Genomic DNA, 144179 nt, shown 5'->3' with positions numbered 1-144179 from the left:
AGTGCGCCTGATTCTGTTCCTTCTGCACTGATGGCAGAATTCCCATGGAGTAAACCCTAGGTGACTTAATTAGCACCTGATGAAATTTATTATCTTCTCTACCCTGATTTGCATAACTTCTAAGTCTAGCTAAGGAATAGTAAGATAATTACTGAATGCAAATGAGCTAATAAGGATGCAGCTTGGGAGCAGATGTCAATGAAGATGAATTCCAAAAATCTCTGCAGATCTGTTTCCAATAATATGGAATCCAATAATGATGTGATATTTATTCCTGGTTTTGGTTTGTTGTGATAGAATCCCTGGGCTTTTCAGTATTTTGATTTCTTACCTTTACCTCAGATGTATTAGCAGAAATATGCCTTTGGCATATTGAATACCAGTTTTGCCCTATTACATGTATCATGCTTTGGTAGACGTTAGCTGCAGGGCCTTCATACTGTATAATACTTCAGAGACTAAGACAATCTTATTTCTGAATTGTCTGCTCTAATCAGTGACACTGGATGATAGGATGGTGTATAGGTTTCCTCTTCCCTCCCCTGTGATGTGGCGGTTGACAGCTGCAGGTGCTGACACTTGGGTGCGTGCCTTAGTTGCTAATGTGCAAGGATACTCTATTCACAAAGGTCCCTCAGCTGGTGGCTGTTGAAGCTGCTCCTGGGACCCCATCACTGCTCACATGTGTTAGCTGAGAATCTGACTTACTTTTTTTTTCCACCTCCTTTTTCTATGTTCATGAATAGCCTGTTCATAGTATCAGAGTGTGGCAACATCTTGATCTTTTTCTTATCTTTCCATCTACCTCATGGAAACTGATGTAACGTAATTGCCTCCAAGTAACACAGTGAATGAGAGAATGTCTAATATGACCATCATTAAAAGGAACATGCTCTTTGTTATTCCAAGAGGGAAACACAGGGCTATCTGTTAGCCCTGGAGAATTTAAGCCACTTAAATTAAGGGTCAATTTGGTGGCTAAGGAAACTGTAATTATTCTACTCTCAAATAAAAGGGATATACCAGGCTGTCAAGTTGGCTGGATGACTGCATGCTAAGACTTACCATAATTCATTAATGAAAGCAGAACAGAAATGTAAGCCGTATGTAGGTGGATGTACTTTGGAAGAGTATCTTCAAAGGACAGGTTTTCTAAGAAGACAAAAACAGTAATACTTTTGCTGCTATTTAATAGTACTGTTCATATGATGATCAGAACATGAATTCAGGAATGAGTACTCTTGTTTAAGTGATAAAGAAACATGAGCATCTCGTGTCCATGAGCTATCTGGATGTGTGGCACAGAAAGGGCTCTCATTAATATAGCAGAATATTGGATGTCCTTCATAAAAAGCTTTGCTTTCATGTGAGCATGGAAATATGGGGTGACATATTTATGCCGTATATTAAATCAAAATCAATTATGATCATCTTCTTTCCCAGGTTGAAATAGAAACTATGAATGTTAATTGCTTTTAATACTAGGGAAAGATTTTACATTTTTATGTAAAACTATAGAAGCTTCCTAAAACATTTAAAGCACATAATAGTTCTGTTCCAGTAGTATCATTTTAATTTTCAAAACATAAAAATAACTTGTGAAGAGTTGGAAGTGCAAAAATGGGCTTGGCTACTTAATGCTAGTGCTCCCATAGACAAGAAAACATGGTCTACAACAAGCAAAACACAGCCATAAGACATTAACATAGAGACTGCAAAGGTAAGAGAGCTCTTTCCGGTCTGTGGAAATTCCTTGTCTCACATTTTGGTATTAAGTTATACAGGGAGGTAGGTAGAACCCAAAGCCTCTCTCACCTCTAAGTTTTGATGCATGTGCAGCCTCACTTTAGGTATCTATGGGGTCAATCCACAATTAAATACGTAAACAATGGTCTTAACTTTCTGAGGCATGGGTCATCCATAGCTGCCTTTTAATGCCAGTGGAAGATGCTCGTCTCTCCTAGATATGAGTCCAAATGTGTGGGAAGTTCAGCAGCCCAGTGGTACCCAGGATAGATAGACATGATCCAGAGTGCTGGATGGCCTCTGCTCCACTCCTTTAGCAGCCTGTTTAGACAGACTTCTTCATTTTGGAAAAGTCCAGATATGAACAGCATTGAAATGATGCTTCATTTGCTGAAAAGATACTTCAGGTGGGCCTGTTTCAAATCACCATTTTGATGTATGTAGGAAAATAATTTTGTTATTCCACTGCCCTATCTCTATCAGGAAAAAAGAGGCCAGTGGGTGGCAGAGCAGCACAGTGCAGGGCAGGAATGAAGCAGCACGGATGAAGAACGGGAGAGCTCGGGCTGAGGCAGAAAGTCCCCTGTGAAACATGATTCTTAAATGCATCTGTATGATCGGGATTCAGAGAAAATGGTACTTTGCACTGATTATCTAGTTTGTTTCATCAGTATTCTGAACTGGCAGCTTTATTTTTAAGTAAATTAAAAATTCTTAAACATAGCTCATGGTTTTAAAATAATTTTGTCCTTCCGTGTCCTAGTTACTTCGTGAGGAAAAAAAAAATAATAGTAGTTTTCCTGAGAATTCAAGACAGAAAAATACTGTGAGATATTGTTTAGGCTATATCTTCTGAGGAGTTGTTATATACAGACAAAAACAGACAAAAATTCCACAGTATGGCATGAAGCCCTCTCACTGGGAGACTGTGTAGCCAGTCTTGGTTTTGTGTGCTGAGCAGAACAGGTTGAAGGTTTTCACAGACATTTTCTGTCATTAGAGTATTAGATATTAAATTATGCACTGATTTCCCTGAAATAAATTCAATTTGCTAAACACTGAAAATACTAGTTTTTAGATACTCTTATGTATATATCTACAGGAGGAATATCTTTAGTGGAAATCCACATTTTTTTATTGGTAAAAAAACAACAAACCACAACAAACCTGCTCTAGCTTCAAAGCTTAAAATATAAGAGGTTCTTTTACATCCTAATCACAGGTAGCTGCGTCTCTGCAGCTCCCGATTTCTGTGGAAAATATTAGCTTGAGTCATAATCTCTGTCTTTTTCTTTCCTTCTCTTGCTTAAAGGCTTTTTAGTTGTTCTTCCTACTCTTCTTTATCCTGAAATATGTGGTACCTGGCAGGGTACTTTAGTAGCAGAGAGGAAGAAGTTCAGTAGAAAGAATGAATTGGATGCATGTAGCAGCCTACAATGCTTTTTAACAGAATGAGAAAAAGCACCTTGTATTTCCACAAATCAAAAAAGATCATTTAACTGAGAAGTCTGTTCTGTTTTGAAGGGAAATCAGTATTTAAGGAAGGAACAGAACTACGTTTCTGAGGGGTAGAGCTCTGACATTGTCCTGTACTCTTCAAAAATGCCTTCACAAGCTGTTTCTGTGCAAAAATGCCCACAAAAACAGTATCTTTACCTTACGCTAGCCTTGTAGACAATTGCAGTACACAGGCTGCAGCCCTCAAAGCAAGACTGCCCAGGTGCAAGGGGAAAATGCTACAGAAATTCCATTTGTCAACATAAATCATCAGCAAAAACATGTCTTAGTAAAACAATTTCAGTAATGCTAAGTGACTTTTACCCAAGGTTCATTTCTCAAGGTTGTTTCAGAAGGCATTAAACAAAGATACTGGGTTTTTTCCCTTCCAGTACTGGAACTTGTAAATTTCCAGTAATCCATGCATTGAGAAATCCACTTACAGAGATCATTAGGAGCAAAATACACAGGTGTTCTTGGAAAGCAGCTGTGCCATGCAAGTATCTGCACTATATATTTAGGTCAAACTGTAATAGGAATTTCTAATTTCCCTGAAGTTCTTATAAAGAATCATCATAAAATTTGGAAATAGATTTTCCTCATTTGATATAAACAAAAATTATGTATCAGAAAGGGACCAGAAAAATAATAAGAAAGAAGATTATAAATACCCTAGAGATAATAAGAAAAAATGTGTATATATCACATCACATACGCTATCACATTATATTAATTATCTGAAAGCGGACTCTGGACCATATGACCTTGCCAGCTGCCTACAGTTAGAGATGCAATGACTTGACTCAGTGATAGCTCTGAGGGCAGAATCGCTATGGGAGATCCTGTACAGAGTAATACATATTAATGACCAAAAAAGGGGACAGTTTAGAAAACACACTTTGATGTTCTTGCCTGGGCAGAAGTCTCATTGTCACTCTGACTAACAAATCAAATGCACTAAGGCATGTCTGACTCACTTCCAGGGGAAGGATGGATGCAGTCTTAGAGATATGCAGCGAAGTTTGTATTCTGAAACCAAGAATTCCCAAGCTTGTGTACCTACACATAAAGTAGCTAACTAGTACAGTAATCTGGACCTTACTTGCCAGAATTGCCATGCTTTTCACTTTAAAGAAGTTGCAGTTAATGAAGCAAGACTTTGACTTTTGATGTTCCTCTTACATTAAAGATTCCTCCAAGTCCTATGAGGAACGAGGCACAATTTATTGATTAAAAACATACACGGTCTGATTTTCAGTTCAGCTAAAGAATTTTACGCCACCCACTTTCACAGTGTAACAGCACAATTAGCATACCTTACAATGAAGCACATAAAGAAAGACTATAACGTCTAGCCAGAGAAAACAACAATGCTATCTAAAATATGCATTTACTGAGGAGTGCAGGTCCCTTGAAAAGACTGACATAACAGAAACGTGCCTCTCCAGTAATCTCGTGGCTTAAAAATTATTTGCATATCATCAGCCACCATTGCCAATGGCAAAGATATGTTGCCATGGCATTTCAGTTGTCCTTTTCTATTCTCTTACTGCCTTTTGGCCATTTAAGGAGCCTTCACTATAAAATTAAATAAAGACAAGCTTTGGCCCATATCATAGCACACTACACTTTCTAAATGTTGCATAAATAAGTATTCTTCGATTAACCCACACAGGAGGCTCCAGAGGCCAGTAATTACTTGTATCATTTGCTATTTGAGAATGTGTAGAATCTGAGCAGGACATTTTCATTCCTAGCTGAGGACTTTGGTATTCAGTTTGCAGAATTGGAGTTGTATATCCAATTTATCAAGGCTAGAGATGCTCATACAAGAGTTCTACACATTAAATATCAGAAAATTAAGAAATTTTGCATGTAAAGTACCAAATGAGTGTGCAAGGCTTGCTTTTAGTCTAGATAATGAAAGCCAAGATACAAACCCCAGCATTCCTGTAGCATTCTTGTGTGTATTTCGTTATGTTTTGAACTGACAAGCATTTTAACCTGTATTTTGAAAACTGAAAAAAGAGCTCTGTCTCTCCAATAAATGGCAATTATTAGCAGTGTTTCTAAAAGGGGAAAAATATCAGCTATAAATACGCTCTTCACCTTGAATTGTAACCCTTAACATCAGCACATACAGCTCTTCTTTTAACCTTCCCTGTGCTCTGTCATGTGAAGTGAATAGGATAAACAAAAGTGCCTTTATATTATGTTTCAGGAAATTTGCAGTAAGGTTCCCCAAGGCTGTTGGCTATCCAGTCTGCATTAAAAACAAGCCACCGTGCAACACATAGAACTGATTCAATAGTTTTTGTCAGCTGTGGAACAGGTTGTGACTAAAGTCTGCTGCAGAGATCCTGTTGAAAGACTAGCAGAAAGTTTTTTCCTTGGAGCTGAGCAGCAGGATGAAAAGAAGGACAACTCTGGGAGAGCAGTTTACCATTTTAGGAGATGGGTTTTACGTTGTCAAACCAAGACTTTTTTACATCTATGATACAACATAAAATTGGCCAGGGACCATTATCTGGCATGGCTTGGCTTAAAGCCTTACAGCTAAGCCCTCTTATCCTCCAGCGTAGTGTATCTTCATCTGTACAGTCTCTTGAGAACAGTTAACATCCTATGGTTATGCTAAAGCATGCCAAGATACTGCTTTGGAGAGGGCTAGCTGGTAGCAGCCAGAACCGTGCTCTGGATCTCATGCCAATGTCCAGACACACAGCCTTGTTCTGTGTACTAACTTTGGGGTAACCTTTCTGAGCCAGATCCCACTGTATAAGTGAATACAGTATATAGACTGGATGCAGTATATATAGTGAACTAGTAAATAGTTCTCTTTTTTTTATCCTTATGGTTTTTTGAAACTTTTTAAAGTGTAAGCTAAAAAGCTAAGCCAAGAAGGAGCAACACCTACTAATCTTTCCATTTGTAACCTTTATAGTCAGACTGAATGTCCTGAAACTGGCAACAAGAGCTTTTCAAAATATTTCCCCAGGGTAGGAGCTATTTGGCTTTAAAGAGTAAAAGTGGATAATTTTCCCTGTTAAAAAACCTCAATCTTGCCCCAATTTGATGTATTAAACTAGAATCTTGTGGACTTATACAAGCTTTCAGATGGGGATATGGGTTCCCACATAATGAATTCCAGCCCTCTGACAATGGACGTTTCCCTCACGTTTTACAGATCCTTAGAAATAGTTTCTAGATCTTCAAGGTTAAAATAGTCTTATACATAGAATAGAATAGAATAGAATAGAATAGAATAGAATAGAATAGAATAGAATAGAATAATAGTTCAGTTGGAAGGGACCTACAACAATCATCTAATCTAACTGCCTGACTACTTCAGGGCTGACCAAAAGTTAAAGCATGTTATTAAGGGCATTGCACAAATGCCTCTTAAACACTGGCAGGCTTGGGGAATCAGCCACCTCTCTAAGGAGCCTGTTTCAGTGTTTGACCACCCTATGGTAAAGAAATGCTTCCTCATGTCCAGTCTAAACCTCCCATAACGCAGCTTTGAACCATTCCTATGCATCCTATCACTGGATCCCAGGGAGAAGAGCTCAGCACCTCCCTCTCCACTTCCCCTCCTCAGGAAGCCATAGGCAGCAATGAGGTCCCCCCTCAGCCTCCTTTTCTCCAGACTAGACAAACCCAGAGTCCTCAGCTGCTCTTCATAAAACATTCCTTCCAGCCCTTTCACCAGATTTGTTGCCCTCCTCTGGATGCACTCAAGTACCTTCACAAGTACCTTCACATCTTTCCTAAACTGTGGGGCCCAGAACTGCACACAGCGCTCAAGGTGAGGCTGCGCCAAGGCTAAATACTGGGATAATCACCTCTTTGGACTGGCTGGTTGTGCTGTGTTTGAAACACCCCAGGATGTGGTTTGCCCTCTTGGCTGCTAGGGCACACTGCTGACCCGTATTGAGACTGCTGTCAACCAGCACCCCCAGATCCCTTTCTGCAGGGCTGTTCTCCAGCCACTCAGACCCACTATCAGTGAAGGAAGAGCTGGTATGTGAGCTAACACCAGAGCTTGACCCCTACAACTGTATAGGCCCTGACGCTATCCACCCAAGGGTGTTATAAGAGCTGGCTGATGTCGTTGTGAGGCTGCTCTCTGTAATCTTTGAGAAGTCATGGAGATTGGGGGATATCCTATTAAACTGGAGGTAGTTTAATGTCACTCCCATTTACAAGAAGGGCTTAAAGCCAGCACAGATTCACCAGGGGCCAATCATGCTTGAGAAACCTGGTCACCTTCTACAACAAAATTACCTGCTTGGTTATGTGGGGTGAGCAGTGGACATTGTCTGCCTGGATTTCTCCAAGGCTTTCAACATGGTTCCCCACAGCCTCCTCCTAGTGATGGTGATGGGCCATGCTTTTCCAAGAAAGGTTTGACCAGATGATCCTTGAGGTCCCTTCCAACCTGGTATTCTGTGATTCTGTGATTCTGTGATTCAATTTGTACTTGTGTCTGGCGTTACTGTACTGATGCTCTTTGGTCTAGACAAGTGGTCTGTGTGGTCAGTGGGGAACTGGCTGCCAGGCTGCACCCAGAGGGTGGTGGTAAGTAGCTCCTTTTCAAACTGAATCGATATTGGGCCCAATGCTGTTTAATATCTTCATAAGTGGTCTGGATCATGGGATCAAGGGTACCCTGATGAAGTTTGCTGATGATGTCAAACTGAGTGGGGAAGTGGACACTTTGGAAGAGAGAGCCACCCTACAGGAATGCTGGAGTAGGCTGGAAGAGTGGGCTAACAAGAACCTTATGAAGTTCAACAAGGACAAGTGTAAGGTTTTGCACCTGGGAAAACATAATCCAGGACTGCAGTACAGGCTGGGATCCACCCAGCTGGGGAGCAGCTTTGTGGAAAGGTACATGGGGGTCCTGGTGATCCGGCTAAATATGAGTGAACAGTGTGCTGCTGCTGTGGCAAAGAAAGCCAACAGGATGCTGGTTTGTATCAACAAGGTCATCACCAGCAGAGATAAAGAAGTCATTATCCCACTCTACTCAGTGCTTGTCAGGCCACACCTGGAATAATGTGTCCAGTTTTGGTCCCCGCTATACAAAACAGATGTGGACAAGTTGGAGAGGGTCAGGAGAAGGGACACAACGATAATCAAAGTACTGGGAAGCCTTCCACATGAGGAAAGGCTGGGAGAAATGGGTTTGTTCAGCCTTGATAAAAGAAGGCTTAGGGGAGACCTTATCACGATGTTCCAGTATTTAAAGCGTGGCTACAAAGAAGATAGAGACTCCCTTTTTACAAGAAGTCACATGCAAAAGACAAAGGGTAACGGATACAAGTTACTCCTGGGAAGATTCCAATTGGATGCAAGAGGAAAATTTTTCACAATGAGAACAATCAGCCACTGGAAGAATCTCCCCAGGGAAGTGGTGGATTCCCTGTCTCTGGACACTTTGAAGATTCATCTGGACAGGGTGATGGGCCATGCTTTTCCAAGAAAGGTTTGACCAGATGATCCTTGAGGTCCCTTCCAACCTGGTATTCTGTGATTCTGTGATTCTGTGATTCAATTTGTACTTGTGTCTGGCGTTACTCCATACCAAGTGCAGAATCCAGCATTTGGATTTGTTACATTTCATCCCCATTAATCATTGCCCAATATTCCAATCTATCTAGATCCCTCTGCAAAGTTTCTTTTCCCTCAAGAAAGTCAGCAGCACCTCCCAGTTTGTTATCATCAGCAAACCTGCTAACCGTGCATTCAAGTCCTGCATCCAGGTCATTGATAAACAAGTTGAACGGAACTGGCCCTAGAATTGAACCCTGAGGAACACCACTGGTGACCAGTTGCCAGCCAGGTGTAGCCCCATTCACTACAACTCTTTGAGCTCTGCCCTTCAGCCAGTTCTTCATCCAGCGCACCATGAACTCGATTATCCCACAGATGGACTACTTGTCCAGAAGGTGGGGGACAGTATCAAAAGCTTTACTAAAATCTAGAAAAACTACATCCATCAATTATAATCAAACACTTATAATCAAACCATCTAGAGGGTTAGGAATGTGTGACTACACTGGACTGACTTTTCAAACACATTTTTCTGAATTAGAAAAACAAAGAAACCCTCATGAATTCATCACCAATCATGTTGTGTGAGGTTTTTTTCTGGCATTGTGCTGTGAAGAGAGTCTGGCAACATTTTTCCTAAGGTGCTTAGCTTTGATTTGTTTTTTTATCAAGGAGCTATTTAATATCTGACTGTCCTTTCTTGTTTTTTATCTGTATTACTGGCCAAACAGATGCTCTCAGCCAATCTAAACACTGACAGAAAGATTTTTTGTTGGTGTTGACATTGATATAGCTGTATGATTCAAGAACAGACAGGAATTTATTTGATCTCAGGCATTCACTAAGACACTGTGAGAACTGCTGAAACACAGGAGTCCAGAACGCATCTTTATAGGAAATAAAAAAGCCTTTACCCATGATGTAAAAGAAATGGATTTTCAGAATCAGAAATGGACTTCCTTCATCAGCGCTGTTCTCCACTCTTCTCTTGCATTTCTGATCAAGCTGTCAGAAACCAGCAGGTTTCTTTCATATTTTCCCTTCAGAATAAGATTCCTGTTCTCCTACGTACTCCTCATCTGCAAAACAAATTCAGTGATTGAAGGTAGGAGATGATTAAGCTGATGATGAAAGAAGGGCTTAAAAACATAAATAGCAGCCTTTGTTATGTCACTCTGACCAACATACTGGAAGCTTCTGGCAATATAAATTTTAATAGCATACCATAGCACCTGGTATATTCCATTATATTTAAAAGAGCCATCATTCTCCATGATGAAATAAGCAGATGAAAATTTGTTTCAGAAAAGCAGTTTGAGGCACTTTTTTCAATGCCTTTGGGGTCTGCTTCCAAGTCCCTTTGCAAAGATTATAGGCCCAGTAAAACCCTAAGAAAGAGAACCCAAAATCAAGCTCAGTGTTGATACAGAAGATAATGGCAACCCTGTATCAGTGATCCAAGAAACTATGCATGCAGTTAAAAGAAGGCATTCCCTAATTTTGGTCTGTTGCTGATCTGTTTTCCCTCTTTGCTACGACTGGTCTAACACAAGCTCATGAATATTTGAAGTATTGCTCATTTACTAGTTTCTCCCCAGTTTTCTCTTTTTCAACCTAAGTTCTTCTGATATTTGGGTCCTCTGTCATGAGATATGCCTTGTGCTTGGAGAGGAAGAGTGACACAGCAGCCCTGGCCCAGAACTTTCTAGTGGGACCCATATGAGCATAGCTCCTGGTAGGCTTTGCATGGCTGTAAGGCAGAGTGTGTGCAGTCCTCTCTTGCCTTGGGTAGCTAGGCTGCCCTATTGATGGTCTATTGCATTTGGCACCATCCACAGAACAGGAAAGAGGATGGGACCCTGCAAGTACCAGAATTACCCTGTCCAAGGCAGCAAATATTTGTCTATCTGAAGCTTTCAAGAAATAGGCTGGTATTTGTGAGGGGTACAGGAAACCTTGTAAATCAACAAAGGCAATGTTCTGGAAATGAGGACAGTATGTATGATGGGTCCACCTTCAGAGTAGAGAATATGGAATGGGAAATACAGGAAATGGAGAAAGAGTAAAATGGTATTTGAGTCACCTTGAGAGCAAGGCAGGGGAATTGGGTAAGGGTATGGGGTCTGAGACCGAGACCAAACCGTTAGTTTGGGTAGATGCAGCGTATGTAGCTAGGGATGATCAAAAGTGTTTGCTTTTTTTTTTTTTGCTTTTTTTTTTCCCCCCACAAGTATCTGTGCAAGCTACATGGCTTAGCAACAACTCTTGCTTGTCAACAGGGAAGTAGCCCTTGAAAGGATTTTGCTCCCATGAGGCTTTCTTTAACCTTTCTCCCATTCTTGTGGCCAGTGACCCAAATCAGGAGGAGAGATGATGAACACTGCAGCATGAAGCCCTGTAAAATCACAGCTACTTTATGAAAAAGTAGTCTAGGAAATGCAAAAATAGAACATTGACATTACAAGCAGAAAGTAAAGCTGTGTCCTTTAATCTGCCTGGATATGACTTCATACTCAAGCTACATGTTCAGCAGAAAAAGCAATTTGTACCACGTAAAGCAGAAGCACTTCTGATGAAAGCAAATTATTTGTATGGCTTTCATCTCTCTGCAACATCAGACATTTCTTGCACTTATATCACCTTTCTCTTCTGAATTACTTTCTGTCCAGCAGGGTTTTTCCAGAGCAGATCTCCCATGATAACATTTTTGTATTCACGTGTACAAAGAATTTAGGTTTTGTGATAATATCTCTTGAAGGCAAAGCACGCACAATGCTGGGTGTTTCCATTTGCCTGCATTTTTTAGCAATGAATAAATGCTGGGGGAAGTATGAGACTGGTAGGTCTTTAAGGGAGAAATCCATAACCCACTGAACACTTTAGTCCTTGCATCTATCTAGTAAACAATGAATTACAACATGAGTGGTAGCTTGAGGTTGCAATTATGTGAGAAGAAAACCTCTTGTAGAATATTGCACAGAAACATCCAGGTAAAATACAAGAGCCTGTAACTCCATAAATAATTTTTTCAAGCAATCAGGCCAAAATACTTAGCCAAGAGACAGGCAAACGTGTGCCTGAGCCAAGTGGTCACTCTAAAAGTGGAAAAGTTAAAACTGGGCCAGAATGCAAAGTTAAATGGTGATAAGGCACAGCCATAGTTACTGTTGCCATGGTTTCTTCTCAACTCTCATGGCAAGCGCTCTCAAGGCTTTCACACCTCCAGGCATGCTGTGTCAGGATGGTCAGGGAACTGCTACAACTCTTGGGATGCTGCCAGCCGGAAGCCTCTGCCACCTTGATTTCTGTTCTGTGTCTCCCATCTTGTGAAATGACACATTTCCATAAGGCCTACTGCTGGTGTTGATATCATTAGGGCAGAAGAACCATCATCCTCAGAAGTGTCACGTGATGGTTGACAATGTGGTTCGCCTTCTGTCAGTGTTTTGTGTGCATCTTCTGTGCTTTACCAAGTAGAGCTAAATGGTTTCTACAGCAGTTTGCAGTAACCCACACCAGCGTACAACCGCCTCTAAAGGAAAGGCAGGATTAAAAAACACAAGCAGACCTCAGCTAGTCTTTCAGGACAAAAAGACACAGACCAGGGTTTAATTAGCAATGTAAAATTTAACCCCTGCTTTATGAGCTGGGTGAGTGGGGACAGAGCCCAGTGAGGGTTCCCTGTGCTACCAGAGACCCACGCAGGGACATCCATCCAGCTGAGTACTTTTAACAAGCTTGAGAAGCGCGTTGCAAAAGCTGACTTGAGTGCCAGTGTCTCCAGCATGGCACATGGGAAGCCAGGCGTTCAGCCTGGTTTGTAGGCAGCCCACTCAGACGTCTCTGCACTGCCCTTCCTGTGGCTCAGGGAGATGGGAGCAGGTTGCAGCTCCCCTCTGGTGTTCCCCCTCCCCCTGATAAATGCACAGACCAACTTTTTTGCTGGGCTGAGTTCTAGGTTTGTCTGTTTGTAATTTTGGCTCTCTGGCCTTCCAGAGAAAAGGCTGGAATGTCTGAGGTGTTGCAAAGTTATTCAGTCCATTTGAGTTTTTAGGAGAAGACTGTTCTTACCTGTTTGTTTGTGCTTTCTTTTCTGGAGTCAGCAGTCTCTGGCAATATTAATAAAGTGAATACACTTCTCTTCCCACATCTTACCAAGGTCTGACTTCAAAATAAGACCTTGCTACAGGCAGATGCCTTCCAGAATGTAAGCTGCTAGCAAACATAAGTTACAGCAATGGGAATCAGACCAGTTTTTAAAGCCAGGGTTCCCAAACTTCAATTCATGTGGAACTGCTTCCTGGATACTATGTAGAGCAAGCACCACATAACAGAATAAATTTGTAGCACAGCACCTTTTTTTTAATGGTATACTTCAATGAAAATGTTCATTAGGAAGCCATATGTAAATGCTTCTTTGGATGCAAATGAAAGGCTGAGAAGTTTATGAGAAAAATTCGGGTGGGTAGGCAGATGGAGTTTACCCAGACAGACCCCTAATGCTGTTGCATCTCTGGAAATAGATGGGGAGGAACTACAGGCTTTCACGCTATTTCTAAAGAATGGCAAGAAACAGGGGATCCTCTTCTTTTATAGTATTAGCATGTAAGGTTGAGTAAGTTCATTGCAAGGCAACTTTTTCATTTTCTTTTTTTAGATCACAACAGGCTCACTTACAATTTTCCAGTCTTTCTTTGCTCGGTATAAGCAAACAGCATCCTAGAGGCAAAGTAAATTCCCCCAGTGTCTTGGGTGACAAAACAGATACTCCATTATAAATTGAGATTCAGAAAGCATTTGTCTACATTTTTATTGCCACAAATACTGTTCCCAATATGGTGATTACCACCGTCACCATCTCCTCTCTTAACAAAAAGGAAAATGGGTAAAAGAATACATTACTCAGTATCCTCTGATAATTCTGCAGGCTGCAGGACAATGGCTGAGGAAGCAGGACATGGAACAGTGACAAATCCAGCAAGAATTCTCAGAAGAGATGGATGGCAATGGCAGGAGCGCTAGTTCTGTCCTATGCAATAACACACTACTTTTGCCAGCATGCATTGCTGGACCAGTGATGTCTGCACAGCTGCTCACACACTTCTCCAGCTTGCACAGAGAGCAAACTTGGCTCTTGGACTTCTGTGAAAGGAAGAAAAATATCTGTCTGCATTAACTGTGTATCTTAAAATAAGCTGATCCATTTGATTATGGTACAGGATATTTCTTTCAGAAGAAAATAAAATGTCTTACCTATTTTAAAACTGAAGATGTGCAATAATAAGGAAATACAAACAGCTCTAAGTGAGTCCTAATACACTATTACATTTTTTTAAAAAAAAAGCTATGTAGGAAATTCACCATCGTTTTAATTGAGGGAGAGTATTTTTCCTGAGAGCAGCTGCACTATATCTACTTACAGATCAAAAAATACCCATGTTTTAGTGTTAAAAGATTCTACCAGCTTCACTTTTCAAGCAAAGTTGTCTTTTCTCAACAGATTAAAAAATGTTTTCTCTCAAATATTTCACTTTTTGATACCGAACTGTGCTGAAGAATCTCAGTGGACAATATTTGAACCTATGTAAAATGCCCCTACTAACAATTTTTTTAAAAACTGTAACTTGTGCTTCCCTGTAGAGTTTTGCAGGCCACTAATATTCTCAAAAAATAGAAATAAATAAGTCAGTCTAAATACTAGGTCAGATACAGTACGATTCTGTTTCTAGTGTGACAATTAGAACGTCAGAATTAAAACATTTCCTTAATTTGATAGGAGAGTTCACTATCAATGTAGGGTGCACTACATAGGAAGCAGAAGCAGGATTTGGCTGTGGAACTCATTCTTACTCAAATATCCTTCCAAAAAAAGGATTAATCAATAACTCAGAAGAGAATATCAATTGTTTAAATGTAAATTAACTGAGCCTCAGTCTCTTTTAGTTTTAGAAGAAAGTTTGACACAATTAATTAAATATTTACGCTCCAAAACAAGGACTTGTGAAGAGAGTTGAAGGAATGCATGTCAATGAACACTAATGTAATTCAAAGCATTTTCTCCGATAGAAACTGATAGTCCTACAATCTGTAATGGCAGGGTTCTATACAGAGATAGAATTGCACAGCTGGTACCATATAGTAACAGCCAAACTGAATGGCAGGGGCTCAGATAACCTCCATCTGCACGAGAGGGGCCCGAAAGTAAAGAAAAGTAAAAAGCTACCTGGTGTCTTTGTAGTAACCATGCTTTCAAAGAGAAGCCTTAAGGCTGGTGGTTGCACAGACTCTTTGGACCTCAAAAGAGAATGTGCAGAGGGTTGATGCTCCACATTATTGTCTTCCCTCTAACAAACAGACAGTATTCACAAGTCAGGGGGGGACCAAAGGACCAAAGTGCTCAGTCTCTCCGTTCATCATACTGGAAGGAGGTGGCAAGAGCAGCTTATTTGAAGCAGGCAGAGTGAGTGAAAAATACAGTAGGTCTAGAAACAGCTCTTCCTTGGTCGAAGGAGTACTTTAAAGCATGGGATGGGGAGTATTGCAGAACCTGAGTCTTGTGTATCCTTCTCACTTTTTAATGCATGGAGGTCTGAGCACTGTTTTTATAAAAGTAAATCCTCCATCTCCAGTGAGCTCTGATTCACGCAAAATCTCAGAATCTTACTACTAAAAGGATTTTCTGAATTCAAACAGTATAAAATAAATCTGTACTTATATAAAAGTTTTCCGGTTTTACATTAGGCTTATTAATGAAATGCTCTATTTATCAAAGGTAGCAATTACAGAGCAATGATCAGCCTCCCGGTGTCCTTACGTTTCCTTATTATTCATTTGTTCTGACTTCCACTCAGCAAAAAGTGTAAAATCTGTCTTATTTGAGGTATTCATTTTATTCAAATTAAGTATTTATGTAATTAAATGCATAGAAATACATCATTTGAAAACTTTGTTACTTGTAAATAACACTTCATATCTTTAGGAAGATCCCAGGTAAGCACATAATAACCTATAATATTATTACATTAATCTACTAAATAGTCATTCTAACCTGACTGTAGGCAGACTATTGTATCCATTTATTTTAAATATGTAAGAGTATGACTGAAATCATACTGAATTGAATCCTGTTTCATTGTAAACTATTTCTGTCATATTCACAAAGCCTTGCTTTAGATTTTGGAAATAAATATTCAGCATGAAGTTACAGCATGAAATAATCACCCAAAAGTTGCCACTTCATAATAGTTCAACTACTGTTTTCATCAACAATACTGTAGGAAATGTTTTGGACTTACATTTATTTTTGGTATATTTCTTGAGAACAGATGAACACCATTAACATGTACCCTTTCATAATCCTGCACAGCAAGCTGGAGAAGAAAATAACAGCTCTGAATCTACAACAAATCCTCACTCAAGCACATCTGGGCCTTGTCCTGGACAGTTTGTCCATGTACTTTACTATCCAGGTATCCTCTTTCTGCCAGATAAGTCTGCAGTGGGGTCCATAGTTCCGTTGCGCTCCAGAGATCATTTGCTAAGGCAGCTAACACTTTCTGAGACCTGCTCAGCCTTAAACCAACTGTCAGATTTGGTCTCATGAAAAAAAATTTTCTCTCTTGCCATTGGCAGGACCTTTGAAGAAGGGGAGCGTTAGATAAACTGCTGTGCTTTGCTTCTTGGGCGCTTTTGGGGTAACAAATGCCTCCTAACTCCAAACTGACTGGACATGCAGGGCAGCAGGCTTGCTCCATTCCCTTCCCTGCCCTTCCCTGCCCTTCCCCCAGGAAGGCTCCGGAGTGCCTGTTTGCAAGCATCAAGGAAATGCATGGGCCAAACTTTTCACAGGAGGCCTCACTGACCTAGCAGTGCAGCTCTGCTGGCCAAGGTTAGCCCTAGATGATCAAATATATGATAATTTGCAAAGACCAAGTCTTGTTTCACCTTCATTTGTGCCTTGAGCTACCAAACAAGAACTCATGCAGAGTTCTTTTAGAAACAGGGAACGGTTTTTCATAAAAGGTGTGTCTCAATATATCAGACGATCTTAGAAAACAGTAAGTGAGCAGTTTATTTCTGCCTGCCTGCATAAAAGACCTGCACTCGGTGCTATGCTTTACATTCTTTCAGACCCGTACAAGCACAGTAGGGCTTTTTTCTTATCAAAGGAAGCACAAATTCAACACCAGGTTTTAAGCTGTAGGCTTTAGGCCATTACAATTTTTGAAACGTACTGTGAATTGTAACAAAGAAAAAGATGATGCCTTTCCTCCTGCAAACCTGAGTTCAAATCTTTCCCTAGGCTACAAGCAAACATGAACCTGGGGCTCTGATCCTATTTTTCCTTCTTTGCATACATCGCAGAGCTGTTGCAAACCAGCATGACTTGCAACTTCTATTAAAGGGACCAAATGCCAGAAAAGAAGGGCAGTTTGTAAAGGGCAGGATGCAGCTGTAATGAAATGCCCTGGGGAAGGGAAAGTAAGGAGGGTGGAAGTACAGTGGGAGGGATGTAGAAAGTAATTGCTTGTTCTGTGCCTTCCATCGTAAATGTTTAGTCCTTTTCACCAGTGAATAACCAATTTCACATAGGTTGTATTTTTTAATTCTTCAGTCAACATCTGAACCTGAACAATATGTGCTAGCAGCAAATACTGCAAATTGTTCTGGATTATAGAAATTATAGATAATTTCCCTTCAAATTCTGACTGGTAGCATCTAACTACTGCAAACATGAAGACGTGACCTTTCTGCATGTAGATACTAAACCAAACTTGTTATCAATTTGCCTGAGAGCATCAGTGTTTTGTCTTGATACTTTAGGTCCTGACCAAACCATAGGATTAGGACTCATGTCTGGCCATCCAGAAGTTACGTATGCATCAAACGAGGTATGCACTGCTTCACTAGTGACTGTAGCATTTTAAAAAGGTAAGGGGAAAAAGCTGCTAGATTCTGCATTCTACAATTTATTTGACTCTCGGTTTCACGTTCTGGAAATATCTAAACTTGAGAATATGCCTGTAACTATTAGGCCCAATACTCAAACCTTTTCAGGTTCCCCTCTCCCAGCTGATTTCATGCAGCAGGAGAGGGAATGCGCCTGAAATACATTGGAACGGGAATCTGGAACCCACAAGAGCAGAACAGTTTTAATGAGGAGTAAATGGTATTTGGTAAGGAGCAAATGGTATTTTATGGGAAGTTTATCTCTTTACCCACCAAGGCGGATTAGTCTGCTAGAAATACGTTTCACTCTTTTGTAACATTATGTTTCCTTGTAAGTAACCACTGGTGTTGCCACAGGGATGGTATACAATGGTGAATGAGAGTAAAAGAGATCCTTAGGTTCAGAAAGTAAAATCCCCTAGTAACATAGCATGAACAAGTTTGAAAACCATGTTGTGCCTTTCCCCATAGCTACCACTTGTCTCTCTTTTCTATAAAAATGCAAAGCAACTGCAGGATTGCATGTTGTAGCAGTAGCTAATGGTGAAGATAGAATAGGCTAAATATTTTCTTTAAAAGGATGTTATCCTGAACAAAGCAAACGAATCAGATGGTGTAACACTAGGATTTACTCAGAAGCAACAGATGGGAGCAGGATGACCCAGTTTCTGGAGAAACAACCACCCTCTTCGTATTGCACAATCCCATCAAGACACATCTGGGGTACAGTTTCTTGGAAGTCAAACTCTCTCCTTCCCCTCTATTAGGTCTTCAGATTGTTTTGCTGCTTTGCTGCATTTTACCTGGAAAAATATATAAATAAATGACACATAGAAAAAAGTAGCATCTAGCAATACTCAGACATAGGCAGGAGTTGGAATAAACCTCTAAATGAAGCTAATTGATCCCACTGTCACTACAGCCTGGACAGCCAATTGTGTCCTGGTTCCCTGTCTTATTTTCTGTTGTACACATTTAAATAGGTCTTACACTTCCCTGTAGCAGAGATGTAGGCACTCCTCGGTCACTGATAATTTCCCCAGCAGGAAGCAAAAACTCTGTGGTGCAGAGTTATCTGTCTTTACACAGTCACACAACTTAATTATTGACCACAACAGCATTTCTTTCAAGTGATTACCTTTCTTACATGGATTCCCCTTCTCCAGCAGGATGATGTTATGCTGTGTATTAAGAGGTCTTCTGCCAACCTTGGACAATGGACTTCTTAAGCTTGGATAGCAAGAGGCTAGCGATGGCCCACAGTTTCTTAGAGCTTCAGCTTCCTTTCCACCTTCTCAGAAGAAAATTCAGATGTTTCAAAGCATCTCCATGGAAGACTGTTCCATCGCCCTTTCCCACTTCTCTGCTTCTTGTATCACGTATTTTTCTTCTCAAGCTCTTTTCAGCACAGAAGGGCACAGTGCTGTCCCCTGTGATTCCGTGAAGTTCAGATCCATCACAAGACAACAGAGCGTGGGAAGTTCACTGTAAATAGAAAGGCACTGAGTTCACTGCTACTGAATAACTCTGCAGTTGTAAAGTATTTGTCCCAAAACAACAACTAAGATTAGCTTTCACAGGAGGAGAGAACAGGGTGACTCATGGTTGAAAGGCAAAGGTAGTAATCAAAGGCAACTTTAGCAGCCCTGAAATGCAACTTCCTCAGTGAGCAATGTTCTCTCCTGCTGGGAGAGAAGTGTAGAGCCTAACATAATCTACCTCATATAGAAAGGAACTGCATCTCCCAGTCTGAACTGTACAGAAAGTATAAGAAAATACAATGTAAAAAGTGTAGTCTAGCTGGAGGGAGAAGGAGGCGGGAGCTGTGTGTTGGACTAAAGGATCTGAGCTGTATAACTGAGCTACGTGTGGTGGTGGTTCCCCCTGACTTCTAAGTATCCTGGATCAAATGATGAAAGAATTTACTTATCAAGCCTAACTACAAGGACAACTGCTCTATTCCAACAGTCCTGTGAACCGGCAACAGCAAACCTTCTTCTACATGCTAAAAGGCTCCATGGACTTCCAGGTCTGGAAACAGGCAACAACCATAGTCGTATCCTGGGAATGAAAGACCTTTCCAGCTCCATCCTTTCTGCTCCCTCATCCTACCTAATGAATGAAAGCAGATACTTGTTTTGGTGAAGCAAGGCTTGTCAGCTCTTTTCATTAGTATTGAAAAAGATTAATTATTTCTGTTACTGCAGCCACTAGCTATGCTCTCCACTAGCAACCACTCACAACAATCAAGAAGGTCAAATGTCTGAATTAGAAAGAACTGGAGATGGACATTACTGTGCTCTTTTCCTTACAGAAGGTCCACTGGGGCCTTTTAAGTCCTATGTAGGAGGCTCTGCTGAGAAACATGATGTCTAAAGGAGCCCAGAGTTGAACCCTGGCAACAGAGTCTATCCGGAATTTATATGGGAAGGCACTCCCTCTTTTATGGTCTGCAAACTGGGACCATGTTGTGGAAACACCAGAAGTAATTTCTTATGTCAAGAACATTATGTTAGCTGTTGATCTTTTCTCTTTGTATGTTGGAGGTACCAACTTCATTCTTACATGAATGGTCACATGAAAACATATGGCTCCATGTTCTGATTAATCTGTGAATGTGGAACTGAGGTTCCTCTTTGTGTCCTTTACAACTACATCTGAGGCATCCCCAAAAGCTCTTTTGCTGTGAAAACATATATAACCACTATGGAAATCTGCCTCATTTCATGGATTTGATTTTTTTTATCAGCTTCCTGGATACAATCTACTTTGCTTATGCAACCTTTTTTCCCATGGTCCCAGCTTGTTGAACATCACCATTATAAGCACGTGTTTGTCTGATTTACATTTATCTGTCAGTGGCATTGCTCCTGTGTTTCTCTTTAGATTCATAAAGGGCCAGCTGCTGCAGTGTACCCTCAATTTGTGGTCAAGGACACCAGCTTCGTATGAGGCAAAGAGGTTTTCAAGAGCTGTAAACAGATTATACCTCCAGAGTGATTGTTAAATGTCAGGGGAAAAAAAGGTCAGGTATCTGGTACTGCCAAGCACTGCAAGGTTGCTGTAATGAGCGCTGTTAACAGAGGAAACCAGAGATCAGAAATTCATCATTGTCTTCTGGAAATAATGACTGGAACAGCAGAATTAAAATAGGAAGAGGACAACACGCTTTGTGTTAGGATTTTCACAGAAAATCCAGACAGACGCCCTCAGTGTTCTTTCCAATTTCTAGGATCACTGAAAAGTGGAAGAGGATCGCAGGCCAAGGCTCCGAGTTCCTTTATCCCATACCTGGTAGACCAAGGGCAGTTCATAACTGCTGGTCTCAGACCGGAGGAAGGAAGAAGGGGACTGTACTGGGCTGGTCTGTAGGACCAGGCAGCTCACTGAGCCTCAGCTGCTGGGACAGAGCCCAGGTGCCGGCAAGTGGCCAAGGCAGCAAGAGCCTCAAGCAACCAAAAATGGGAGGGTATGGGAAACAGGGCAAGATTAAGAGACATGAGGGGAATCAGGCAAAGGGGGTGAAAGGGAGATAAGGACAAATATAGTATAAAAATAAAAGAACAAAGTTTAAAATGAAGGGGAGTTACACAGCATTAGGCTTCTCTAGAGAGTGCACCTGAATTTCAGAGTGAAGAAATCCCAGTAGGGTCAGGAAAGGCACACATTGCGCCCTGGAAGACTTCTGCCACCTCTACCAGTTCCTCAGGATGCCCCTGCCTTGTTGAGAAACAAGAAAGGTAGTTCAGACTGTAAGGAACTGCAGCCTACCTGCCACAGCTATCTACAGTATTTAATAAATATAACTGATTCAGCAGATATAACAGGAACCCCCATTTAGATAGAACTGCATGAGCAAAATGCTTCTTTTACCAGTTTCACATTAGGGTGAGCAAGTGTGTAAAAAAAAAAAAAAAAAAAAAACAGAGCTGAAAAAACAGGTCTGTGACCACACCAGAGACCAGAGTGCTCAGCAGTGAAGTATGTTAGTATTTCCCTGGAAGCAAAACACTTGGTTCAGGCACAATCACCACATTAATCACATCTTTGGCCTCTCTGTTAACACCATAAATGAAAGTGTGAAGTGTGGAGGTGGCTTGCACGCTGTATAATGCCAGGACTAATGTTTAACTTCCCATAGGCCAACTGGCCTGAAATCCTGGAACTGAGGTTAATACACGCATACATGGAGCCACAAGAATGCATAGGGGAATCTTTCTTGTAGCGCTGACAGGAACATTTACATTTCTTTTTGGGGTTCTGTATTTGTGATATGAAGTGTTTTTTTTCACCTAAAATTATATTTTATGTCTGATGTTCATTTTTACAGTTCATTTCTGAACTCCTGTGATTCAGCGGTACTGACTGCAGTATCAAATTTAGGTTATTGCCAAAAGGCTGCATTCTGAATCAAGATTGCAAATGTTCAAGTTCCCAGCAACCGCAAAATACTCTTCCTCTGGAGGAGGATGTACAAGTACCTCTGAGGCTTTTTAATATCTACAGCACTTTTTGCCTGGTAAGGTTATGAGCTTTTAAGTAGCAGTAGCTTTGTCTTTGCAGTAGTACCTATGTTGCCATCTATCAGCATCGGTAACTTAAGTTTAAAAAGGCTCTACTGGCTTATGAAATTTTATAAGAAATTTAATGTAATACTCAAGATAGTCATTCAACTCCTCTGCTTTATTTTATAAAAGTCAGTATGTTTTTATTACCCTATACAGAACTTCAAGGGTTTAATGGATGTTCTTCCTTTTCAGGCCAATACTATCTAACTGCAGTAGCTTTAAGAACTTTTTTTCCCCCACTTCGAACAAATGCATAAACAAATACCAATGACAGGAGAGGAAATGAAATTAGTAGAAATTTATAGCTAGCCAGTCTTGTTCTGCTTGGTCATAGTGATGATTCACTCTTTCTCTCCTTGTTCTCCTCTCCATGCAATACTTGACACTGTGGTAGTTTATGTTTTCATAGGGGAACTGTTAATGAAAGCATTTTCTCTTGCACAGAAGTTTCAGGGCCAGATGGAAACAATAGCTTGACCAAAAGTTATAAGCCCAAGGACTCACACTGCAATTATTCTTCCACATGCCATTGTCTTTCTGTGTTCCTATGTAAGAGCAAATTCCAGCACCACCTTCTTTGTGTTTACCTGACAAAGCAGAGGGTAAAAAAGCCTCACTACATTGATCTCACCCTTTTGCTTTCTTGGTGGGCCTGGTTTGGAGCCAAGTCTTTGTTCCCCAATCATACTGCAAATAGGAGGGATGGAGGGAGGGAGGAAGTGGAACCTGGTGGGAAGTGTGTAGACCTGAGGTTCACTTCTCCAACCTGAGAAGACAGCAGTGAGCATGCGCAAAGCAAATCACTTACTGTCAGGCACTGAAGGAGTTTACTTTCTCCTGAGCTACCTCCTTCTCAGCGGTGCGTGCAGTGTGACCTGGTGAGCACAAAGAGGAAGGCCAGCCACACAGTATTACTCTGCATGAGCACATTAACTCCTTAAATTCTTCCTTTTTCTTAGAAAAGCACATTTGGAAAGGATTGTTTTAAGTGATATATCCTTATAATTTCTTCTATTGCAAAACTAAGCCTTTTCATTATTAAAATCGCATAATTGTCAGAAAACTCAGTGGGTGCTAATTGCCTGTACAGGCACCTAGAACACAGCAGTTCCCACCGCAGAGAACTCGGTACAAAAGGAGATGATCCTTCCCCGTGACTCACGCTGGAGCTTATGGTACCGCTTCTGCAGTCCTTCACTGTGGTGAAGAGTGGAAGGGCAGGCCCCACACTAGCAGTGTTTTTTATATAAACAAGTCACAAAGAAACAAAGATCATGATTCATGGAGGTTGCTATGATACCTGAATCGCGTAGACTCGGTGTCATTCATGGGAGTGCAGTCCCCGAATGTACAGTAGGATTTTCTTCTGCAGCCTGCAGGCAGACACAATTCCAGCACTTACAACACAGGATGTATTAAACCCACCAATCTAATAATACGTTCGTTTGCTGACTCCTGAACAGTACCTAAGGCTTCAGTAGTGCAACTACACCTTATAATGTGGCATGAGGATCCCATTTCTTTCTCCTTTCTATCAGGGTAAAGCTGCAATGAACCCCTCCTCATTACAGAGGCATTGCTGGGTAAGTGCACCACCATAATGGAATTCAGGTTTCAGATTGCCTTGTGGTACCAGAGGAATGACAGCTATGTAAGGCAGACTAAATGACAACTTTTAGTAGTCCAAGAAATGGATGGCACTTCCTTGTAGGAATGTGTCTGAGAGAAAATGGTCATGTGAGCCAGCCTCCCTACTATGAGAGATTAGATTAAGAGCAAAACAGGTGGTAGAAGATGGAATTAGTACATGGGAAAAATGGGAACTGAGAAGGTAGAAAACATGTTGTGCTAATGACTAAGTAATTTACTATGTGAATTCTTGTAACCAACCTGATCTGTGAATGAACTGCATGGACAGCGCGTGAACAGAGACTGTAAGCCAGTCATATAGCTGCCGCTAGCGCGTGCTCTTATTGCCTGACTATATATACTCTGTGAAAACTTGAATAAAGGGAGAACGATCATACTCATATTGAGATTCCATCGTTACTCCAGGTCCGTCTCCCACTCCAACATCTTCCGACACTTCCTAACCCTTAGGATCTAATTCCAGTCCAAATAGCTCAAAAAACAGCATTTATGTGAAATTCCTATAGAGTTTTATAGGGAATGACAAGCTTTCATCTAGTGCTTAGAACAACCCAGGGAGCACTGCAACAGGGATGTAATTCTCCATTTAAACCTATTAGCTGCTAAATTTCTGTGGAATCTTAGTGATTTCTTCCCTGTTCAATTCAATAATGCTTTTCCGTAGAAAAAACCTGCACCTTTACCGCAGCCTACACAGATACATATATTGTTTAACCAGAGGTAAAATTGCTACTTTTCTTTCTGTTATATACATGGTGGGAAGTCTCTCCTGCATACATTCTAAGCATTTGATACGCAACAAAAATCAGTTCATGCTAAACACAGCTCATTTCAAAAAGGTATCATTATAAGTTAGGCTTAACTAACAGCAAACTAAAAGTACTCCACAGTATTCACAGAGGTCTCTCCAATAACTATCAGCCTTAGAAGAACACAGAGAGTAGATTTATGCCTGCCATAAAATCATTGCTTTGAGCAGAGTAAATAGCACAGGTGAATTTAACTTCTGGTGATTAGTATTTAAAACAAAACAAAACAAATACGAAAAAACAACAAGAACAAAAAAACGAACTCTGAAAAAACAGCGTGAAGTTACTGTCCAAACACATAGAAAAGCTGTGTTCATTTTAAGCTCCATTAGCAACACAAAGGCATAGAAGGAGCTGACACCCCGCTGCCACCCACGGCAGTGCCAAGGCTCCAGATCACTTCAGAGGCACCAGGGCTCCTGCCAGAGAGCCTGCCAGCAGGAAAACTGGTAGTGTTGTTGTAAGAACAGGAAGAGCAAATAAATGTTAAGAGCACATGCCAGGCCAAAGAGGGGCATGAGATTGACCCTGTTCATTGTGGACCAAGAGCTCTGAGACCAATTTTCACTTCTTCAGTGTCATGAAAATGTAATTCAGTCACTCCCCATCCAGATTCAAGTGTTGCAGCTTCTGTGAGCCATAATTATGCGGTGGAAGCTTTGTCTGCTGGACAGAGTCCTTTGATCGCAAATTCATAATTTATAGGCAAGACGCTTGAGGAGAGAAGCAGAAATTGGTCTCAGAAAATTTCTCAGCACCACTGCTCCTTACAGATGGTTCTGCCAGCCAAAGACTGCCACATCTCAATGTACCCTACGACGACTTCCCTCTCCCCTATCTTATCATCTCGCAACACCCGACACATTCTAAGGTTTGTTTGCAGCCTTGTTTGACAGCAAAGAGGAGGCAGTGGGTCCTGCAGAGCTGTCTGAGTAAGGTAAATGCCAACCACAGATTCCCACACACAACAGAGGCCCCCACCAGCTTCCCAAAATGGTCCAAAGGTGAGCAATACCTGGCAATCTTATTTCCTATACATGTATGCTAAATACAGTGAAAGTACGGGACATCAGTATTTCAGGCTGGTAGGTGCTTCTAAAACTGACATTTAAACAGAACAGCATCCTTGTCTCATCCTGTCTACATGCTGGAGGGAAAGGCCCAGAGGATCCCATCTCCGTGTTTACCCTTGTCTTCTGTCAAAATGAGTCCCTGGTTCTCTTTTGTTTCTTCTCTGTTTCTTGTTTTAATTTTGAGTTGGGTTGGTTTGTGTTTTGTGCAAACTAATCATACAGAGAGAAATTGCTTTTTTTGATTCAATGCCTCTTGCTGTAGGCATGCTGCCTTTCTTCACTAAATTTGTAATTTGACTGTCGATGTTATTGATGTTCCCAGGGGTTTTCTGCATAGAGTTCAGGGTATCTCACAGCAGCAGAGATATCTTTGGCAAGTTCTATGTCAGCAACAAGGTGTGAAAAATATCATTTTAATATCATATGAAAAGCCAGCAGATATTGCAAAATACATGATCAATATCATGAAAAAATGTAATTATGCCTGCTGTAGAGCTAAAATAATGTAAACATGAGTGTGTAATTGAAATGAACATGATGTCTGAGCAGAGAAACAGCAAATGTGATTAGTAAAATGGGGTGGGATGAAGCCTAAAAATGAAGATGTCTCAAGGGGAAACAGAGGAGCAGATCCTGGGTATGGGCTAATCCTTGGTTCATCTAGCTAGTAACTCATAATTCTAATTTAAACCCTGAAGAGGGAAAGAAACTCAGAACTGGCTGCTATTCCTTTTACCAGCAGCTTGACTCCAGCAGACTCAAACTGGTGATCCCAGGGGTTCGGCAGGCAACGCTGGCACTGAGACACACAGTGTTCATCTGTCTCCTGGATTCCTTTTTTGGCCTTCTGTCAAAAGGCCTTACTTCTTCCTGCAGAGGGGTGATTAGCACTGGTCCTTCCTTTAATGTTACTGCAGAGCCTAAACCTTTCTGGCACAGAAAATGTAGATTGCCTCCCCGAGCACTTATTCACCAGCCCAAGCCACTGCAGTTCCTGAAGTGAAACATTGCCAGCAGAGTGTCTTGTAATGGCCATCGAAACCTACTTCAGTGGCTTTAGGTAAAAGTAATTGTGTTCATGAATTCTTTATCTATGTGGAATAGAAAATGGTTCTGGCTGAATCCTGACCTCAGTTACATCTCATTTAATCTGGAGGAACAGCTTAACAGCTGTAAATGGAATATAAACTCTAAGAAGCCTGTAGACTGAACATCAAGAACACCTCAAGGATTTTTGCTGTGACTTTGCACCAAATTGATAAAGCTAACACAACAATACTTTATTTCATTTAGGAGAAATGTCTGTGGGCCACAAACACTTATTTTTCATGCTTACAAACATTTCAGTAATAATACAAATGAATAAAATGCAAGCAAAGAGAAGAAAAGGTTTGCTAAAAATCTTATTTCTGCTTTTGTGATACTTTTGTATTGAACCCTATTTTTCAAAAAAAAAATCTGTTCTTTGTTGCCATAGCAATAGATTCCCAGGGTGAAATTATATCATACTGCCTTTCTTCTAGGTTTCTGCAATGTGCAATCACCACCCACTCTCCTTCATTACCGTCAATAATCAGCAAACCCTCCCCACCCCCAGTCTTTATGCATCTGCATGTGTTGGGCTGGAGGACATAATAGTTGTTGTTTTGACAGGTGTACAGAAGCCAAGTGAATTCTCAGTGTGCTGAGGAAGCATCAGGTGTGCTGCCTGAAATGTCTCCATCCCGGACCCCTCCAATGACGCCTGTGAGCACCCATCCATCCACAGTCCCGTACCTCTTCTGCACACGTGCCTGCTGCCGGTGTTGGCTCTACCACACAGCGCTGTGATCTGCTGGAAAGGGCGGGAGCAAGCACCCGCACTAGCCTCGCATTGCCAAAGCAGTGTCAAGTTTGCAGTAGAACTCTGGTTTCCTGAGGTAAAACGCTATTGCATTAACTCCGTGAGCCACCTCGCCCTTGCACCACAACTTTGAAATGTATCAGATCAACAGGCCGAGCAGGGCTTGTAGAACACACACCACATTCTGAAGATTCGAATACAATGTAATGTAATTTAACAGGCTTGTACAAGAAAAAAAAAAATAAAAATCCTGGCCTCCATGTAATTATTCTGCAACAATGTACAGTTACCACTCTTTCACTGAGTATCTAGCCCTGCTTTTAGCTGTATGGGTACTTCTCCAACGTTGTATTCACACATGCTTTTTTAACACTAAATCCCCCAAATCAAAGCAACTAGTTAAGTTAAACAGTTAATTCATGTTAAACACTGACCTTGTTTAAGTTATCCTTGTCCCATTGCTTTAGAGGACCAAATTATTATATTCATTTACACTAGCTGAAGAACTAGCCCTGGACAACTTTCTGACATTTAATATTGCTGAACATTTTTTACTGTATTTGCAATAGAAGCTAGTGTTTTCTAGTGTTTCTTCATGTTGTCACTACTCAGAAAAAGCAATGCAACTGCAGATTTCTGAAGAGCATTGAAGGGACATGCGCTTCTTCCTTCCTCCCCCTGCAGTCCCAGTCCTTTCCCATTAGCACTACATTCGCTCCAGGGTCAGAGGTCCCGGTCGTACACGGCTGAGACACCAATCCACCCACCTCCCTCACTCAGGTTCAGGGCTGCCTCTTCCCTTGAGCAACATCTGCCAGGTTTCCCATGGTAATTTCTAGTTTTTAATCTGAATTTCTTCATATATCTTTATTGTTCTTTCACACACCCTGATTAGATTTTTCTCTCATTGGCCAGCTTGAAAAATATTTTTGTTTTCTAAATATTGTTATTCTTTTGCATAATAAAAATTGTTTTTCTAATAAAAAGAAAAGTTTCTACTTGGCTAAATAGAACGTATTGTAAAAAAAAAAAAAAAGTGCTTTGCACAGTATTATGCATTAGGTCTTTGCAACAGCATGATAGCTAAAAGTCAAAAGGAAAAAAGAGCTGCATGACAGAGCTCTTTCTCCTTGCTTGTCAGTTAAATTAGCTGCTAAAGATGGTTTCAGGTACAAGGCACTTCATTGTTAATGCATGCCTTTGTTAATTCAGGAACACAATGTTTACAGTGCTTACTGCCCGTGTAGTAATTCTTTATGGATACAATAGTATCTATTTAAGCAATATGCATGCAAATAATGTGTCATTTTTGTAGTATGATTATGAATGAATCATGATGCTACTTTTATGCTGAGAATACTGAAATAACATTCCGCATTTTAATGGTGGACAAACCCATGCTACTCCCTACGTCTTGAAGTCAGGAGAAGATTCTGGAATTGAAAAGCAGTCCCTGTATTTAAGCACATAAGTAAGAATTTCACTCTTCATTCTGCAGGGTGCTGCATGCTCGGATACTCACCCAGCAGAGTGATTACAAACTCTCCAGACAGTACCTGTGTGAGCAGGTTCAGAGTTCACAGTGCTGTGTCTAACATCTGGACCTCCAGAACTGCTTTGCCAAATCTCAGCTACAGATTCCTGACAGAATTTTCCATCCTCATGGGTGACTGTGACAATCACTAAGAAAAGTTATATTGGTTTTGGCAATGACAGCAGTAACACTGCTTGTCACACCTGTTCTATTTGTGGCTGACAAGCCTCTAGGGTATTTGGAGAAGCAAGGTCCTCGACTGGGGATGTAAAATCCTACTGGGACAGTTGAGTATACAGGTAAACAGCAGCTGCTTTTCCTTTGGAAATTGCACAGAAAGAAAATAATTACCAAAACATAGAACAAATAACCTATCCATCCTAGTAGCTGAACTCATTAAGTAACTTGTTCAGCTTTATCTGTGATACAATAATAAATTAATTAAAGGGATACAATCCTGAGTGAAACAAAGGCACGCTGGGAGGGATTAACTCAGCTGGGGAAAACGGATTCTACCCACTTTTAACACACTCTGCATCATATGTCATGGGAGGCAGTGGCTCATGGCCCTCCACACCACAGCTGCATCCTTGCTGTGGAAATTATTATTTTGGCCCAGAGCCCTTCCTCCACCATGTTGACTCCCAGCTTACTCCCAGCAAAGAAGTGCTATCAGGGAGACTGTCATGACACCCTCATCCTTGGCGGGCTATTGTAGCCATCCATAGCAAGGTGGAACTTACCTAGGATGCATTACCTTGAGATAACAATGCAACTAGGGGAATAAAGGCAATGGGGAGGGCCAGGGAACCAAAATTCAGCAGGCAATGGCTGGGCATCACAACCATTACTCTTTATGCCAGGTGAAGTTAGAGATCAACCTCAGAAACTGGCATTTCATTGGGACAGATTTTTTTTATATACCACAGGGAACTTCAACTGACCGGATTACAGTACGTGAACAAAATACAGTATCTCTTAATCAGACAGCCAAGATTAAGTGTCACAAAACAGAAGCCGCTTGTGCTTTTTTCCATACCGTTTTGCTTGGCGAATCCAGCAGTTTGCAAAAGCTTAATTATGCCCCTACCTAAGTAACTGCACAGCATGCACACAAAAGCACGCTGCAGGATCAGAGTGGGTCATGGACAGTACCTGGGCAAAGGAATCACTTGCAAAGGAAACTAAGCGCAAACTTCAAATTTCGCTCTGCAGAAATTAGAGCACTATTGTTCTACTGCCTGCTGTACCCGTAGGCAAGATGGGGAGACGAAATGCATGGGCATGAAACATGCCAAACATGATTACCCTCTCTCCCAAACACCTAGATGAGAACTCCATGCAGACATGCGTCTTGTAGATTCATGCTTAGGGATGTTTTGCTTTCACAAATGCCCAAATACACTGAGCAAATGCTGCAAAACAGTCAAGCAGACTTTGTTTTTATATGCTAATGATTTCACACATAGGCGTTTCACCAACAGCTGGAGAGCACTACTCTCTTAACGCTGCCCCTGTAGCTAGTCAGGGTGCCAGGCAGCTGGTAAATTCATCCTATCCCATGATTTTCAAACTGCTGCCCTTTGTTTCCCAGTATTTTGAGGAAATGGTATCATGTCCTAATCCAACAAAAGAAATCTCACACACTTTTAAGTATCACCTGCTGTGTCTGTTCTGGTTAACACTAGTCAAGTCTTGCATTATGAGCTATTCTCCTACAAAAACTGTGATAGGCACATGCAAGCGCCAGTGCAAAGACAATGTTTTGGATCAGCACAGTGTACAGATTTTGAGATTCCCTTGGTAAAAGTTATTTCAGAACAGAAGACGCAATAATGCTATACTGCAGTAATGAGGTGTTTAATGTGGACTCCACAGCAGTATATCTGTCATGCCAGATCTACTGAGACAGGAAGAATCTGGGGCAGCAGTTAGAAGCAATTATGACTTTACAACCAGACTTTCACAGTGCATCCTCAAAGGGAATACCATCACGTAGGTGTCTTGGCTCACAGGAGCTAACAGAGGTAGTCTGAGGGACTAATTGGAATAAGGAGTTAAGTGTTAGGTCAGCATCGTTTTTAAGTCATCATTGCTCACTTCAAATGCAATATTGTGCAAGTCTGACTGATCCTACAAACATTCTGCATGTACAACAGTACACGTTTAGCTAAAAAGAAAAAAAAAAAGAAAAGTTACTTCCAGTAATTAAATACCAGTTAAATACATGGTTAAACCCTGTATCCAGCCTGCACTTCCAATGCCTTATCTGTAAAATGATTACATTAAATACTACTCAGCATTTATTTCTAAGGATAAGGCTATGACTACTGTATTACCGTACTATACCAAAGGAATTTGAACCCACGAGTGGCTTTGCCAGGCAGCGAGCCAAGGCCAAGTGTCAGCAAGCACATTTCCCTTCTAACAGCTGACATCAGCAGGAAAGTGGTGTGAGAGGTCTGGCTGACCACAGCACCAAAAGATACCGCCGCAGGCACTGTCCCACCAAGCTGCCCTGTCCCCGCGTGTCTTTCTCTGAAGCTGGTTCTCATCCCTGGCAAGTGCGGTGAGCGCCTGTTACCACCATGCAGCATCTACAAGCATAATTACTTAAGAACCCTCACTGCTACAGAGGTGTAGCACAGGATAATTAAAGAAATCGATGTTTGCAAAGCATTTGGGGAGCATTGAATGAGAGTCGTTATATGAATTTAATTACCCTTGTTAAGTCTTTTTTCCTTTTATATACATACTTTGATTTTTTCGTTGGTCTCATGACTTGGATTATAGAGCCTCCCTTAGAAAAAGAAAAAAAGAGAAATAGACATAAAGACAGGACAGAAAATGTTACCTTGTCCTGCCATCCATTACCTCTGGAAGTTTACTGATTCAAGTAAATATGTTTTCATACTACAATATATAACTGATAGGACTGCTGAACTTTTGAATTTCAAAGCTGAGCGGCAGGAATTCTAGTGCATATTGTGCAAGAAGCCGATGCAAAGCCCATCATTTTATGATAGTAAATGTTATAAATTATTACTATTAAACACGCATATCACAATACTGAGATGTCAGTCAAGTTCAAGGTTTATAGCACAATATACTGTACAAATAAAGCCTTCAGTTTCCCTGTAAAATTCTTGAATTCATTTGAGAATTACCAAGGACTTACAGCAAGTGTTTTCTTGATTTCTTCTTTCAAATGTAGGTTTGGAATATTCTTTGGTCTGACTGTAGAAAATTTACCAAACGTGCTGTTTCGTATTTGATTTGTTTTGTTTTTGTAGGAAATCAAAACTCTTTGAGGTCAGAATTAAAAAGCCAAAAATCCAAAGGACTTTCTCATGCTACTTTAGAATATATATATTGTCTCATGGAGTCTGTAATCCTATATGCAACATAAAGATATATTATACTATTAAAAGTAATATTTTAACTAAATGTAACAAATTACACATTTACCTTACTGAAATTACATGGTAACAAAATCTTTGTCAAAACATTTTGACTTGGAGAAAACCTTCTTTTCAGAAAGAAACAGTTCTGCTAAAAATTTAATGATTTGCAGTTTGTTTTCTATTAAATAAATATACAGTATCACAAAGACCAAACATACATGGGAGAATAGTTATAGGAAAGCTAAGCCAAAGAGATGTAATTGCTACTTTGTTCTGATTGTGGTTAGTCTTTATTCTTAGGTCATTTGTCAGATGCTTTTATAATCTTAATTCAGTTTCAGGGAAAGACCCATCCACTGTAGATGTGAGTCTTCCTTTTTTCATCAACAGCTTGACGTTTCCAGAGGAGAAGAGCTGCCCTGCGAGGGCATCCTCACAGAAGGAATGGCATACAGCTTTGTAACCCGAACTCCAGAAGCTGGTTCAGGGAGATGACGAGACATATGCATTTAAGCCCTCAAGTAGTTCAGATAATCTGCAATTTGCTGGTCCAAGTCAGGCATTCAATTAATAGCCTTGCCAAAGAGAGGCTTCACTGGGGGATGTACATGATATGGGTCCCTGATTAATAAAAACATGAATTAGCAGATCCTAGATTAGCTGTAACTCTTTTGGGAGACAAAACACATTTTTTTTTATGAGGAACTGACATAAATACCTAGAGAATGTAAGAGGCACTAATCCTTCTGTGGTGCTTTCAGAAGAGCGATGCTGATAATTTTCTATGAACTTGACTTCTATGTGGCTTCCAAAACACAGCAATTATAATAAATTTTAGCAATTTTTAACAAAATAGCGTTTTATTTATTGATTGAAATAGTAAGGGATGATTTTTCCAGCCTGCAAAACTTACTCTGCACCACTCAGTTGCATCTAGTTACAGTGCTAAAAGCATTGCCTTGTGAAGCTACAGATCCTGCCTTCTTTGTCAGCAGCTTCAGGCCTCCATGAAAGGAAACAATGGATCCAGTCTACTTTCTGAGCAATCTGGGCCCTAATCACAAAAGTCCTGGCACATCTGGAGCTCCTTTTGTAGGAAAATGTGCTTTGGGTTTACCAAGACTGAGTGTCTCTGGTCACCTTCCTAATGGTCGCCCTCCCATTCTGGTGTCATCCCTGGTGTCTCTGAAGGATACACAAGAGCAACTTTCAGGGGCAGTAACTAGATTCCCTTGTGAGAAATCAAAATAGGTATAAAACCCCTTCAAATCAGCACACAGAACATCACACACAACCCAGGAAATTACTTTTATAGCTATGTCAAAAATAAATGCTGATCTCTTAAAAAGAAAACTATACACAGAAGAAATAATGTCCAGTGTAAGTAATTTATGTTCTTTGCCATCTTACATTATTAGGAGAGACATTTTACCTGGATGACAGAAACAATTCAGTGATCTTGAAAAGATTTATCCTGAAAAAATACACTTAATATGCTCCTTGTCTGTTAATTTTATGTAGAAATGGCTGTGTACAAGCAGTAGCAAAGTGGCTGAAGAGCTGTAAATCACTTGACTTGCAGAAATAATGTAGCTTTCCTTTCACTTAACGCTGCTTAGGAATACAGATGCTTCCTGAAAATCTGAATTCTTTGTAACATTTGTTGAGAAACAGAATGCTTGTTTTTCTACACAGCAAAATATACACAAACCACTTGACGTAGTAAGCTGGCAGGCACAAATCACTCCTTTGAAAACACACTTTTTGTTATTAATCTTGCTCCTGATCCCCTTTCACGCTGAAATAATGTTACTGACATCAGTACCACTCCTGATTTAAACGAGTACAAGTAAGGGGTTAATCTCACTTTATTACTTCTGTTACATTACAATAAACAAAAAATACACATTGGCTTGAAATCATGGAACCATGACATCATGGAGATTTTGCTACTGAGTTTAGTAGGGTTGAATTTCATCCAATGTGCTATTAAACCTGTAAGCGTAAACCTCAATGACAATTGCTGAATTACATTTGACAGAAATCTAAAATTTTTTTTCCCCTTTACTATACGTGCAACCCAGTAACATTATCACGGAAATCAATGAGCATTTTGAAAGCATAGCAACGGGGCTGGGTTTTCACCCAGATCAAGTGTTCCCAGACGGCAAGACAAGTGCCACCAGGAGTAAGCAGGCCCTTTCAAAGTGCACTGCATCAAACACAACTGGTTGGGTATTTCTCTGAAGAAACAGGAAAGGTGCTTCCACTGGCAAACACCTTCTTTTGCCCCTGTGTATGCCACAGCACAGACGTGCCACCGCGGCTTTCTTCACTCGAATGGAGCATGACTCCTCCTCATGCACACGACAGAGTGACGTGTGCTGTCGCTGCTGCCTCAGGAACACTCAAAACACCACTCTCGGGTTCACTGAGGGGCCTGAATAACAAAATTCAGGCATCCCAGACCTAGATGGACAGGTGGCAGGGGCAAGATTTCCCCCTTCAAACGAATGGGAAAAGAGAAACATTTTAAGTAATTAATTTTTCTGTTGATTGTATGCATCTCCGTAATTATCTCAGTGGTGGTGTATTGATTCCAATGTGCGCCTGCTCTTTACTTGAATCAATACTGAAATTTCAATTAGTTCAGTTAAAGCAGGGCTGGTTCATGACGTGTAATACTGAACTGCATGTTTGAGCAGCGCTTGCAACGCAAAATACATACAAGCTGCAACAAAAGTTACTCTTGCATGAGCTCAGGACCATCATAAAAAATCCCAAAACAAAGAAGTGAAAAACATTTGAAGATCAAACAAGGCCAGAGTGCTTCAAATGTCACGGGCTGGCTTCAGTGTTTGGCCTCGTTTCCAGCGAAGGAAGAATCTCTAAAACCAAAATGAACTTTTGAACCTGTATCCAGTGTCTGTTAAAAACCTTGAACTGTGCTGGAAATCCGACAACCTAAAGTGTGCAAGTTATGACTTTGAAAATCTCTTAGAGACAAATAAAAGATGGGCGGAAGACAAGGCACAGCATCATACTCCCGCACGTCTGCCTGTAAACCAGGTAGTGAGGGGTGCCTAGTTCTGAATGTAACTCGGTCTGAGGAGACGCCACCATGCTGCCCTCTTTGAAGATGGCTTTATGTAACTTCACATCCAACCATCTATTCAAATGCCCTCCCTTCATCTTACAGATGACATTAGTGGAAGCAGAAAAATTTTTAACGCTTGCCCAAGGTCACGCCATGACTCACTCAGAAAATTTCAAGGCTTCTGTACTTGCTGCCCTGTACCCGAAGAAGGCCAGGCTCTCTGCAGTGCTAAATCAAGTAAGTGTAAAATCGTATGACTGCACTGAACTTTTTTTCACCTTTGATGAGCAATTCTCTTTCTGAGAGTTCACATGGAAGTTAAAAGCTGTTCAGTTACCCGACATCATGTACTCACTTGAGGCTGAACAACACAGATGGAAGGAAAACAGAGCAAGCAGGGAAAAAAAATCATCTCCAAAACGTAAGCAGCAGCCGAAGTTCCAACTTGGCATAGGACCAACATGGGACCACAGAAAACACCATGGCGGGCGAAGCTGACCCTGAGCAGCAGCACGCGTGGAGACAGGAAACATTAACAAATGCCAAATATAAGGTGCAGCACTCTGCAGAGACGATTTTTTGCATTCTTGCAAAATGCATAAATGCAAAAATGTTTTGCATTTAAGAAATTCTTACTATTGTTGCCTGGTGATAAAAGAACACCTGCAAACGGTACTTCCACGCTCACTTTGCGAAGGGCCCAGGAGCACCGCCGGCGCCAGGACGGTGTGCCCGGGCCGAGGCGGCTGCGGGGCCACGCCGGGCCCCCCGCAACCCCGCCTGCTGACGGGGGGACCCGGCGGAGCTCCGGCCGCGGCAGACGCGTGGCTGCCGGTGCGGGGCGGCGGGCGATGGCGGCGGCACCGCCCCGCTCTGTCCCGCTTCTTTGACAGGTCGGGCTGGGCGGAGGGCGGCGGGAAGGCGCGGCCGGCGTCAGCGCACACAATGGCAGCGCCGGGGCTGCCGGCAGGCCCGCGGCCGGGCGGGGCGGGGCGGGGTTGCGCGGCCGCGGGCTCCCCCCTCCGCCGGGGCGGGGCGCACCTGGCGGCGGCGGAGCGGCAGCGGGCGGGCCGCGGCGGAGGGAGGCGGTGGGCGGCTTCCCATTGGCCGGGCGGCGGGGCCCGGCGCGGTGCCTGCGCGCCGGCCGGGAGCGGCCGCGGCGCTGACGCCGCCTCACAGGTCGCGGAGCGGCCGAGGCGCCGCGGCGGCGGCGGCGGTGGCGGTGGCAGCGGCAGCAGCAGCAGCAGCAGCAGCAGCAGCAGCGGGTGAGGGTGGGCGAGAGGGCGCGGGAGGGGGGACCGGGCCGGCGAGGCCCTGCCCGGAGGAGGGGAGGGGATCCCCCGCCTCGCCCTCCCGCGGGGTCAGGTGCGGGGACGCCCGGGGGCTCTCGCCGCAGGCCCGGCGGCACGTCCCGGTTGACCGGGCAACGGAGCCACGGAGGAATGCGGCGGCTGGGCGGCGGTGCGGCCGCCGGGGAAGGGGCGGGGGACACCGCTTTCTTCTGCCGCCGCCCGGGCGGGGGCAGGGGAGGCGCCCTCCGGCCCGCGGTGCCGCTTCCTCCGCGTGTGTCGGGGGGCAGGAGGTGGGGGAGGGCGGGGGGGGCGGTGCCGGCTGGGGCGGCGAGCGTTCACCTCCGCGCTACTCCGCAGGGCGCGCAGCCGAGTGCGGGGCGGCCCCGGCGGCTCCGGGGCGCTGGTGATGAGGGCGCCGAGCAGGGGCTGAAGCCGGCGGCGGCGGCGAGGCGGCGACCATGACGGTGTTCAGGCAGGAGAACCTGGAGGAGCACTACGAGACGGGCGAGGACCTGGGCAGGTGGGTGCGAGCCGGCGGGGGGAATCCGTTGCCGCGGAGGGGCGAGGACAGGCGGGGCTCCTGCCGCTTGGGACTGGCCTCGCGCCGCCATCCCGCCCCCGGAGTTGGGCTTTGAGCTGCGGCGCGTCTGGGTTTTTGGTCCGGGAGTGGTGGGGTGTGGGGCCGCGCAGCGGTTGTGCGGTGCCTTCCCCGGTCCCTGCGGTGACACTACCGGGCTGGCTGCCGTTCGCCGGGGACTGGGTTTGTAGGGCTGAAGTTTGCATTGTGTCGGTAGCGAGGGACTGCGTACGTAGCGCCTGTCGGTTTGGCTTTAGTAACGCGATTGAAGAAGCGAGGGAAAGTCTGTAATTGCGTTTCACCAGCAGTCCTGCGGTGAAGATCCACTTTCCGGGCATCACTGTGGGAGCTGGGAGTCAGGTCAGGGGATGCGCAGCAGAGCGCTGCCGGTGGAGCGCTGCCTTGCTTGAACCTTGATTCTTGAATGCTGTGCAGTGATCTCTTCCTGCCACACTATTTGCGTAAAGAGCTCAAGCTGTTACTCATGCCTTGTTTTTTTTAGTGCTTTCCGTGTTTTAAAACTGTTAGTTTAACACTGACTTGTGTTAAAGCAAGTCCTTTTTTATCTTCCTTCCCCCTTCTTTGTGGGGGAATCTGGTGGCATTTTAGCACACCAGGATGTCAGAATCCCTTTCTAGCGTTCATCTTAGCAATTTCAAAGCTTACGATCAGCATTTAATTACCATAGACTGCTATATGTGGGGCAGATGATCCCATGTGAAGTGATCAGTAGTAGCAAAGGGTCCAATGAAGGGTCCAGTAGTAGCAAATGTTGCAAACAAGGTACTGGCGTAGGCAGGAACTTAGACATACGACACCATTTCTTAAAAAAAACCCAACCAAACAAAAAGTCCCCACGTTATCAGAAAGTTCATTGGACTGTATTTAAAATAAACTTCACCCCATTTGTGTGCAAGCTTGTTGCTGTGCCTTGTATAGATACATGATAAATGTGTGCTTCTATTTTCACAAAGTGTTCTGGGTTGGTTTTTTCATACACCTAGAATGACAGGTTGCGTCAGACAGCAAAGTCATGTTGACGTATTGGATATCTTGTTAGAAAAACATGTTATCATGCTAAACCTCAAGTTTAGGTTGTGAGGTCTAAATGTTTTGTTTGGACACATAAAATGGTTTGATTTGGTTTCCGTTCTTTTTGTCAAGAACAGATAAAGTGTTCTGAAATTTAGGTTTAGGTTTCTGGGCCCTTAAAAATAAACTATGCTTGTGCTTACAGACACTGATACATGATTTACTTTCTAGAAGAAGATAAAGACACAGATCTAGAAATTACCTATCATGTTTTCTTAAGGTCCTTCAGAGAGAAGATGGTGTCAGTATACTAGTTCAGAAAGTGTTAAGGTTTATGTAACCTCCCTTGTATTTATTTTAAAGAGAAAGTGTCAATGCAATGTTTGGTCCCCAATACATATTTATGAAATAGAACGATTGCCCTTAGGCCAGTTATATAAGAAATGTTTAGATATATGGGGATTTTTCCAAACAAACATGCTTTGGAAGTCACATGTTAGCTCCAGAACACAGCCATGAAGACCAAGTGTTTCGTTTTTAAAGTAGGGGGAAGTGAAAACACTGAATGATGTTATATGGTAAAAAAAAAATAAAAATTTCCAGTTAGCACAATATTAGGTAATAGAGTTCAGTAAAAAACCTGGTATATGAACGTGATCAGTTACAGACGAGGTATTGGAGTACTGAGGTTTGGTTTATTAATCTTAATGCTATATAAGCTTGGCATGCAGTCTAAACCTATAATATTTTAAGAATTTAAAAGCATGTTAAACTCTGCTCTGCTTTTTCCTTGAAAAATCTAAAGAAAATTAAGAACCTCATCAATTTTATCTGCTTTTGTGAGAAAATGCTAGTGGACAGTAAAATATTGTGAAACGTGTGACAGGGCTTTTGCTTTAAAAATGGAATGCAGTTATTTAAAAGGTCCAAAGCTTTCACTTCAGCATCACTTTGAGAAACTGGTATTATTTCCCTATGAAGTGTTGCTATAAAACCATAAGAATAAGCAAATCTCAGGATAGTTGTTGTATTGTTTAGTTCAGTGGTGTTTTTAACTTCTTTTTAAACTTAGATTTCTAGTGTTGCTTGAAATACTCTCTTGTAAACCCCATTGCTTTCCATTCCGCCTTTACCCCTTAGGTAGGTTTCTCACCATTATGTTTGCATGTAAATGTAGTTGCAAATGTCAACCCTGAGGCTCGAAACTCGGAAAACATTAAGAACACCTTTGACTTTAAAATTTCTTGTGTTCATTTGGGAACCCGAATCCTGATTTAATACTTCAGCTAAGCAATGATGAAAGGTTCCATTTTGCAAAATCAACCTATTTTTCCCCTTCTTAGGGAAGAATTCTTTTATCTCCTCTTAGCTGCAGTCATGCGGCAAACAAGGTGAATAAACGAACAGATGAGTTTTTATTGAGAGATGTGTTTGAATGAACGGATCCTGAAGTTCCTAGGCCAACCTGCCTTTTGAGAAAGCTCAGTGAAGATGCAAATACTCAAATTTTAATAATCTTCACTATTTTCCCTTGTAAATTATTTAGCAGTCTCTATTACTTTATAATGTGTCTGACAGTAACTAGAATTAAAAATCATTTGAATAAGAAAGTGATCTAAGAAAGGTGTCTTGAGGAAAGTAAATGGGTTGTGAAATGAAATTTTTGATTGGAACTAATAAAAGAGATTTAAATATTGTTTAACATAAAACCTAGAGATGTTAGAAACAAGGAGAATGGATGTGGGCTTGGGCTAAAAGAAAAATGCACTTTCTAGTTTTCTGGTATTTCACAGCGCCTTTGCGCTGTGAAAAAGTAATCAACAGTCCTTGTCCTTTTAGCAAAATGTTTTGAGTTTTATTCCATTTTTTGGTTTGTTTTAATTTATGCCTGGGGAGAATAAGAAGAAGGGGACTTGGGATTGTGGATACTGACAGGATCACCCTTACCTTGTCCCGCCTGTACATGATTTCTTCTGGCATGTTCATGGCTGTTCAAGTTGGTTTATCTTAAGCTTTTGTGCCAAAACAGTCTTGTGAGACTTGTGGATCAAATGTTGTCTTTAGCACAGAACATAGAAAAAGATTGTGCTCTTGACTGTGGTGTGCATTGCATTACATACACTTTTTTCCGTCTTAAAAATTTGCAGTGATTATGTATGACACATTGTTCAGATGCAGGCTACCTACGGATGCGTTAAGCAGTCATCTAACCATGAAATTTCAAGGGGTGGTAGAGATCATCATGAGAGAGCAACAAATTTACTAAAGCTATTTTGTTCATTTTAATTCTGCATGCAGTTGCAGGCAGTGTGACTGTGCATTTTAAATACCCTGCTGCAGTGCTTTTACTTCAGTCCACCCAGAAGACAGGAATTCAAGTTCATCAGTATTAAAAACCTCACCACGGTGAGCATGCAAGTAAAGACCTTGAAACCAGATCAAACTAATCAAAATATTTTATAACCCTCCTGTGACTGGCCTTACTTGGGAGTTGCTTCAGCACTCTGAAAAAAGCGTTATTGCTTAAATAATTACAGGGAGAGGTACCCAAACAAAGCTGTGGTATAGATACATACTGTGTCTATTTATGTGAATTGAAAGGATTTAGTTCCTGGTCTTACAAGCAGTGCTCTCCTGCTTCACTCCCTGCCCCCCACCCCGTTTGTTTGTTTTTCTTTAAATTTTCATTGCCTCTTAGAAGAGATGCAGATTGTTGAAAAAAAGTTTGGGAATTGAAGAATGATGATTGCATTGCGCTGTGGTTTGCAATTCTTAGATTCTTGTTGACTCAAAAAGTAGGAAGAGGTATCTAACAGTTTTAAGCTTCAGGCTTGTTTGGACCTGTTGGACTCACTAGGGAAACACTCGCAACTTCTTGAATAAAAGCTATGATGAATCTTGGCGGTTTTGGAAACCAGTCTGTTTCTACTTGGTATCTCACTAAGCAGAGATGCTAACAGTAAAAAGAAGTTAGCTAAGCCTGCCATCTAAGGTATCTAATTCCTTTATCAGTTGTGAGAGAAAAATGCATAGGATAACATCCTGAAGATGCCGATAAGAGAGAACAGGGAATTGTGCAAATGTGTATTTATAATCTGAAAAATGTTCTTTTACCTTTGAGTGCTGAGTGAAAAGGTTGGTTTTTTTTTTTTCTGGATGCTAGAAACTGATTTCTGTAGTAAGCAGTGAGAACACGTGGGTAGAACATACACACATATATATATTTACATTTATATATATACACGTATGTATTTTTGGTTATTCATGTACCAGTTTTCAGAAATGCTGTGGTTTAGAACTGTGAAGGCTGTCCATCATCTATCCACACACCATAACTCTAACTAAATTGCACCCCTGTGATGTGAGGAAAGGAAAACACCAAACAAAAATACTTGGATGGCAACTAGAATTTGACCTTCTTGGCACTTTTCAGACTCGACAACCTAAACTAATCTTGCTAACTAGCCAATGTACTAAAATAGTGTGAATACTGTCAATCTCCACTGTGAGATGTATAGGATGTGAAGTTCCTTTGAGGTGATACTTTCTTTCGGAATGGTCACATTTAAAACCCATGCCAACAGTCTTTAGTAAGTTGTATTGTAACGGGTTTTCCTACGAATCATCGCATTAGAAAGTCATATGGGGGGGGAGGAGTAATGTGAAAGATGATCTGGTTAGGCTAAAAGTATTGCATGTGAGGTATAAAACTTTTAACTGCGATACACTGAAATATTCAGTTTTTGTTTTCTTGGATTTTCATGCTGTAACCTCATCTCCATTGCTCCATCAAAAGGCACGTGTTAACCTTCCTTTTCATACAGAGGTAAAATGGTTAAGTACTGAAGATGCAGAAGGTGCAAACCTCTGTGGTACCACTTCCTGTATTATTTGTACAGGCACAACAATGAATAGTGCAAGTGTGGAATTCACTGCTTCTATAACTACATGTATGCAAATTCCAGTAGAACATGATAATTAATTACAGTAAATTGAGTGGACTATATAAGATTTTTAGAGACAATGACCTGGGAAGGAACCTTGAAAACGTTGGCTACAAAGCCACTCTTTGAGCAGGAAACATGCTTGATTGGTGCCTTTGTGTGCTTTTTTTATTTAAGGGTTGAAAATTGTGACATTCAGACTACAGCAAAGAACCCTTTCTGTGCTGTTAGTGAACTGAGTAAATGTTGTATCAGTCACATTAGCTTTCAGAGGAGAGGTTGGTTATTCCATGCTTGTCTGCAAGTTCTGTCCCTGGTGGTTGCGTGGGTACAGAAAAAGAAGGTCTTAACTGGAAAGCATGGTGGGAGGAATTATTCTTCTGTGTCTCAAGTCACTTTACCTCCCAGCCGTGCCTCAAAATGCCTCCTTTTCACAAACGCATAATAACCTGCAAGCTGCTGATTGCACAGACTGCATGAGGCTGTCACCATACAGTGATACTGGTGACGTTTGCTGCATGAAAAGCACAAGAGGTGCAGATGCTTTTTGGGTCTAACTGCTTGGTTCTGTTTAGCTTATTACTTGCTGTGGGGGAGAATAATGCCTGCTTTGTAGGTCTTTTAAAACGAAGTGTAATTAAAACTAGAGCTGGCTGATTATTCTGTGCCTTCAGTTTAAACGTGCAAATCTTTGTAAATCTAAACTTATCAGGAAGCAGATAAAAATGCTCGTCTTTGATTTCTCTTCTAGCCAGGCTCGGTGAGGCACAATCAGTACCAGAGCTGGTATCTTGTGGGTGTGATGAAACTTTCATTCTGCCTTTCCAGGCTTTGCTTTTTTGTCCTTGTGTGTTTGGGGGTGGGGGGTGTTGATGTTTTGTTTTTTTTTTTCTCTCTGTTATCTCCCGTTACAGATGTTTGAGTATGTCACTTCCTCTGCTGGTACTGTGTGTACTGAGCAGAAATTGGCCCCCTTAGCTTAGGAAAAGGGAGGCTGAGGCTGCGTTTTCATGAGAGCTGTGTGCCAAGCTCAGTCCACCCCGTCAGTGGCTGAAAGGAGCAGTATCATTTTCCTTTGCTGTGCGTTTCTGTGTCGGTTGGGGTTTTTTTGAGGCTGCAGCGCTGTCAAAGTGGGAAACAAACCACCTTATATCTAATTTATGGCAGCAGTGCACACTCAGATCAGCTGAAAGCACTGTGAAATCTCAGCCCGCATGGACTTGTGATTGCCTCCATAAATCTACCTCAAGTTAAATATGTAGGAGGGACAGAGATAAAGAGTCACTTTACTACAAAGGCAGAAGAACATAAACCGACAACAAGGAAGTTAAGCTGGAAATTAGGAGAACGATGGCTGGTGCAGACATTCTGGAGTAACCTTGAGAAATGATTCTTGCACTTGGTCAGGTGTCCTGTTTTTAGCTGTCTTCGTTAGCAAACCAGTGCAACTTGGTACTATTTTATATTCCAAAGAAAAGGTGCCACTCAAAGCAGAGGCTCAGTAGTTTCTGTTTCCTGGATAGTAGTGGCTTGCATAGGATCTCTGTCTCAAATAAGACTGCTGTTTCTCAAACTGTATTTTGACCCCATTTCAGGAAGATAGGTGACGTAATGGAGGATTATCCAACAAACCTGAAAAGCATTCATTGGCTTACCCTGCTGTATAGTAGATCCGACTTAACCATCGCTAGTTCATGGCTGAGCTAGGCAGAAGCTGACAGAAGTGTGGACAAAGCCTGAAGATCTTCAAGCCTAAACTATTTAATTGCACGTCTTCGTTATGCAGTGAATTTTGGAGTAAAATAAATGGTATGAAATTTAGTAGAAGAGGATACAAAGGCCTGTGACAAGGAGTCTAATTTAGGTAATTTTGTTAAACTCTGAGATCTCATCACCTAGGTGGTGATACAAAAGGAGTGGAGCCTTCATGTTCTGGTCAGTTCTTGGGTGGCATTCCTGTTGGTTTTGGTGCAGTTATGGAAGAGGCTAATACCAGAGATGAACTGCAGGGGTGTGTATCTTCCAGTATCCTTGTGCAATACCTGGTTACATTCTCCTTTACATGGTACTCACAGCTCTCATCTCTCCATTTCAAAGAGATTGCTGCTGCTCTGTTCTAAAGGGAAAAAGAAACAGTAAGGTGGTGAAGCTGTGGGAAGAAGCTTTTTAAGAGAGGAGACTTAAAACTTTAGTACATTAGCCTTGCGCCACAAAGCTTGGAGTGGTATGATTTTTTTATATACATTGGAAAAATTAAAATGCTTGGGGAAACAAAGAAACTTTAGAAACTAGATTTACGTTTACAGTGTTCACAGGTGAATTGGCAGGCTGCTGATTCACTGATTCACAAGTTGAAAGACTGCTTGTCTCCAGGAGAGTGAACTTTGGGACGTGTCTTTGAAATGAAGCCAATGTGAACAGGGAACCTAAATTGTATCAAGATTGAGTTTCTAAAATTAAAGGAAAGGATTTCATCACACTGTCCTGGGGAAGTACAAAGCTGATAAGGATACAGTCATTGTAGATATCTTAGATCAGTTTTAACACTCTCTTTCAAAGTTTTCAGGCATATTGTAGTCCTTAAGGACGTTGTCCTTTTTTACTAAAGATGTTATTTTTTCAGTGTGTTGGATTTGTGTGTTTTGTTTTTGTTTTTCCGTTGTGGCACACCACACACTGATGTTGGGGAGAACATCTGGTAATAGGTGCCTTTCACCTAAATCCACAAGAGTTCACATGGTTTAGTATTGCTGTAAAACACTACACTGAGTAATGCACGTGATGGTCTGCAACCTTATTCTCTTGGTTTTGACGTTGTGTTTCCTTCCCCTTATTCCCTTCTGATTATGCAAGCAAATATGACAGACAATTTCCGCTTCAAGAGGGAATACTGTTGAGGAGGAAGCATCATTGCATGGCTGCCCAGGCGACACGTGTGCTTTGACCACCAGCAGCAGGGACCTTGCAGTGCAGTTGCTTGACTAGAGCAAGTCTTCCCCAGTGTTGTCTACCTGTAGGAGCAAGTCTGTTTGTTAGGAGGCTTAGATGGTCTTGCCTGTACTTAACCTAAAGAAAAATATCTCTTACTGGGTGCTCACAAACATAAGGGGACATATCCAAAGCTTGGAAGAGTTCACAGTCAATGTAAATTACAACTGCGCATATGGCCTGGTTGAAAGGTATAGTTTAATTGAATTTTCTGCTGAACTATGCAGAGAAGTGAGCCTTTGGAAAGGAAAAAAAAATGGCTTTGGGCAGTAGTGTTCTGTCTGCATGCTTCTTGCTTAAACAGGATGCTAAGTTAGCCAGTAACTGAACTGGTGTACCTGAAATATTTGTTTTCCACTGTATCTTTATTTGTGAGCAATTAATACTGTGTTTCTAAGTCCTCACAAGTTAGTTGAGGATCCCTACTTTCTGTCTGGTATGTAAATGGGCTTCTGAGCTCTTGTCACTTTCCTCATTTTCCTCTCAAATATCAGAAGCAGTCATTGTAAGACTAAGGTACTGGGTGGGTGTGCCTGTAGAAGTGTTCACTTAAGAGTACCCGATCATGTACCATGGGAACTGATAGCGGAGGCACGTTCCCCCAGGTCACATAGTGTGTTGAAGCTGTGGTGTTTTGGCGTTTTTACTCTTACGGGACAGAGAAAGGGCATTCACCTTCTGGAATCTTTGGTCTTGTGATTATAGAGGAGTGGTATGGGGCCTCTCATCTCTTCTTTCTCTGTTTTCTGAAATTTTTAGTCTCGTGCTCTGTTGCAGGGCTGTCTGCTGCTTAAGAGGATTGGACTTCATTGCTGAGGTGGTCCTTCGTAATCGTGTATTTCTAAATGAGACTAAGAAAGCCAATGCTTAAAACTTACAATCATATGTACTTTGTGTGGTGTGTGTTATTTGATATGGTGCTTCCTTTGCTTAGTTATGTGAGTATAACTAGGTGGAGTTAACTTTTGTTAATTGATAATATTGTATTCTGTTCTGGCATGGTTTACAACTAAACTATTCTGCCAAGTTTAACGGAGATTAAGGTGTGGGGTTTTTCCCCTTTATCCACAGAGGTACATAATATTAGTGCGTACTTTTCTTGGGTTTAAGAACTTTGTGGCCAAGAACTCAGCACTTTCAATAGCTCCATCAACAAAACTGGCAGTTTATTATTTCCTAAGGGAAAAAAAATACATGGGAGTCTTGGATGGTAATAAACTACCTTCTTTTGATAGCTTTCTTCTTGCTGACTCCTATTCCTTTACTGGGACACTTGGCTCCTGTTACTTTTAATTAAAGAGGATGCTGATGTAGTCCCAGAGATGGATATTTCACCTTGTCTCCTGCTTTCTTTATCTTGAAGAGTTTGGGGTTTTTTTTTGTGTGCGTGTTTGTGTGTGGGTTTTTTCTGCAATCATAGACTTCAAACATTTTGGTATGGAAGTTGGGACTTTTGGTATATTGTCTCTCTGGCAGTATTATCTCCATGAGCAGGGCCATCTGCGCAGAATTGCTGTTGATTCCCTGGGAAAGGAAAGCACATCAGGGAACGGCTTAGTTCCTTATGTCTCATCTTTTTCTCATTGCTTTTTATTTGAAAGGGCCTTCTGATACTATTTATTTCGCAGTCTTGCTTAAAGGAAGGATCGCTTTTCCTGCTTTTGTTGCCAGTTGTAACATTAACTGGAGAACAAATCATTACAGATTATATCTTATAAAGCTGGTCCACTTCTGCTGCCCCTTTTGTTCCTTCTAAAGAAACCTTTACGTTACTGTCTATGCTAAGGGTGTGTTAGTTCCTGGTCAGTGCTGCCATGCCTGCTTGCCTGCCAGCGTATTTTTAGAGGGTGGCTAAACCAGCCGAATGAGAGGGCTAGTGAATGAGACGATCCTGTTTCTCACTTGCTGAGCTGCATTCTCCTTCTCCCATGCTGGCACTGCCACCATCCTGAGCACAGCCTTGGAAGCAGGAGGGCATTACAGATTGAGCTCCCTGAACTGGGTCAGCGTGGCCACACTGGGGAAGTACCAGTGCCAGCCGTCGGCATGGCGTAGGAATGCACGGACAGAGAGATGGGGAAGCCTCTGGTTGTGATGGATGCTGGCTCAGTCTGTTAACTCCCACCGTAATGCCTGTGCCCTGTGTGCTCCGTGTCCGTGCTGTGCAGGTGTGGCTGGCTAAGACCGCGTGGAAGAGTTGCTCTGAACTGGGAAGCAAAACCTGACTCTCAATTAACCCTGGACAACAAGATCTGTGACTGCACAGTCTGAGTATGTTTTCCTGCGGCAGCAGCCGTAGGGTAGCCAGGCAGGCCATCCTCTGCATGGAGATCAGAGAGGACAACTTGAAATATTTTTTTTTAAATGTTCTAAATTCCTAAGTGCCCAAGTTTGTCTGGGAGAGTGAGTAGCTGTGGAAAAAGGCTGAAGAGCTGGGGAAGTGGGCAATTATTTGTCTGTAAATAGCAGCTCATAAAACCATAATGTATATGGACAGTTACTAAGGCGCTTGGTATGAGAATTGTGTACGTGACACAAACTGTGCTTTGTTTGTAATGCCATATCTTCTTAAAAAGCTGTCTTCAGTCAAGGAAAAGCAGTATTTTCATCACTGCCTTAAATTTTTTGGCTTAAATTAAATTATGTGTTTATAGATTGTATTGCTTGGTGAGTTTCTTATGCATTTAGCTAACATCAAAGTAATAATTGGAGGAGAAAACCCAGAAATTTCCCCCCACAAAAAATGACTCTGCCATCTTCTGTGGAGTATAAGTTTGAGGATGTATGTTTCTGCTTGTGCTCTGGTACTGAAAGGTTAGTAAGATACCTGTGGATTTTACAGTGATTCTTCATACCTGTAGGAAGTAATGAAACGTGGTGAAATCCATTCCACTCCTTTAACTCTGTTATTTCTTGGGAAAGCTGTGTCATAACCTGTTTGGGGCTCTGCAGTCCATCCTCACTTCCACTTTCAGTAATTAGATTTTACCCTTTTTCTAGCAAGTGTTTGGTGAATGATCCATACCCTATCACCATATTAAATGACTTTCAAATATACTGAAAAAGCAACATTTTCTTATATTAGCATCGTGTAATGTATCTAACAGGAGCAGCGGTACTGTGAATGTCATGCATTCATGTATTTTCATTTGTGGACATTCAATGTAGATATCTTCCAGAGTCAAAATCTGCATAGAAATGCTGCTGAGAGGCACATTGTCATTGCTCACTAAGGTCATAGGTCATATGGTATAAAACAGGGAGGTTCTGAAAAGGTGAAATAAAGGGAGACTGCTCATTGTCATGAAAGAGTGGATGGCATAACTGAGATCTGATAAGCATTATCAATAGACTCTTCCTCCCCAAACTGAAGGACAAGCACCCACCCCAGGTATGCTTCAGAAGGTGTTGCTACAGAAGAAAAGCAGGAAACTCAAGACACCTTAATTTTGAAATAGCAACAACAACAGTCTTAAGCATCACTAAAATCAAATATTTGTTCTGCTCATATGCTTTAATATTCAGCCCAGCATCCTGGTTTAAGACTCTCTGAGTAAGTGATGAGCTTTTATGTTCTGAGTCATATGTACTTCACGTACATCTTTTAATATTTAGCAAGACTAACTTATGATTTAATGTTAATTGCTGAGCTGGCTTACAAATTTAATGAAAAGCCCAAATGAAGGGCGAAAATTAAATACTAAAGAACAATAGAAGCATTAAGACTCAAACACTGGGATTAAGTACTGGCATGGTATATTATGTTCTTTATTTATATGGCTATGTACTTAGGTATTGATCCTTTATGTACCTGTATGTGCAAGCTCCTTTTAATACCATAAATGGCAGTAAGAGTAGCACTTTGCTTGAAAATCTCTGCATTTCTCTGCATTACCCCACCTTCTTTCTGGCTTTTTCCTTTCCATTATAGATGTAGTTATTACACGAACTATTTACAAGCGTGAGTACTCTGCTTTTCACATTATAATATGATTTCCGAAAAGGCATTAGCAGATGTACATGTGTTCAGACCAAATGGGTTTGAGCAAGCTCCAGCCTAAGCATCATTAATAGGAAATGGCTGACATCCAGCTGCCTTGGAAGTTTTACAAGCTGTACATATTCCCCCAGTTTGTACATTAAATACCACTACATCTCGGCATGGACTTCACATTGGTATTTTAAACTACTGTGTCTATGAGTAGACTTCTGTCTGAAGCATTTTCTTGAGTACTTGCTTCGGCAAACAAGATAATACCTAGTTCTTTGCATTCCGTAGTTTGACAATCACTTAAGTGTAAGTGTTTGTGTTAAGGGTCTTGAGGCATGGAACCTTCTCACATTGTCACTTTTTTGTTTTGTTTTTACCATCTCCAAGTTTTACAAGAATGATACATGTGTGTTTAGACTGAGTTCACTTTCATACTAGTTGTGTACACCTTGTGCTTGTCATGTGATATAACTGACACCACATTTAGTGAATTTTTTTTTCCACTGCATATTGACAAAGAACCAGCTCCAAAGTCCCCTAGAATAGGTCCGTACTTTTTCCCTTTTGTTACAGTGTTATCAATGCATATGTCAAAGATCAGTGACTTGGAAGTGTTCATTGAGAGAGAACCACAGAATACCCAGATTCAGTCAATCTGTCACTGCACAGTGTTTTGTGAACTGTAGAGTACGTATGAGAGAGACAGTGAGAATGTGAAAGTGTGGTTTAGCACTGCTGTTGTCTGTATACTAGGAAGCTAAGAGCTCTTGAGCTTTGTAGTATAGCTTAGTCTCATATTAAAAATAAAAAAAAAAAGGGATTGAGCATAGCATAGCATGTTTAACTTTAGTTTTCAAATTGTATGTATAATACCTGTGCACTTAGGCCACCTCACATTGAACTTTATTAGATGAAATTTAAAAGTGAAAAGTGATCATAAGGTAAAATGAATTCTCAAAAAGCAACCATGAAAACCCGTTTTTCTCTTGAGCAGTGAGAAGTTTTACAGCTCCTAAAGAGAGCAAGTCACAGCATTTAGATATTATGCTTTTGCTTACAAAAGAACAGCCAACAACCTGAATTTTTATTTATTTTTTTTCCCCTGATAATGTTGTAACTGCTATTCCTGCCTAGGCAATAACTGGATCAGAGAGCAGAAAAAAAATAAATTAGCGTTTGGCCATTGCTCAGCCCAGCCTCTTGTATAAAGTTTCAGTGATGTTGCTAACTTGCATTTCTTGTCTCGTCTACTGGCACAGTGACAAGCATGCATGTCTGGTGTTACCCAGACTGTACAAGTGAATGCTGGGTAGATAATATGAAACCGAGGACAGAGCTGAATTGTTTATATACATACAGGAAGCAGGGAAGGTTTTGTCTGTGCCTGTCTGGTGTTTGCCTCTCACCCACCTATTCTAACCATTCAAAGCACTATAAAGAGCAGGCAAGAGAATTTAGTCCTTGTTTGTCTACTTTCAGACTTAAATAATTCAGTCAACTACTTCTAGCAATCTGTAAAGTTGTTAGTATGTCTTTGTTTTGTATCTGCAGTAATTTATGGGTATCCAGGAGGACAGAATCATCAAGCCTTCAGTAATGTTTCCAGCTTTTTCAGTGTGCCTTGTCTTCTGAACATCTGCTGCCAAGGAAGACCCAGAGTACTTTATTCATTCAAATTTGCATTCCAAAACCCAAATGTGAATAGAAAAAAAATCTGACATCAGAATTCCTGCTCATGCAAGAGAATCTATTTAAAAAAAACAGAATTACAGAACTCTGTCTGTAATAAAAGCATGTAATATCTCTTTGTTCTGGTTAACAGCAACAAAAATCTGCTTATTTACCTGACTATTAAGCCACATCAATCCATTGACAAAAGTGTAATTTAAAATGAACAAGACAGTACTGGTGAGCACACTGATGTAAAGGAGCTCCTTTTTGTTTCTGTGTACAGCTTGTAACTTGGAACTACACTTTTTCTATTTGTACACAGATGCCAGTTTTTTTCAGTGCCAAGAATGTTCCTTTCATACACTATAAAGTTCTAGCAACAGCACAACTCCTCTTTCTGGGAAGGGCTTTGTACGTGTTTGAGAGTTAAAATAAGTCTTTCAACTCCTTTTCTGCCTCATCTCCTCCCGCGCATGCTTTCATTCCTTGACCTTCAGCCGTGCTAAACTAATTTTCAAGAGCACGGTTTGACCTAATTGCTTAGCAGAGTATGATCATGGAGAAATCCCATATATTGTCTGCTAACCCTGTGGTCATAACTTCTTTAAAGTCATGTGCTCCTTTGAAAGAAGATGACCACATTGATGGGCGGGACGGCTGTGCACTGGCGCTGTCTGTGGAGGATTTAGCAGCTGCAAGATCTCTCCTTTCTTTTTTGTTCATTGTCTGAAATACCATTGTCAGTGCCACCTTTTCTTCTTGAAAACCCTTACCCTTCATGCTGCATGGCACTTAAGAAAGAGGCGAACTCTTGAATCTGTGCCTGATTAAATGATGAGTCTGTACTTTCCGCAAATGAAAAATATTTGGATGTGTGTTCCTGCATGTTGTTCCTTAGAAGCCTTACGTGCAGGCATAGTGTAAATTAGAAATGCTCCGATGATGTGGAAACTGGTAAATAATAAAAGACCGGAAGACAAAGTAAAGCAATGATAGGTTATTAGCCTCCTTGTTCTGAAAACCTTCAAAGCACAACAGCAAGCAAACATGGTGGGAAGAGAGGGAGCACGATTGGCTCTTGTCTGTATGCTCACACTTTCGGAGGGTCACCTCTCAAAAGCCTGAACCTGTAGGCTGCCCCAGAGCGAATCCTCCATCTGTTGGAACCTGTGTTTCCTGCTGTCATTCGTTACAGCGATGAATGTGGGGCTACGCTGTGAAACCCTCTTACACTGCTGGTTTAAGCTGTGCATAATGGTAACATTAATGAATCAAGCGAAAAAGTGTTTTCTCGGGCTCCTTTGTGAGGCAGATGGAACTTGTTTCAGAGTTCCTTGTGCATGTCTGTCTGTACTAAAATAAGTCCCAAATTAAGTGGGGGTGCGGGAGTTCTTCTGGCCTACGGAGTAAAATAGTGACAGGAAAAATCCACTTGCTAATAAGACAGACCTTCAGTATCAAGCGTGAAGTTTTTAAGATTATTGAAGTTAATGGTCTGCAAAATATGGTGCAAGGAGAAACATCAGTGTTTCCTAGCTGCTGTTGGATTCATTAGCTAAATAAATTAATTGTAAGCTATTAATTTTTATCTTTTCCTGGAGGAACGATTGTGCCTCTGTAGGAGACTTTATCACTGTGCAACTCCTGATGAATTCAAAGTTCGTCTGTTGTAATGCTGAGTAGTATCCTTCATGCTGTCATCATGCCCTGTTTTTTGAGGGGGAAAAAGAAGGCTGAAGGGGGAGACCTCTTCTGACTGTCACTTTCAGTTGAAAATTAGAATGCAAACTACACTGATTTGTTTGTTTGTGTGTTCCAGTATTAGCGATCCTGTTTTTTCTTTTTTTTGTAACTTCTTTTAAAAAAAAAAAAAGTTAGGAAAAGAAAAAGGTGACTGCCCTTTCAAATGTTGCATGTGTACTGTATGCTATGTGTTGTCAAGGGTGTCTTTTCAAACTAATATTATTCTTTTTATGCAATCCTATTGGTCTGTAATTTATACTGTAAAGTTTTAATGGCCCAAGGTCGTTGACTATACAGCCGTAAGTCCTCTGTAGCAGGTCTTCTGCAGGTAAGGAGAGGTAAAGGCAAATGAGAATATATTTGTGAGGTCGCTTACTTGCTTTTTTTCTTAAAAACAAGGGTGGAGGGGAAGAGGAAAAAGACTTTGTGTGCCTGTTTGTGGGGACATACAGGATGTATGGTATTGGGGTTTCTGTGTTTGTTTTTTCTTCCATTTTTACCCCACAGATAGATTGTATTGTAATTGGCATGTTTTGAGAGCTGTATTTAGTCAGCTGCATAAAATGGCTTAATAATAAAGTTCTGTTCCCTTACCCAATTCTCAGGCTCATTTGAGAGGGTTATGTATTTTTAAAAACTTTTGAGCTGTCACACTTGAACGCAGCTTTCTTATATCTACTAAGTAATGTTATCTTTAATAGTGTTTATGTGCTGGTGGTTTTTTGTATGTTCTAAAGAATGACAAACTCTGCTGATGTCAGAAAAAAGAGGTATCTTGCAGAAACAGTTTCTCAGCTACAGTTAGAGCTGAAACACTCGAAAAAGCAAGATAACGTAATGTGATGCTTCTTGAACTGAGAACTGAACCCATCCTTTAGGGAAAGGGATGAGCTTTACGGATATGGTAAATATCACTCTGGTGGTTATAAAATGTGCATGTGTCTGCTTGAGTGGCAGGTACCCACATGGAGGTTGCAGATAATGCATGCTTATCAGATGCACCATGTAGCCTTATAGTGGAGTGAGAGCAAGTTTACTCTAGTTTTACCGCAGGCGTATGTAATGGTTGTGTCCTTGTGCAGCGTGGAATGGGGCGCTTACTCTAACAGAAGTGTGAAGCAGAGCTACAAGCATCAGGTGCTGCCTGGTGTGCTGTTGCCCATCTTACCTTTTCGGTAGCTTCCCTGTGTTTCAAGGTTGTGCAGAGAGAGGCTGCCTAATCTTTGTGGCTGCTTATTCTTTGTAAAGCTCAGACCAGGTTGTTAAATACACTTGACAGCTTGTTTATATGTGTAGCTTCATTTAGATCAATTGTTTTCCACCCTTCATTTTCCCTTCTCTTTCTTCCTTGTTGTATGAAGGTTCAGTTGTTTCTATATGCCATCGTAAACAATATATCACTGCATTCTGATCTATGCCTTGGATATTATCTTTGTTTACATTTGCTTTTCGTGCTTTGCCAGCTATTCATTCTCAACATGATACTTGCTGCCTGTTTCCTGTTGGGTTTTTTCCTTGCCTTTTATCTCGAGAGTGTCAAAATGCACGATGCTGTCCTTCATCATTTAATAAACACCAAGAAGCTGGGATTTTACAGGATGTTCATAGTCATGAAAAGATGGCAATATCTTCATTTTTAGTCTGAAGGCATCTCCTTCATTTGTGATGTGCTCGTAGCCTGTCTTTGTCCAGCATCCTGATGGCATCAACTGCCTCAGAAAGGTGTGTTGTGCGGTAACAAGCTCACCTTGATACATAGTGAATTCTCATCAGTTGGTTTTTGTGTTTTTGGTTTTTTTGGGTTTTTTTTATGCAGTCATAGCTGTTTTAGCTGAAAGTTACTGGAATACTGTTACTTCATCAGTCATGAAACAAGAGTGAAGCTGGGATCATTAGTATCAGAAGACATCTTACAGTGAATTTTTGCATCCATCTTAATTAACTTTGCTATTTTTTATTTATCCTGCTTATGCATATGTAGCTGTGATGGAAAGTTTCATTTCTCTGTAGCTATTCAGAATTTTTCTGAAAATTGTAAAGTGACTGTATTTTTACATAAGGTAGGAAGATGTTGAGAAAAGAATTAGTGTAAATGCCTTAGCATTTTCCACCTTCAAGTGTCTCTTCCTTGCCATTTGCAGTAGCTGCATTGCTTTTAAGCTCTTTTAGGTGCTGTCTTTTGCATTTTAGGCTAAAGGAGGTTACTCTGAACCTGCATGAAGAACTGTTTCAGAGATGGGGCTGTAATGTGGCCTTTTTATCTGCTCATAATGAAGCAACAGTTGAATTAATGACTTTTTTTTCATTGGAAACACCAGAGTTGGTCTTGCATACGATGTCACTGTCTATACAGACCTTCCTGATGAAACTCCCAAGCATCCAGGCTACACACTGATACTTTTCTGGGATGAGATGACTGCATGGTAAAGGAGTATATTTATTATACTGGAAGAATTTCTACTGGATTTTAGGTTAAAAGGCCAACTGTGGGTTTTGATCATTCTGCTGACTTGAAGTGACCTCCATAACCATTGCAATGTGACCCTTTTGTTTGTTTTCTGTGAAATTTGGATGTAGTTTGCCAGCAGTGAACGCTGCTGAAAATGTTTGGCCTTAACTTTGCACTTTTTAACATAGATGTTTTGGTGCTACTGCTGGAAGTTTAGGGTAACAAAGTGTAATCTTTTAAACTCTATCTGCTCAACTTCATAATTCAGGGAGGAAATAATCTACAGGGAAAATTTTCTGACCTGTTTTGCCTTTTTTGTCTGTATTAATTCAAAACAGTGAGCTTCTGTTTCATTTTAGGTAATCCATCTCTGTAACTGCCCTATATAAAAATCAAATTTGATGTTTCCAGAATAGTATCCCAAATGTAATGAACTATCTATAATTTATTTCAGCTTTGTTTCTTAACCTGAAAGTAATTAAATTTCAGTAGCTGGAAGAAACTGAGCACTGTGGAAAAGTACTGGAGCTTTTGACCGAACCCTAGTGTAAGTCCTAGTAAATCTCTCCTTAGTCACATCATACTGCATCACAAATAACTTCATCTTTGTCTTCGGAGGAGCATCTTAAAGGAATTGAAATTTCAGAAAATGAAGCTAAATAACTACTAGTTGCTGAGAAGCAAAACCAAACTAAACCAAAAGGCTCTCATATGCTACACCCAAAATATTTCCTCTGACTTCTCTGGCTAATGTTAATGACTGGATTGTAGCTGGCCAAACAGAAGACTTATGTGAGAGGTTTTCTATCACAATTGAAAACCAAGGGAGTAGAAAACGAGAACTCCATAAGTATTTACAAACTTTTCTTGTTCATAAAAACGTGGTATAAAAGAAGTTGAAAACAGTCTCTGATACATTCATGTTATAGTCTGCCCACATTTCTGAGGTCTCTCCTGCTGCCTCTCCTAGAGTACTGTCTTTCCAAGTGTAGTTGCAGGATACAAGGCAACATTGGATTGAAGAATGTCAGCTCATTGCCATCTCATCCTAGGACATCTGGTAGCACATTCCTCCATGACTTGCATTAACACTTCTTTTTTTTTTTTTTTTTTTTTTTAAATCGTCTTTTAAACTGGATCATTGAGCATTAATGGTTAGCAGTAGATTTTGATTTGTGAGATCAGTGGAAGAAGAGGTGTGACAGCAAGTAGTTGGGAAAAGGAACAAGTAGTTGGGCGTGCAGGAGGGTAGGCAATGTGTACACAGACGTTTTCTTGAACCAGCTTCGCACTGAGACAGCGGAGGACCATGTTAGGGGCCCTTTCTGCAGTGCCATATGCTGTAGAATTGCTACCTTACTAGCAATCCAGCCCAACAAATATGCATAAAGTATATGAAGTTAATGTGAAAATTAACTAAACTGAATTAGGGAAAAATACTATTTTGGGAAGACTATGAGTGGAGAAAATTACAAATTGATAATAAATTTCATAGACAAGTCTCCTGTTGTTGTTCTTCATAGTACTGCTTTTTAAAGTAATTTTATGCGCTCTCCTGATTTACTTAAGATGCTTGTTTAATAGGCTCTAACTTTGGAGCAGAGCTTTAGAATTCAGAAAAGCTGCTACCTTCCCTGCTTTTATTTTTAGAGTTCAGCGTTGGCCTTTTTTATGCTACCCTGGTTGTGTTGACTGAAGGTTGTTTCTTCTGCTAGTCATGTGGCAGATGGGGAAAAGAGTTTCAGCATTATAGCATGAAAAATCATGTGAGGCCAGAAACGGTGACTGTTTCTTGGTGGCGGTCTGATTTCCACATGGTTGTGGGTTTTCTGTAACCTCTTTGGAAGAGGGCAGTGTGCCTTGTGCTCACTGTAATGCCAGTACCCGCTGTACTTGCGGTCATGAGAAAAAAGATGTGTTTGTGCTTAGGTATGCAAGCGGTAGCATCTACAGCCCGTGCAGCAGAGATCACTTTATCTTTCATGTGGGTGCCGCTTCAAGCGTTCTGTCATCTAGCTTCACGTTATCACCACGTTTCCGTCTTTGACAAACCGTTGTCTTTCAGCAGCATGGTGAAATGGTTCCATGCAGGGTTGTTTACAGCCACACGGTAGCTTTTCTTTTTCCATGTGCAGCCATTACTGTGCCAGGTCTTCCAAAAGGATGTGGGTTTTGGAGGAACCTTGCTTGGGAAGAGTTTGTACTCACTGTGGAGACGGTTTACACCTGCATCTCTGACAAAGGTTGTGTCTGGCTGCTTGCAGCAATGCCTGCGCTTACCCTGTTCACTAGCTAGTGGAAGCCTGAACCCACACACCTATCAGGATTTCAGCTTGTTTACTCAAATGTTCTTTGAGACAAAGCTTGAGATAAACTTTCTCTGATGCCTTAAGAAAGCTTTCAGAAAGAGCGTTAAACATTTTAAGTTGTACCTAGTGAGTGCATTGAGAATGACAGTGAATTTAAGCCTGGGAGGTGTTCTAAAAGAGCTGAGGCTCACTGGTGCGTCCTTTGTTGTTGCCAAGATAATGAAAAGTAATTCAGAAGCTTTTCTGACTCCTTGGGTGTGCTTGCAGAGAGGAAGGTGTTTGGGGTTTCCCTGTTGCATTTGACGGATTTCCATGTCAAGCCTACAAGCTGATTTTTGACTGCCAACCCTGCAGTAGTTACTGTGTGCTATGGCAGATGAGCTCTGCTCTCTTTCTCTGTTGCTACCAACACGCTATCACTTCAGTGGTGCTGCTGCCAGCTAGACAGTCTTATGGTTACACTTGGAGTAACACCTGTGCAAACTCATTAATTGCTAGAGAAATTTCACTGCTGTCACTGTAGGAAATAGGAAGGGAGCTGTCTTTATTTGGTGACCCAGCACTTCTCCATTTCTGGCAGTCCTTTTTGGTTTTTTTTAGTTTTGTTTTTCTTTTCCAAAACTTGTTTTCCTTCCAGCACATTGTTGATCTTCAGACCTAAGGAAGCTGTGAGGCCAAAGCCTCTCTTGCTGTGAATTTGAGAGAAACATCTGACCTGTGAGGGAAGAGGGACTCTGCCACGCAACTGTTGCTCTGCAGATGCAAACTTGGGTGTCACCACGTTTTCTGGGCAGGCTACTAAGACCATGAGTGGCTTTTGTTAAATTTTTTTATAACTGCTGAGGAGTGTGCCACATATTGCTCACGACTGGTCACAGTGGATGTACCCCACAGGTTGCCATAACAAAATAGTCTCTCCTGCAGTGATGGACTGCAGTCTGCCCAGAACACTGTTTGCACACCAGCACACTTGCCTTCCTGTTATGTTGTGAGGCTCTTCCTCCGAGTGCGAGGCAGGCAAGGGCAATGGAAGAAACCAAGATGTTTTGGGGACCCAGGGATGTTCTCTTGGGCGAACGGGGTTTGGTTTTTGGCCCCATACCTTGAACTACATCATGATAGAAATGTTCCCCCTGTTCTGGGAGGTGCATGCTGCCCTGGTGCCAAGGGCCATGGTCTCACTGGGGCAGTAGTACCTGCAGAGGGCTGTGTGCTGGACGCTCGTCCCTCGCTGGCCGAACGCTTGGTTGTGTTCCTCAGTGCATGCTGGGCTGTTTGTGGTTCCTCTGGTGGGAAGAAATGATTCAAAGGTGGTACCGACCCCATCTGCACATCGTCTCCCTGCTGCCGGTGGAGAGCTCTGCCTCAGGACAACACCTTCCACAGGGGGTGATGGTTGCTCCAGCGGCTCCCGATCAGTGCCAAAAGAGGGCAACGTTTTCTGGCACCCAGCATTTCAGTACTTCGTGAAATTGACTGAGCAGCCAAAATAGTTCCAGAAACACTGTGGGGTAGAGAGATAGCAGGACTCTGATTCGAAAGGGAGAGTTTTGCACACAGAGCAATGGAGAAGCAGAAATACAAAATGGCCTTGAGGCAGGTTACTGAGACACCATGAATAGGGAGGGAGCCATCCTACGAAACGCCGGGCTTTCTCCTGGCTTCAGGGAGCTGCATTCGAGTGCTGCCCTTCTAAGGAGCAGCCACTGCTGCCTTCTGTGTCTGGGTGTGAGACCTTTACGGGAGGTGAAACAAGAAAATGCTGCTTGCCAGACTCTGCTTCTGGCAGCACAGGTTTTCTTACTGAGTACAATAAGCCCTTCTTAAAAGAACTCTTTCTCCAGGATGGAAAAGGAAAATTAAAATTTGTTGTTCTTCATCAAACTATTCTGCAATGTCAGTTGTCGCAAATGCACTACCATGCTGATCTCGTGCTTTCTTGTAGTTCCTCATTGATGTTTTTTCCCTGTGCAAAGAGCTGAGAGACACAACCGCCCCCCCCCCCATCAGAGCGATTTTTTCTTTGTCTGACACTTCAACATGAAAAAGAACAAAATGAAGCATGACACTGGGAGAGAGCACGTTGTGTTGGTCTCCCTCAGACAATTTGTACTGAGCTGAAAAGCTGGTGGCCAGCAGTAGGAAGGACAGGCCGCTTACCATTTTGCTGGCACAGGGGGTATGTGCGGAAAGCTGTCAAGAGGCACGTGGTCATCCAACATAATGAGTTTTGGTAGAGATTTGTGCTTCTGTGAAAGAAACAATAGCAGTCCCTGCTGAGAGAAACCTTGCTTCAGGTAGCGTTTCCAGTAGATGCAACTCCTGCAGATGAATGCCAGCAGGACTGGGGCGGTGATCATGCCCCTGTACTCAGCACTGGTGAGGCCCCACCTCGAGTACTGTGTTCAGTTTTGGGCCCCTCACCACAAAAAAGACATTGAAGTGCTGGAGCGTGTCCAGAGAAGGGCAGCGATGCTGGTGAGGGGCCTAGAGCTCAAGTTGTACGAGGAGCGGCTGAGGGAACTGGGGTGGTTTAGCCTGGAGGCTGAGGGGAGACTTCATCACTCTTTCTAACTACCTGAGAAGAGGTTGTAGCGGGGTGGGGGTCGGTCTCATCTGCCAAGGAACAGGCAATAGGACAAGAGGAAACAGCCTCAAGTTGCACCAGGGAAGGTTTAGATTGGATATTAGGAAATGTTTTGCACCAAGAGGGTTATCAAGCATTGGAACAGGCTGCCCAGGGAAGTGGTGGAGTCACCATCCCTGGAGGTATTTAAAAGACAAGTAGACGTGGTGCTTAGGGACATGGTGTAGTGGAGGACTTGGCAGTGCTAGGTTAATGGTCGGGCTCAATGGTCTTAAGGGTCTTTTCCAACCTAAATGATTGGAAGAAAAAGGCAGGAGATACATAAATGGAATTCATGTTCTTGAGGACAAAATAAAATGCCTTTGTGAACTGGATTTGTAACAAAAAATGCAGCAAAAATTAGTTACAGCCTTGCATGCACTACTGGGGCTTGAGTCGTTTCTGTCTGTTTCCTTTGGGTATATACCTTTGTCAAAAAGGCAATAGATACAAGAAAATTTCAGGAATTAGCGCTGTTTAATCTTTGAAGTTTTTAACTTGAAAAGTGTGTATCTAGAAAATCATAGATCAAAGTAGACTCTGGCTTGTGAAGTTAAATACTTCAGGATTGTCTGTCATTTATTTCTGTGTGTAAAAATGCGTAGCTACTAGAACAAATATATCTTCCATAAGGCAGGCTGCCATTTGTAGGCAACTCTTTTAAAATTAGAATACCATGTAATACAGAAACATCTGACCAAAACTTTCCAAAGAGAGCTTTGATGCAGAGTTAAAATTATCTGAAAGCCCATTATACCCTTCCAGCATGTCAAGAGTACTCATCCCTAAGGCTGTGAAATTTATTACATACAGAGTTAACACTTTTAGGAAGTGAATTTCTTACATTATTTTTGAGGAAGTCATGACAGCAAAGGGAGTGCAGGAAAATACCTCTTGAAGGGTGGAGGGGGAAGTGATGTGCAGAGAAAGTTTATTGGAAATACTGAAATGCTGCTGGGCAACTGGTTCTCCATTTGTTTTCTGCTTTTTTGTTTTCCGGGGACCTGCCCATCTTCAGTTGAGATGCAGGGAGGTCCAGACTAGTGGGAAGATGAGGAACTAGGGAGCACACTGCTGGTGGTAGCAATGGGGAAGAAGTAGAGATCTGCTACTTGCTCGTCCGTAACTCTCTGAAGCAGAGCACGGCTGAGGGATGGACTCAGATACTGATCTTTGTAGAAGTTCTACCCTCTAGTTTGCCAGCTCTAACCAGATTACCAGCTTTCTGGAAAAATACTCTTGTTGCAGCTCCATTTACAAAGTCACTTGTGAAGTCAAAATTCATTGCTTTATTTTGAAGCTGTGTTGAGACACGATTCATGTCTTAACCAAGCGTCCCAAAGTTATTCCACTTGTTTTATCTCTGGTGCATATCCATAATTTATAAAGCAAGAGGGTGGAGGGGGGCAAGGCCAAGTTATGTATGACAATTTCCAATTCTCCACTGCCTGCAGTCTGCAGAAGTGCCCCTTGATTAAGAACCATAATTTCTATAATGTTTCCTGTAGTCTGTGTACTCCTTTGCTCTTAGCCCTTGTAACAGGGGAAGAAAGGATTTCAGTAGCAGCTTGCAGTGACTGTTATGCTGATGTCCATGTGACCGCATTTTTATTCTGATGTCTAGCTCTTAATCTGAGTGGAGAGCTGCAGTGCTGAAAGCATGTGAGTCTTTTGTAGACTGGCTGAATTTCTGTAGAAAGTGAAACTTTTCTGATGCAATGTTAGTGATTATAAATACACAACTGTTTTGAATGACAAATCTCCTGGCATCCTGTTAGTTAAAACCAAACTTAAAAAAAGGCTTTCTGTTTTGGCACAGAAGCTGAATTTTAGGAAGCAGCTCTTTTTAGTAATGCTGGTATGGCCTTGTAACTCTTTTTTTTTTTTCCTTTCCTTTTTTTTAATTGTATTTCTTCTCGCTGTTGATATTTGTTGACCACAATGCTTGTATTAATGAAAGTATATACGTTGCTTGCAGGGGTCCCCGACCATTTCTTCAATGTAACGGTTTTCATAGCTTTCGTAAAGGTCACCAAGCACGCATGTGGATTTTGCACTGCTTCAAAATACTGACCAAGTAAGCAATCAAAGTGTTGTCAGGTCAAAGCTTACAGGAGAGTTTCTGTATACAACATCCACTTGCAGAAATGCAGCTGGAGTAGAGGAGGCATTCTGTGCCCACAGATCACCGAGAGACAGCTGCTGCTTCTGGTGGACGGCTGCCTGCGCACGTGCTGCGTTCCAGCGTAGCCCCAGTCCCACTGTGCATAAGCATAAGGTTTCTCTAGCAAGTTTAAGCTTAGGAACTACGAAGTAGATTAATCTTTCATTCTAAGTACAACTTGGAGTGAAAATAAGGCACTGCTTGCCACTCAAGGAACTTAGCCCTTAAGTAGGTTATATTAATGTTGGAAGTATGAAAGTCTGAATCCCAGATCATCAGATTCAGGTAAGTTCTGAATGCTGCAGAGTGCTGCTGTCTCCAGAGATCCTTTTGTTCAAATGACCTTAAATCTGGATCACTGCATCTTCCCTAATCTTTCTTAAGGAACAGTAATTTTTCTACCTAATGTTGAGTAAAATACAGATTTAGAGCATTTGAAAAAAAATATGCATTTTTAACAATAAGCTCGTTTATGTGAAGTATAAAGCTAGAACATGATGACATCTCTAGAAATCACTTAATCCATTTCTCTGCTTCAAAAGAAGATCATCTCAACTGCCTATAATGATAGAAAAAAATGTTTAAGGTATTCTCTGCATAGCAGCACTAATACTGAAAAATGAAACTTTTAATGCTCTTCTCTTAACTAAATGCATACTGCCGGCTTTTTCATGATGGGTCAAAGTAAGTGTTTGTAGGCAGAAAGCGTATTAAAAACTGTGCAAGGAAAATTAGATATTTTCTGAGAGGAAGTCAATACCACTAAGAATCTGGAACACAAATGGATGGAATCTCAAAGGATGGTGGTGGTTGTGTTATTTTATTTCGAACCACTGAAGAGAGCTAATAGATGAATAAAATGATGGTGCATCTATTTATCATATCAATTTGATACGAGCTTTTTAATTTTCAGTGATCTGCTGTTATTTCTCCTTCTAAGTTCTGGAAAAGTTAGGCAATCAGCCCTCCAAAGACTTGACGTTTTCCCCTCTTCTCAAATCCCATCTGGAAGTCTAACTGGAAGCCTCATTCTTGTTCCACAAGGAGCACTTGTGAATAAAATGCACGCTTAACCCGAGCCCATGTAATTATTCAGCGGCCATGCTCCAAATTTGCTGTCTCTAGGGCTGCACAACAGCACTTTCAAATCCTACCAAAGGAAGAAAACACTGTGTTTTTAATGAAAGGAGCAAAGTGGTTGTTTTTGGCACCAGTGGTTTTCATCCATTGCTTTCACAAGTACACTGTGATTGTTGTTGTAGCACAAAGTCCTAAAATAAAATATTTTCCCTGTTAAACAAAACCAATACCAAAGTAACAAAGAGCAGCGATGTTCAGTTCAGCGTGTTTCAACATTTCTATGTTTCAATGTAAAAATGCATAGATTGAGTTGCTAGGTCACAGCCTCTGTTTTCCCTGGAAGGAAGGGGATTGGAGTGTTACATGTTATGTTACAGTTATGTTACAGTTACAGGGGTTCAGGTAAAAAAAGTGTTAAAAAAAAAAAATGCTTGTCACTGTCTCCCCCCTATGCCCCCCCCAGCTATTGAATCTTTCCTGTGCACTCAGATTGGAGAGCATACTGATGCCCCAGCCCTTTCTGTGTTTGGGAATAACTTTTTAGAAAATCATTTAGATGCTGTAAGTTAGAGCTTATATACAGTAAGACAAAGAAAAAATAATTTGCTATGGTTTTGGATAATTGTTCCTTTTAGGTCAGTTATGGTAAGACTGCTGATAACGACAGTTAAAAGAATTGGGAGTGGGAGAGAAAGCAGCTAAAACACCTAAGGCAAACCAGTGGAGATTATGTATACATCTTTGGAAGAATAGTGGATTGGAATTATAAAAGAGATGTGAAACTTCATACATAAGAGAAATCCTGGAAGGGAAACATCTTGGCAAATATAGGAACTTCAGATGGTTTGTACATTAAATGGGGCTGCACTTAAAAATGGACTGGCCTGGGCCCAAAAGCAAACAGATAGAGTAAATGTCCAAGAATTTCCTACTGGAATACCATCGCCTAAGGAAACCGATATATTTTGTGGGGGGGACATGTGGGATGGGGAGGAGGAGAGAATACAGGGGAGTGGGGAAGGAAGGCAAATACTTTCTATATTGATGCTGGTTATGCAGCAGGATTTGTAGATTAATCCTTTTGCCAGTGCTGCAGATTGACGGGTAACCACATGATGTGCCATCTGCCACTTAGCTGTTAAGTTAAATTTAGACTTTGTGCATACATGGTTTTATTTTTTATTTATTCCTTAAAACACTTGTTACAAGTGTTATTCAGCTATCTAGGTAAAAGAAAGGAAATAACTTGGAAAGTAGTAGATTTGTGGTTTTTAAATATGGGGTATGTAGAAGCTTTATATTATTAATTTACAGTTTACTATTTTTTCTTTTATTTAGATACAGTAAAGAATATGTTTAAAACTGTTTTAACTTGAACAGGCTATGAGTCCACCTGTTTCATACATCCATAGTTGAGAACTTGATGGGTTCTGACTAATTGTTTCTCTCTACGTCGTAAATAAGTTCTACTGAGTGTTAAATGTGCAGGAGAAGTATGAATGCCACGTTTGGGGTGCAGCACTTTGTTTAATCCAGAAGGGAAGCATAGTTGTCAGGGTTGGTTGTTTTGGTTGTTTTGGTTTTTTTTTCCCCCCCAAGTCTGTTTATTTCGTGTGCTTTGCCATTTTATTGTGAAGGTAAGCTAGGCAAGTGGGAAGGAAACCAAGTGTTGTGCTTAGGACATAGCATATGCAGCAAGAGGGTGATTTGGAAAAAGGCGTCTCTCCTAGGGGAGACTTTGTGGGGAGTACTAATGCATTTCTTTAATTGTGCCTCAGGAAGAGACCCGAGTACATGGCCATCCCACTGGAGTCAGCTGAATGTGTAAGCACAGCAATAAAGAAGAGAACAGGGTTGGAAGGAGTGAGGAGGAATTTGTAATTTTTCCAAGTTTTGGACACAATGGCTTAAATGCCTAGATCCAGTGAAGTACAGGAGAGGTACAGGATAAACAGCCTATGAAACCCTGCAGCTTATTCAAAAATTGGTGTTTCAAAAAAGGTGAAAGGCAAACAAGCAGTGTTTCATTTGTAATGCAAAACTTTGATCCAGAAAGACTACTAGCTACACAGCAAAATGAGTGGTGCACGTTGCACAGCATCTCATCACGTTGACACAGTGGGCCACCTGGTGACAGAAGGCTCATTTATCAGATGATTTGTAACCGGGAGATAATTCATGATTGGGGTGGAAGAAAGGAAAGGAGGGTGCGTAGTAGGAGGTCAAACTCTCTTAAATCTTGGACTTGCCAGTTTTGTTGCCCCTGCCATTACTTGTAATGAGGAGGAGGAGTAACTTATGCCATGCTTGCAGATGTATGTTAAAGCAATAAAACATTTTATTCAAAGATCTTCACTGGAAAGCAGAGTGTAAATAGCAGTATTACATTTAACAAACGTGAGCTATTTCCCGCAATCTTCAAGTGCTACCCAAAACTATTCCATCGTGTTGATGCTGAGAAGAGAAATACTACCCAGAGAAATAATTTGAAGACTTCTGTGTGAATGCGTATCCGTCAGTAATGTCTTACACATTTACATAACATTTTATAGGAGGTTGTTTTCTATCATGTTTCAATCATAAAGTAATAATTTCACATGTGGGTTTTTTCACTTATTTTGCATCTGAATTGTATAAATCCATCTTCTTTTGGCTAGGAAAGAAAATTCAAAGGATTACTTTTAATGTCATAGGAAATTTGAAGATAATTGTGGAAACTAAAACTTAAAATTCATTTTACAGTCATCTAAATTGAGGGAAATTGAGTCATGGGAGGTGTTTCTTTCCCTTAAAAAAGGTGAAAAATCAATAAAGATGTTAAGCTGAATTTAAGACTAAGAAATGTAGTATATACATTTATATAGTAGTATATATAGAAATGTAGTATATACATATATATAAGAAATACAGGACTTAAGCAGCTTCAGCTTCAAAGGTTGAACTTAAGGACTGTTCAGAGGCTTTAAGATGCATATTTCTTGCAAAGCATTTTCTTTTGAGCAGGCAGCTTTTGAAGGACTTACGGAATCTTTCTTACACTATTGAGTTATCATCTGCCAATTTGAGTTTACGGATGTTAACTCTTACTTAAAGTCCTAGGTAAACTTATTTACTATTTTTAAACAATGATGAAATGCTTTGGTAAGCCTTGACTGTGTCTCACAATGACATGCTTTGTGTGGCAGTTCCATTTAGATAATAAATATTTGCTGAAGTATTATATATACAAAAGACTCATATTTGGTTTGTACAGAGCTTTCATTCTTTGCTGTAAATTCCATATTATTGTTCCTCATTATTTTGAACTAAGACCAATGGTATCTTTAAACAGAGACAAATTTGTGTTCAATGCAGAGTAAGTCTTCAGAGGTATGTTCTTCATGTGATTTGTTTATATTAAATTTGCTATACATGTTTCTTTTCTAGTGCTTAGTTATAATTTAACATCTTTGCCTTTGTGTAATTAAAATGTTCTTGAACACCATTTACTTTTTCCTTCACTCTTATGTGTGATACGTTGTGACTCAAGTTAAACATCCCTTTACAGAGGTGAAGTAAACCACAGTTCAGTCACATCTAGTTAAATGTCAAGGAGGTGGACTACATAGGGAAAATACAAATGGCCTCTGTTTCAAACAGAACCTATAATGCTGTTTTTTCAACCGTTTTCATAACTGTTTTCACATTGAGTCTAACAATAAAGCATCTCTAACTTTGCTTTTTGTAGTTCCTTCCACTCTTCTCCCTACTCTGAAGTTGTATGCTAACGCTCAGGAGTTGCTCAGAGCAGACACATTTACAACTTCATGGGGAGATTGATGTTACCCGGTTGGAACACATTTTGCACGCTGAACTCCTGTTCAGTTTAGAGCTCTGTCTTGAAACAAAGCCATCCTTAAAGTGAAGATATGTGAAGGTGCCTTCCTTGGATAAAAGGTGGGACTGAACTCTCATTTGTTTACATAGCAGCCATACTTGGCAAGGACTATGCATTAACCTTCAGGCAAAGTCGTCAGAAGGATGCAAATGTTGCAGGCTTTTTGGCTCTCTTAATTTCTTTTTCAAGGTGCTATGTTTCTAATTAAAACCCTTTCAAGGACAGTAACTCAGTTACTGCTCACAAAGATAGAATACACCAAATATCTAGTCACTCCACAGTATAGTGTGTATAAAACAAACTATAAACAAAATATCATGCAGTCATATTTTATTTTTGTATCCTGTTTTTACATTGCTCTTGTCATGATGTATAGAGAGATACTGACATATGTACACAGAGAGTGAGTGAAAGCATTTAAATGTATTGCATGTAAACAGGCGGGGAAGAGCTGTTGTGTTTTTTTTAACTCATCCTTTTTTCCACTTCACAAAATTAAGCCTAATCATTGTGAGATCTTCAAGAAACTTCTTGTTTTGAATTGTGAACAATTCTTTAGTCATCTGCAGTTAAGTTTACTGTTAAACTGCTGATATGTGGGATACACTTCCCATCATCTCTGTGTGATGGACTAGTCAGTAAGTGCTTTTCAGCTCAGCAAATGTATGCACAGGTGTGTGCATGCATGCACGCTTCAGCAGTTTAGCTTGTTTCACATTAACTATGTTGGAAAATCTTTGTCATAGTTCTCTGAGTAGAATGAGAAATCGTCAGGTTGCAAGCAGATCAGCCCCTTTCCTTCAGGCACGAGCGTTGGGGAAGGGCCACAGGAAGGTATACTGGTATGCTTGGTATTACTTTCAACCTGTGGGTACAGTACACTAAAAGTATTCCAAATCTAGCTCTCCTCATCCCTGTTGCTCAGAGTCAGCCAAAGCCATCTGATTAATCTGCTCGCATTTAACAGTAATTACTATTCTGGGGAGCTGTGTTCAGTGAGATGTGATCTTCACTGAATCTGTACGTGGCTAACGGTCTGGGCAATGCCAGTCACACCCTTGATTTACTTGCCTTTTTAAATGTTTGGCCCAGAAAGTGACATAATACTATAATAAACTGATATCATGAAGACAGTAGCATAGTCCTGCACTCAGTGCTGGGTACACATACATACATGTAGGCAGATAAAGAAGTAGTCTTCTGTATTTCCATCTCTCTCTTAGTCCGTCATCCCATGTAGTTATTTCTCTAAAATTTTTCATGCATGACTCAGAGTGATATAAATAAGAAATAATAATAAACAATAAACAATGTGGTATCTTTCTTGTGCTCTGCCACAGATAAAGTTCTTTATCATGCCTTAGGACTAGTGGCTCCTCTGGGTTTCTAAGAAAACAATGAAGAAACTGAAAAATCACTTTTCTGTAAGCTTAGTAAACATCTAGAGCAGTCGGTTAGCAGCCTAATGAAATTTCAGAAAGCAACAGAGACCTCCAGTTTCATCAGCGTAATGTGCTGAGGCTGACAGCACAAGAGGATTTCTGCAAGAGACAAATAAGCTGAAATTCATGATGAGTTACTTTTAAAATAACCAAACTACAAAAATAGGAGGCCTGAGCTTATAAAATGCTGGAGAAAAGACCAGATTGGACGAATTCCCTGCTTCTGTGATTCTTCACTTTCTGGTCATTCCTGCAATCTGACTTGAGTTATCTAACAAAGTTACGGTAGGTGGTTTAGCCTATGGGTATGCTTAAAAAGTTAACTTAGCCCCCTTGGCCCTTCCAGTGTTTGAAACCTCGAATTCTGACTGCTTCATCTAGTGATACCATCTGTTACAGATACTATCAGAGTGTTTCTATTGATTTTATTAAGAAGTTTACAGTTATACTGTTCAAACCATATTTGAATAGGCAGAACAGCAGAGGTTTTGGTTAATTATTATACAAGCAAAAATGGTACCCGTTAATGCAGTGGTTTTTCTAACTGGAAGTACTTCATAGAGTAGTAATACAGATTATTTTTAAAGCTGTTGGTTGCTTTTTTTTCTTAAAATATTGCATAAGGGAAGAAGTCCTTTTTGTACATGGGATGTTTTGGTAAAATAACTTCAAATGAAATATTTGACGTATTCTTACTGAAAGATAAACTATTTTATCATCACGTACATTGGGTCACTATATTGGGATTGGGGTACCTCTGAAATTTGGTAACTTGACACCAAAAGATACTCTAAGTCAGGTGTTAGGAAAGAGAGTTTAAGAGACAGTTACGGAGTTCACAAGTGTATCTGTGCATAAGAAGGAATTCAGAAGTTATAAAGTATCAGTTGTCAGTACATTTGTTTGTATTTTCTTTGTAAGTCTGTCTGATTTTCCCCTCTGCTTCCCGTTCCTTGCTGTTCTTGCTCTTTTTGGCTTTGCTGCTGTTCCAAAATATTCCTAAGGAAAGTGTTATCAGCATGCATTTTACTGATGGGTATAAATTACAACTTGATTTAAACTCTGTACGTGTTGGGAATGTACTGCATAATAGTGTTAATGTGTTACTCTTCTGCCTGTGTATTTGCAGCACTCTACGATTTATAGCTTCATGGTCAAGTTTAATTGAGTCCTTTGTATTTGCTTTTCTATATTATTAGTAGTTGGAAAAGATCGGTCCTAACAATGATCTGTGTGGTGCACCTTCAGATTTCAGCTGGTTTACTCTCCTGCTTAGTCACTTATACAGCATTTGAGGAGTGTTTTCCTCTTTAGTTTAAATGGTGTATAAAGTTTAACTCCTCTTTCACAGCTTTTCTTTAGTACTGCTTTTTTCCTGTGTCTCCCAAAAGTTAGTACTTCTATCGTGCTATGGCCAGTGTGCCCTTTCCTATAACAAGAGTTTACGTGCAGCTGGAACATGTTTATGGTGATCTTCAGGTGCTTGCTGCTCTTTCTCCTATTAAGTAATTAGGTGCTGTTCCTTCATAGAATCGTAGAATCATTTAGGTTGGAAAAGACCCTTGGGATCATCACGTCCAACCATCAACTCCACTCTACAAAGTTCTCCCTTACACCGTGTCCTTTAATACAACACCTAAATGAGTGTTAAACACATTCAGAGAGGGTGACTCCACCACCTCCCTGGGCAGCCTTTCCAGTGTCTGACCACTCTTTCATGTTACAGAGCGCTCAACTACTTTGAGGGCTGCCACTTAGACTCACTGGACTGTGAAAATGCGTTTGTCTGCTATGGACACAAAGCAGACAGCTCGACTATCAACTGAAGAGACCTGTGTCTGTGCCAGCACTTAAAGTGCAAGCTTGTTACTTACCTGCAAAACTGTTTGCCAGAGCTGTTTAAAAACCAACTGAACGAACAAACAAAAAAAGAGCCTAATCGTCTCTCCAGGACCCATGTATCTTTCAATTATAGGTGTCCTGCAATGTTCTCACTTTCGTGTTGTTTGCCATTTCTTTTCAAAGCTCTCCAGTATTTGGAAGGCTTACAGCTAAACCATACTTCTGGCATTCTCAGCATCTGTGATGTAGAATTAAACGTTTCAGGGCAAGGGAAGGAGTTTAAAAAAAAAAAACAAACCAGCACTGTTCAAGTATTTCTGACTTTTGGAGCCTAAATAAATATGGTACAAGCTTGTCAGTCAGTCCTGCGTTCATTCCCTATCTGCCTGTACTCATTGGTTGACTGAAAAATTGAAAACATGATGTGGGGAAGGGGCCCTTAATGTGCCCTAGCATGCCCTCTGGGGAGAAAAGATGTGCCTGCACAGTTGGAGAAACTCTACCTGGCAAGTTACCTTGTTTTGGTGTATCTCAGTTTCTTTATCTGTCAAGGTAAATGAAGTCTTTTTTCCTTGCAGGCCTAATGCTGGTTACTAGCACTGAAGCTGTTAGCCCATGAAACAGGTTCTCTTTTGAGCCTGGTACACATAAAACATCACCACTTCCCAGTCACATCTGCTTGGAGTGCTCTATTAACCTATTAACTACGGCTTACTCCACCTTGCTAATGCTGATAATAGCTTATCTTCTCAGTGGGCAAAGTATAACACTTTGTGCTAGTGACTCTCAGCGGTACTGTAAGCATTATACACACAAGAGAGGCTCTTAAGTGCCTCATAAAGTTTACCTGTCTTTTGCAAGATGATAAAGAGGGAGAGAGGAGGGAGGGGGAAGATGTTGCCTCCGATTTGGCATTGCAGCTGGATTGAAAATGTTGTTTTGCTTGATTTAGAAGGTGTAGAGGGACTTAGTGTAGCTATAACCCTTCAGGTTGCCCAAAGAAGCTGTGGATGCCCCATCCCTGGAGGTGTTCAAGGCCAGGCTGGATGGGGCTTTGAGCAGCCTGGTCTAGTGGGAGGTGTCCCTGCCCACGGCAGGGGGGTTGGAAGTAGATGATATTTAAGGTCCCTTCCAACCCAAACCATTGTGTATTTCTGATTCACAGTTTGTGGAGAAGTCTTTCTTTATTTTGAAAAAGACTCAGGTACTGCTGCTTCACTGGGGAGTTTTGTGAGAGTGCACCTGTGGTGGGTTGACCCTGGCTGTACACCAGGTGCCCACTAAGCCACTCTTATCACTCCCCCTCCTCAACTGGTCTGGGGGAGAAAAATACGATGAAAGGCTTGTGGGTCAAGATAAGCGCGGGGAGGGATCACTCACCAGTTACTGTCACAGGCAAAACAGACTCAACTCAGGGAAATTAATTTATTGCCAATCAAATCAGAGTAGGATAATGAGAAATAAAAACTAAATATTTAAAAACATCTTCACCCTACTCCTACCTTCTTCCTGGGCTCAACTTCACTGCTGGTTTCTCTACCTCCTCCCCCCAGGCAGCATAGGAGGACAGGGAATGGGGGTTGTGGTCAGTTCATCATACATTGTCTCTGCTGCTCCTTCCTCCTCACTCTCTTCACCTGCTGCAGCATGGGGTCCCACCCATGGGGTCACAAGTACTGATAGAAAATCTGCCCCAGTGTGGCCTCCTCTTTCGACAGGTCCTGGCAGGAGCCTGCTGCAGTGTGGGCTTCCCACAGGGTCACAGCCTCCTTCAGGCATCCATCTGCTCCAGCATAGGATCCTGCAGAATGTGTATCTCTTCCACCATGGACCTCCGTGGGCTCACCACGGGCTGCAGGTGAATCTCTGCTCCGGCACCTAAAGCACGTCCTCCCTCTCCTTCTTCACTGACCTTGGTGTCTGCAGAGTTGTTTCTCTCATGTATTCTCACTTCTCTTTTCCAGCTGCTCTTGTGCAGCAGAGTTTTTTTCCCCTTCCTAAATACATTATCACATAGGTGCTACCACCATCGCTAATGGGCTTGGCCTTGGCCAGCAGCGGGCCTGTCTTGGAGCCGACTGGCATTGGCTCTGTCAGACATAGGGGAAGCTTCTGGCATCTTTGCACAGAAGCCTACCGAAACCTTGCCACACAAACCCAATATATAACCTTATTAGCAGAAGCAGCTCAGATGCCCTTGATGACAGGCAGCAGCACATGGGTGGTGGTGGTGACTGATGGAGCTGACTGATGCTGAGATGCTGCTGGGGGAGGATATCAACTGCTCAATCGGCCTTCCCTGCTGCAGATCTCTTAAGGAAAGGCAGAGACGTCCACAGTCTGCTAGTGAAAATTTTACTAGGGAAAACAAATGGCTCTATGGTTGAGTTGCAGTTTCTTTCAGGGGCTAATCTAATAGCATTATGCAAGTCTCTTTTTGTTGGATTAGTATCATTTTAAAAAGGAAAGCAGTGAAACAAATAGTAAAAGCAGTTGGATCTTAATATATCACATTTTCAGAGTTGAGTAGTAAATACCAAATTTTTAAAATAGAAAAAAAAAATGCCTAATTGTCAGAAACGTACCAAGACGGCTTACTACTCTGATGTCAATGTAACGCCTTTTCCTTATTCCTGTGCCCTACTCTCATTAAACTTTGTCTTTTGAATGCAGTCCTCAGAAAACAGTGTGCAGAATTCCCCCATGCTTGCCCTATTGTGGCAATAAATACTAGAAAATGGGTCCCTGAGTGTTACTTGAGCATCTCTGTGCCCAACTTGAGGCTCTTTTGGAGGGTTCTTGGGGCAAGAGTTTCGCTCCTCACAGAAGGAGCTGGCTGGGAAGAGCTGTTGCAGAAGGCTGGGAGGGGGGAGGAGTACAAAGCGTCTGACACCCCTAATCACTGTGATCATCCTCCTGGAAAAAATGAAAGGACTTTTTTTGTTTTTTCCCCTTTGATTCTAAAGCGTCTGCCTCTGTAGTTAAAACTGTCCATAATTCATGCTAATGAGTAGTTGTTTTGTGATCCTCCTAAGCCAGGACCAATAAAGGGTGGAGTACAGGGCCCATCACCTCTCTGCATAACTTTTGCATACACACACACATATATATATATATTTTTATATATATATATGTATTGCAAAGGGCAGTGTGTATCATCTTATGATGTAAAAAAGATGGAGAAATGCAATGATTAGGTAATGGGATCAGTACTTGTTCTGAAGGTAGCCTGAAAAATCACTGAAAGTGGAGATAGCATGCCAAGTGTCCTGAAAAGCATGGATTTAGGATAATAATTAACTACTGGTTGAGTAAGAATTACAAGATCACAAACCAAATTACTGTTATTAGCAGAAGTATTTGTTATCATGTCAAGCTGTCATCCTGCTTCGCTGTTTAACCTGATTCTGCCATGTGGAAAAAAATGTCAGATACTTTATAAGTGTGAGTTTGTGATTTACTTCTGTATTTTTTTTCAGTTTAATCACCTCCTAAAATGGCAATCATTTTTTTACCCCAGTCACTTTAAATCAAACCTGCAAAAGCAAGGGAACTTAAAAACTAAAGGGCTTTTCTGGCTTTGACGACGCTGTGTGAATTAATGCTGGATCTGAAACTGTAGGATATGTGGGAGAATATTACTGGATATAAATGTGTTAGCCCATACAGAGATGACTTATAACAGCTTGTCGCTGCAGTTGTAGAGGTTAAAGCCCAGTAAATACCATTTGACTTACACCTCTCCTCTGCTTTTAAAACAGGAGTTTAGAAGGAGTTATAAAATAGCGTGGCTTAGGGAACCCAAGCATGAAATAACCCTTTTGATTGCAGCTTAAGTGTGATCTGCATAGGCAGCATTTAATAACAAACAGCTAATTATGGGGTTACGTGCTGAATACCAAAACAGCAACAATAAGAAGTTTATTTAGTGTATAACTGGCACTTATTCTAGATACCTGTTAGTTGATAATTTCTTGCAGTCTTGAGTAACGTCAAAGATTTCTGGAGCCTGACATCCTAATAAACCATGGATGGGACCAATCTATAAAGTCATGTGGTTTTAAACAATGTATTTGTCTTCTGATAACATTTTTATATGGAATTGTGAAAGCTCAGGATGCCCTTTAAACAGGCGTTTGTAGTTGGAGAAAAAAAGTAAAAGACAGAAAAAATAAAGCTAAAGAGGAGATCTACTTGTCTTACCTGGTCCCCTTTGTTTCAGTAGGCCAGCCTCATGCTGTAATGCCATAGTTGACACATTGCTAAAATAAGATTAAACAGCCTTAGCCTTAAAAGCATTGGAAGCAATGAAATGGCTTTGGGGAATGCTGTAATTGTAATATGAATAATACTGTGGAAAAATCACCTTTCTTTAGCTTACAGGTCCACACCTAGTGCATGTTTTTAAACACTTGCAGAATGTTTTTTATTTAGAAAGAAGCCCAAAATGCATTACTCTCTTTAGTGAAGAAGCATTAAAGGAAAAATTCTGTCATGGGCTAAAGATTGGAAATTCAAATACCAGAATTTTCCAAAAGTCAATGATACATGCTTTGTCAGTGAAACATAGATAACTCTTAATCCCAGTCAGCTTTATGATTTCATCTGGGATATCAAAATGTATTTTATGTCCATATAACTTTAGACTTACTTTTCAGTCCCAGCCTTTCCAAAGCTGATGTTACCAGTGATTCTGTTTTTAAGTCTTTTGTGTTTTGTTGTTAGGTTTGTTTGGTTTACCTTGTGGGGTTTGTCTGCTTTGTTTTGTTTTTTTTTTAAGGAAGCAGTAGCTGTTGTCACCCTTACAAGGTGAGCATCGATAAGAAAGTGGTTAGCCACATAGCATTCAAGCCTGTGGATGAATCATAAGCAGAAATATTTTTCTTCCTCTATTGGGCAACTTAGGCTTCTAGCCTGAAAGCCAGCCAGGTGGCCAAAAAGCAAGCAGTGGGTCTTTACTTCCTTCTGATCCATGAGCTTGAGTAGCAGTTCAGAGTTGTGGTGATGCCTATGTCTGTCTACCGCCCGACTTCGCCATTTCTCTGGAACTGTGAACTTTCTGAAAAGCTGGTTGCTTTTTAAATAAGCTGAATACTTCTGTGCAGATGTGCATGTTGTGGGGGAGAAAGTGAGAGAATCGCTGCTTTTAACCCCCACCCCCAAGGGCTGGAAGACTCTGTTTGCTTTTCTCTGCAGCAGTGCGAATCCCTGAGTGCATGCTTCACTCTGGCTGCCTGTCCCACAGTGCAAAATCGCTCAGACCTCAGAGATCAAACACAAAGTCACAGTTGCAGAAGGAGTCGCTGTGAACTTGAACTGAACCAAGCAGGGAGGGTTGGTGTACTTCAGGATACATTGTCTAGCTAGTCCTCTGCTGCCAAATTAGGATGACACAGATCTTCCAGAGGTCCTGTGCCTTATCTGCCAATCCCATATGAATGCCTTAGGTGTCCAAGAGCATCTCAGAGAGCACGAGCTGACAAGGTTAGGCAAGTGAAGCAGCTCTTCCAGGCTACATGTAATGGGGAACAGGATGCGGTGCAGTCTAAAGTACTGTTCTGTCCGCTGCTGTTTGTAATAATAACACGTTGGGCCCTGTCTGGTGAACCTGGCCATTGATGACTTGTGCAGAACTGTGGGAGATGGGTGCCCAGAATTTAAGGCAAGGACATTTTTTATGCAACATGAAGTCATCTCACAAGTTCATAAACTGATTTAATGAAAAAATGAGTAATAAAGCTTGAATGCTGATCATAACATTGAAATAAAACCAAGCCAACCTATAAAACTTAAGACTGTAGACTACTCTTAGAGCTACCTTCTCTCATTGCTTATGGCTGCATTCAAAGGCTTCCCATCTGGTGGCAGCTGCTCTAGAGTCCCTTTCGAGGAGTTCACAGGAGAGGATTCATCTCTGGCCTGCCTCCTGCAGGTGACAGTCATTTAGCCTTGCCCAACTGCATCTCCCAGTTCAAGACAATGTGTCACTCAGGGTTCTGTATGGGGTCAGCATAGTAATGGTGGCAGTGGTGACCCAGCAGCATAAGAGTATTCTCAGATGATCACCCCTCTGAATTTAAAAATCATGAGTGTGATTTTCTCTTACAGCATTTTATTATCTTCATTTATTGCATAACACTGTTGCTGATCAGTTATCATCTTCTATTTTCTGTCTGTCATGCATTCCTTAGTTGCTTAATTAATTTGTTGGCGTATTTGGCACATGTTCATTCTCCAGTAATAAAGTAGTATTGTGCATTAAGTTCATGCATGAGATGTGTAGCTTTGAGTGATTCCCACTTGGCAGCTCGTCATTATGTGATGCCCTTTTTGCAGGTGATGCATCTTCCTAGAGATCTTTTAGTTGTAGTTACAATTAGTTGTAATTAATTAACCACTAATACAGGTTAGCTCCTCTTCCAGGTACTGGATGAAATTATACATGCCCACATGTAGTTAGTCAAACCTACTAGGCTTAGCTTTGATTTAACCTACATCTACTTCAGGGGACACCACTTCTTCAGTTAAAAGAGTAGGCTAACTTCAGAAAATTTTCTCATTGGTATCACTCTGTAATTCTGTGAATCCTTCATACAGTGAAATAAACCAAGAACAGAATTGCTAGAGAATCCTCGTCAAGAGATTAAGAAAACTTAAAAGGAAAACTCAGCAGTATTAGAAAGCCTGTTCTCGCTTTAACGCAGCATTAGATTCCTGGAGATTTCTGGTCTGAATCGGTGTGTACATCCATCTAGCAGCAACAGGCTTACACATCAATGATAACTGCTGGAGTCAGCAGCTTCCTGGAGCTTTTTAACACAATCACAGGTTTTTGTTCCTCAGTACTTTTCTCACCTTCAAAATCTTCATACTTAACAAGATCATACAATAACTGTAATTCTTGATATTGCTATATTTAGTCAGTGCTTTTAAAACTAAAAACCAAAGCAGTGTCCTGAAACACAGGAATATTTTTAAAGCTTTAAAAAAACCAAACTGGAAGATAGAATTAAGTGAATATTAAGTGATCATACAGATTGGAAGAAACTACAGACTGTCTCTCTTCCAGAACGAGAAAAATTATCCTCAGCATGCATGTGGAAAGAGAAATCCGGAAACCATTACTTTTCCCCAGTAATCCTGTATGCACGTATTTGTCAAAAATCCAAAGGTCTACACAGGTGTTATTTTTTATGTCTAGGTGTGCTGAAGTGTATGTGTATGTATGTACATTTGTGGGATGTAAAAGGGGTATCTTAACTTACCTTTTCTGCCTCCTCTAGGATTTTATTCAGGTATTATTCTAGATTGCATAAAAAGCAGTAATGTACTTCAGTTGTTTTGGCAATGTGGAAGTGCAGCTGTTTCTCCCGCGGGAGTAAATAGAGGTTATTCTTAACTCTAAGCTCTCTTGAACTAAATGCTCATCTTTATTCTTTCCCTCTTTTTTTTTAAAGTGGGCAGTTTGCTGTAGTGAAAAAATGCCGTGAGAAAAGCACCGGTCATCAGTTTGCAGCAAAATTCATCAAGAAACGGAGAACGAAATCCAGCCGGCGCGGAGTGAGCCGGGAAGATATCGAGCGAGAAGTCGGCATACTAAAAGAGATTCGACATCCTAATGTGATCACTCTGCATGATGTTTATGAGAACAAAACAGATGTCATTCTTATTCTGGAACTGTAAGTATCTCTAGAGACCTGGGGAGGAGTAACAGAATATTTATTTGTTTGTTTGTTTTAAAAAATTAGCCACTTTATCTGAGAATTGCACAAATGTAATCAATGTTCCTTATCACCCCAGAAGAAGATAGATAATAGCCTGAGAGTTCTTTATTTTTAAGTCAGAGTTGTAGCCTCTTGATTTCTACACATATCTTTCATTCTAAAGGCACTGCAAAGGTTAAAAAAAAAAAAAACAGCATATTTAGGAATCTTTTCTGCTTGTTACTTTAATCATTGTTGATGTGATGGATCCAAAAGAATAACCTGGAGCTAAATAAACTGATTTGGAGATAAGAGTAGAGGGAAATAGAGATTCTAAGTGGAAGATAGTTTAGCAAATGTTACTGTGTTTTATGTTGGTGTAAAGTAAAGTAGTATCACTGAATGCTTTTTCTCTTTCTAAGCCACATAACAGAGAACAGAATTTTCCCAGTTCTGTCCTGTTGAAATGTAAACTGAACTTTCATATCCTTGTCGTAGTTCCTATTTTTCATCCAAGGTTATTGCTAATGGATTGAGGTAAATACGTCAGCAGAGAATGCTTCTGCATTGTTTCAAGTCTGGCTTCAAGTTCCTCAAAGACTGCAAGTTTAGAAGTTAAGCGTTACTCATCTGTGACAGTTTGGCAGTGTCTGCTGGTGGGATGTGCATATGTTTACATTGTTTGCATGCCTGACGCTGTATTATTGCCATACTTGCACGGTATCAGTTAAATGTGCTTTGAAATAAGTATTTCATGCAAGCAAGTGATTTGGTACCAGAAACTTGGGCAGCACTTGTGTCTTTTCCTTATCTGTTCATGTGATTTTTCTTATATAAGTTATGTCTTCCTGTTGTTTAGCTTTGGTAAATGATATTTCTACTTACCTAGTGTTGCATGCTTTCAGTAACACATGTATAGATTTTAAAAGAAAACTGGGAAGTAGCTTTTGGAGTTTCATCTTTTCTATGGTGTATATACATGCATGATACTGCTTTGTTACGTTAGAACATATTTTTACACTTCTAGTCCAGCATGTGATTGTTTATTGTAATACTTGCTGTAGTCTGGGTTGGTTTTTTAGTTCCGTAAGTATACACTTGCATTAGTTTGTCAACTTTGGATAATTTAAGCAAGTTTTGTTTTGTTTTTTTAAAAAGAGCTGTATTATCATCCTGTGTGAAGTAAAACTTCCTTATATTCCTGTCAGAATATCTACCACTTCTCATTTTTGTTGAGAACTTCTTAAACGCGTTGTGAATACACAGCAAAATTAGTATGATGCTCCTTCCTCTCACGACTTGATATTAGCTCTCGCATTCTTCCCCTCTGTAACCTTACTGTCAGTGTATGGCTGCTTCTGTGGTGCTTTCTTTCTGCTCTGTAATGTGTCCACATGAAATCAGGCCAGTGTCTGGAGTGGAAAGCTCTGAGGAAGACCCAGTAGTCAGGGACAGCTGTAGGAGGAGTGGGGCTGCTCTGACCCAGACCCTCCTTTCTACATGAGATAGCAGCTGTTTTGGCAGCAGGGCTACTGTGTGTCTGTGTGTACCCACTAACGTTTATCAAATGGAAACAGATATTGCTTCTGACAATATGTGTTAATATTTTGTAAGCTCGATAGTGTGAAGCTCACCAAACTGTTTGCATTGCGGTGTACCTAATTGTTTTGCCTAGTTTAAAATCCCCATATAGTTTCAGTTGGAGATTTTTTTTTTTCACTTTTTCAAACTGCTGTGTGAGTCTTTCAAGTTGAAGACATGCTATTTGGCGCATCATATTTATTTAGTTAGAGGGTCAAAGTGGAAAAAATGACACATTAGTGATCCCTTTGCAAACTGAATATACTAATTGCTGTAAAGTTTTGTAATTCTCAAAATCACTATGATATTATGTAAAGCTATTGAAAAGGCAAAAGATTGTTATTTTAATGGCATGCTTAAACACTTAAATATGTAATCCCTTTCTTTTAAGGTTCTAATATGCGTATTTTGCCTAGGGACCTACTCCCCCAACATTCTTTTTTCTTACAGAACATCTTCAAAGAGAACAGAAATAAAGCTGAAAGCTCATTAAATAATTTGTTTTGCTGTCCTCAGAATCCATCCTAAGTGACCATTTTCCCTTTGAATTAGCAAATAGCATTGTTCCTGGGACTTGTGTTCCTTTTTGACTATAAGATGAGACAGTACACCACATACAGACAGAATTCTGTGTAACTTATTTTTTCTAGAATTTAGACAGAAACTAAAAATCAACATTCCAGCTATGTTCAAAACAAAAACCCAGAAGAAACACTGATTTCTTATTAGGAAGCAAGTGTAATAACAAGAGGAGTGATGGGGAAAATTACCGCTGGTTTCTGTTCTTGGTAGAAGCTGCACCTTGGAGACATCTAGCCGCTGCAGCTGCCCTTTTGGTGGCTGCCAGTAGATGTTAACCTGCAGAGTCTCAGGACAACGGCGTTTGTTGCCTGTTCACTATTGGTTTTTATCCCCTGGTTCATCAAGAGGTTTGCAGTATTGCATGCAGCCTCCTAAACGTTTTTCTGCATTACCAGTCATCTGTTTCTCAGAGGTGAGTGTAGAAGTTTTCCCTTCATTCCCTTGTAGCAAATACTACGTCAGCCAGCGAAGTATTCAAGGTGGCAATCTGTATGCAGAAATATGTAGGCAGTTCATTAATTATTGCAATGGCAAGGTCCTCACAAGACTGAATGCAAAACAGAGCCACATATCAAAAACTTTATCCACGTAGGTGCTCAGAGGTTTTTCTCTGAACTACCTTATGTCAAGATACTGACTACAAAAGAAAAAAATTACATTTAATTTCTGACACTTATAAATCAAGTGCTTCCTTAAAAGATTCATCAGTCACACACAAGCATGACATATCCTTGAAGAGCCGTACTTTAGTACAGTCTATTGGTATATTTAGAGAAATTGGGCATTTTTTTTGTATTTCTAGGTGTTACTTAGTGGCAAGTGTGTCCTTGATTTGGAAATAACCTTTGAAATGCCCACTCAGTGGGCTGTTTCATCATCTTGCAAGGAATGCTGTGCATATTACGTATCAACTGGAAGATGCTGTCTTTTCGTCATCTAACTTAAAACTGTAATACTTTTTTCTCCTATCACACAAATAATGGAAATAGTCAGAATTTTGTAGTACTTTTTTCTCTCCAGCTGCAGCAACTAGTCTCTGTTATATCTTAGCAATATTAAGCTATTTCCAGTGGGCTCTGATGAAGCCATCGCTTTATCAGACTTCACGGACTAGAAAACACAGATGCCTCTGTTGCACAGTGATAATTATTTTCTTTCCTCAAGCATGTTTTGCATTTGCTTGGTTCCCCTTTTGCTGGTCTGTTGGTAACCTTAGATGCATAATCCCTTTCTGTTCTATTTTGTGTTTCCTTCTGCTTTATTATATCTTCATTTAGACTGCAGACCTACAAAATATACTCAGTATGTGGTGCTTTGTAGAGCCTTGGCTATGGTTTCTGGGTGCAACTACAAAGAATAAGTACCCTTATCCTGAATTACATTGCAGTTCCTTAGAATCCTCAAAAGTAATGCACATTGTCTCACTTTTTAAAATAGCTTGATAGCAATACCTGACTTTTCACTGGGAAGCTATAGATGGAGTTAGGCATTCATGTTTTTCCCTGCAAAAAAAACACACCTTAATTTCTGAATTAGAAATCTGTATTTAAGACCATTATCTTTTGTAGCATAGTTCTTAATGATGAATATCTCTTTCTAAAGTTCAAAAAAGAAGAAGAGGAAAGCTTTGAAAGTCTTAGCTCAGAAAGAGGGGAATTACATTAACTTGCAAGTGATTGTGCATTAAATACTAGTTTTACTTTCTTTAAAATGTGGTCCTGTGCATGCCAGTGTCTCAGAAAGAGTATCCACCTTATTGGTACCTTCATAATAGTAACCAAAACAGAACAGAGCAAGGAGAGGATGATATATCCATGTATAAAAATTCTGGTGATGTCATGAGTTGCTCATTGAAGAGTAAATAAGCGCAAATAACGATGATCTCTTTAAATTCCTCTTCTGTCTTATTGGGGAGTTAATTTAACTTGTTACATCCATAATAGCTTGGCTTCCAGAGAAGCTTGAAGTCTGCACAGAGTTTCTTTACCTTTTAATTGGCTTTTGATAGAAATAGCTCAGAAGTTTTTGTTAGCTTTACCTCTAAGTCATAAGAAAGTTGTTTTTGAGTGGCCTTGTGCTGAATTTTGAGAGGAGGATTGAATCTTCAGGGCTTAGTGGGATGTAACAGCAGGTAAGCAAGCGCTGCACTGCTAATTTGTAGATGTTGTGACATCTTTTGACTTCAAAATCCTGAATTGTAGACCTGCAGATAGATGCACAAAGGATGTGTAGATAGGTAAGAATGAAGGCTTGACAGGGCTGAAAATAAAGGAAAGTCAGTGTAACTCTGCAATGCACCAAGCCCATCTCAGAGGGAAAGCACATGGCTTCTGGGCTCTGCAGGCCCTGAGCAAAATGCATGGTGCACTTGTATGCTAAACCTGAATGCTCTTCGTACATTAAGTTTGAATGTTTGAGGCAGGATGAAAATACTACGGCACTCCATTGGGCTGAAGTTTCGGTAACTATGTGCGTTATCCAAACTCTGGGCACTTTGGGAAATTCAGTGATGAAAACCTAAATGACGGCCATGTTTGGGTGCAGGAAAGATTCACAGGAGTGTTCAGGTCTCCTTCTTAGTGAGATTTAACTGCTTAAATCTTAGTCCCGGTTTTGGTGCCTGTGTTCTCTTCTGGCTGGCCGTTCTAAGGCCAATGCTTCTTGTTTAGTATAATTGAAGAATTTAGGCACACTAAAGAGAGGATTTCATGACAGTAGCTGTCTCTAATAGAAGCTGGACAAATGAAAATGACAAGGTGTAGTGACACAGTAACATGCCATGATTTTTCTGGTAGCTAGATAAAGAAAAAACTAAGTACAACGTTCTTCAGTGGGTAGGTAACATAACAAGCTATTAGCCCTATTCTGCACTTTCAGAATATTTGGTACACTTTGTACTTCTGAGGAGTGGGTTGGTAATAGCACAGTTCATGAAGGCTGTGAAATGAAGTGGATGTAAAACTGCTTAACCTTAAATAAAACGGAAGTAGCAATATTTCAGTCTAGTCGTGGGCTGATAACTTCTGTTTGGAAATAATGCAAGGGGTCATACAAGAGACATTTGACCACAGACTCCCTAGTGAAAACATTTGTTTTGCAAGTCGACAGAAGAAACTTTTGGATTAGAGAAGAATTCAGATAATTTACCAAATTTAGTCTGCTTTAAAATGGAATAAATTGGTTCTGGAATTCTTCCTCCACTTTACTAGTTGATATAGGTTTGAAATCTAAGCAAAGTTAGACCTTATAAGCTTCAACCTACTAGGTCAAGTTCTTCAAACAAGGAGTTTGAGTTTAGGTTTTGGTGTTTGTTTGTGTTTTTTTAACTTCATCAGAAATACTTAGATAATCATTAATTATCATTTAGGTGCTATTACAATATGAGCAATGTGATCAACATGGCATGTGACTGAGTTGTTACGAGGTAACCACGCTGACTTTGAAGGTTAATTGGTTCTAAGTTCGCTGTGTAGGTTCCCATAATGACTTCCTCTGAGATCAGTTCTGTTTCATAGTTGAGAAAGCCTGGCAACTTGCAAAAGCACTATCCAGAAATCCTTTTTCCACAGGCGTGATGTATTTTCTTTGCCAGAGGGAAATATGTGGGTTGCAAACACATCTGTCAGCCTTCCTTTGGGAAGACTGGGAAATGCTTTTACTACTATTGCATTTTGTAAGAAAGAATGCAGTAGACCTGAAGCTTTATTTTACTTGTATGAGTTCAGGAAGGCTAGCACCTCTATCTAGAAATACCAGGGAAGCAACACATACCAGCTTTGCTCTTAGTGGAAATGTATATACACAATATTTCTAAAAACATGTGTTCTGCTACTTGAAAACAGCATAAAATGTTGTCATGTTATAACAGTGAAAACAGATTTACTCAGCCTTTATGACTTTCTATGTTATAGCATGCTCAATAACGTGCCATTTAGGGTTGAGTTGTGACCTCCATCAATCACAAATTCTTATTTTATTGAGCAAAATATTTTAAGAACCTATTATGACTGCAAAGTAGGACTGTGACTTGGTTTAAAGGTAAACAGAAAGGTTTTATACAGGAACATTAAAAAATTAGTTCTTTAAAGGAAAACAGTATGTGAAGGTGAACATAGAGGTTTTGCAGCTGTAAAGGAATTTAGCTGTGACTGGGCTGTAATCAAGTTCCTCTGTTAATCTGAAGGGGTATAAATTGTTGCCCATCAGTCGCTTGCTAGCACTTTGGAGGTCAGAGTTGGGTTATGGCACAGACGAACTGCTCAGAAAGCTGTCTCATAATTCCTACCAGTCAAGACAGAAATTGAATGGAGAGCTCTGTACTTCCAGAGGATACTAGGTACAGACACACCAAAGTGCTCTACAGGAAGAAACACTTGTGCTCAGTGAACCTCTTGCCTCTGCTCCCTTCAGGAAGCAATCTTTATCCAGCTTGTGGCTGGTGGCAGTCTGTTAGACACTGACTACATGGGCTGCTCTGCGGAGCCCCGAAGGCGGGCTGGGAGTGAGTTTGCATGGCTCTGGAAACCTGCCCAGTGGTCTGGTTTCAACGAGATTTCAACAGGGTGTTTGTCCACCAGCAACCCCAAAGCTCACTTAGAAACAAGGTTGGGGCATTGTAATGGAGGTGGAAATGTGTACTTCTTGGGAGAAGCTCAGTCATAGGGGCTGATGTCTGGAGTTGTCTGCCCCATCTCCTTTAGATTAAGACTGCCTCTGTGCGTGAGATGGGATGTTCACATGTACTTGGTGGAGTGAGGCTTTCTGCTTGGCTCCTCACTCCGCCTGAGAACGTGACCATATGATAGTAAAATGTGCAGTGTCTATTTACTGTGGAACTGTGTTATCTTGGATGGGGCACAGGGCTAGACTTGAAAACACAGCAGCATTTCAGGAGGTCTGCAAAGACTGCAGTAGCTTATGTAGTGTCCTGGTTCCGGTGGGGATAGGGTTAACTTTTCCTGGTATTCCATGCCATGTGAGCCACGCCCACCCTGAGCTGCCGGGGGAGGGGGCAGGAAGTTGCTGCTTAAAAGCTGGCTGGGGCGGCCCGGGTCCGGCCGGCGAGCGGCGAGCGGCGGGGGAGCGGCGGTTCCGTAATCGCGTTTGTATATTCCCCTATCCGTGTTGTTGTTGTTGTTGTTGTTTGCCTGTTCCCTTTGCTGTTCTATTAAACTGCCTTTGTCTCAACCCAAGAGTCTTGCCTTTTCTTACGATTCTTCCTGTGTTTGGAAGGCACGAGCGAGCGACACGTGGTTCTTTGTTGCCGTCTGAGGCTAAACCACGGCAGTCCTTTTTGGCGCCCAACGTGGGGCTCGAAGGGTTGAGATAACGACAGAATCCAACTAGAACGTGGAAAAAACGGTTTTGGTTTTTTTTTTGTATGCATTTATTTTATTAGGTAAGTAGTCACTGGTCATCATGTTGCTTGGTTTGTTCTCATGGCTGTGTTACATAAATTCCTATATGGCTTATGTACTCCCTGCGATGCTGTTTACCATGTCTGGAACAGGGATGAGGATTATCATTCTGCTGTCCTGTGCGATATCTGTTTATGATATGATAACATCACTGTTCAGACGGCTATTTTGGGGTGTTTATGCGGTTTTGCTGTCCTGTCCGTACATTGGACACCGTCTCTCAGAATTTGTTAATAATTTCCCCAGCCCTTTTGCCTCCCTTTTCTCCTTCGGGTCAGGTATGACAGCTTTTGAGAATTTTGAATATCCTTGGGATACTCAAACTAGCGTGTTCGTAGTGCTATGTCTCCTGAATACGTTCCAGGTCTTGTTTTGGGTTAAGCGACTATTTAAGACTACCACCCGGAGATCTGCTCCGAGGCTGGATAGTCAGGGGTGGCATGGCATGTGGGAGAGCATGGGCAGGTACCTAGAGAACTACTCACCTCCAATGGTCTGGGACTTCACCCCTGAACAATTACAGGACCCTGATAAAGTGGTAGAATATTTGAAGGGAAAATGCTGTGGCTATTCTAGAGAGGCACAACTCACCGCGCTGTGCTGGGCCCTGGCCAGTATCTACCAGGCACTGCTCAGAATTATGCAGCACCCTCAAGGGGAAGAGATGGAAACCAGACCTGCGGCGGCCCCTGCTGCAGCCCCTGCGGCGGCCCCTGCGGCGGCCCCTGCGGCTGCTGCAGCCCCTGCGGCGGCCCCTGCGGCTACTGCAATCCTTGCGACAGACACTGCGGCTACTGCAACCCCCGTGGTAGCCACTGCCACTGAACCAGGGAACCAACCCATGCCAGTATCAGTTGCCCCCATACAGAAGAAGAAGTACACAAAGAAATCAGTTCGCTTAGTAAGAGATGATGATGAACCAGGGCCATCACGAGAGCAGGAGGAAGAGGCAGAACCAGAGATAATTACTCGATCCCTATCCTTGAGTGAGCTGCGGGATATGCGAAAAGATTTTAGCCGACTTTCAGGCGAGCACATTGTCACCTGGCTGCTCCGGTGCTGGGATAATGGGGCCAGCAGCCTGGAATTAGAGGGTAGGGAGGCCAGGCAGCTGGGATCCCTGTCTAGGGAAGGCGGCATTGACAAGGCGATCGGGAAAAAGACCCAAGCCCTCAGCCTCTGGAAACGACTCCTGTTAGGCGTAAGGGAGAGGTACCCCTTCAGCGAGGATGTTGTATGTCAGCCAAGCAAGTGGACTACCATGGAAAGAGGTATCCAGTACCTGAGAGAATTAGCCGTGCGGGAGATGATTTATTATGACTTGGACAATGCAGACTTACCCACAGACCCTGATGAGGTGCGATGCACAAGGCCCATGTGGCGGAAGTTTGTACGGAGCGCACCATCGTCATATGCCAACTCCCTGGCAGTAATGGAATGGAAAGGTGAAGAGGGACCAACGGTGGATGAGGTAGCTGGCCGGCTCCGGCGATATGAAGAAAGTCTCTCTTCCCCCCTTGTCTCAGCTGTGGAGAAACTGTCGCGGAAGGTCCAGCAACTTGAAGAGAATATGTCCTACTCCCCACCTGCACGGGCCAGCATCTCAGCTATTAGAAGCAGGCATTTCCCCACTCAAGAGAGAGAGTACAGAGGGTACACACCACGAGGCACCCTGTGGTTCTACCTGCGGGACCACGGAGAGGACATGAGGAAGTGGGACGGACAACCTACTTCGATCCTGCGGACACGGGTACAGGAGTTGCAAGGAAGGACAACCACAAAAGGGGATCCCTCCAGGAAAAGTGCCGCCCCAGTTTCCAGTGGGCCGTTCCCCAGACAAAGCAGAAGGCTTGATCTTGCTTCTGATCCTCTTGAAGGAACTTCCAAGTCATTTATGCAAGAAGTGAGTAATGGATACTATGACCAGTATTAGGGGGGCCCTGCCTCCGGCCAGGTGGAGGAAAGGGATAACCGGGTTTATTGGACGGTGTGGATTCGATGGCCTGGCACATCAGACCCACAGGAGTATAAGGCTCTAGTGGACACGGGTGCGCAGTGTACTTTAATACCATCAAGCTATAGAGGGGCAGAACCCATTTGTATTTCTGGGGTGACAGGGGGATCCCAAGAGTTGACTGTACTGGAGGCAGAAGTGAGCCTAACTGGGAATGAGTGGCAAAAGCATCCCATTGTGACTGGCCCAGAGGCTCCATGCATCCTTGGTATAGATTACCTCAGGAGAGGGTATTTTAAGGACCCAAAAGGGTACCGCTGGGCCTTTGGCATAGCTGCTTTGGAGACAGAGGAAGTTAAACAGTTGTCTGCCTTGCCTGGTCTCTCAGAGGATTCTTCTGTTGTGGGGTTGTTGAGGGTCAAAGAACAACAGGTGCCGATTGCTACCACAACGGTGCATCGGCGGCAGTATCGCACTAACCGAGACTCTCTGATTCCCATCCATGAGCTGATTCGTCAACTAGAGGTTCAAGGAGTGATCAGCAAGACTCGCTCACCCTTTAACAGTCCCATATGGCCGGTGCGAAAATCTAATGGAGAGTGGAGGCTAACTGTAGACTATCGTGGTCTGAATGAAGTCACGCCACCGCTGAGTGCTGCTGTGCGGGACATGCTAGAACTCCAGTACGAACTGGAGTCCAAGGCAGCCAAGTGGTATGCCACGATTGATATAGCGAATGCATTCTTCTCAATCCCTTTGGCAGCAGAGTGCAGGCCACAGTTTGCTTTCACTTGGAGGGGCATCCAATACACCTGGAATCGACTGCCCCAGGGGTGGAAACACAGCCCCACCATTTGCCATGGACTGATCCAGACTGCACTGGAACAGGGTGAAGCTCCAGAACATCTGCAGTACATTGATGACATCATTGTATGGGGAAACACAGCAGAAGAAGTTTTTGAGAAAGGGAGTAAAATAGTCCAAATCCTTCTGAACGCTGGTTTTGCTATAAAGCGAAGTAAGGTCAAGGGACCTGCGCAGGAGATCCAGTTTTTAGGAATAAAATGGCAAGATGGACGCCGTCAGATTCCAATGGATGTGATCAACAAAATAGCAGCTATGTCTCCACCAACTAGTAAAAAGGAAACACAGGCTTTCTTAGGTATTGTGGGTTTTTGGAGAATGCATATCCCAGATTACAGTCAAATTGTAAGCCCTCTGTATCAAGTAACCCGGAAGAAGAATGATTTTAAATGGGGTCCTGAGCAACGACAAGCTTTTGAACAAATCAAACAGGAAATAGTCCATGCAGTGGCCCTGGGGCCAGTCCGGGCAGGACAAGATGTTAAAAATGTGCTCTACACCGCAGCCGGGGAGAACGGCCCTACCTGGAGCCTCTGGCAGAAAGCACCAGGGGAGACTCGAGGTCGACCCCTAGGGTTTTGGAGTCGTGGATACAGAGGATCCGAAGCCCGCTACACTCCAACAGAAAAAGAGATATTGGCAGCATATGAAGGGGTTCGAGCTGCTTCGGAAGTGGTTGGTACAGAAGCACAGCTCCTCTTAGCACCTCGACTGCCGGTGCTGGGTTGGATGTTCAAAGAAAGGGTCCCCACCACACATCATGCAACCGATGCTACATGGAGTAAGTGGATTGCACTGATCACGCAGCGAACTCGAATGGGAAACCCCAGTCGCCCGGGAATTCTGGAAGTGATCATGGACTGGCCAGAAGGCAAGGATTTCGGAATGTCACCAGAGGAGGAGGTGACGCGTGCAGAAGAGGCCCCACCATATAATAAACTGCCAGAAAATGAGAAGAAATATGCCCTGTTCACTGATGGGTCCTGCCGTATTGTGGGAAAGCATCGAAAGTGGAAGGCTGCTGTGTGGAGTCCTACACGACGGGTTGCAGAAGCCAGGGAGGGACAGGGTGAATCGAGCCAGTTTGCAGAGGTGAAGGCTATTCAGCTGGCTTTGGACATTGCTGAGCGAGAAAAATGGCCAGTACTTTATCTCTACACTGACTCATGGATGGTGGCAAATGCTCTGTGGGGGTGGTTACAGCAGTGGAAGCAGGGCAACTGGCAGCGCAGAGGCAAACCCATCTGGGCTGCTGAACTATGGCAAGATATTGCTGCCCGGATAGAGAATCTGGTTGTGAAAGTACGCCATGTAGATGCCCACGTACCAAAGAATCGGGCCACGGAGGAACATCAGAACAACCAGCAGGTGGATCGGGCCGCTAGGATTGAAGTGGCTCAGGTGGATCTGGACTGGCAACATAAGGGTGAACTATTCATAGCTCGGTGGGCCCATGACTCCTCAGGCCATCAAGGGAGAGATGCGACATATAGATGGGCTCGTGACCGAGGGGTGGACTTGACCATGGACACTATTGCACAGGTCATCCATGAATGTGAGACATGCGCTGCGATCAAACAAGCCAAGCGTTTGAAGCCTCTTTGGTATGGAGGGCGATGGCTGAAATACAAATATGGGGAGGCCTGGCAGATTGATTATATCACGCTGCCACAAACCCGTCAAGGCAAGCGCTATGTGCTCACAATGGTGGAAGCAACCACTGGATGGCTGGAAACATACCCTGTGCCCCATGCCACTGCCCGGAACACTATACTGGGCCTTGAAAAGCAAGTCCTGTGGCGACATGGTACCCCAGAGAGAATTGAGTCGGACAATGGGACTCATTTCCGAAACAGCCTCATAGACACCTGGGCCAAAGAGCATGGTATCGAGTGGGTGTATCACATCCCCTATCACGCCCCAGCCTCTGGGAAGATAGAACGATACAATGGACTGTTAAAAACTACACTGAGAGCAATGGGTGGTGGGACTTTCAAACACTGGGATACGCATTTAGCAAAAGCTACCTGGCTAGTTAACACCAGGGGATCTAACAATCGGGCTGGCCCTGCCCAATCAAAACTTCCACGTACTGTAGAAGGGGATAAAGTCCCCGTAGTGCACATGAAGAATATGCTAGGGAAGACAGTCTGGGTTAGTCCTGCCTCAGGCAAAGGCAAACCCATCCGTGGGATTGCTTTTGCCCAAGGACCTGGGTGCACTTGGTGGGTGATGCGGAAGGATGGGGAAGTCCGATGTGTACCTCATGGAGATCTGATTTTGGGCGAGAATAGCCAATGAATCAGATTGTGTGCTGTTAATTGCTAAGTAACACTGTCACTGTATGTCCTCATTGCTATCAGTTGTACTACAAGTAAGGCACAGGGGTGATGGGATAAGAACTGATCTCAGCAGCCGGCGCCCAGCAGTTTCCTCAAGATCTACATCTTCAGCCTACAGACTGCGTGCATGAGCCACACCAGGTGCACCAGTCACAAGCTCCGAAAAATACAGCATGCAACAGACCAGCACCACCCAGCATCTCACCTGCCCTGAGAGACTGTTCTAACAGATGGAGCCCAAAGCCGTGGATTAAAAGAACTCAACGGACACTTTGGAGGGATGACCCATAAACTAAGGGTATTATATGTGTGTATATATATATATATATAACAGGGGAAAGTGGTGGCAATTCATTGGAACCTGCTGGGCATGGCATAGATGGTATGGAATAAGGGGTGGATAATGTCCTGGTTCCGGTGGGGATAGGGTTAACTTTTCCTGGTATTCCATGCCATGTGAGCCACGCCCACCCTGAGCTGCCGGGGGAGGGGGCAGGAAGTTGCTGCTTAAAAGCTGGCTGGGGCGGCCCGGGTCCGGCCGGCGAGCGGCGAGCGGCGGGGGAGCGGCGGTTCCGTAATCGCGTTTGTATATTCCCCTATCCGTGTTGTTGTTGTTGTTGTTGTTTGCCTGTTCCCTTTGCTGTTCTATTAAACTGCCTTTGTCTCAACCCAAGAGTCTTGCCTTTTCTTACGATTCTTCCTGTGTTTGGAAGGCACGAGCGAGCGACACGTGGTTCTTTGTTGCCGTCTGAGGCTAAACCACGGCAGTAGTCAGCGTCTTACTGGCTTGTTCTGGCCCATTTCTTATCTGTGCTATCTGGAAGTCCAGTCAAGATCATCTAGTGATTCTTAGTGTATAATCTGGTTATGAAATCTCTGCTGGTAGACCTGGGGGCGCTGTAATCCGGTGAATTAATTGTGGCAGTGAAACTTTTAAAGTATGTTGAGTGTGGACCTGTATTAATGCTCTACGACTTCCTTGAAGTAATTGCCTTGCAGCAATACCATGGTTTTCTGTATATCTGTGGTGGTACAGCTTAATATCAGACCTGCCAGAGTAAACAGGAAGGTAGGGAATAAGCAGTCTTCCGAGGAGCGTGAAGAGGAAGCTAAGAAATACAACCTGTGTTACTGTGCTCCCGTGGGGTTGTGGGTTGCAGCCCTTCATGTATGGGAAGGGTCCCTGGAGGCTGCCTGAAGCAGAGGGGCCTTTCGGGGAAGCCAGGCATTTCTGAGCTTCCAAGTCGTCTCGTGTGTTCTAGTTTAACACTTTACTTACTCATCATTGCTTTAAATCCCCATTTCTCTCATGCCTTATTTTGCTGCTGGTGAAAGTAAGCAGCAGGAGAAGCTCGCTGGACACTGGGCTTGCCAGCAATGGCAGTGCCCGAAGGGGGAACACAGGGTACTGAGCTCGCCCCCAGAAGCTGGGGAGTTACCAACAGGAGAAATCGCCATGGCCAGCTCTCTGAGGTGAACCCACGTAGGATTTCACCCAAGGCTTTAAGGGTGAAGTGCGTAATGTGGAGAGGCACACAGAAGTCCCATAGACCCGAGGTACAGCTGCTTCTGGAGCAAAGCTTTGAGTGCATTACATGCAGTCCCTCCTCAGTCACCTACTCCTTAAGCAAGGGCTGCCGAGTCACTAAAGAAGCACGTACCACTTTTGCTAATTAACTTCCAATTTTAAGGGAAAAAAAAAAATATTTTTTTAAATATTCTTGAAACCTCAGTTTCAAGATTTGCAAGCACTAGCTATATTACTTGTGAAGTACAGATAACATTTTATTTTGTGCTATTGTAAGGCCTAAGACATAATCATAAAAGAAATGTCACTACAGCTAACCTGTGGCAAAAACAGGAGGATAGTACTCAGCAGTGCTAGAGAAGAGCTATGTGCGATCTCATGCAATTAACTATTCACAAATACAAATGCATCTTTGAAATGCATAAAAATGCACGTACAACAGACTTGTCATTTCATGTAGTCTAAAGTTTCAGGATATGAAATTGCACAAAACAGAATGATTGCGGATAAGAAGAAGCTGAAGATGAAGAGGCTTTTCACATGTTACACAAATACAGTTAGGTTTCTTTCTTAGATATCAAAAATAAAACGACCTTGGGAATTAAATCTTTCTTTTGGATTTAAAAGGAATGTGTGTAATCACTAGTACTAGATGACTAGTAAGTTTCACAGAGACTTCTTTCACAGGGTGTGTCATCCACATGAAAAACAGACCAGTTAACCATGTGTTTGGTGCAGTTTTTCAGCCTCTTCCCCAGCTGAGGGTCTGGCTCTGCTGGCTCACCAAACTGTGTGATGGTTAGCCCAGTGCCAAGCCATGCCGAGTGCGTAAAGGTGCTGGGTTTTGCTGGGACTGCAGCCAGTGCTGGGGAAGTAGCCACAGTGAGTGTGACTGTTCCACGTGGCATGCTCCAGTTAACAGCCTCCCGGCAGCTGCAACAAACATCACTGGGAAAAATGTGGAAAAAAAGTTCCATATGACCCCGACATCCCTTATCGCAGTCATTGGAAACGAAGAGAAGTGCCAGCACTGTATCACCATCCATGTTTCTGTTCATCATGACAAAGTGCTGCAGAGATACAGACCTTAGCCTGAAAACCTTTTGCTATTTTTTCAGTCAGAAGCAAAGAATGAGAGAATATGCATGCGTATCTATTTGTAAGATGTTTCTGACCAGCCTCTGTAAAATAATGGACTGTATTTAATCGTTAAGAATTCCATTTTAATGTCTATACAACAAAAAAAGATTATTAAAATGACCTCTCTTCCTTCCAGTCTATAATTCTTGTATTTAATGGCACTTTGTTTCAATAATTGCTTTCATGCAGAAAATATTACAACACAAATAATACCCAGAACAATACTCTCATTATCGTCTAGGCAGCTCAGTGAAAGCTCCAAGAACTCATTAAAATACACTTTTCATGCAATTTGCATTACAATAATGCAGATTAAGTCTCTTGAAAAGTAGACATGATAAAGAAGTCAAATGTATTTCCAGAAATTTGCTGGGACTGTTTAGCTGTTGTTATATGTTAATCGCATTATTTTTCATAACCAGAACTTTAAATTGTGAACAGATAATTTTTTGCCTGCAGAAAGGCAACATAAATTAGGGTGTACTTTCTAAATTTTTTTTAATATCAATATAGCGCAAAATATAGCAGATAATATGACCATCTTTGCAGTGTCTAAGACATTTCTGTGTCTCTGATTCTGTGATTTCTGTGCAATAATGCTGCTTTTATAAACAGAAAAAAACAGTTTTCCACAGTGGACAGTCATCTCCGTATATATCCTTAAACTGAAAGGACGTTGGTTGTTAATTTTAAGAATAGTTGTAGTTCATGCTTCCTATTTACTTCACTTTGGTGTCTCTTTTTCTGTTGACAATTATTGTCATCACTCCCGCCAGATTGCTGACTGAGCTGCGAAAAGGGTCATCCTCGGTTTATTCCTGTCCCTCAGATACAAAAATCTAGATGTGCTTATGTACTCTCTTCACTTCTTACCCCTCTTCCTTCTGCTTGTGCAGCTAAGACACTTACTGGAAATAGTCTTAAGCGCAGTACTGGCTTTTCCTTGTAGGAAAGGTGTAGTAATGTTCAAGTACCACACACGTGCTGAATGTAATACACTATTTCAATGAATGGAATGCATTTTCAAAGGGTTGAATGCTTTGTGGAGTTCAGAAACTGAATAGTAAGACAGCTACCAGTAACGGTTTCAATGGGAGATTTAAATTTTGTCTTTTTCAATAGAGGGGTGGAAATCTGATATTTTACTGGTAGTACAAGCTAATTCATGTTTTATTTTCTAGATGTTCCATTACATTAGTACGTTTGAGTATACTTACTTCACATTTAATTTTATTCTTTTAAATGTGTGTACAGAGGGTAGGTGGGGTTTACTTCATTTAAATTTAGATACAGCCAACCATGTTTGTTTGGTTTTTTAAACCTTTTTTTGTTCAAAAATAAGACTTCTCTTCTTGTATTCTTTTCAGGGGGGAGGAGGGGCAGTTACTGACTGTTATGGATATTGAATTAAGTAATCTTCATCTTCTATTTTGATATTGACAACATTTAAAGCATCTGGATGCTTTTCAACGCTGTTCTGAGAATAGCTTAAAGGAACCCAGTGGTTAAAATAAGCTCATTAATAACTCTGCTTTTGCTCTCCAAGTGTTGCAGGTGGAGAGCTCTTCGACTTCTTAGCTGAGAAAGAATCTCTCACAGAGGAGGAAGCCACAGAATTTCTCAAACAGATACTTAATGGTGTTCAGTATCTCCACTCTCTGCAAATTGCCCACTTTGATCTCAAGGTGTGTTGAGCAGATAAAAACTTTGACAACTGCAAGCAATATCCATTAAAGTCTTTTGTAACACCAGCCACAAACCTGCCATCATGCAGATCTTGGCCATAGTTCTGTTTTGGTAGCTTATGTAGACAGGGGAAAGCTCAGCCATTGAAAAGAAATTACTGAACTGTAAATAGTTTCCATCTGTTTTTAATGTAAGATTCCTCATGGAAAATGGCAACTTCCGATGAAATTAAACCATTCTGAGGAAGCAATCTTGAAATAAAAATTATGATTATGATTTTATGGAATGCAAATGGGATCTGGATGAAACATTCTGAACAGGATGCACTTTTTCAACTTTTTTTTTTCTGTTGTGCACATTTTGTGTTCACGTGAACATTATTTATAGATACTAAATTGAAACAGTACAGACTTAAAAACAAAGATCCTTGTGGAGCAGACAGAGCACATAATTTCCTCTTTCTTTGCTTTCAGGGCTTTTTTGTTTGTTTTTAGAAAAACGGTTAATTGCATCCTCTTGGTAATGAAAAGAAAGCTTTTGCGTCTAAACTCAGTTACTGCTTTTTTAATGTTTTGATTTCAGAATGTTTTCTTCTGTAAGATATTTTTCAGAGGTAGGCAGCTGAGCATTCCCTGAAGTCTGCTGAAGTCAGCAGCTACATCTATAATAGGAAAAGGAGGCATAATTATTATATTGCAGTGCAGTTCTGAAAGGGGTGCTGTGTTCTGGGGATGAGGTGGGGAAGGGAATGGTTTTCAGGTTAAGCATACCTTTTCCAGTCTCATCCTCATTACCTACGGTAATGGTAATATATTTGGTCTTTGTGTGACAGTCAGCAGAAGACAAGAATTATTATTATAGTAAGAAATACATTTCTTACAATATGAAATGTAAACACATGGTTGTAATAAAACAAGGCTTCCTTACACCGGATATCAAGAATATGTGAATTAAAGTATGCAGAACAATAAAAGTATGCAATAGAAATGTAGGGAGGGAAGGAAGAATATTACATTTGCACATTTCAGCCCCTGTATATTGGGAAGAGAGGTAAAAGAAGGGTGATGATGAAGAGCTGTCCTTAATGACTCCAGAAGTCCTTAACAACGTGAGCAGGATGGATGTAGCTCCAGACGCTCTTCAGAGCACGCCAGCTCTGTAGTTTATGCCAGTTTACAGTAAACGCCAGTTTACTGTAGTTAATTTTTAGCATGGACATGACAGAATGTGGAGACTAAGTAGCTGGTTCTGTATGCTAGTTAAACTGATGGAATGCAGAAGCAGTCTCCATTGATGATAATCCTGACATTTTGTCTTCTAACTTTGTTCTGGTTTTGCAAATCTTTATTGTAAAATAACCTAAAGTCTGTATTTTAAAATATAGCTAGAAAAGACATGAGAACCTGCTCTTAATCCCTTTTTGTACATTGAGCCTTAAAGTCTAGGAGCTGGACCATTCCTAAAGTTTCTCTCGGAGAGCCAAAGGCAACAAGATACACCTCTCTACTTGTGTAGTGTGAAGGAAACCTCTTTCAGGGAGTAATGTTAACCAAACCCAAATGATAATTTATACGACTTTGTTTCTTGCAAGCTCCTAGCACTGCTTGAATGGCTGTAGCACAGGGGCTGTGTTCTTTACTGAAGACAGCATGTTTCACTTAGGATCAGTCCACATAAAAACTGTGTATTGACAGGAGGTAAAATCTTGGCCCTGTGGAAATCATAGCAGTCTGTCATCAACATGAAACCATAGTTTACTGTAGTTAATTTTTAGCATACGTTAGATCATAGTATGAAAAGACAGGATTTTTCTGCTGAAGAGGCTCAAGGCGGTAAAGAGAAGTGTTCAGTGCGGAAGAATGCTGTTACGTGTCATTTTGTACCTATGTATAATCTCTCTTTCTCTCCCCCTTCCTCCTTTTCAAAGCCTGAAAACATAATGTTGTTGGACAGGAATGTACCAAAGCCTCGAATCAAGATTATTGACTTTGGTTTAGCACACAAAATTGACTTTGGAAATGAATTCAAAAATATCTTCGGAACACCAGAGTTTGTTGGTGAGAAAACTGTTGTTTCTTCAAACTATTCATTCTCAGTCTGTGAAACAGTATATGTGGTTTAGCTTGGTTTGGATGAGTTACAGGTTATGTAATTTGTGTGTAATTCATGACATTATGAAATTTAAATAAGCAATCCTTAGCATTCAGTTCCAACTTAGACTTGATTAAGGTGTTTTTATCTATCAGCATCTTAGCTTATTACCTCTGACATATGTAGGCTCAGAGTGACATGGATCTATACTTTGACTAGGTACTGATCTTCCTGCTTTCTCCTTTAGCTCCTGAAATAGTAAACTATGAGCCTCTTGGTCTTGAAGCAGATATGTGGTAAGTTATTGGATCTACTTGAAATAAATCTCTCACGATTATTCTTATGTTCTAACCTTTTTTTTTTCTCTCCTCTCTCTCCCTCCATCTGTTTCTCTCCCTCATCCTTTTTTTTTTTTTCTCTTTTCCCTTCACTCCAGGAGCATTGGTGTGATAACTTATATTCTGTAAGTACCAAAATCTATGGGTGGTTCTTGCAAATGATGGGTTTTTTAATTCTGATTCTATCCTCTGGGTTTTTGGTGGTGTCTGTACAAGTCAAACCATTTTGATTACACATCATGATTCAAGTTGAATGATCATGAAAGCAATAGTATAATTATTGAAAGAATGGCCGTTAATCATCATCGAGATAGAACGGGAAGCTGTCTTCAAGTCTGTAGGTGATTTTCCACAGTGGCTTTATCTTAATATTCAGCAAAAATTTATCTTAAAATAACAACAAAGCTTTTGCCCAGCTAGATCACATCTTCCTCAAAGTACATTTGCGGTCTTAAAGCAGAAAAGAAAAGTGTTCACTTTCTGTGGTTATTTAATCTCAGAGGATTGAAACAGCAATGTTGCAATGTGATGAGAGGAATGTTCTGTCTTGCTTGCAGTCTAAGTGGTGCATCACCATTTCTTGGAGAAACCAAACAGGAAACATTAGCAAATGTGTCTGCTGTGAATTATGAATTTGAAGAAGAGTTCTTCAGTAATACCAGTGCCCTAGCTAAAGATTTTATACAAAGACTTCTAGTCAAGGATCCAAAGTGAGTTGTTTCTCTTGTGTATGCACTGTTGCAGACTATGTCTCTAGTATTTCAAATTACATGATACTTTGAGATGTTAGTTTAATAAATGTATAGCAGTTTGTATTTTTTGCTATCTGAAATAGTTCTGTCTTCTATTCTATTAAAGGAAGAGAATGACTATTCAAGATAGTTTGCTGCATCCTTGGATCAAGGTTAGCATGTAATTAATTCTCTGTTGTCCTGTTTTTAATCATTCTTTATTTCATACTTAGCTTTCACTTTCTAAGTTCATTAACAAGGAAAATTGGCATAATTGTTTAATATAACTTGCTGTTTTGGAAAACTAATACATGCAAAATGTGGACTTCATTAACATATCCTCTATGTAGGTTAGCAATAGGGAAGTAGCCCACTATTGAGATAAAAACCATGCTCAGGCAGAGAAGCTAATTTTCAGGGAACATTGCACTGACAAAGATACATTCTCTGAATCCAGTCCAGTTTCCTTTCCTGTTTGTCATCTTCTAATCTCCTTATTTAGATTGGGCAAAAAAGGGTCATCTCTCTTCTGTCTTTCTTTAGACTGAAGAAAGCAGTTGATGCAGGGTGGTGGTCTGCTTCTTCTTTGTGTTCAACAGCGTTTGGTTTGGATCAAGCTATTGTGGTACTACTAGGTTGAGAAGGAGTAAATGGTACCTATCATTCTTCTTAATGTGTGCCACTTAATTTTTTCAATTCCCTATCGCATTCTAATTGTGAGTAGTAAACCTCTTTGGTGCCACTGATTTCCCAGGTCTTGGGGATGCACAGTAGGTATTTGACCTCATTCCACTTCCCACAGAAACAGTTAGCAGAATATTTATCCGTGCCACAGCTGCTCCATTTCACAGTTCAGCCTCCTACGGCAGACATTTCTACAACAATATGCCAAACTACAGATCTGACTGGGCTTTGCTGACTTTTTGGGTGTGTAATCTCAAACAGTTGAAACACGTTGAGCATGTTGAAATGATCTTTTAAACTGCTGAAGCAAGCATTGTCCAAGTTTGTCTCTGAGGGACCAAGGTCTCCACTCCTCCAACAGGACATGGTTTTTTGTACCCTGTTATGTTCCTTTATATCATAACTTTCCGGGCATTCGCCCCTCATCCCACCGGTCATATCCTCTTTTCCCCCTTCCTGTCACTACCTTTACCTGCATTTCTCTATAAAAATTACTTCAAATATGGGATCTTATAATGCAAATTTGGTATACTGCACTGGTAACTGGTGTATAGTATTAGCCTATGAGAAAGTTCAAAGGGTGCAGCCTTAAAGCTCGCTGCACAAGTCGGTGGGATGTGATTTTTTGGGGTTCCAGCAGCATCCAGCTGATTACACTGACACTGGAACAAAGTTTGACTGCATTTAAAGTCGCAGAAAATCTTCCCAGAGGACAAGATTTATCTAGGAGATGCTATCTGTTATCTGCATCTCAGAAGGAGGTGAAGGATAAAACTGAACGTTCTGTTGGATATTGGCTTTTTTTGTTTAAAAGGAAAAAATACATTTTAGTGTTGCATGAAACATTCTTAGGTCTGGATTTCCTTCATCACATTTTTACAAGAAATTCCATTTGCATGCCCCACTAGGCTGTGGATGTTTATTATTACAGTATGATTACAGTAGTATTATAATGTAAGTGGAAGTCATCACTGAAGGACAGAGTCTTACATAGAGGAAGATGCTTTACAAAAGTTCTGGTTGTAATGGTGGGATATTTTACAACAGCTTTATTTTCCTTTTGTGCATAGCCTAAAGACACCCAGCAAGCACTTAGTAGAAAAGCATCTGCAGTGAATATGGAGAAATTCAAAAAGTTTGCAGCACGACGAAAATGGAAAGTAAGTTGTTCAATAAATCTCAAAAATGTTGGTGACACACAACTGCAGTAGCGTTACCATCTCCAGGGACACATCAATGACTTTAAAAGTGGAGAAGAAGGAAGAAGAAACCCATTCCTCTGTCATTTGGAATAAATTCAGTGCTTGAGTATGGTGGTATGGAAGAAGACTTCTTTGTTACTGATCTGCATATAAATGCTTGTGTGTGGATTGTTTGTTTTGTGGATGTAGCTGTATGCTGTCATCATTTGCCTTGGTAATGTTTTCAGAGAAAAGCCACTTTTAAGTGTAGGTACATGTTTTTGTGACAGTAATCCCAGCAAGTGAAACATCCCTTAAGCAGGTCCCACAGAATTAATTATTCCAGTAGTTATGCCAACACTCAACAAAGTAGAAAGGAAAAACTAGTTTCTTCCGCAAGGGATTTTTGGTCTGAGACTGCCAACCTATTCAGAAGGTTGGCATCACTTAATCTTTCCAGAAATGGGGCGAGGTATTAGCTGAAAGCACTGATCTGTGCAAGGAGCAGTTGGGATAATACAGTTATTCCTCCTCCTTAAGCATCCACCTTGGGGAATTCACACTGATGCTAAGCAAGGGCAGGACTGTTGTATGAAAAATCTGTTTATCATGAGGAGAGATGACACATGAGACAACAGAGGAAGCTATTATTAGAAAAGGAGTTTTAGTCATTGTCACAGAGCCCAAGAAACAGGATGATTTTACTAAGCTATGGACCAAAGGCACAAAATACCCAGCTATGCAGTGCAATTTTTTGCCGTAGGTGCGTTAGGTGAACATCTATGGTATTTATAAAATTTAAGTACTAGTCTGCTGCCCTATAATGAAATGGCAGGTCTAGGAATATCTTAAACCATTTTGTAATACAGCGTTTAAAGGAATGCTGTCAGCTAATTTACACTGTTTATGTTTTCTGTACATACTTTAAAATGTGTACCTGTAAATGTTTTCAATGTGAACAAGAGGATGTAATACAAATCTTTCTTTCTTTTTTGCTTTCTATTTGAACAACTTGGTGAAATATTACCAATCCAAATATGTAGCTTTGCTTAGTGCATATGAATAGCCTGTATGGATTAAAAATGTCAAAAGAAATTAACGGTTGAAACGCAATATAAAAAGGAGATGGAGGGTGTTGAAGTCAAACTTCAGTTTGCTTTGCTAACATGACAGTATTCCTTTAAAATCTCTGCAATAGAATCTTATCTCAAGTATTCTGTTTTGATTTTTTTTTTACATATAGCTTTTTTCTTCTTATTTTTAAAAAGCAATCAGTGCGCTTAATATCCTTGTGCCAAAGATTATCAAGATCTTTCTTGTCCAGAAGTAACATGAGCGTCGCTAGGAGTGATGATACTCTGGTAAGTGTGTACTTACATGCTTAGAATGCTTTACTACATCTGAAAGTTAACATTTTCTGAAATGATTCTAACAGAAATATTGGGCTATTAAAAATGTGCATAATTTTCTCATATCTAGGAAGAAATAGATTTTAAGGCTACAGAGGTCAGTTATCTGTGGTCTGATCTCCCTCATGATGCAAACCTTGAAATTTAATTTATTAATTACCCAGCTGAGGCTGATAGCTAGTGCCAGAAAGTCATCTGTTTTTGGTTTTGAAGTTCTGAATCAGGAGGATTTTTTGTACTGTGGCAATTATAATGTGAGAAAGCTGCATCTGAATTTTTTTATGGCACTGTGTACAGTAAAATAATACTGCTTTTTTTTAACATAATATTCAAAATCATTGAGACCCCCTTAGATCCAATGAATGCTAGGCAGTAGTATCGCAAAAAGCATTTGTTAAGGAGGAAATTTTAAAGTTGGACAGTATTCATTTTGTGGTATTAATATGTCTACTAGATTTAAGTAGTCAAGAGCAATTGCTGTATGCTTTGTAATTGCAAATGCTTGTAAATCCAAAAGCATTCTTATTTAGCTTACTCTCCAGGTTTTAATACACACTCCACAAATTCCCTGTGATCAGCAAAGTATGTATGTTAATATGTTTAGAGCTGGGTAACCTCATCTTTTCTGAACATTTATAGGATCAAACTTGAAAAATTCTACAAAGCTCTTTTTATCCATATTATGTTCCCTGTCTTCCTCCTGTGCAACTCCACACTCTTGTTTCCACTTTTCCTCCTCTCAGCTTTCTGCTTCCATGCTCTTTGTTCTCTCAGTCTTGCCCTCCTTTCCCTGACTCCTCCACCTCAGTTATCAGTATGCCTTTTAACACTGAATCAGTATTTCACACCGGTGTTGGAGGAGGAAGGATTGTAGCCTAATGTTAGTGTCCTAAAAAATCTGAAACCCCAAGAGAGAGGAGGCAAGAGGGATCGAAATATTGGGCTCAGTGAATTTCATTTCTTAGACATTCTAGTGCTTGGGAGAAAAATAAAGTTACACCTGCAGACGTATCTAGGCTCATGACATGTTCTAGATTTTTCAACTGGCCCATTTGAATGGATGAAAGCTTGCTCCAGAGTACCTCTCCTGTGTCACATTCCTGGCTGGCGTGAAACTTGATACTCCAGCTTGTATTTGTGTACCTCTTGGTTTTTTTAATGTTCACATATATGCATGGAATTAGTTTCATTTCATGCAAGCATTTCATCTATTGAAAGTCCTAGGAGGAAAAAGAAAATACGCCTAATAAAAGAATCTCAATGAGTAATGGGTCCATGTACAAAGAAGAGGGAAGCATATTGTACTAGAAAAAGTGTGGGGGTTTTGGTGTGGGTTTTCAAATAACATGTGTACATGTTAGCCATATGCTTTACAATACAACTTGCAGCTAAAGCACTCTTAAAGATTTTAAAAATTTTACTTTTAAAATTTTTTTAGATGTCTTGGCAGCTGTTGAGGTAGGGATTTTTTTCCTTGAAGCTAACAATTTTTCTTCTTTCTCATTTAATTACAAGGATGAGGAAGATTCTTTTGTGATGAAAGCTATTATTCATGCCATCAATGATGACAATGTTCCTGGATTACAGCACCTTCTGGGATCTCTGACAAATTACGATGTCAATCAACCCAACAAGGTAGTGTGGGTCTGTGTTGAGATGTGTGGGGGACTAGCTATCATCCTGTTGAATAGAGAAACGTGGTTGTAAAATAGAAATGTAACACCTGGAATAAAAAGGAAAAGACAAGTGGATTCGAAATAATTCTGCGTTTCTTTAGGAGAAATTCTAAAGTGTTCTGTGTTCAGTCTTCTCAAACTACCTGCAAATGCAGCCTAAAATGTTTTTTTTTTTGCTTAGGCCTTTGAAAAAAGTATTAATCAAATCTGTTGTCAAGAGCTGTGGTGTATCAGATATCAGCCTTTGCTTTTGCTTGCTGTTGTTATTTCTTGTGGAAGATGAAGATGGCAGAATATATAGGAATAACCAGACTGACAAAACAGACTTTGCAAGCACTGTTAGAAGCAAAAGTCCCATACTGCAGAAACTAGTTATGTGAACGTAACGTAATGTTAGTGCTGCTGTACTAACAGGATTATTGGAACTGAGACCAAGAGACCAAATTTCTGTTGCTGGTTCTGCTGTTTAACCTTGGATAAATCATCTCTGCTGTAATTTTCACTTTTTGAATGATTCTACTGACCTTCATTATAAAGTACTTCGAGAAATATTCATGAAGAGCACTACAGAAGTAAAGCTTCTCTTATTTTACTGTGATGGGTTCTTGAACTTTTCAAGAAATCACTGTATTTTTTGTTTTAATGGTGCAGTGCCATTGAACTTTCCTTGTTTCCTTGTTTCCATTGAACTTGTGTCTTTGTGGTGGTGTGGCAAACACCTTAGGTAGTCTGGCTTGAAATGTAGATATAAAGAAGTTGCAAAGAGGAACATCCTTGTCAAATATACCTGATGAGAGCTTAACTTTAATATTCCTAATTTGAAAAGCATGCCTTTAATGTGTGGTGTGTCATGTAGTAAATGTGAATTCATGCCAAAAATCTGGAAGATCGCTGTGCAATACATTTCTTCGAACCAAAGGGACAAACTATTTTCTATACAGTATTCCCTGAAGATTTAATTTGAAACTGGAAATTCAGAGATGCCATTCAATGCCTGCCTTTTATTCCACTCTATTAATCCTCCAAAAGTTAAATATGTCGTTCTTGCTTGTATCTCATTGTTAGCATGGAACACCTCCACTACTGATTGCTGCTGGCTGTGGAAATGTTCAGATGCTTCAGTTGCTTTTAAAGCGTGGATCCCGTATTGATGTTCAAGATAAGGTCAGGGTTCTGCTTTGTCATCATTCTGTATAAGTTTTTAAGTACAGTTAGCAGAGGACAAGCAGTTCAGACCAAGTTGTATTGGAAATGAAAAAATCTGGGCCGTATGCCCTGTTATCTGTCTTCCACAGCAAAAAGATAAAAGCAAATCTTTAATAATGTAACTTGTAACTTGCGTATCCTCTGATGTTGATCGCTTTAGTAGCTGAAGTAATTTGAATGATGTTAATCTTAAAATGTAGTTCATGCTCACTAAATTGCCTCAATTAGTTCAAATTAGTGATTGCCCTAAAACACAGTGGTGAAATTTATTTAATATGGAATGATAAATGCACATTTTAGTGTTGAGGAATATTGCAGTGAAAACTCGTATGTGATGGAGGATATGCTTTGCAACAATTTTTTTTCAAAATGTGTTGTAATGGTCTGGGATTCATTTAAACCAAACTTGAGGCACTGGCTGCTTCTCTATCTAATAGGCAGTAAAGTAAGCACGGAAAGGTTTTTATCTCATGACTGTTCTTTCCAAAAAACTCCCTTACAAGGGGGAAGAGGGTTATCCTTGCAAACATCAGTGATCCTGTTAGTCATCTTATGGGGTTTTTTGTTGTCATTGTTGGTATGTGGGGTTGTTCAACTAATTTGAAGGTTTTTTTTAAAATAGATTCATATACGCTTGAATAGCTGTTCAGTATATCTGTGTACATCTTAAGTGCATGTATGCCTCATTTGAAAATCTAGAATTAGGATTCTAAATGTATCGATAGCATCTGTAATCAAATATTTTTGACAGGCTGGATCTAATGCAATCTATTGGGCTTCTCGACATGGTCATGTAGAAACACTGAAATTTCTCAATGATAATAAATGTCCTTTGGATGTTAAGGATAAGGTAAGAAAAAAATTCTTGTCATTTTTCATGCCGAGGCCCTTTTTTTTGATAACTTTATCTTAGCAAAGAGAGAGGTCTTTCAATTGGAATAATCTTCCGCTGTGCCATAGTTCCAAGAATGTAACTGGGTTTTGTTATTGTGGTTTTATAAGCTGACATATAGGGCTGTGATAACACAGCTTTAAAGTAGCTGGATGTACTGATTATTTTCCTGACAAATGTTAACCAAGCGTGCATATTAAATGTGGTGAGTACATGGTGGGTAGGTGGGGAAGTACAAACCTAAATTAATTTTCGCTTGAAGACTAGATTTCTCGTTGTAACTCAGGGTAAAATCGTGATTCTGTTTTTCATTTCTTTTGATTGAAAATCACTTTTGTCTGACAAGTAAATTTGACTGTTATTAAGTTGAGTATAATGAAGCCTAACAATTTATAGCTGATGAGCACTTACCTTGTCTCCAGCAGTGTTACTTGAGCAACATTTGCCCTAGAAACTAGTTGCTGTTAAAATCTTATACCACAGCGATGGTTTTATACTAGCCAAAGCTCCAGTACAGAGGCGGTTACACTTGTGAAACACAGTTTGCTTTGTTGAGGGAACTAGTGTGAGGCAAGGCACATTAGCAAAATTAGTGTTCAACTCCTGATAGGGCTACTAGGAAAAAGATTATTCTCTTAATAAACTACCATTTCTTTTTCATATAATTTCAACAAAAGGCTGCGAATAATTACACATACTGACCAAAACACACCAGGATATACCAAGGTGTTAGGCCAACTCCTTACATTTCTATATACAGGACAGAGGGGAGGCATATGGAAATAGTATGAATAGAAGTAGGACTTATGTTTCAACACTAATTGCACGCACAGCTACCACCTCATATTGTGCGGAAATCCCATTGTGGCTGTGACCTGGAACAAACTAAGTAGGAAAATAAGTTCTGGAAAAGGAAGGCCTTTGAAGAAATAACCTGTCAGGTGGTGGCATATCTGTCATGTACAACTACAATTTGTAAGGGGGAGATCTCTGCTGGCCGCAGCTGCTGCTGCGCTATGGGGAGTGGGGAGTACCCCATGCAGCATACAGGCATTCAGGCTGTACATGGTGGTGTATATCTAGGGCTGACATACGAAATTACACTGGCATGTTCTTCTGTAATTGCAGTCTGGGGAGACCGCTCTCCACGTCGCAGCTCGGTATGGGCATGTGGATGTGGTTCAGTTTCTCTGTAGCGTTGGATCCAATCCAAACTTTCAAGACAAGGTGAGTCATGGACGCTGTCTATTTTTCTTCAACAAATAAGGTTTTAGTATGAGTTGTCAAAACTTCTAGTCTTGCCTTGCAGCCTCTGGCATGTTTGCATTTGAAAAAAATAACAAAATTATGGAGGTTTCAATACCTCTTAATAGACGAAGATTACTCAAAAAACAGCGTGCATGAACCAACTACTGTTATAAAACAAAGGTTCTCTCAAATATGAAAGCTTAAAGATGGAAAAACTCAACATCGTGAAGGTATGGGTGGTTGTGTGTTCCTTGTGAGTTCAGCTAAAGCTTTTATTAGTTTTTACCTTGACTTCAGCTTATCATGGGACTTTTCTGAGGTCTCAAGCACTCATTTTTTAAAATGAGAGGAGGGCTCAGGAGGGCTTCTTTGGAGCTCTGAACTCTTGAGAGAAAACAGGAAAGAAAAAGCTTAATAGAAAAAAAGTATTGTTTAAGCAGCAACAGGCCAAGGGACCACAGGGCGTGCTGTTCGGCTATTTCTTTTTCTTCAGATTTTTACAGAAATCTTGAATACAGTCAGAGTCCTCTAATAATATCGATTGTCTCCTCATTGATATTTGCCAGGTACAGAAAGGGTGTCCCATTGCTTAGGATTTGATAGAATTACTTTTTTGCTAGGTTTTAATCGTCCGTGCTTTTCCTTGGGCTACTTTCAATAGCTACTTTCAATAGTGTTTTTGTACAACATTTGAGTTTCTTAATGGTGTTCCATGTAATTGTTATGAAGTACAAGAAGACTGAAGGTGAGTATTTTGAAGCTTCCTGGTTTCACACAAAGAGCAAATTAGAACTTTAGTCACAACTGAACTCAAAACGCCTACAGTTTCAAAGGCTTGTTGTGATGTGCGTTTAAAGGACTTGGGTTTCTAAGTACCCAAGTCACTGCCTGCACTCCTAAATCATGAGGATATGCTTTTTGAACGTGGTAAGCGGAGTGGTCCACCTCAAACTGCAAGTCTAGTGGGATTTGCATCTCCTTGGTGAGCGATCTGTTTTAAACCCTGGATTAGTCCCTCAGCGCACAGGATGTAGAAGTTGCTCATGAACAAGGATCAGTTTTCGAGTGAGAGAACCAAGACAGTTAGCTCCAGGAGCATGGAAACATCTATACTAACATTGATGACATGCAAGGTGTTGTCAATAGATAGTTTTATGGTGAGAAATATGGACTCTCAGAATCCAGGTAATGATGAAAATCTAGCGCATTACTGTAATCACTTATATGCCCGCAGGAATTATTCTTACTTTGAGAATGTCAGCATTAAAAATCGCAACATCTTGTATAGGACTTACTTAGTAGATGGTCTTTTCTCTTTCATGTCATCTTCCTGTCTTTCTAAGTTAAGCCGGGGAATTGTTCCTCCTAGCATTTGGTTCATGTGTGCTGGTTTTTTTATTTTTCATGTTGATAGGAAGAAGAAACGCCACTGCATTGTGCAGCTTGGCACGGCTACTACTCTGTTGCCAAAGCCCTCTGTGAAGCAGGTTGTAATGTGAACATTAAAAACAAAGAAGGGGAGACTCCGCTCCTGACAGCATCTGCTAGGGGTTACCATGATATTGTGGAATGCTTGGCAGAACACGGGGCTGACCTTGATGCAGCAGACAAGGTTAGTTTGAGTTGCTTTTGGTCAGGAATTATGGTCAGAGATCACAGGTGTTGCAGAGCCATATCTCTGAACTGCTTATTTGAATGCTGCAAGCCAGTGTTGTTTCCATGATGCGGGTTCTCTGAGCAGTTCACACGGACACTGCTGATGACTGCAGTAGTTTTTAAAATTGCCCACTGATTATTTTCCAGGATTGGGTTTTTACTTATTCATTATCACCTTATCAATTATCACCTTATGAGTAACACTCTATGAAAAATGGCAAGAATACTGGGTTCTGTAATTGGCAACAAACTATTAATTTAAAGGAAAAAGATGGATTTGCTGTTTGCCTTTGATTCCCGTGGGCTCAATAATTCCAATAAGCTAAATTCCAACTATTTAAAAATATAGCTTAGTTTGATTCAGAATCATTTTTTGTCTTCCATGGTGTAGTCACAACAAATACATTTTGCATTTCATTCTTTATACTTTTGGTATGCTTTTAGCTACCTGTATTGCTTATAGTTACTAAAGAGTTACTAAAGCAAGTTCAGAAAAAAGTTTTTTCTTCTAGAATGATAAATTGTTTTTTTCCAGTCACATTGTCTCTGTAAGTTGTTCCACAGAGATAGAAAGCTTTGTCTCTAAAGTTACTGATCACTAAGCAGATTGCATGACTTTTGCATCACTAAACTTCTGTCAGTGAACAGTAGAGTGGTTTACAATATTGAGCTGGTTGTTAACAGTTGGTCACTGTCCCACCTCCTAGGGAAATCATCAGTAGAGAATGTGTATTTGCATTTCATCCGTTCCACTGCAAAGCCCTGTGGCTTAACAGAAATTTGTTTTCATCCCATAGCTGATTTGTTCTGACAGATGCTGTGCATCTCCCTGCCTCCACCCTCAAAATACAAATAAAAAACATTGTGATTCCTGAGGCCAGGAGACGCACCCAGTCACATGAAATGATTGTGGCACTGCAAAATGCTTTGACTTTTAGCACTATCAAATCTCTCTTACAAACTGTCTTGTGATTTCAGGATGGTCATATAGCCCTACACCTTGCTGTGAGAAGATGTCAAATAGAAGTAGTTAAAACTCTCATGAGTCAAGGATGTTTTGTAGATTTCCAAGACAGACATGGCAACACTCCCTTGCATGTGGCCTGCAAAGATGGAAATGTTCCTATTGTGATGGCACTCTGTGAAGCAAGTTGTAATTTGGATATCACTAATAAGGTAAATGGAATATGGGTACTGAACTACTTTGTTTAATAGCTTACCTATTGCATTAGATGACTTTTTTCAGTTCTGTGATATGAAAAATGTTTTTCCTTTTATTTTTTCTCTCTTAAAGTGAACAAATGCAAAGCATTAAATTACTTGCCTTGCAAATTTACCTAAATTTGTTTCAGTTGAATAGGTGATTCAAGATCCATGAAGAAGGAACCCAAGTGAATTATCACAGTGTATTTTGCCACTCACTTTTAATGTTGAAGTATATGACAACCTTCTTCCCTAGCTGTATAGCTTTGCTTTGTGCAGATTAGATTTAGGTGCTGAAGAATAGATGAAATGCATTGCTGCTGGCCTAAGCAGGTGTGATTTAATAACAGTAATTTATATACAGAATTGAAGACTGGTACATTTTTATGAAAAATCTGCTTTGAATTCTTCCAAGTTGCCTGAAAAGATCTGCACTGTCATTTAACAAAGAATTTAAATCAACTGCAGATTCTATTCTCGGTTATAAAAATAAGTGCTGCATTGGTTGGTTTATGTTTTTCTGCATTGAGTTGACTTATTAAAATAACTCCTAATCAAGCACTTAGAATAGAATAGCTTTAATTTATCTATTAAATAAGTAGTCACTGTCAGGGTACAGGAAATCTCAGAATTAAAATGAACTTCAGAATTAAAAAGCACTCCTCCAAAGAGAATGTTTAATTGCTTCTCCTTAAACTTTTACATACTAGTGCCTTGTGCGCTTTGTCTGTTGTGCTAGTGTTGCAGTGCATGGGATAACTGAATGTTGATGCTTTACAGTATTGACATTCTGGCTTTCTTCCTAGAGATATTTAAGAGACAAGTAAGCTTTTTCAGGAAACTTCCCTTTGGTTAGTTTGAATAGCTTAACGTCAGCCATTGGACTCTGCTGACAGGCTGTGGGGCTTAGGGCTTGATATTTAGCTCTGAGTGTCCCTCTTTGCTTTACTTAATTTTTGTATGCTACTAAGTTTCAGAGTTGTTCATAGGAGTATTTATGTCGCTATTTGCAATTTGTTTGATGTGGGAGTTGTAGCTTCTTTGTTTTTCTGTAAAAGTACGTACTCTGACAATAACATTTTGCTAGTTAACACTTCCATTTATTACCAAAGCACTGGCCTTCTCTGTATAAGCCAACTAAAGAAAGTTGTGTTGGCTTGAGAGTTGTCCAGTGCAATCACTTTTGGTTTTAATAATTAAAATCATAGAATCTTCATGGTTGGAAAGGACCTTTAAGATCATCAAGTCCAACCAAAAAAAAAAAAAAAAAAAAAAAAAACCAACCAAACAGACAACCTACAACCTCTGCCACTAGACCATGCCCTGAAGTGCCAAATCTAGACGTTTCTTAAACACCTCTAGGGATGGTGACTCCACCACCTCCCTCCCTGAGCAGGCTGTTCCAGTGCCTGACCACTCTTTCAGTAAAGTAACTCTTCCTAATATCTAACCTAAACCTCCCCTGCCGCAGCTTCAGACCATTTCCTCTGGTCCTGTCATTATTCACCTGGGAGAAGAGGCCAACACCCACCTCTCTCCAACCTCCTTTCAGGTAGTTGTAGAGGGCAATGAGGTCTCCCTTCAGCTTCCTCTTCTCCAAGCTAAACATGCCCAGCTCCCTCAGCCTCTCCTCCCATGACATGGTCTCCAGACCCCTCACCAGCCTGGTAGCTCTCCTCTGGACATGCTCCAGCACTTCAATGTCCCTCTTGTACAGCGGGGCCCAAAACTGAACACAGTACTCGAGGTGAGGCCTCACCAGTGCCCAGTACAGAGGCACGATCACTTCCCTGCTCCTGCTGGCCACGCTATTCCTGATACAAGCCAAAATGCTCTTGGCCTTCTTGGCCACCAGGGCACACTGCTGGCTCATGTTAAGCTGGCCGTCCACCAGCACCCCCAGGCCCTTTTCTGTTGGGCAGCTTTCCAGCCACTCTTCCCCAAGCCTGTAGCGATGCTTGGGGTTGTTGTGACCGAAATGCAGGACCCGGCACTTGGCCTTATTAAACCTCATACAGTTGGCCCTGGCCCATCGATCCAGCCTGTCCAGGTCCCTCTGTAGAGCCTTCCTACCCTCAAGCAGATCAACACTCCCACCTAGCTTGGTGTCATCTGCAAACTTACTGAGGGTGCACTCAATCCCCTCATCCAGATCATTGCTGCCAAGTGAAAAAACTTCCAATAATGAGCTCCCCAGTCCTGCCTCTTAGCTTAAACCTGATTGACTAGGCAATTACATCCAAATCCACAGCTGGGAAGACATTTTGGGGAAGGTGAGTTAATGCAGCACAAGGCTGGGTTAGCACCTGTTTTCATAATGGAGAATGCTGAGCTAGGATCGGTGGCCTGGCCACAAGCATGCTGTGGAATAAATAATATTCAAGTGTTCAGTAGGGGTGGGATCATGGCTACAGAAGCTGCGGTTAACATTTGTGTCCTGTTACTCTTTAGGAGTCATGTATACTAGAGTGATTTTGTTTGAGTCTTAGCAAATAGATACCCTTTATTTCTACTGGTCTCCTTCAGCAGCAAGTCCTGTAATGGGAGTGCATTAACATAATCACCGTGCATCCTTCGTCCTCACATCTGGCATTGTCCTATGTGTACATAACACTGACTGAAGGCACCATTTGTTTCTTCCACAGACTTATGTGCAGTAGAACATCGTATGCATTTATTTGAGTTGTGGTGTAGGGCTTTGAGGAGCCAGGCGTCTTTTCAGTTTCCAGTTGTCAGAAAGTTAGCTTTGCTTTCAAATACTCCTTTGAGAAGTAAGTTTGTGAGTTTGTTTCTGAATGTAGGGTTGGAACGGGGAGAACTATATTGGAAACACAAAAGTGTGTGAAAGTATAGTAAGAGGAGTTACAAGCAGAGAATACACGGTAGTGATCTTTTTAACAGTAGCTCTGAATGTGAAAGACCAGAAGTGGATGTCATGAGAACCTGTTGTCAGTGGAGAGATTCAGGGGTAAAAGCAAAAATTGGGAAAGGAATACTTACAGCTCTTTCTTCTGTCACTGAAACCACAAATTCCTTCAGGCTGACTTCTTGCATTCATCCCTTTTATTCCTTTGGATGGAAGTGGGGAGACTGCAGATAGGTAATCTTCAGTAATACTTGGATTGAAGTAGAATCCAGAGCTTTAAAGGTAAAGGACTTAGTGTTGCTTAACTGCTTCATATTTAATTAAGCAAAATGCAGTCAAATTTACAGGAAATTAGAAAGACATTTTGAAATATAGCCAAAAAACTCTAAAGGATTCCTTCACAGTTGTGGGGGATTTAGCTATAAAATTGTTTCCCATGTTTTAAGTAAGCAGTCTGGCCTTTGTTTTTAATTGAGCTTTAAGCAGTTGTGCATCAGCTTTTTTCTTAAAATTTTTGCTTTGTACTTTTTCTTAGAGGTTTTGCAAGACTTTTGCTGTGTATCAGTGTGTATAATTGTACAGTATGTTCAATTATTAGTTATAAAATTTGGAGTGATGTTCTTGTACTGACATCATGACACCTTTTTTCGCCATGTTAGTATGGAAGAACACCTTTACATCTGGCAGCAAACAATGGCATTCTTGATGTTGTCCGGTTCCTGTGTCTTGCTGGTGCCAACGTAGAAGCTTTAACCTCTGTAAGTATTGATACTCTTAAGCTTATTGCTTCTTTTATGTATCATAGTAGGAAACGAATTCATCTCTTCATGTGTGTGGGGGAAATGGTCTAATATAATAACATTTTGAAAATAAAATAAAAAAAAAGGTTAGGCTCTTGAATGTCCACAGCTTGAAAAGCGTTCTCTGTTGTCAACTTGTTCCCTTCTTACAACTGAATTTGGTACAGTACAACTATAGCTTCATCTACACCTAAGAATTTCTTCACCTAGAATTACTTGTAGCATTGTGGTTTCTGTAAGCACAGTGGGCCGTTGTCATTAAGATGTATGAAATTTCACATCAGGTACTGTTACCATACAAACGTATTGTATTTATCTTAAATAGTTTTCATCTTTTCAGTAGATAAAAAGGTTTTATTTTCATGGTGGGAGATGTGTGGGTGCATGGATGAGTGAACCAGCATGCAAGTATCCTTGTAAAACAAATAATTTATGTCAGGTCAGTCAGCACCACTGGTTCCAATTAGCACCACTGAAGGTATTTTTCATTCTCACTAAAGTGAGAAATGTCCTCCTAGGTGACATATCCACAGCAGGAATGAAGTGTCCTTCATCATGCACACCTCATACGCACGATACATTATAGGCATCATACGCATCATTTACCTGTGTTTTGAACAAACTAACCATGTATTATTTTCATATGCATTGGATCGGTTAACGTTGCTACTCGCCCTAACCAATGCATTGTGCATAGGAATAACTATCGCTCTGTATATTGAAATCATGTCGTGATTAGACTTCAGTTGAGTCCATGTTTTTCAAAATTCTCCTTACAAAGTATCCCTGAGGTGGCTGAAATGGAAGGAAAAAGGAGAAAAGTTCCATTTCATTTGCTTTACCCATTTGGTAGAAAATACTTTTTTTTTTTATTTTATTTTCCTATACATTTAGCACTGTGCTTTTTTCCTCTAAGTGTGTACCTCACGTGGCAGGACAAAGCTTGCAAAAAGCAGTCATTAAAACCAGTGAACTTGGAATTGTGGCTTAAACAAGTTTAGGATCTAAAAATGACTCTTTGATAACTACTAGATTGTAGATTACCACGTCCCTATTAATCACTAATAATGAAATGTGAATGCAGTGGAGATTGTGGAGTGTTTTACAGATTTTCCTTTGTCACCTGTTTTTGTCCCTTTCCTTTTTTTTTCCCTTTCTTTTCCCTTTCTTTTCCCTTTCTTTTCCCTTTCTTTTCCCTTTCTTTTCCCTTTCTTTTCCCTTTCTTTTCCCTTTCTTTTCCCTTTCTTTTCCCTTTCTTTTCCCTTTCTTTTCCCTTTCTTTTCCCTTTTTTTTTGGGGGGTGTGTCCCATTGTGTATCTATATTTTCACTACTACGTAACGTAGCAATAAGATATAACAAAAAGGTGGTGGGGTAATTCTTGAGCTGTATCACTTAATTTATGTCACGACACCTGTGTTGGTATAATTGCCTGTGTGGACCCTGACCTTCTAAGGTAAAAGTACTTTTTATCTCCTTAGTTCAGATCAGTTTTAAGGAGATAAAGTAAATCATGCTGAATACTAAATCTGACAGGGGAAACAGACTGAATATACATATCTATGCATTATTCCAGCAGCGTTGCGGCAGAGAGAAGAGAAAGGGAGGAAGTGCGTCTGGTGATTTTAATAGCATTTCAGTTTTGCATTAGTTTGCTGGGTAAATGTTAAACGGTTCTGAAAAGTCTTATTAACAGCCCTTTCTGGGCCAGTGCAGTAGAATTAATTACCTTTGTCTTTTCTCAGAATGCGATTTCTGAGGAGTTAACTTTTGCAGCACTGTTAATGGGCCTGCAGTATGATTTCCCTGCCTCCTCCCCAGGCTAAAGCCCATTTTAGGACTAGTTTGATTTTGAATTTGGTTGCATGGATGATGTTGTGACCTTAGAAAACATTACGGTCCTGGCGTATACAATCATTTCCAATGTTTGAATTTCCCCCAAAAAATTTTTGTGCTCCCATGCTAGCTGGCACTATGTCCTTGGCTTCTTCTCACAGAAGTTTCTAAAATCTTCCCAAGTTTAAAATTGTCGATTGCTTAAAAACTTTGAAGGGAGTTGTGGATGCCCCATCCCTGGAGGTGTTCAAGGCCTAGTGGGAGGTGTCCCTGCCCATGGCAGCGGGTTGCAACCAGATGATCTTTAAGGCCCTTCCAACTCTAATCATTCTGTGATTCTATGATGGTTGCAAATGGCCACTTAAATTCAGGACCAGCGCTTGCAGGCGTAGCTGTCTGATTTGCAACAAAAGAGCCAGTCAGCAATTGCAATGAAATACAAGTACCAGGTGCAAAATACGCTTTTATGGATCCTGTAGCCAAGCCCTTTTCAGATGCAGACTTTGCTTACGCATTGATGTTCCAGTGTATAGATACCTTCTACTTTTCAAGAAAACTTCAATAGGAAAATAATTTACTGAAATCTGTTCACTATTTTGCTTGTGTGTATATTTTCTAATTCTTGCTGTGCTCTACAGTTCAGCCTGTAGTGGATATCTACAGCCCCATCTTGTTCATAGTTTGGATAAAAATAGGGAACTTCATTCTGTTAATTTCTTTTTCATGGAAGCAAACGCTTTTTTTACCTATTACCTCAATCAATAAATTGAACTTCCAGATCTGAGTCTGAATTTTCAACAGACGTGTGAACTGAACCGCAACCATCTGTCTATAAATATTTCAAAATGCTTTTTGTGGGTAAACTGGAGCTAGAGCTCTCTGCTGTTCTTGGTGCTTGTTGCCAATGTTCTGGGGTATCCTTCACCTACTCCACAGGCCTTTCTGCCTGTCTTGTTTACTGTGTGGTCCGATGACCATGGGCTTCAAAAATTGTGCTTGTCAGGCAATGCCCTTGCTAAGGTGTTGCTCCATAAGGGAAGGTGAGCTAGAAGCCAGGAGTAAACAAAGTGAGGAGGGACAGTATCCAGTCCCACGGTTCCCAAGCAAGGCAAGCAGAGCAGATCCAGTGATGGCAACCAGCTTCAGCCAGGAGTCTGGGTTACCAGACACGTCTGTAACAATGAGGCAGGTCTGAGGTTAAGTCAAAGTCAGAAATTGGGCTTGGTGACCGTGGTCAGCCAAGGGTCTAATGTTCGCCAGGCAAGTTCATACTGAAGAGACAGGTTCAAGGTCAAACCTGGAAGTCAGGGGCTGGGTCAGTGGGATACATGGCCAAGCTGTAGTGTTGCTCAGGTGAGGACCACAGGCAAAAGCCTCAGCCTAAAAGCAACACCTGAGCAAAAGGTAGTGTGAAAGCCCCTGGTGGGGCTTCTTTTCAAGTCTTCCTCCTTCACAGCAGTCTGAAGCAAGATTAGACAGCTGTATCAGGCAGCTGATCTTGAGCTCAGGAACCTGTTAGGAAGTGCGGAGGGAGCTCTGAGTCATGACAGTGCCGTCCCACTGTCACAGGTAGGCTTGCTCTGTGCACACATTTGTTTAGACTTAGCAATTTGAACCACTCCTGTTGTCATTTTTCTAGTTTTGGGAGCGGTTACCTCCATCCCGTTATAACCGTGCTCACTGATCAGACTCTGGCTCAGCCACTGCCATCCACATTCCTTGCCAAATACTTACCAGATGGTTATTTCCTTTGTATTTGTGCCCAAATAGCTGTGACTGAGCTAAACAAACAATGTGTCAGAGTACAGCTGTTTAGCCAAAGTCAAGCTTGAAGCCAGAACAAACCCCCATGGAGCAATGAGACACAGCAAGCAAGGGTGGCAAGTTACCAAAGCCTTGACACAGCAGCTGTGCTGTACCCATCGAGAGATGTGGGACCTGCTCTGATTCAAAGGGACAGTGCCCCTGCAGGGATCTGTCACTCCGTATGTGCTTGGTGATGGAGTTTGCCAGGCCATCTCCAACCTTACGTTGCAACAGGAACACACTGCACTCTGAAAGCGTGCAGGGCCAGGCTGTAGCAGCCCTGCTTTGGACTTAAGCAGAGACCAAAGATTTGGGGATACAGATAAAATTCATGCTTTAGGTTGGTGAAGGCTGCATCCTGTTATCACAGGGATTCTCAGGAAGGGGATTAAGGTTTCCCCTTTATCTGGAGGTTTTGGGTTCCGTTGAATATGACTGGAAACTCGGGAAGCACTGAAGGTATTGAAGCAGTTCTCCTGACGGCAGCTAGCTGCCCAGCCACCAGAACACTCTTCCTGTCATACAGCAGGCAGTCAGGATTAACTGGGATTTGGAGGATAGGGTCAGCACAGACCAAGAGATTCTTCCCCTTTGATACATCTTCTGTAAGGGAAATTAATTTTAAAAAATACATTCAGATGTTTCTTTACTAAAGTTGCAATTACGTGTCAACTACAGAAGGAATTTAAGGGTAAGATGTTGGTTCAAATGAGTCTGTTCACACCATCAACTACAAATTTGGCTGTTCCTTGCTCATGTTCTGTTCCTGTCCTATTTATTTCATATGTAGGAATAATAATTGCAGCAACCTCAGAAGCTACTTAAAACAATGCAGATTTCACATGAAAATCTAGTAAAATCAAAGATAGAAACCCAAGAAAGAGATCTTAGTTTTTCAATACTTCTTCTTAATATTTGAAAGTCCTTACCTGACAGAGTGAAAGCAGCAAAGTGCTCATAAATTAGTTACCTGTTACCAAAATTTAAAGCAACACAATAGCATTAATGTAGTCAGAAGAGTGAAACTTGTGAGCAATTTTTCTTTCAGCCTATTTAATATTAAACTGCTGACCTGTAAAACATGGGTAATTAAATGGCAAGACCAGAATGCTGAAGGCAGCTTTGCTTCTCCTTTTAAATTTGCTGATGCAATTTAAATCACATGCCTTACAATTTTCTTGCTTTCTGGAAACCTCTGGAAACCTGGTGTGCCGATGTCATTCTTTATCCATTAAAATTCATCTGCTTTCATGTGAGTGAATACGCTGTCGTCTTCCTTCTTTGTGAAACGTTTAAACTTTTAGATCTCTTCAGGATGTAATACCTAGAAATCACTATCATTCAGTTGGTGATAACAGAAGAGGAATTCAGATGGGGCAGTATTGGCATTGCCCTCAGGCTCTGAATTCAAAGTATCTTCTTACAGTGGCATCTGGATGCCAATTTGTAAAAGAAATGCCATTGTTTTGCATTGTACTGTATTTTTTCGGACAATTGAAAAAAACAGGGATTTTGGTGGGGGCTGATTGTTACTTGTTGTCAGTTGATTGTGTTGTGGGGTTTTTTTTCTCCCTATTTCGTTTGCATCTGACAGCAATTCTCTTACTGCCTTGAGCAGCTAAACTATGTTGTGTGTGATTTTTTTATTGTGGGCAAAAGGAAGGAACTGCTGCTAATAATTTGTGTTTTAACAGGATGGGAAAACAGCAGAAGATCTCGCCAGAGCAGAGCAGCATGAACATGTAGCCAGTCTGCTTGCAAGACTTAAAAAGGTTAGGAATGCATTAATTTTAACTGAGATTTTCATGTTTTTAAGATACCAAGAAAAGCTTGACTGTGGGAAATCATACAGTAAGATAGTCATCAAAGCCATTCTAAAAAGCTGTTGCAAATATCCTTACTGGGATGTTGTCTTTTTTTTTTTCCTTCATTTTTAATTTGAAATTGTGCCCATAGTTGAAGCTAGTATATACATATTAACAAAAACGGGTAAGCTAGTCTGAACCACTGATCTATTTTATCCTGTCTCTGCCGATGCCCAACAAAGCATTTAAGGTGTTTAAGAAAGTGGAAAATGAACTATTAATAATTAGCACATCCCACAAAAGGACTTCCTTCCCCACCGTCACCATTTTCGTTACATCAGTGTTACGAAGTTTGAAGGGTTTGTGCCCCTTCCAGTAACTCCAATACCGTCTGGAATAGTTGTACAAGTTCTCAATGTCTTTTTTTTAATTTTGCAATTTCAGTCTCTCCAAATCCCCTGACAACTAGAAGGCAAAGCTGATCTGGGTTTGTTGTAAGGCAGTAAGTCTGACACGTCTGATACGCACCAATTATTCCGTATAGGCAGCATCACTCATGCCGTGAAGGTTCAGGGACCACTTGCCTGGAGATTACAGGCAAGAGCCAGACCAGTTAAAACAATGCTGTTTAATAAGCAGATGGGTCTCTGGAAAACTGAAATAAATGACCATTTCAGAGTAACAGTAGAAGATGGTGTGTAGCTGGCATTGCCAAGGTGGAAGTAGAATCATGTCCTTTAGTTCTGGCGGTAAATCTGTACTGGCTAGGATTGTAAAATATATCAGTGAAGATGTCAGAAAGTGCCAAAGTTCAGGTTTTCTTTGCAATGATAGCTTTTGTAACTGTTTGTCATAACAGGATCCATTTTGCATAGTTGTATCACTGCACTAAACCCTTGCCTGTGCCTGCACACAGGTGCATAAGTTTGTGTTTTAGTCATGATATAAATAAGGAACTAATACAAGCTGACTTAGAACAAAAGGGAGACAGATAAATCTCTTCTGAGAGAGATGTTAGTAGATGGTAGCTCTGATCGTGATAGCAGAGTATTCTTAGTTATTGAAGGCCTGCCTACATATATAGGGAAAATGTGTGATAATTATATACTTCATCAGAGTATACTTTGCGACAGAGAATCTGATCAACTGAAATTAATAAACTATACCAAACCACTGAAAATACTCTAGTACTTCTCAAAATAGTCAGTTTCATCTAGTACAGACTGTACCTGACACGTTTTATTGTTAGTGCCTGTGGAGGGTTTTGTCCGTAATAGCACACACATGGAGAACATCCTGTCACAGTGGCTCCTGTAGAGGATTCGGTATTAGCCATCAGGGGTTGCAGGATTTGCATTGTGACTAACTTATTTAATAAATGCCTGTTAGCAAGGAAGGAACTAAATTATATGCGCTACTATTTCTGTCAGATTTCTCAGCTTAATTGCTGCATGCTTATAATTTTGGGGGGCTGTAGGTGCTCATTTAATGAGTCATCCTACCCGTTAAACTCAGTACAAATGCAGAACAACAGACCCTCTCTCTCAGCTCCAGATGGGGGAATAAAGGAAGGGAAGATGAAGCTAGTTCCTCTGCCCTTCCTTGTCTGCTATATCCCTGTTTCCTTAGAACAGGTCTTTCTGTGGTGACAGACACTGGCTAGTTTGCTGTCCTGCGCTATGACCCCTTGCTGAATTGATTTTTCAAGCTTAGCTTGTGTGGGAAATAGAGCTTCCATGTCTGATTGCCTCTTACTAGGCAAAGAGAAAAGACATATTTTGCTTTGTTCATTCCCTGCTACGTCTGTGACAGGGACAGGAGTATACTACAGATACTACAAGACAAGATGCAGAGGGGTAACGGGGGAGCTCAAACTGGAAACTTCTGTAGGAGATGTGATTGGGTTTGAGGAAGGCCTGTGTGGGAGGAGGAGATTGCAGCTGTGGAAGAGGCAATGAACGCATACAGAGGGCAAATTGTGAGAGGAGAGTTAAGTAGAGAGGCAGATCTCTTGAGGCTTTGGAGTAAAGAGGGAAACCAGTCTGGAGGTTGTACGCTTGCAGTAGAGGGGTAGAACAATGGAAGTTGAACGTTATGTGAGAGGTCTTTTAAGGTAAAGAAGAATAAGTGTTTGGGGAAAGGAGAGAGAAGATTGGTCTGGGAAAAGCAATATTTACCTTGCAAAGAACTAAAGTGGAAATAAAGAGAGTACTGAGTGGGAGGAGGAGGGAGAGGAAAGAGCAGAATTCTCCCAAATATGAGAAGTACAGAAAAAGCTGATGTAAAGAAGAGAAATGCACATCAAGTTTTCCCATTGCTCAGGTGGTAGCTGTCACTGCAAAACTCGTATTGTATAAGATTATGGATATTGGTTATGCTACTGAGATTCACAGGTAAGGGGAATGAGTACTGAAAGAGACTAGTTTTTCTCTCTTTTGCCCTCTCCATCAGAGGTCAAAATGATCCAATTTACTGGTGTTGAGCCTGAAGTCATGTGTGATTTTTATGAAGGCTCAAGGTGGCTCTTGAGAGCAAGCACTCAGCCGTGCCTTGTCTACCTGTCCTTCCCCTTCTGCCAGTAACTGATCATTTGCATGATGAAGCAGATGGGGGAACTGATCCAGATGAACACCAACCTGGCAAGAAAGCGTTATCTAAACCCTTTGTTTTGAGTTTGTTGGGAGTCAGAAGTTCCCTGCCACACGTTCTGATTTCTTCTTTATGTTGAATTTTAGGATACGCACCGGGGGCTTTTTATCCAGCAGCTGCGGCATACGCAGAATCCACAGCCCCGGATCAAACTGAAGTTGTTTGGATACTCTGGCGCTGGGAAAACGACCCTCGTGGAGTCTCTCAAGTGTGGTCTGATACGAAGCTTTTTCCGAAGACGTAGGCCTAGGCTCTCCTCCACAAACTCAACGAGATTCCCTCCATCTCCTTTGTCTTCCAAACCTTCAGGTATGACTTCGAAGCTGTAACGTTTGAACGGGAAAACACTTTCCTCTTAGTCTGTGCAGCTCCTACAGAAGAGCTGTTGGCTGTATTGGAAAAGACAGGACAAGCTAAGCATGTAAGAAACCACAGCAGAGAGGGCATTGAGTTCTCTGTGCACAGGCTCATACCCAAAGGAAGAGCAAAGAGCAGCAGGTGTGAAGGATGTAGGAGTAGTTAAGGTTTTGTTTACTCACGTGCTGCATAAGTGAACTTGGAGAGCGGAGGACAGGACTCATGAACACTAGCTTTTATTTTTCACAAAAAGTCCTAGGCTATGAATGCCAGTGTCATGACCAGATTCCACCATCTTGGGTTTGGGCGTTATGTTTTGTCAGCCTTTTGGTTGAGTAGCTTCGTTAAACTCCGTGCAAAATTGAAACAGTTGCTGCATCTTTGTGTGATCTTTAAGTGGTAACAGAGGATTCAGAATTGCCTCTGATGCCTTGGAGTGCTTTTCCGTAAGGCACAAGAGTGGATTAGCCCACTTAGAGGTGTCTAAAATAGTCTCCAAACTAGGTGAAAATGAAAGTTTCCTAAACTGAAGTAAATGGGTGCAAATAATAGGGAAACTTTGACCATGTAGCACCAGTTAGCCTGTGTGAAGTGGGAAGAGCTTTAGGATGTGGAGAAACTAGCTAGGTTTATACTTTGACATGTCCCTGGCTTTGGCAGAACCCACAGTTGTGGCAGGATACCCAAAAGAGTAGTGAACTATTTGTCCAGCTCCCTGTCCTAACACCGAGGGGCTGCGCAATGTATACAAAGGTAAGCAGGCATGTTGAGGTGCTCAAGTTTAAATTGATGTTTAGAAGTAGTGGTCCTATGTACGTTTTAGATGAGGTCAGGATTGTCTTTTTCTTTAAAAACGTTCAGATAATACCTGCAAGTTTAGGTTTCATTCATCATTTTTTAAGTAATGTTAGAACAGTGCTAGTAGTAGATTTCATATCTGTCTGTAGTCACCTGAGGAAGCTCGAAGGTACTCACAGAGTGGCGTAACAAGACAAGATACCTGGCACAGTGATTCTTACTTTATTTGCTATTCACTTAACACAAGGGGCTCACATCTGCGACAACAGAATAAAGAAATTGATTAAATGAATCAGTCAGAAGTTCTTGGTTTGCTTACCGTAGTTTACTGTGTCATACAAGGGGAGATAAGTCACTCAAGGAATATCAGTTCCTGCAGGCAGTGCAGGAAGGTTTTCACTGAAGACAAATTTTTTTATGTTGGTTGGTACCAGAATCAGAGGATAAGTCTTAGGCTCTCACACTATCATAAAATCAGACAAGACTGCCAGTCACATTAGCAACTCTTTATAGAAATAACAGTGAATCCGAAGCATGAAAGTAGCTTACCTAGATATAAAGTCATAAAGTTATGTAGTGCTGTGCACACTTGAAAGTTTTGCAGTTCTGTGCAAAAAAAAAGGTACTATGGTGGTGTTATAATGTTTGGATTTTTGGGTTTTGCTTGTTTCAGTATCTGTTCTTTTGGGATTAAAATCATTATATAACATGTAAATAATGTTATGGGTCGAGTGACCTAATCACATAAACATTTAAACCAGCACAATTTGGTCTATACTTCATCATGTGCTTAGGTTTGTTTAAATTCTGTAAAAATAAGTTTGCAAATTCACCGTGTATTTATTTACAAGAGCCTAAAGATTTAAATATTACACTAGAAGATCAAACATGAAAGTATAGTTTTACAGCTGAGAAGTAGTTTCTTTCTCTATTAAAACTCAAATTTTAAGAATTCAGCATCAAGTGAAGGAAAGAAATCTTTACTTTCTCCACTAGATGGTGCAAGTGAATTAAAAAGCCCTTTCATTTCCCATTTACTCGGGGAATCTGAATTAACCATGAACTAAGCAAATTGCTTATTAGTAAAATAATTTTGGTTAAGGGCCTCCTTTTCTCCTCCACCTCCCCAGAAATAGTTGTTACACGGTGATATTTTTATCCTTATTTACAGGAATCAACTATATGACTACGTAGCATTTCCATGCCAATAAAAATAGCCCAAAGAAGAACTTTAACTACTGAAACCGTTCATTTACAAACCATTCAATTTTTTTTCTATGCTTCCCACCCAGCGGTGTATCTGCTCAAAAGCAGTAAGTGTTCTGTGGGATCATTCTAATATTTTCCTTTCATCATTCAGAATAAGGATGTATTTGTGTATGCTCACAGCTTGGTAGTCCTCTCCTTTCTTTGAAGAGCAGTTTGGTTTTTTTAACTCAGCTTTTATCCTTTGCATACTTATTTTGAAGTGATCTGGTTGTGATTTTCACATGGTTTGTAATCTCATTTTCCTTTCCCTGACCCAGTTTCAGTAAGCATTACAAATCTTTATCCTGGTTGTGAGAATGTCAGCGTGAGAAGCCGTAGTATGATGTTTGAGCCCGGCCTGACCAAAGGAGTATTAGAAGCTTTCGTTTCACCTGCTCGTCACTCTCACTTCTCTGCTGATGACCAGTCCACGAAGGCCATTGACATTCAAAATGCCTGCTTGCATGGTAAGCAGAGCCCTGGGCTGGCATTGCCTAAATGCTGTGGGACAGTTAATGTCATGTTGCTGGTTTTTAAAAATAAAAATGAGAAAAAAAAATCTGACTTGGTATGGTCGTTACTGTGGTTGAGAATCCAACAGTGGTGGAGTTTGGTTCGTTTAAGCAGAAAGTAAATCTACACAAAGTTCTCTACCTATAATATGCACAGTAATCACTTGTGTCAGATTGTTATAGTATGACATAGAAATGTTTTTGAGATGAGTAAGTGGTGCAGCAGGGAGGAGGGATTTGGTGTAATAGGAGTGCATGGCAGACCAGCTACTAGTGTGAAAGCTCCTTCACCTATACTATATGTTGTTTGGAGATTTTACCAGAGGTAATCTGGTCCCATAGACCCAAGCGTCTTCACAACGTAAGCGGTTCCCAGCTGTATGAAAGACCTACCATTCTCGCCCCGTGACAGGGCTGGATCATCTTTGGTGAGTCCTGGAGCTCACCAAACATGGTGAGTGGAGCTTCTGATTTAATTTGTTTTGAAAGGAAGCTAACTGCTCTGCAATTGAAACCAGTTAGCAGTAAGATGGTCAGTCAGAGAAGTTGTCGTAAGTACATACATGGCTTTTGACTATGAAGACCGTACAAATGGTGCATATACACCTCCAGCAATACTAATTGTTATATCTATCTGTGGGGTCTCTTCTTAATAAGGACGATGTTTTGCATGCCTTAGCAGCCACAATTCTGAGGCTGAGTTAGGATTAATCAAGATTTTATTTTGGAGAGAGAAACCTATTTATGAACGCAGTATATGCACACTAACACATGCAGTGACAAAACGTTTGTCCTACATGCTGAAGAGTTTGGCATGTAGCTAAAGCTCCTTATTTGTCCAGGCTAATTTCCTCTTTCAGTGTAATTTGAAACCAAGTCAAATTCTGTAGTGAAATAGAATTGTGCAAAAGACTGACAGAAGGGGTTTCTTTTCTTTCTCTGTGCTGTGTTGATATAGAAGGAAAGCGTGCAGATAGGTGAACTCTGAATAGCTGTACTCATAACAGCATATTTGAGGTTTCTGGGTTATTTTGTTCTAGAAGTTTGAGGTGCATCTTCATCAGCATTTATTTAAATAGACGTAGTACAAGTGCACCAGACTTCACCCTAATCAGATGGTGAGTCTGGGAAGTGCCATACAGTGCAACACACTAATACTTTTCCCACCTGCAGCTAAACGAGATGGCAACAAGAAGCATGGTGCTGTGGGGATCCTTAACATGGTGATTATTCAGTCCTGACTTAAACAATATGATGTGAACGGTACAATTCTGTAAAGCAGAGTGGCTTCTTTGAGAATTTCCTTCAGCTGTTTTTACTACCAGCAGTGGCATGTTAAGAAGAAAAATTAATAAAAATGTTGAGCTTTTGGGGGTGAGCAGGAAAAGAATGGGAGCCTTTTTTCTTGTTTTTCAAGGGAATTACAAAATCTGTTGCTGTTGTGGAAGGCAAAGGCCAATTTAATGTGTAAGGTTTGCATGCATTTAACACACAGGTGCTTCCAGGTGGCATCCAGCTGAATGTCCTAGAGAAGTGAATGTGAGAGAGGAACAGGTTGTGAGGACCCAGCTTCTGAGACCAACTGAAACCCGTTCCGTTTGTTCATGATTGCATTTGCAGTCTTGCTTTCTCGTTTGCATACAGTTTATCTTTGTGAAAGTTTAAATCAGATTAACTCTTTTGTTTGTCTTTCCATGGCTGAAAGATGCTTCATGTTTACTGACAGAGTGTGATCTGACCTCTTCATCTGTTTGCCTGTTTTTCAGGAGTTGGCGACTTCAGCATCTGGGAATTCTCTGGGAATCCTGTGTATTTCTGCTGTTACGATTATTTTGCTGCAAATGATCCCACTGCAATTCACATAGTGCTTTTTAGTCTTGAGGAGCCTTACGAAATCCAGTTAAACCAAGTGACCTTTTGGCTCAGTTTCCTGAAATCATTAGTCCCAGTTGAGGAGCCAATAGGTATGCTCTTCTATCTGTTAATGAAATAGGAGGGGACTATAAGATAAAGCTTCTTGTGTTTCTCTGGAAGTTTGTACATCTTCTGTGTTGAGTGCTGTTATGTGTCTTCATCCGCATGTATTCAAACAAACTTTACACAGGGTTTGTTACAGAAAGGGAATTTTATCTGTGAAACAAGCCTGAAGGGTTGTGCATACCACTTAGTCCAACTAAAAGAGTCATGAGGTACACTGCAGCCTCTTGTGGCACTCTGATTTACATCCGTAAATGGCAGATGAAGTTTTATGTCACATAAGCTGCGTGGAAAAGAGTTTCAGAGGGTTGGAACCAACCAGTTTTAGACGCATTGCTTATATTCTACCTATATCTAAGTCCAGTTAACAGTGTTTCCAGCATAAATTAGTCTTGTCAGTGAGAACAGGAGAGAACGACATTGTGGAGTGGCATTACCTCTCAATACGTGCCACTGTAACATACTTAACTAGAGTTGTATTTGGACTTCAAACACGTTAATTTTTTGGAGCATCAGGGAGTACAGAATTTCTAGTAAATTTCACTTCACACTTTCTCCAACTTTGCACAAGTTTTAAGTGAGTTTACTTGTTTTATATGCAAGCTTTGTAACGAACGAAGGTACTTGGCAGGCAAACAAAAACAACTCTGAGGGCTTTTTTTTCTTAAAGGGTCTGTAGGTCTAGGTATATATACCATATAATTTGTTTGTGTTTGTCTCTGAGCATTGGTCTGCAGACTGTGAGTTTCATGGTCGAGCCAAGCTCTGACACGTGTCTCTATCCATGAACCAAAATGTTATTTCAGCCAGTGGATCTAACTCAGCTCTCATGGACATTTATTAGGCTGCTAGGGACTCACCAGACAAGCAGAACAAATACTTACATAGTGTGAAGAGTATTTCCCCTCTCTTTTTATTTTCTGCTCGATTCTGTATGCACTATCTCAGCCAGATAATAAGGATGAGCCAAGGCAGACCTTCAGTTTTCAGTTCCGGCATTTGCATGCCTTTCATTTTCCATTTTAGGTCTAACCACAAGGTTAACTGTATGAGCATTTAGATCTAACCAACATGAAATTATTTCCGGAAGTAAAAGCTCAGAAATTTGCAGAAAAGTATCAAAGCTGAAAATACAGTTAATTTGCAATTGCTGAAATCTTTTCACGGCTCCTCAATCTAGCAAGGAAACTTAGTTCTTGGTTTGACCAAGTTAAGATCTGACTTAATTGTTTCTTCTTGCTGATCTAATTATCAGCAGTATTTAGATACTTCGCTTAAATCATTGTTTATACTGGTGAGCTCAATTCAGGTATCCATGCCTTCAACTGCCAAAAAAAAAAAAATAATGCAATTTTAAAATACTTACCTTGAAGTGCTATGCAGAGATTTGGGAAAATATGTTTTTTTGTAATTGAATCAAGATTCTGTAGCTTTTAGTTGATGAAAACTGAGAAGTGATATAAGCATATTTCTCCCATGTGAAGTTTTGCCAAACTAAAACAGCAGGATTGGATGTACTGTCTTTTTTAGAAATAATTTAATGATGTGTCCCCTTTTCGGGAAGATCAGTTTGAGAAAAGATTGAAAACTGTGCATTCCATACTGTCACCTCATTCATTCCATTTGTGTCTTTCTTTCTCTCTTATTCTTTTTCATGGTTTCTGCCAAGCTTTCCTACTTAACTCTCACCTAAGTGAGAGGTCATTGTTTGTGTAAGTACTGCAAAATAGCATTCATACCAATGTATGAATGTTGTAGACATTTTGTGTTCTACGTGTAATCCTCTACTCTATACCTGTAGTATTAAGGACCATCCAAAGATTATGAGAAACCCTTTCAAGAAGCTGCTATTTTTAATTATTTTTCCTCACACTATTATAGTTTGTAGTTAATAGATATATCATTAGTGTTATTGCTTTAACAAAAACATTATTCAATAAAGTCATGTAATATCAATGTATCTGACGTTATTCAAAGAGTCTGGCTATTCAAGTTGGACAGTATACAGATAATCCTATAGGCAGATAACAGCCAAAGCACCAGTGGTGTAAGCACAGTATGGCTGTGCTTAGAGTTGGTAAATCCACTGCAAAAGTGATTGGTATGAAGAATGTAAAATGCATTGCTGCTTTCCCAGCAAAGAGCCATCGCCATAGGCATGTCTCATAGTGAAGGGGTGCTCTTGTTTCTCTTCTAGCATTTGGTGGGAAGCTGAAAAGTCCCCTGCGTGTTGTTTTGGTCGCCACACATGCTGACATAGTGAATCTTCCTCGGCCTGTTGGGGGAGAGTTTTGGTATGACAAAGACATGTCATTGTTGAAAGAGATCAGGAACAGGTAAGTGGGGAGTATGTTTATATGTAGTGTTTAAACACGTCAATTGGAAAGAAAAAATGCTAACATGCACAGGAATATGTAAAAGGTTTTTATGTGGCTTACACTTTATGATATTATGATATTTTGAGTATGTTCAGGAAGCTTATATTTTGCAAAAATTACCAGTATTATAGTGAGCAAGCTGCCTTAAGTGAGCTAAAATGAGCCAAGTGGTGCAAAAATGAGTGGAGGCTCAGGAAGTCTCACCCTGTAAACACTGGGATACACCCAAGGGCCCATATCAGCCATCTGTGTAACATCTGGGTGTTCGGGTTTTGCACCAGTCTCAGAAAAATGGGCAGTTCTCAGCTACGACCTCTTGGTGCCTTACAGAAGAGCAACCCTTTGCTCTGAGTTGGTTTAGGACGGGTAGGAAAAAAGGTGAAGGAAGCCTGGAGGTACTCTATACACAGTTTGTGAAGAGTTGGACACAGTGACAGTCACACAGGTGATGAGGTCAGCCAAGAGGTACCTAGAAGTTAAGGAAACTTGTAGCCTTCTTCAGCAAATGTTTGGAGAGCATGGTCATTGTAGATGGAAATAGGGATTTTTTTCACGAACATACTATTGTATAAAGTAACAATAATTTATATTCACAGTGAGCACATAAGTGCTAATTCGTGGTACGAGGAACCATCCATTCCTGTGAACGCAGACACTTAGACACTTGTCTGGACTGTACAAGAAACCATTGTAGGAATTCCAGCAAAACAGTGGCAAGGCAGTATCTTAATCAATTGAAATAAAGCAACACAAAATACCTGTGTGTAATCCTTGGTGTTGGAATCCAAATCAGTCCAGAGCTAAGAAGACAAGTATGTGCAGTTGAAAAGTCAAAAGGAAGCAAGAAACAGAGATAGTTTTGACAACTATGCAATGACAATGACAACTGAACTATTTAAAGTGAGAAGAAAGAAAACAACAAATATGAAGACCTTAAAAAGAATTATTTCCTGGTGTCCCTTCTCTAGTAAAAAGTTTGGTTTTGTAATTACAAGTACTGTGATGCAGTTGTAATTTTCTTATGCATCTTCATCCATGTTCCTTAGGAAAGATGATTTTCTCTCAACATCTCTATTTTCAAGAAAATTTGAGAGCAGCTGTCTGTGCTTATAAACTACCTTAGCGTAATCAGTACTTAAACTTTTTCATCATTCCTTGAAGAAAAATAACTATTGTGTAATTTAAGAGTGTAGTACAACTGGATTAAGAAATAAAACTGGATTTGGGACTAAGCAAATAATTGCTCACCTTTTCTCTTTTAGATTTGGAAATGATCTGCAAATTTCAGACAAGTTATTTGTCTTGGATGCTGGAGCATCTGGGTCTAAAGATATGAAGCTTCTCCGAAATCACTTGCAAGAAATAAGAAGCCAAATAATTTCTGTAAGTAATGTTTAATGGTCTGGGTTGGGCCAGACAAAATGTGAAAATCTTCTGTAATAATTTATTGTAAGTTTAGTACTTACATCATGAAACTTAAAGAAACCAGTGCTGTTTCATGTTTTTGGCAGCAGGCTTGACAGACCTGGTGATAAACAAACTCCTGACATCACAGAGTCGGTCAGCTTTTTCAGAATTGTAGGTGTGTTGTACAGGTCACCAAAATTAATTCTCTTGAAAAGAAACGATTTGAGAATTTCGGTTCCAAGTTATACTTTCGTATTTTGAACTGATGCTGTTTGGATTCCAGTGTTGACCTTCCTTTTTGTTTGTTTTTAATCTTTTTTTTTTTATGAGTGTATTACAGAGAAACAGAATATATTTCAGGCAAGTACATTTTTCATTAAAAAACCCACCAGACTAGAACAGTGTCGTCAACTGTTAGAAAGGTAATTCCCAATATAGATGTGTGAATTGAATATGCATTAACTTTTACTGCACTTTTTTACTGAAAAATATGTGCTTGGAGTTGTGTATATGTATGTGTAGGTATATGTATATGAGACTAAAGGTAGAATAGCCGTGGTTTGATGTCATTACCATGAATCATGAATCACCATGACCAAGTCAAGTTGTTACGTAGCGTGTGACAAATGGATTTAAATTTCTTCATATGAAAGGCCCTCTTACTTGTGTAACATGCCAAGACTTTCTGCAGCTACTTCTGATAGGTATTTTTTTAAAAAATGAATTAAAAGTGAGTGTATTACTGAGTTCATTCTGGAAACATCGAGGAAAATGTTTGGTTTTATGCAAAATTCAGCCTATTTTACATTCCCAATGGTCTCTTGACTTAATAAGCTTTTTTTCTCTGACAAAACTTATCGTAGCCATGGTCACTAGCTTGAAATCTGGAGAGCATTGCTGCATAAGTGTGTGCTGCAGCTTGAGAGTGTAGGATGAAGGCATCAGTGATGTCCAAGACAATCAATAGATAAAAGTACCATCTTCATATCTGGTACTCTCCTGTCTCATCTGCTGAAGTAAATTGATCCTGTACAGATACTGATGAGTACAGATTTTAATTGAAGTTGACAATTTCTGAAATAACGATTAACTTCTAGATGCATGAAGGCAATTGATAGATACATCTTGAAGTCACTGTTTCAGGTGGTCAGCATGTTTGAGAAGGCAGGACTATATAAAACAAACTTTGTTCCTTTGTAATCATGGTGATGTTTGGAAAGTTTGCTTATTTGAGTGAAAAAGTTGTTTCTGGAATTCACTTTATTAAGAAAAGTTAGATCTTACGTCAAGTGAATGCCACGTGGAAGAGTAAGGGTCCATCACAAGGGGAACTCTTTGGACATGAATATGCATCATGAATGTATTGTAACCTCCATTCAAACAAAAAAACCCAACAACAATAGTACTCTTAGCAGAGTAGAATGATAAATGGATGTTTTCTGTGCTTTTCTAAGACTTGCCCACCTATGACTCATCTGTGTGAAAAAATAATCTCCACACTGCCTTCATGGAGAAAAATGAATGGACCCAACCAGCTGATGTCCTTGCAGCAGTTTGTATACGATGTACAGGAACAGCTTAATCCACTAGCAAGTGAAGATGACCTACGGCATATTGCACAGCAGTTGCATAGCATAGGAGAAGTAAGTGTTTTTAACTAAATTGCATATCTCTGCAATGGTAGAATATTGCTCTGGTAGAATATTGCTTAATGGGATTTAAGCAAATGTCTATAGTTATTTTTTTCCTCCTCCCTCTTAAGACATAAGAAGTAGAGACTGGTTAACTTTTTGTTATCATTATTGTCTTGTGGCTCCTGTTTCATTCAACATTGTTTCTTTGAGACAGGGAGAATTAAGTTTATTGATCTAGTTGTAAGGATATTAAATACCCAGAAAGGATAAGTATGCTATAGTCTTAAATGAGATAGTGCCTCATGTGTTCACTGCATATAAGAAATTTGTGTGTCCATTAGAAATTGAATCATAGGATAACGTCTTTGCATAAGTAGCTTGCAAGGCATGGCTAGGCCTTACAGCTGTTGGGCTCTAATGGCTTCATTACTAGTGGCAATCAAGAACAAGAAATGGTCTTTGTTCCAAATAATTGCAAGAAAATAAAATACACTGTTTGTTTTTCTCCTGTCAGCAGTGTTAATTAAATGATTGGGTCAGTAAGTTAGTAAGGAGAGAAGATGGGGTATCATCTTGCACTCCACAAGATGTAAATAGTAACTTTTATATTTATAAACAGATTAACATTATGCAGAGTGAAACTGTCCAAGATGTTGTACTTCTGGATCCTCGCTGGCTCTGTTCAAACGTCCTTGCAAAAATCCTGTCAGTGGAGAACCCAAAAGCCCTCCATCACTATAGAGGTCGGTACACCATAGAGGATATCCAGCGTCTGGTGATGGACAGTGATGTGGAAGAACTGATACAGATTTTGGATGCCATGGATATTTGTGCAAGGGACCTTAGCAGTGGAGCAATGGTGGATATTCCTGCTCTCATAAAGACTGACAATCTCCACAGGTCTTGGACAGATGAGGAGGATGAGGTTCTGATTTATGGTGGTGTTAGAATCGTTCCTGTGGAACATCTTACCCCATTTCCTTGTGGAATTTTTCATAAAGTTCAGGTGAATCTCTGCAGGTGGATTCATCAGCAAAGCTCAGAGGGAGATGCTGATATACGTCTGTGGGTAAATGGATCAAAGATTATGAATCGTGGAGCAGAGCTTTTAGTGCTGCTGGTCAACCATGGTCAGGGTATAGAGGTTCAAGTTAGAGGACTGGAAACAGAGAAGATCAAGTGCTGCTTACTTCTGGATTCTGTGTGCAGCACCATTGATAACTTAATGGCCACAACCTTACCGGGCCTTCTGACCGTGAAATACTACCTTAGTCCTCAGCAGCTGAGGGAGCATCATGAACCAGTAATGGTCTACCAGCCTAGAGACTTTTTCCGTGCACAGAGTCAAAAAGAGACATCACTAACTAACACTATGGGGGGATATAAAGAGAGCTTTAGCAGTATACTGTGTTTTGGGTGTCTTGATGTCTACTCCCAGGGAAGCCTAGGAATGGATATTCATGTTTCCGATCTGAATCTACTTACCAGGAGAAAACTAAGTCGACTTTTGGATCCACCTGATCCTATGGGCAAAGATTGGTGCCTTCTGGCCATGAATCTGGGCCTCCCTGATCTTGTTGCAAAGTACAATACAAATAATGGAACACAAAATGACTTTCTCTCAAGCCCAGTCCATGCCCTTCTGCAGGAGTGGGGTAATGCTCCTGAGAGCACTGTAGGTATCCTAATGTCTAAACTGAGGGAATTAGGTCGCAGAGATGCAGCAGACTTTTTGCTGAAGGCATCTTCTGTATTTAAAATAAACTTAGATGCTAATGGTCAAGAGGCTTATGCTTCCAGTTGCAACAGTGGCACATCTTATAACTCAATTAGCTCCGTAGTGTCACGGTAAGAGCAGTGTTTTGCATGGACGTCCTTTCAAACTGCAGGAAAAAAAAAAAAGATACAGTACAAGAGTTTCTGTGCATTTTCATTTATGAGGTTTTACCTCAAAGGATCTTTATCCTTCTCCAGCACCACCTTTTTGTGCATCAACTTTCTACTTCTTACTGTGAATTGTTGCTTTTTATCTATTAAAAAGGCTGGTGTACTTCTGGTGTTTCAAAATTATTCCTGATACATAATGTGCTGCTTAATACTGCCACTTTAACTGGAAAGTCTTAATTTTTGAATTACGTACTGCAGCTGTTTTATAAAACATTTTGATTCTCCCCATAAAAGGTAGGGGGAAAGGAATAGCACATATTACCTGAAATGTGTGTTTCTTACACCCGTTTTTTTCTCTTCATTGTGTCCTCTGCTTAACATTTTTTATATTTGTAAGGAGAGAAATCCACCATTTGTGGTCAATCTGACTGAATTTAAAACCATGTTGTTTATAGCTGAAAAAGCGAGTGCCTTTTGCAGAAGGGAGGGTGCAGTTGATTTGAATGACCCTGCTGGATTTACAAGAACATGCTACCTCTGTTTCACTTAAATTGTCTGCATGCTTATCATTGCAAGTGGTGCTTGCCTTTTAATTTTTCCTGCACTTCTAAGACATTGGTGATAACTCACGCAGAGCATTCTTGTGCCAGTACTATGGGTATAGACGTGTGATACCTAATCAACTTCAATTACAGTCAAATCATAATGTGAAAATCTCTTAAACTTGCCAATTACCATGCTTCATTATTTCCATGCACCTCAGGTAAAAGTTCGTTATCATTATAGAGTTCAAAAAACACAAGTGTTGGATACTGCAGAATAATATTGTATAGCTGTCATTGTAATTTGTGTATAACAAAGGTTTTCTACTATTAGATCCTGCATTACTTACTTCCTGTACTTGAAAACTTTGATGGGGATAAAAACAAAAAGGAAGCAAGGTTTCTTGCAGTGATAATTTTAAAATTGATATGAGGGAATATAACCCATTCTCTGTTTTAAAAAGCATGTAAGTTTAATGGTGCGATGTGTGTTTGTTTATATATATTGTATGTACATATATTAATACTATTTTTTCCTTAATCTTACAATGTAGTAAAATTTTAAAGGATTTTTCTACAAATAAACTGTTGCTTGTTGCATCCTCGTTGTTCATACTCTGTAGCTGGAAGGCACCAAAATTTCTCTTTTCCTTAGTGTCGCAATCCTGGAGAGGCAATGCCTGGCTTCTGAAGTTGTAGGAACCTCCTGTTCCACTTCAGGGGGATTTCTCAGTGCGCTGGAGGAATATTTATGGATTTGTTTACTGCAGAGGTGGTCCCTCTGCAGCAGAGGGATTTGCATTCATTTTGACAAACGGCAAGCCAAAGCTGTTTGCTGCATAGCTTTCCCTTTGTGTTTTTTTTACAACGAAAACCGGAACAGCAGATGCGAGTCTGTCATCAGGAATCCTCCAGATTATGCTGTGTTGCGAGGGGGGAGAACACTGCGTTAGAGCCTGTGCTGCAGTAATGGTCCTTCACATTACGGATTCCCTCATCACGCGAGGGACTGTGCTGCTGGTGCTTATTTAAACTCTCAGTGTCGCCCGCTGATAGCTGCACAGTCTCTGTACGGCACTCTATGCAGGCAGCTCTGCACAATACCTCCACCCTGCATATACTGCAAAGGAGTTAAAAGGACTCTTCTTAAAATGCTACTCGCCATTTCCCACTGCCTTGCTGTGCGTATTTTACCCTTGCTTTATTAAATCCTTCCCTGGGCATCGGTGGGTCCTGCCTCTGTCAGCTGAGTTCAGCATCTCCCACCACTGCTCAAAGTTGCTGAGTGAAGAGCCCAGCTTCCCACAGCCCCTGTTTGCCTGTGTTGCTTCACGGCCACCACCACGCTTCACCTCCCAGCTGTGGACATGTTCGGCCCTTCTGTCAGATTGCGTTACGTGGGGGGGTCTTTCTCATCTCAAAATACTTTGATTTTCTAGCTGGTTTCTTTAGGCCTATTCTTCAGGCATCAAACTTGGAATTACCTTCACTGAGTCTGTGTGCCTGCAGAGTGGGACTTCATATTACAAGTCCAGCGAGAGCAGAGACTACTGTGAGATGCTTTCCCATGCAGGGCTGTCAGTGGTGTCTGTTAGTTTAGGATTTGATTCACCACTGTACTGCGTGTGGCGGAGTGGCAAGATTTTGCGATACCAGGTAGCTCCTCCCTACCTGCCTCCCCAGATGCTTTACGTGCGCTCAAGATGCATGGTCGATTACCAACATTGATGCAGTATTCTTTTTCTTTTTTTTTTTCTTTTCTCCTAACAGCATGTTCCTGACAATTCTCTGTTTCTATTTACTGTAAAATGCAGCCCTTGGAGTATAAATTACTTAACGGATGCTATGATGGATCTATGAATGGCAGTAACAGCCTATTGCATCATTTACAGTTTTCATGGTAGTAGGTTCAGGAAAGTGAATCACAGTCATGGGATAGCTTTGGATTGTTTTCCTGTTAATCATGTACTACTGACATTTAAAAAAAAAAAAAAAGATATTGTCCTAAATGACAATTTTGACAAAAAAAATTAGCAGTGATACAACGGGGCATCCTTCCAGTTGCTTCACTTCTACTGGTTTCTTGTTTTGTTTTGTGAATGCAACTAGGAGCAGAGATTCATGCCACAGTTTTTAGAACTGTGTTTAAAATGCACTGATCCTGCCTGCCTCACTCCAGAAATGGAGGAAATGCAAGACTTTGCAAGATCAAAAAAGTTAGCCATAAATGTAAATTATGTATAGTTTGTGCAAGGAACATGCTAAGCTCAGCTCCTGCTGGTGAAATAAGTGAAGCTGGATACAAACCATTAGGAGACTCTCTTCCTTGCCCTTCTTTGTAGCTTCAGAGCAGAGCTTCTGAAACAATTTTTGAGGATAAAGCAGATTAGCCCCAACATTCATTTTGTCTTCAAAATCCATAATATGGACAAACTCTCAAGCTTGCAACACAGTTGCTCAAAGCCAAGATGCATGACAGATGATCGTGCAGTTTAGAAATGTATGTTACTGGGGTCTGGACTCAAATTCGGGAGAAATTTTCTGAAGAAGGTGAAGGTAGGGAGCAAGTGAGCATTTTGGTGCAAACCATTTTTCCAGTTGCAAACCATTTTTCCAGTGTAAGAGTCTTTTCTCCCAGGCATTCATAGGGTAGGAAAGTGCTTCGTACTGCTATTCGTATTAGGTTTTACTGGTTTTACTGTCTGTGGGAGTTTTGCTTCTGACCTGACCGGTGAGTTTGGAAAGCCACAAGAGATCAGTGGCTACATGCAAATGATTTCAAGGGTGGTTCAAGAAGGGCATCCAGAGGTGACCTTGGGTGGAGGTGGATATATATGATTCTTCTCGCCTTAAGAGGATGTAAGATGGAGACCGCCACAGGTTTTAAGATCCTTGTGATTCAGATGATTGAGAAAGAGTTATGAAACTACAGGGGTTTAGCAACTCCCAAGTGTCAAGAGACTGAGAGCCAGGAGGCTTAGAAAGGAGCCAGAGGACAGTTTCCTAAATGGTCAGGTTTCTAGAGACAACAATGGTGAAGCTGTTAGAGCTGGTCCTAAACCTGTGCTGGCTGCATTGCCCACTCCACGGAGAAGTTACCTGTTAGTTCATTGCAACCTTTGTATTTCAAAGATGCTGTGTTGCAGCATCGTTGTTTGTAACAGGTGCCTCAATTTGAATCACATCACTATTTCAGCTTCACCAATGAAATGGAGGAGTAATGCCGAGTTGTAACTCCAAACAAAGTAAATGAAGTGTGCTGTTGGCTGAAACCTCTCTAGGTCAGAGGGGATGGAGTAGTGCAGTATCTTCTTTGAAGGTGGCCTGAAAGCACTAGGTACAATATTAAAATTTATTTCTATTTGACATTTTGCTTGTTAAACTCAGTGCAGCAGGTCACAAAAAACCATTAAACAGGACCACAGATTCACTCCCATATCTTTTCAGTCTTTGTCTGGCTTGGAAGGCAAGGCAAGGTAGTGGGTAGAAAAGAGGAAGAAAATCAGTTTTTAACAATGACTGAGGTACTTGATTGCCAAAAAGGTTACAGCCAAGCCACTCAGACTTGGCAGGTGGAAGTGCCTGGGTCTCCAAAAGCCAGATGAGCTGTAGATAAAAGAGGACTGATGGGATTCCTCCATGTGGATGCACTGTTTATCATAACAAGCTTTACAGGAACAGTAGGGCCAGCAGCTAACGCTGCCTCAAAATCAGATGGGGATCTTGGTGGACCTGGTTCAGGTTTGCATTAACCAAATTGACCTAGAGTTTCTGCACCAGCCAGACTACCCCGGGTGAGGTCCAAATCCAAAACATGCATGTTTAAACATCATTCTTCAGCATGCAACCCTGTTGCCGAGTCAGTTGGATGTACCTTAAAAATCACAGCCCTGCCCTGAGACGGTGCAAACCTGGACTGTCTTGCCCAAACTCTGGGTCCTGCTGTCACTAAGCCTAGGACACCTACACAACTAATATGCACTCAGCATTTCCCAGGCAGAGAGGAAAACTAGCAAAAATCCTGTGCAGAATGATAAGGGGTCTTGAACAGGAGTAAATGCTTAGGCATGCTGGCAGAGATGTTGACAGCCTGGGCCCATACTCCCTCCTTCTGCTGAAACAACACAGCACCTGCTGCAGTAGTTCGGGCTTTTCTAGTGGCTCTGTGTCCCACTTCAGGAATACGTGCTCTCTCACACCTGCACAGGATCCAAAGAGTGCAGCTCAATGAGGCATCTTCCCTGCAGATTCGGGCATTGTCACAGCTGAGTGTAATGGATCTCGAGAAGCTTCAGGCCGTTTGTGTTGGAAGTATGGAAGTCAGGATGTTTCTGCTGCATCTCAGCAGTGAAGGCTGGGGGAAGGTGGGGGGATTACCCAGCAAAGAGGGTGGAATTTGTATGAATGAGTAAGGGCAGGGTGAGACACCACCAGCACGTGGTGCACGGGGAGGGGAGAATAAAGCTGTGCTTTTCAGAACGGTTCTCAGGGAAACGTGGGAGAGAAGGGAGGGCTCTCGCATGCTTACCATGCTGATGCTGGTAAAAGATCGCGTGTGTGTGTGTGACTCTTTGAGTCACTGTGTGCTTCACTTTTTGGGCTGCGCATTGCATTGCAAAATCTGCTCTTTTAGCCTGGCCACAAAGAAGTATACTTTGATCATTATAGTCTGTTTCTCCTAGAGATGAATCAGTCCCAGTTGTCCACCCCCTACACAGGACTGCTTACAAGCCAAAATGTATGTGGCAGAGCGAATCAGCTGAGCAAAGGGAGTGCAGAGAGAAGGGTCGTCTGCTGGGAACATTGGGATAACATCAGCAAATCCTGCTATCACTAAATTCACCTACAAAGCACTACAATTTTGTAGCATTGGCATCTTTTGTTAGTTCTTTCTATTCGTTGCAGATGTGAAGCAAAAAAAATAATTATTCTGCAGAGTGGTGAGTGCAATTGCAATCAACTACTGCTAAGCCAAAGCTTTTATTACTGTGGAAAACAGAGGGTACAGGTCTTGAATTTTGTGCTGAAGGCAATGTGTCAGTGCACATGAAAGCTGGTGCCAAACCCAGGTGAGTTGCAGGAGAGAAGCAGATCCTAATTTCCTAAGCCTATAGTGTGGATTATTTCATCATTCCTAAAGTACGTATCAGCAGAAGACTCAGGAAAGAGATTATTTTGGAGGCATTTCCACCCATCAAAGGTTTTGATAGCTAGGATTAGATTTCTTTGACTTGATTGTACATAAGGATTTAAACCACCACCCTCTACAACCAGAACACTTTAAATCAAAATTTTCTACAGACCCCTGGGGATTGTGCTGGCAGCTGGAGCACGTTGTAGCAATTAGCCTGGAAACCATGGCAGGGGTTGAGTCACCGTAACCAAATTAGCATCAGATAGGATGGGATAAATTTCCTCGGTTGCTCACAGTCAGAAGGAAATATAGCTTGCAGCTGTTAGACCTGGCAGTCGAGCGCCAGTAAAGATTTCAGAGGAAGGTTGAGGCCTGCAGCATACAGAGGTTCAGCAAGGAGCTGTGTGAATGTTTAAACTGATGGAGTAACACAGTTTCCCTGCGTGCTTCAGGAACCGATCCAAGGCCCAGAGTCTGGAAGTGCTACCAGGAGGACTTCCAGACCTTTGTATCCCAGGTAATACTACTTGGCTGAGAAGTGCTTTGCAAAGCGGTTGTTGCTGCCTTCTTAGAACAGGAGAAGGAACCTAATCTACTGTTATCAGTGTGGTGTACGGGATGGCTGTGAAGAATGAACACAGAGCCACTCAATGGCCTCCCCATTTGCCATTCATTCTCCAAGGGTCAGTGTTCATTTCCACTTAATGAAACAGTGAGAGCATCTTTCCAAGAGTGGCGGAAAGTCAAGGAGTGTTACATGAAGAATCACTTCCCCAGCTGTGATTTAGCGCTCTGCAGTTAGCAGTTATTGTATTTCTTACTATCACGGCTAGGAAATCTCTGTAAGAACTCCTGTAGCCACCAAAGGAAGGTATAAGACAGAGGGCGAAATTCCGGCTTGCTTTACGTATTCTACACTACAAAGGACATTCAGTAATTTAAATATTCCAGTCTTCCGTGCTAGTGCAGTAGTTTCACAGTCCCCCTACCGGACCTGACTTTCTGCTTTAAATTACTCACTGCAGGAAAGACTGCCGCGTCACTCGTGTGAAATGCCGTCTGCAGCACCAGGCGAGTCAGGTCTCGCATGGGGGAAGAGCACAGGTCAAACCAAATGGACGCGGCAGCTGCTGTCGCTGGCCAGATAAACGCGTGTTTTTTATTCTGGTCACAGGGCCTCTCTCTACTGTCAGTCAAACCATGCTTCTGTCTCCAGCACAACTCAGCTGCGCAGTGTGGGTGCGATCTCTCTGGATTTCTCAGGCCATTAGCAGCAAACACAAAATATCACATATATTGAAGAGAACAGAGGAGAAACTGTTTTACGCTTTTCTTTATGGTGTGATTGACTTGCAGCAGCTTTCGCATTCTACCAGTGAGCTCAGGAACAGGCATTGTAGGCACAAAGCGGTCTCTCTGAAACTCGGGTTTGACATTTGTGCACGTCTGTGTAAAGCCAGTGTTAAGCAGGAAGGGGGGCATTCCCGCCTCACTCAGATGTTCATTGGGCTCCACTTTTTTTATTCCCAGAAGTGAAACTGGTTTCTGTACAAGCGCTGGAAACCACTTGTTTTGAGCAAGTGTTTGTCATCTCCATCTCTGGTCCACATTATTTTCTAGGATGTGGTTTCAATGAAACCCCTGAAAGAAAAGTTTTCCCCAACAGAGAAACAAAGCCTTTGGCAGCAAGTTTCTACTCATAGAAGCTACTAATAGAGACTGATGCTGACTGTTACTTTGACTGGTAAGTGAAGCAATATGCAAATTGTTTCTGTCATTAGAAGAACTAGTTTCAAAACCTGACAGAAGAACCTCTTTTAATCCACTATCATTCCAGAGCCACAACTCGTTCTTATGCATCTACACAGTAACTACCACAGCAGAGTCATGACTTCTGCATAATAGATAGAAATGAATGACGACTGCCCTCCCTAACAGGTATGCAGAGACTTGTGGATCCAGGCATACTCAGTAGGCATGAAGCTTGTCGTCCCTCCTACAGGTGGTCAGACCTACAAGGACCGCTTCTGCCATTGCCACCTTATTGTTAATATCCACCAGGCACAGACCCGTTTTGCATAAGCTGAAGCCAAGCTTTCCATTTGTAGCTTGGAGGAACTGACTCGCAGACTTGGTCTCAGTCCTACTCAAGGGCTTGCGTTTCTCTGCCTGTCCTTTTACTCCTATTATCTGCCTGCAACTCCACATGTTTATTCAGCTGAGGTGCACCTCAAAAAGTAAAGTGTGCAAACAGCGCTAATGATGATTTTGAGAAGCTGTAAGATCAGTAAGGTCATTTCAGTTGCAACAACAAGCTGGTTTTATTCTCTTTCTGCAACTTCCAGTTATAGAAAAAAAAAAAAAAAAAAAAGACAAAAAGCTGCCCAGTAAAGTCACTTGTCTTCTTTGAATCTAGGAAACTAAACTTAACAGAGTCTTGAAAGCTTGTAGTGTGAGTGATTAGGGCTCTGTTCTGAAATATGACTATTAAGAAATTGGTCTGGAATTGCTCACTGGAGAAACTATCCAAGGGCACTGTCTCACTCTCCAAGCAAGAGTCCGACTTCTGTCTCTTCTGCTTGGTAGAAATTTTTCCTGTCTTTGGCCAGCAGAACAGTCTCTACATTGGACCACAGTCCGCCACCACAATAACCAGCAGATACATGCATCTCCTCATAAATATGATTATCATACGTGGCTCTGGGTCACCATCAATGCTCCAGGATGCTTCCCAACATTTAGAAATCCCAGCTGGAGATGTACTGTGTAGGTGCACATTTCTGTAATTTAGACAAGGCCTCCATTAGCACTGCCAACAACAGCAACTTCTTGACATGCCGTGTTGCCATCAGGCAGGGTGTGGTGGCAGGTTATTAAACTGCCTCTGCCACTTAGTTTCCATCTGACACATGCTTAATTGTGAGGATGTCCTTCCTCTTGTTGGCGTTTAAATCAATCCAACTGTTGATGAGGGATGTTGTCCAAATTGTGTTACAGTAAAAATTGTTCACAGCCATGGCCAGAGTGTTATGGTAGAGCCAAGTTCAGACTCTTGACATCTTGTCTCCTCACGTTTCCCAGCATTAGTCAGGGGTGGCACCACCTTATTCCTGATGGGGAGAGATGTGGTAGTTGGTGTGGCCAAGAGACTGTTCTGGACTCCCCTGTGAAGAGATGAGGACTGCAGTGTAAGCTGTACGTGAGAGAGACTTTACTCAGTGTTCTCTGTCACCTCAGGCTATTTCTATTAATTATATGAAAGGGGGATGGAGATGAGAATAGAACAAGAATGTGAAAAATAAGGAAATCTGTGAAATCAGTGGCTTCTTGACCTTGTCGTATTGTTGGGGACGTTAAGTACAGCTGTTACCAAGGACTGAAATTAGAGTCTAGGGACAAAAAAAGGTTGGTGTTCTTGCACAAGGAACAAATTTCACAAGCTATCTGGCTTTGCTATATCATAAATAGCTATAGTCCTTTCTTCTGACTTTTAGTCCATGGAGGCCACAAATATCAGGGACAATTTCAAATCCGGGAAGCCAGATGTGGTCCTCCAAACCTCCGCTACCTGAAGCCTGTGATTGCCAGCTCCAAGGACCTGAGTAAATAAAACATTTGGGACAGTGGGAATGTAATAATTAAGTGTTGAAACAGCCAGATTAGAAGGCATATTGATGGCACTCACCTTTGTGAGTCTGCACTGCTTTCTGTAGGGAGCAGAAACAGTTTTAAATGGCAGAGGGAGGCAGTGACAAATCCTCTGCATGACTCCCCATGACACAGAGAGGGGCTTAGGAGAGCGAAGCCCTGGTTCATCCCTAGTCATAGTAAACAAGAGCAGAGTGCACCTGAGAAGACTAAGCACTTTCTAAAGCCACTCCATGTTCTGGTATGGGTTCCTGGAGAGCCCTGTACGTCCAGTTCTGGCAGAGCCCCTTTGCATCGATTGCGAGAGGAAATACAATTCTGCCAGCTTCATGGGCGTCATGTTCAGCTTTATCTAAGCTGTCCTGGAAACGAAGCACAGTGGAGGTTAGTGGGAAACAGTAAACAAAGCTAAGCATGCAGCAGCTAACGTAACTACGTGTTTGGGGCAGAGAGAGAGGAGCAGCTGCTCTTGTGGCTGACAGCCACAGCTTAAAGCCTTCGTCCATGTGTTTTGGTCAGGAGACTGCTGGCAACTGATCAGCAAATCTGTACAGGGCTGACGTCTCTTATGTGCAAGGTAGTCGGTGTGCGCGGGTGGTGCACGTGTGTTTGTACCTACACACAGGACAGCTGATGGGGGTTGGAGACCCTGTTGCAGTAACTCCTGTGTTCTGACATTTTGCTTTTTCTTCTTTTTATCTTTAATCCAGAATATTTTCACAATAATGGAGAGAGATAAACAGAGAATTTGTGTTTGTAAGGGTAGGTGAATTTGATGCTGGCTGGTCTGAATCCCTGCTCAGCCTGACACAGAAGAGACTTCAACCAAGTTCTGCCATATCTCAAGTCAGCACTCTAGTCTTGAGATTATAAGATTTGATGGTCCATTTTCCCAAGTATCTTAAACTAATCTAACGCTGTGCTCTACTGAAAGGGGAACTCCTGTCCTCTCCACCCTTGCACTGCAGTATTTTGGGCTTGCGCCAGTACTGGTGTGGTTGCGCGCTCAGCCAGTTCAGCTCCCTGATC

The 144179-nt window shown here is 41.1% G+C and overlaps 1 protein-coding gene across 2 annotated transcripts; it reads left to right on the top strand.

The window, feature by feature from the left end:
• Positions 1 to 36895: 36895 nt before the first annotated feature.
• DAPK1 (death associated protein kinase 1) lies at positions 36896 to 134968 on the top strand. Of its 2 annotated transcripts, XM_054185410.1 has the most exons (26): positions 36896 to 36994; positions 37379 to 37541; positions 78214 to 78435; positions 95414 to 95552; positions 97481 to 97610; positions 97892 to 97940; positions 98081 to 98107; positions 98540 to 98692; positions 98841 to 98886; positions 100468 to 100557; positions 101847 to 101939; positions 103503 to 103622; positions 104729 to 104827; positions 105621 to 105719; positions 106890 to 106988; positions 108424 to 108621; positions 109644 to 109841; positions 113394 to 113492; positions 118869 to 118946; positions 121715 to 121937; positions 124310 to 124498; positions 126310 to 126507; positions 128718 to 128856; positions 130161 to 130281; positions 131760 to 131948; positions 132559 to 134968. In XM_054185410.1, exons 2-26 carry the CDS (start codon positions 37480 to 37482, stop codon positions 133789 to 133791), a joined length of 4293 nt encoding a protein of 1430 aa, XP_054041385.1. In that variant the 5' UTR covers positions 36896 to 36994; positions 37379 to 37479; the 3' UTR covers positions 133792 to 134968. The 2 variants fall into 2 exon arrangements, with proteins under 2 accessions (XP_054041385.1, XP_054041386.1); XM_054185411.1 differs by lacking the exon at positions 98081 to 98107.
• The last annotated feature ends 9211 nt before the right edge of the window (positions 134969 to 144179 follow it).

This window comes from Rissa tridactyla, chromosome Z (assembly GCF_028500815.1).
Source record: "Rissa tridactyla isolate bRisTri1 chromosome Z, bRisTri1.patW.cur.20221130, whole genome shotgun sequence".
NCBI classification, from domain to species: Eukaryota; Metazoa; Chordata; class Aves; order Charadriiformes; family Laridae; genus Rissa; species Rissa tridactyla.
Note: the sequence above shows the minus strand (reverse complement) of the source record. Positions and strands in the feature narration are given on the sequence as shown.

Coding starts and splice junctions, on each gene's coding strand:
- DAPK1 (XM_054185410.1), top strand. CDS start 37,480: ATGACGGTGTTCAGGCAGGAGAACCTGGAGGAGCACTACGAGACGGGC. Junction 78,436..95,413: donor GTCATTCTTATTCTGGAACT/GTAAGTATCTCT, acceptor TTGCTCTCCAAG/TGTTGCAGGTGGAGAGCTCT. Junction 109,842..113,393: donor ATTTGGATATCACTAATAAG/GTAAATGGAATA, acceptor TCGCCATGTTAG/TATGGAAGAACACCTTTACA.